Raw genomic sequence first — 144179 nt, 5'->3', positions numbered from 1 at the left:
TTAGTTTTATATAATGTACAAAAAAGTTTATGACAAAAATAAAGGAATATTTATTTATGTTGATGCTCACACGAGAGAAGAAATTATACGCGGAACAGGTATCTTTGACACTTTAACAAAATTGTTTTCAAGTGGAGTTGCATCTGCTGGAAAAAAAGCTCTGGAAACAGCAGGAAAAGCTGCGTTAGAAAGTGGAACAAAAAAGGTTGGAACAGAAGTTGGAAATTTAGCTGCTAATAAAATTATTGAAAAATTTAAAAAGAAACCTGCTCCGGCAGTTGGTGATTTAATTGTTAAGGAATTACAAGAAAAGAATAACAGTAAAAATAGTAAGGAGGAGGATATTAATATAAGACTAAATAGATTATTGTCAGGATCTGGAGCTTCAGCTCTTCATGAGCTTCAGGCTCGTGCTGGAACACATAAACGTATTAATAAATTAATTTATAAAAACTAAAGTTTTAACTTTAATAAAAAATAAAATAATATATAATATATACATGTTTAGAACAAAACAATATTGTGAAAGATACGAACTAACTCCTATTCGTTTAGATAATGCTTTAATATCTGTCTTGGGAAATAATGTTAAGCAAGAAAAAAAGGGATATCAATTTACAATTAATGATAGAAGCTCATACTTTGATTGGTTTAATGGTTATTTTGAAGTAAGTTTTAAAGTAAATAAGCTTGGCGGTGGTGATTATGCTGATGGAGCTCAAATTGCTTTAATTAATAATGCAGCTTCATTAATTGATCATTTAGTGGTTAAACAAAATGGAAAAAATGTTTATAATTGTTACAATTTATATAAGATAGTAAATATAAAGAATCTGGTTGAACTATCTAATGATTATGCAGAATCAACTGGAACAAACGAATATATTTATTTAGATACTACTGCTACTGCTGCTGTTGGTGATAATAAAGGTTTTGCTTTTAGGGAAGGATTAATCACGGGTACTAAAGAGGTAAATGTTAAAATTCCATTAAATAATTATTCATTTTTTCAGGGTTTAGAAACTAATATTATACCTCCAAGTCAAATTCAAATAGTACTGCGGTTGACAGATGATGATGAATTAATTTTTAGAGATGGTGGAGACCCAGGTAGGGTAATTGTAACAAAATTAATTCTATGGGTTCCGCGTTTGGTTTTCAATGATTTTGGACTTAATCTAATTTCTGAAAGATTTACAAAAGCGAGATGGTCATACCTTCGGGAAATGATAACACAATCAGCTGATACACAACAGATTAATACAACTTTTAGAATAACGGCTGGTGTAATAAAACCACAACATGTATTTGTTTATTTACAACGACCTGACAAAAGTCATAATCAACTAATGAATCCGCTTTTATTAGATACATTTAAGTTAAATGCAGCAGATGATGATTGCACTTTGAGTTCTTGTCGTCTTGAAGTTGGTAATGGTGTTTTTTATCCAGAAACAGAATACACAAGTATATCAAGAATATATGACGATGTAATTAATTATTATTATAAACAAAATAACAAAACTACTGGAAGTCTCTTAAATAGATTTAATTTTCAAAGTTTGTTTGGATTTGTCCATTTTAACTTGGAATATAAAAAGGAAGTAATAACAGAAGATCCTAAACAAATTACATTAACAGTTAAAATAAATACACTTCCCACTGCAAGATATCGTATTTACGCAATTGTATTATATGAGGAAACAGTTGAAATAAATACTATTGGAAATGAACTTGTTACTTTTTAAATAAAATAAAATTAAAATAAATATAAAGTATATAATGTCATCAAATTATATTGAATATAGGGTTAGTCTTACAGACGGACAAAAGAAAAATTTAGCTAAAGCATATAATAATAAAACTTCATATAATTTTAGATTAAAACATGAACAATTACGTGGAAACTTCCCTTTACTATTAACAAAAACACAAATTAATCAAATTGAAAAGTCTATTAGAAATAACAAGGGATTAGAAATTACAATTTCAAAAAAACAAATGTCCAGTCAAGGTCAAAATGGTGGATTTTTAGGAGCTTTGGCTGGTTTGTTAGGAAAAACAATTCTTCCAATGGCAGCAAAAATAGCTCCAAAAATATTAGCTCCTCTGGGTATTGGAGCCCTTTCTGGGCTGGCCAGTACTGGTGTTAGTAAGTTACTTGGAAATGGTATGATTTCAGTAGCTAATGATAAGAGAAATATGATAATACCATATATTACACCTAATCAAAAAAGGCAACTATTAGGCTATGGAGTGATTAAATTAACACAAAAACAAAAACAAGACGGTGGGTTTTTAGGTATGCTGGCTGCTAGTCTAGGAATACCTTTGATTACATCTTTATTAACTGGTAAGGGAAAAGGCTGAGGTATACAAATTGATTCTCAGAGAAGACCTTACAGACGAATTCCCATATTAAAAAAAAAATAAAATTTATAAACAAACCAATTTCTAACTTTGAAATAGAACAATGGGTAAAACAATTAAAAATTAAAAACTTTAGGGGTGTATTTAGCAGAAATAATTTATCAAAAATAAGAAATAAAAATGAATGTGGAATTATAAATCTAGATGACTCTGTTGGACCTGGAACACATTGGGTTTGTTATTTAAATAATATGTATTTCGATCCATTTGGGCTTCCTCCACCAAAGGAGGTAATTAAATATTTATTAAATATAAAATACAACAATGTTCAATATCAAGACAAAACAAGTACACTCTGTGGTTACTATTGTTTATTTTTCATAAAAATGTTACAAGATAAAGTACCGTTGTATGATTTATTGTATAAAATACTAAAAGTTAACAATCAAAGAGCAAACGAACAAACAATTATAAATTATTTTAATAGGTTTTAAATTGTTGTTTTAAAAAATATACGTTTTAATTAAAAAGTTGTTTTTAAAAAAAAATATAGTTTATAAAAATTGTTGATTTTAAAATAAAAAGTTGTTTTTAAAAAAAAAAAAATTATAAAAATTGTTGATTTTAAAATAAAAAGTTGTTTTAAAAAAATATACGTTTTAATTAAATAATTTATAAAAATTGTTGATTTTTATAAATTATATTTTTTAATTGAATTTTAAAATCGGGCCAGAACTGACAATTACTATACTACTCTTCATGAAGCTTGCTTAGAATGTTAATTTAGATTATCTCAAGGTCCAGTTTGAATTTGGGTCATGTAGGATAAAAAACTAGGTCACCAGGTCAACTCAAAAGAAAAGCTGGTAAACACTGTAGAGGCCACATTTATGACCATATCTTAATGAAACTTGATCAGAATGTTACTCTTGGTGATCTTTAGATCAAGACCGAATCTGGGTCATGTGAGGTCAAAACCTAGGTGACCTTTTGAGATCGCGCGGTGTGCGTTCGTCCGTGCATCTGTAAACTTTTGCTTGTCACAGTTTTCATGGGATCTTTATGAAAGTTGGTCAAAATGTTCATCTTGATGATATCTAGGTCAAGTTTGAAACTGGGTCACGTGCAGTTTAAAATTAGGTCAGTAGGTCTAAAAACAGAAAAACATTGTGACCTCTCTACATGTCATATTTTTCAATGGATCTTCATGAAAATTGGTCAGAATGTTTTGCCTTGGTAATTTCTAGTTCAAAATTGGATCATGTGCCATCAAAAACTAGGTCAGTAGGTCAAATAATATAAAAACTTTGTGACCTCTCTAGAGGCGATATTTTTCATGGTATCTGTACGAAAGTTGGTCGGAATATTCATCTTGATGATATCTAGGTCAAGTTTGAAACTAGGTCATGTGTGTTGTCCAAAACTAGGTCAGTAGGTCTAAAAATAGAAAAACCTTGTAACCTCACCATATTTTTCAATAGATCTTCATGAAAATTCGTCAGAATTATCACCTTGATGATATCTAGGTCAAGTTCGAAATACGGTCAACATCAGTCCAAAACTAGGTCAGTAAGTCTAAAAATAGAAAAACCTTGTGACCTCCCAAGAGGCCATATTTTTCAATGGATCTTCATGAAAATTAGTCAGAATGGTGACCTTGATGATATCTTGGTCAATTTTGAAACTGGGTCAGCTGCGGTCCAAAACTAGGTCAGTAAGTGTAAAAAGAGAAAAACCTTGTGACCTCTCTAGAGGCCATATTTTTCATGGGATCTGTATGAAAAATGGTCTGAATGTTCATCTTGATGATATCTAGATCAAGTTTGAAACTGGGTCAACTGCGGTAAAAAACTAGGTCAGTAGGTCTAAAAATAGAAAAAAACTTGTGACAATTCTAGAGGCCATATTTTTCAGTGGATCTTCATGAAAATTGGTCAGAATGTTCACCATGATAATATCTAGGTCAAGTTTGAAACTGGGTCACGTGCACTTAAAAACTAGGTCAGAAGGTTTAAAAATAGAAAAACTTTGTGACCTCTCAAGAGTCCATATTTTTCTAGAGATCTTCATGACAATTGGTGAGAATATTCAACTTGATAATATCTAGATCAAGTTTAAAACTGGGTTACATGCCTTCAAAAACTAAGTCATTAGGTCAAATAGTAGAGAAACCTTGTGACCTCTCTAGAGGCCATATTTTTCAATGGATCTTCATGAAAGTTTGTCAGAATGTTTACCTTGATGATATCTAGTTCAAATTGGAAACTTGGTAATGTGCCTGTTTAGGTCAGTAGTTCAAATAATAGAAAAACCTTGTGACCTCTCTAGAGGCGATATTTTTCATGGGATCTGTATGAAAGTTAGTCTGATTATTCATCTTGATGATATCTAGGTCAAGTTCTAAACTGGGTCATTTGTGGTCCAAAACTAGGTCAGTAGGTCTAAAAATAGAAAAACCTTGTGACCTCCCCATATTTTTCAATGGATCTTCATGAAAATTGGTCAGAATTATCACCTTGATGATATCTAGGTCAATTTTGAAACTGGGTCAACATCGGTCCAAAACTAGGCCAGTAAGTCTAAAAATAGAAAAACCTTGTGACCTCTCTAGAGGCCATATCTTTCAATGGATCTTGATGAAAATTGGTCAGAATGTTCACCTTGATGATATCTAGGTCAAATTTGAAACTAGGTCAGAAGGTCTAGAAATAGAAAAAACCTTTTAACCTCTCTAGAGGCCATATCTTTCAATGGATCTTCATGAAAATCGGTCAGAATGTTCACATTTAGGTCAAAGGTCAAGGTCATTGATAAATTTTCTATAAATTTTGTTATTACATCTCTACTGAAACTGTTTGGTGGATTTCAATAAAACTTGTCAACAATTATCCCCTAGTGCCTTAGTTGGTACAAACTGGAAATTCGATCACCAGGTCAAAGGTCATTATGTTAAAGGTCACGGTCACAGTGACCTTAAATTTGAAATTAATTTTTTATCAGTTACTGATGAACCATTTCAGATAAGATCTTGAAAGTTCATATGTTGGTCATGTTGTGTATACCTCTGTTAAGGTTACCAGTCCTGGTCAAAGGTCACATTGACCTGAAATTTTAAATTTGTTTCTGCTCTAACTGCTGAACTATGTCATCTATAGGTATGTTGGCAATGAAATATAGATGATCCATCTCAGTATTTACGTCAAGAAAGGTAACAGTGACCTGAAAACTGAAATTGGTTTCTCCTCAACAACTGGTGAACTATTTCACCTAGGAACTTGAAAGTGCATTGGTCTGTTGGTTTTTTTTAATAAGTAGATGACAATTATTGGTATTTGGGTCACCAAATCAAAGACCAACATCACAATGACCTGAACTTTAAAATCAGCTTCTGTTCAATGACTGGTAAGCTACTTAACCTAGGATCTTGTATTGCTTTCAGTTCATTTTCTGTCGAAACAAGTTCATATGGACTTAAATTGTCCATCAAAAAGATCATTTGATGGTGGGTGGCAAGATCCTTCTAGGATCTCTTGTTATATAGTTTTTAGGTTGAAACCGCGAAGCGGTAGGGCCTATAGTTACCGTATTCCAGAGCTTGCAAAAATATCAGACTTAACAGTTTTCACTGAAAGACAGATTAATCCGTCGTAAGGTTTTTGCCCGTTTTTTTTTTTTTCAGGCTAATCGACAGATATTCTTATTGATATAAACTGTTTTCTGAACATTGTTCTACAGTCCGTTGATATTTTCATACTTATGTAAATACAATAAGGTTAAAGAATGCATCATTTCGCATTAAATTATGTTTTAGGTCTGTTGATCCACTGAGCTAGCTAAGTTGAAAAGGGAAGGTGTATTCCTTTAAAACATTTCAGAAAAACCCCAGAGGTGACTGAAGCACATGAAAATATGCCTTGAAAAAAATAGTACAAAACTTTTTTATAAAGAGTTTTCTAATTTAGCCTTAATACATGATGCACTCGTTAGTAATAAAACAGCATATGATTTGAATCATTTTTTGCAGTTGTATATAGATCTACATGCGATTCTTTCTACCCGTCCCGATTTCTATCGCAGTGATTCAAATGGCAAGGGAGATCACTGTGTAGGAGTAAGCTATATGATAAACTTCTATTATCCCCCGCCGATGAAATCAGGAGGGGGTTATTGAAATGGCGTTGTCCGTCCGTCCGTGTGCGAAACGGCATACTTATGGTACTATTTTTACAGGTTTTATATACTTATGTGACGATTTTTGATTTGTGTCACAGTCACACAAAAAAACATGTCCAAACTGCTAAAATCTTCCTTTTTTTAGAATTTTTTAATTTATTTTGGTTCGAAGCAGAAGTCATATGGACAGATCGTGTCCATCATTTTTCATTTGGACACTAAAATGGTTGGACATTTCCATAAAATGGCGGGCTATGACATATCACGCATATTTGGAATACTTTTAATTTTTTCAGTCACACAAGTACAATAACTCAATATATTGAGTCAAAGAAGCAAGTTTATAAAAATGCTTGTGGCAGCCATCTTGAAAAAAGATGGATAATCAAGTCTTTCAGATTTTAGTGATAATTTTATTAGTTTTGATTCTTTGCATGCTAAGTTTGACTTTATTGGACTGTATCTTATGGGGAGGAAAGTACATCTTTTACAAAAAGAACTTTATGCCTATATATTTGAACAATGAGGTAACACTAGTTATTATTTTGTCTTTTTTTTTTTTCAAAGAAAAAAAGTTCAGCTATAATTCTATTGTCATAACTCAGGGATCGTTCTTGCTGATCAGCAGTTTGCACCAGTTTTGCACGAAATTATCAAAATGTTCAAAAGATGTGTCAGTCTGAAATATTTTAGTCACCAATCAGAAAATTTTGTTGCCAGTTTTTGTTTTGTTTTTTGTTTTAGGCATTTGGCGACCTAGAGAGGTAACCCTGCATAACTCGGGTGTCACTTGATTGTACATAGGAACATTTCTGAAAATAATCTAGAAGGCCTAGAGCTAAGATATTTGAAAAAGTTGCACTGCCAAGTTTGTTCAAATCATGACCCTCTTGGTCAAATTGACACAGCCCAGGGGGTCACTTGATTGTACGTAGGAAAATCTTTCAACATTTTCTTAAAATAAACCAGTAAGTCAAGAGCTAAGATATTTGACATATAGCATTGCCTGGTGAACCTCTATTAATTTTATAGGGTCACTTGATTGTACATAAGAAAATCTTCAAATCTTTACATGTAATAAACCAGAAGGCCTAGAGCTAAAATATGTGACATGTAGTGTCTAGTGGAGCTCTAAAAAGAGTGTTCAATGCATGATGACAAAGTAGGTCAAATTGACCATGTCCTGGAGGTCACTTAAATAGGAAAACAGTCGAAGTTTACTCCACCCTGATGGTCAATTGATTTAACAGACACTTGTATATAATATATAACCTTCCGTGAAAGTACATGAGCTAGAGCTTGAAGCAGTGTCTAGTGGACCTCTTAAATGATGGACCCAGGTCAAAATCAACTCCACCCTGGGGGTCAGTTGATTACATAGGGGTTGGTCATTGATTTTACATACTAGGCGTGTATATGGAAAATAAAAAAGTCACAGAAGTCAGCCATCACACAAGTGTTGGATGTCCATTCTTAGTGTGACTGTCTAGTTGTTCCTTGTTTGACAGTTGTGTCCATTCTTGTGTGATGGTCACACATACCCAAGAGTTGCAAAATTTCTAATCACACAAGTATTAAAAAAAATTGTTTTAATATGTCACAGAAGTCAACCATCACACAAGCGCTGGATGTCCATTCCTAGTGTTACTGACTAGTTTTTACTTGTGTGGCAGTTGTGTCCATTAATTGGTCAGTATGAAAAACGTAAATATATGCAAGCAGCTGCAGTAAACATGGAAGTGAATCGTGTCAGTATACGTGTGTAGCATGAGAAGGGTTAATAAATCACAGACGTCGACCATCACACTAGTGTTGGATGTCCATTCCTAGTTTGACTGTCTAGTTTTTACTTGTGTGGCAGTTGTGTCCATTCTTGTGTGAAGGTCAAAAATACCCTTTTGCCACATACATTTTAAAGTCACGTTAGTATAAAAAATCTGTATTGACAAGTCACATAGGTGTCCAATCATACAAGTGCATCATTTTTTAGCTCATCTGATTTTTTGAAAAAAAATGAGTTATTGTCATCACTTGATCGGTGTCGGCATCGGCGTTGCCTGCTTAAGTTTTATGTTTAGGTCAGCTTTTCTCCTAAACTATCAAAACTATTGCTTTGAAACTTGGAACACTTGTTCACCATCATAAGCTGACCCTGTACAGCAAGTAACATTAACTCCGTCCTGCTTTTTGCAAGATTTATGGCCCCTTTTGAACTTAGAAAATATCAAATTTCTTGGTTAAGGCCAAAAAAAAATGTGTGGTTCCTACTGCATGGCCAAAAAAATAGGGTAGGTAGGTAGGGATTTTTTTTTTTTTTTTTTTTTTTTTTTGTATTGAAACAATGGTGTATCAGTACATACCGGTGCTTTTTATGTACCCTTTGGTTACTAAGCACTCCCTGCAGCATGTTAACCTTCTTTTCATGAAATTTCCTTGCTACTATATTGCTTTCTTCTCCTGATCTGTATATTTATTTCGTTCTTTTAATTTTATGTTCGCAGTAACATAGCTTGCAAAGTGAATGTTTGACATGTGAAACGTATTAACCATCACAGGACCTGGGTATACAAGTTAGAAAAGTACCAATAACATGAGTCAAAGATGCAGATATATTATATATTTAGTTTATTTATGCATTCTGAATATTACTAAGACCCAAACACAGGCCAGGAAAATGGCACTCAGATAAAAAATTTCAGACACAGGTCCTCATCTAATACAATCTGTACATTATGTAGTTAACTTGAAAAAGGTAAATTTTTCATATATTTTATTATCATGGTAAAGTTTTATAACCTAATATTTTCTTGAAGGTTGACTTTATTTCTATGTTTAAATATTTAATAGCTTTCAGTTGGAGGATATATTTTAAGTTATCATATTTTGCACATTGTCTAAAAGTGGGTGGGGTTTGGTGCCTTTGCATGTTTTTATTTTCGAAAAATGCATCAATATAAGAGCTACTTTTGCAACAGTTGTCATATTTTTCTTCAATGCAGACTTTTTATTGACTGTTTATTCAGATTGCACTAGAAAATCTCGTAAAAAAGGACAGAAATATCCGAAAATCACGAACGCGAAAACGGTGACAAATACGGAAAAGCGAAGGAAAGCATCAAATTCTTGATAAAATACTTGTTTTCAATTTTATTTCTATTCAATACTTATGTTTTCTGCTTATTTAAAGCATTTTTATTGGGCCAAAGTGATTTGTTATAGACCGTAACGTCAGATCGGCTCATACGATCGTATCAACTACACAAAATATCGATTTTAATTATGCAATTCGTTGTTCAGTAAAAAGTCAGCAAACCGTAAAACAATATAACACAAGTTGTAGGCAGGGATTGCGCTGTCGGTCGCCCCAAAATCTGACGTTATTTTGGATCAGTTGGCGAAAGTTTCTAGCGACAACTCGGGCCGAGACATTTTTTTTCAATGACTCCAAAGATCATCCTATATAGTCACTGTAAAGTTGGCCACTTCTCCTAATTAATGCGAAATCCAAATTGCCGAGTTTTTTAGACTTGTAATCTGTTTACTTTAAGTTGTAAAAACTTGATTGTAAATTGTCACTAATAACAGTAGGCTATACAGCTAATTAACAAGTGGTACAAACACGATAATTGGCTGCTCTTTGCATTGTTTATCAACAAACATTTACACATTGATCAATTAACACATTTGAAAATGACAGGCATTATTGTACTAAATACAAACGCGAGATGACTACGTGTCAGCCGCCGCATGGCGTGATTGACATCTGTCAGTAGCTAATTAATATACGACGCTCCGCCTACTGCCATACTTTCGCTTGTGGTGGTGAACAATATTGAAATTCACAGGGATTTTGATTGACAAGAGGCAGAACTTTCGAACTCGTGACGCTTCAAAGAAAATTTCGGTGGTCAAGCCGACGCACGGGACATTTTCTGTGCGGGTCAAATACGAGTTTTCTCAATTCTTCGCAGGTCAAAACTTGGAACCTTGGGTCAACCGAACCTTTTTTTTTTTGATAGCAATAAAAAAAGTTAGGGTTGGTGGGAAAAAATAGGGTCGGTCGGGAAACCGGAACCACACATATTATTTTATTTAGCCTAAGTTTTATGTTTAGGTCAACTTTTCTCCTAAACTATCAAAGCTATTGCTTTGAAACTTGCAACACTTGTTCACCATCATAAGCTGACCCTGTACATCAAGAAAACTAACTCCATCATGCTTTTTGCAAGAATTATTGCCCTTTTTGGACTTAGAAAATCAGTTTTCGTGGTTAAGTTTTATGTTTAGGTCAGCTTTTCTCCTAAACTATCAAAGCTATATTGCTTTAAAACTTGCAACACTTGTTCACCATCATAAGCTGACCATGTACAGCAAATAACATAACTCCATCCTGCTTTTTGCAAGATTTATGGCCCCTTTTGGACTTAGAAAATATCAGATTTCTTGGTTAAGTTTTATGTTTAGGTCAACCTTTTTCTTCTAAACTATCAAAGCTATTGCTTTGGAACTTGCAACACTTGTTCACCATCATAAGCTGACCAGGTACATCAAGAAACATAATTCCATCCTGCATTTTCAATAATTATTGCCCCTTTTGGACTTAGAAAATCAGTTTTCTTGGTTGAGTATTATGTTCAAGTCAGTTTTTGGTTGCGGGTTTATCCCGCTACCAAAGTTAGTTGTATTTCTGACAATCATGTAGTATCTTTATTTGATTCCAAATCACATCCAAAGGAAGGATGTTCATGTGCTACACAAAGTAGTCCCATTCAAGAAGAGTGCGGATGAATTATCAATGAACAAGTAGCTCTTATTCTTCCTCTATCCATTCACACTGGCCATTTAGATTATATAAGATATGCCAATGATTAGGTATTCCAGCCCATGGTTACATCACTGACTTCCCGCTGTTCATGTAAGGTCAGGCAGAGTTTATCTTAGATATGAGGCACATCAGTATTTGTTTCTTATACATATATATTTATAGATTTGCATTTTAAATGACAATAATTCTAGCAAAATCCGCAACCACCAGACATCTCAAGGCTTTGATTCTCATAAACTATCAAAGCTATAGGAGAGATCGTGTTTGTATACAAATCCGTTGTATATTCTATTTTTAGAACTGATAAGACAAAGATCGGGTGGTCAGACGCCGAGCGTCATTGTTTTTCTGTTAACAGTGATGTTTTTCTAATGGCTTAAACATTCTTAAAACACAAATGATATCAATAATTTTTTGATCAATGGAAAGAATATAAAACAAGCAATTTATTGATAACTTTTAAATATTATTTTGATATAAAATGGATTAATTATGAACGCTTAACTTACAGTGTTTTTTCTAAAAGTCTGGAGCATCGCTACGCCGCTATTAAAATCAAATGTCATTTAAAACAGTTATTCATTTTCAAAAAATATTTGAATAAGAAAATATGAAAATTGTAAGCATGTCAAAACTATTTAAATTTTAAAAATCCATATATGAACGAAAAAGTTATTTAAAATTGAAAATTCTGATCCATACACAAACAATGTAAAAACATTTTGTTTTGCCCTCCGCCAGATAAACAGGTGTTGATGCGTGACGTCAGGGCAATCTCTCCTATAGCTTTAGAACTTACAACAGTTTTTCACCATCATAAGCCGACGCTGTACATCAAGAAACATAACTCTATCCTGCTTTCTGCAAGAATGATGGCCCTTTTTAGACTTAGAAAATCAAGGGTAGGACAATATTTCTATTATACAAAAAAAATCTGATGAATGTCAGCACCCGCACGGCGGTGCTCTTGTTGTAAAATTTCTTTTAATAAGTCACAGAAGTCGACCATCACCTTAGTGTTGGATGTCCATTCCTAGTGTGACTGTCTAGTTGTTACTTGTGTGACAGTTGTGTCCATTCTTGTGTGATGGTCACACATATCCAAGAGTTTCAAAGTTTCTAGTCACATAAGTCATATAAGTCAATCATCACACAAGCAATGGATGTCCACTCTTAGTGTGACTATCTAGTTTTTACTTGTGTGGCAGTTGTGTCCATTCTTGTGTGAAGGTCACCGTGACATACCCTTGAGCTACATACACTTTTTTTTCAAGTCACGTAAGTATAAAAAATCTGTAATGACAAGTCACACAAGTGCATCATTTTGTGTACGTCCGTGTGTGTACGTCTGCAGCCATTTCTAAGTAACTAGCAGGAAGAATTTCATGAAACTTGAAATAAACATGAACCAACATACTGCGTTGATGCCCGTCAAGTTTTTTTTTTTATTGGTCAATTTTCCTTAGAGTTATTGCCCTTTATTTACTGAAAAATGCCCTAAAATGTCCGTCCGCAGCCATTTCTCAGTAACTATCAGATAGAATTTCTTAACACTTGAAATAAATATGAACCAGCATACTGTGCTGATGCCTGTCAATTTTTATGCCCCCGAAGGGAGGCATATAGTTTTTGAACCGTCTGTCGGTCTGTCAGTCTGTCCGCAATTTTCGTGTCCGGTCCATATCTTTGTCATCGATGGATGGATTTTCAAATAACTTGGCATGAATGTGTACCACAGTAAGACGACGTGTCGCGTGCAAGACCCAGGTCCGTAGCTCAAAGGTGAAGGTCACACTTAGACATTAAAGGATAGTGCATTGATGGGCGTGTCCGGTCCATATCTTTGTCATCGATGTATGGATTTTCAGATAACTTGGCATGAATATGTACCACAGTAAGACGACATGTCACACGCAGGACCCAGGTCCGTAGCTCAAAGGTCAAGGTCACACTTAGACATTAAAGGATAGTGCATTGATGGGCGTGTCCAGTCCATATCGTTGTCATCGATGGATGGATTTTCAAATAACTTGGCATGAATGTGTACCACAGTAAGACGACGTGTCGCGCGCAAGACCCAGGTCCGTAGCTCAAAGGTCAAGGTCACACTTAGACATTAAAGGATAGTGCATTGATGGGCGTGTCCGGTCCATATCTTTGTCATTCATGCATGGATTTTAAAATAACTACGCATGAATGTGTGACACAGTAAGATGACGTGTCACGCGCAAGTCCCGGCTCCGTAGGTCAAAGGTCCTAAACTCTAACATCGGCCATAACTATTCATTCAAAGTGCCATCGGGGGCATGTGTCATCCTATGGAGACAGCTCTTGTTTTATTTTTTTTTGGATTCAGTTTCCCTTAGAGTTATTGCCCTTTAATTGTTAAAAAATCCACAGATTTGTAATAAGAAACCAACCAATTGGTAGAATTTCATTAAATTTTCATGAAAAGTTATTATAAACATGTGAAGTTGGTAATTGGTCACCACCTTGCCTTGGTCCCACCCCCCCAAAAAAATCATTCCTTTTTATTATTTTTTTTCAAATCTTCCATGAATATTTTATCAACATGCAAAGTTGTACCGTTGCCCCACCTCACTCTCCACTCAGTCATGCCCATGATCATCCTGATCATGCATCCGCCCCGCACCCCCACAAGCCCATTGTTTTATTTATTGTTTTTTTCATTTTTAGCTCATCTGATTTTTTGAAAAAAAATGATGAGTTATTGTCATCACTTGAGCGGTTGTCGGCGTCGGCATCTGCGTCGGCGTTGCCTGGTTAAGTTTTATGTTTAGGTCAGCTTTTCTCCTAAACTATCAAAGCTATTGCTTTGAAACTTGGAAGACTTGTTCACCATCATAAGCTGACCCTGTATAGCAAGAAACATAACTCCATCTTGCTTTTTGCAAGATTTATGGCCCCTTTTGTACTTAGAAAATATCAGATTTCTTGGTTAAGTTTTATGTTTAGGTCAACTTTTCTCCTAAACTATGAAAGCTATTGCTTTGAAACTTGGAATACTTGTTCACCATCATAAGCAGACCCTGTACATCAAGAAACATAACTCCATCCTGCTTTTTGCAAGAATTATTGCCCCTTTTGGACTTAGAAAATCAGTTTTCTTGGTTAAGTTTTATGTTTAGGTCAGCTTTTATCCTAAACTATCAAAGCTATTGCTTTAAAACTTGCAACACTTGTTCACCATCATAAGCTGACCCTGTACAGCAAGAAACATAACTCCATCCTGCTTTTTGCAAGATTTATGGCCCCTTTTGGACTTAGAAAATATCAGATTTCTTGGTTAAGTTTTATGTTTAGGTCAACTTTTTCTCTTAAACTATCAAAGCTATTGCTTTGAAACTTGCAACACTTGTTCACCATCATAAGCTGACCCTGTACAGCAAGCAACATAACTCCATCCTGCTTTTTGCAATAATTTTTGCCCCTTTTGGACTTAGAAAATCATTTTCTTGGTTGAGTATTATGTTTAAGGCAACTTTTCTCATAAACTATCAAAGCTATTGCTTTAAAACTTGCAACAGTTTTTCACAATCATAAATGGACACTGTACATCAAGAAACATAACTCTATCCTGCTTTTTGCAAGAATGATGGCCCTTTTTAGACTTAATAAATCATGGGTAGGACAATATTTCTATTATACAAAAAAAAATCAGATGAGCGTCAGCACCCGCAAGGCGGTGCTCTTGTTAATTTTCTATCAATATTTATAATCAACATGTAAAGTTCTGTTAAAATGATTTTGACTAATGAAATTATTTGCTTCTTAGTAACATCCTTAACTTTTTGCAGGATATACTTTTTTGCCATTCCTCACCACAAGCCCTTTCGGCGGGGGATACCAATTCATTGAATTTGCTTGTTTCATCTAAAAATAGATTAGATTTCTGAATTACATTCCTTTATCCTTCTTTTTAACCTATTTTTGTACAGCTTTTATAACAGGAATTTCCCTGACGCACAAATCCTGCACTTTTCTGAGAAATGACCCGTAAAAATAAATTCTGTGCATCACAGTGGATGCAATTTTTTGAAAATCTAAATCGGGCCAATTTTGTTTACAAAGAGCGATTTTCTGAAAATGTACTTTCAGTTTCATAATTATATGCAGACTGCGTCACCAATTTACTATATTTGCGTTGATTCACATTTCACAAATTTAAAAGGTCCAATACTAAGGAAAGTGAACATTTTAGTTTCTTTTAAAAAGCACAGAAACTATTTCATTTTATTGGAAAATGAAAGTTGGTATGTAGAAATTCGAAATAAATCGCAGTATATGTACAATTATTTTTCTGTGAAGTATGAAGAAAGTTAAAAAGACCTGGGGGGTCATTCTGTCGATTCATTGAAATTTCAACATAATACACATACATTTTTTTGAGTTCCAAAGACCTTCTGTAAATTTTGACCTGCCAATCTTCATTATTTAGTGTCTTGCAGAAGTCTATGCACTGGCTATGAAAAAAATTGCCAACTCACTTTCCCTTAGTAATGGACCTTTAACACCCTTAGGTTGCTTTATATGGGCCGTCTCTTGTTTAACTAAATGGGACCATTTCGTCTAGCATCAATACCGCTTACAAGAATGAATTGATACTAATACAAATGTAACCTGTGGCCATTCCTCATCTTCAAACATCACCTAACCTCAGTTTGACCTTGACATTACCCTCGTTTTGGACTTAGGTTGCTTTGTACCGACAAGGATGCCACGTGGGGGTGGGAGGCATCAAGCATTCCTTGTTTGGTCCAGTCTTAATGAAAACTGGTCAAAATATTTGTCTCCATGAAATCACTATGTAAAACATGTTTACACTGTCAGGTGAGCGACCTAGGGCCATCTTGGTCTTCTTGTTTTAAAGTTCACTTTTCTTGAATACTTTCTATAGCTTTGAGACCTCATACATTTTTTTGTCATAAATTAAGATTAGAAAGGAGGCCAAGAACATAACTCTTTTTACACGCCCATTTGAAAAACGGGATGTATTATGGGAATGCCCCTGGCGCACGGGCGGGTGGTCAGTGTCCACAGACTTTGTCTGGAGCATATCTTCTTCATGCATGGAGGGATTTTGATAAAATTTGGCACAATTGTTCACCATCATAAGACGGAATGTCCTGGCAAGAACCAAGTCCCTAGGTCAAAGGTCAATGTCAGACTGAGATCAAATTTCAAATTCAAGAATGACTTTGTCCAGAGCATATCTTCTTCATGCATGGAGGAATTTTGATGTAACTTGGCAAAATTGTTCACCATAATGAGACGGAGTGTCGTGCGTAAGAACCAGGTCCCTAGGTCTAAGGTCAAGGTCACACTTAGAGATCAAAGGATACAAGAATGAAAACTTTGTCCAGAGCATTTCTTCTTCATGCATGGAGGGGTTTTGATATTACTTGACACAAATGTTCACCACCACAAGACGGAGTGTCATGCGCAAGAACCAGGTCCCTAGGACTAAGATCAAGGTCGCACTTAGAGGCCAAAGGTCAGATACAAAAATGACTTTGTCCTAAGCTTTTCTTCTTCATGCATAGAGGAATTTTGATGTAACTTGGCACAGTTTTACACCATCATGAGACAAAGTGTCATGCGCAGATCCCTTCTTTAGAATTACTTCCCTTTGTTGTTAGTGTAAGTAGCTTATATGGTAACTTTTTTATTACAAGTCGTTGGGAAAAATCGAGACCACTTTTTAGCTCACCTGAGCCAAAAGCTCAGAGTGAGCTATTGAGATCTCACTGTCTGTCAGCCATCCGGCGTCCATCCACACTTTCTTTTAAACAACATCTCCTCCTAAACCACCAAGCCAATTTTGATGAAACTTCACAGGGATGATCCTTGGATGGTCTTCTTTAAAAATTGTTCAAAGAATTGAATTCTGTACAGAACTCTAGTTGCCATGGCAACTGAAAGGAAGAACTTTAAAAATCTTCTTGTCCAAAACCACAAAGCCTAGGGCTTTGATATTTGGTATGTAGCATCAGTGGGTCTCTACCAAGGTTGTTAAAATTATTCCCCTAGGGTCAAATATGGTCCCACCCCAGGGGTCACATGGTTTATATAGACTTATATAGGGAAAAACTTCGAAAATCTTCTTGTCCAAAACCATAAGGACTAGGGCTTTGATATTTAGTAAAATTTGAAAATCTTCCTGTCAAAAACAAAAGGGCCTAGGGCTTTGATATCTTGTGTGTAGCATCATATTGTAGGCCTCTACCAAGATTGTTCAAATGATTCCCCTAGGATGAAATATGGCCCTGCCCAGGGAGGTCATATGGTTTATATAGACTTGTATAGGAAAAAACTTTAAAAATCTTCGTCTGAAACCACAATACATAGGTTTTTGATATCTGGTATGTTGCATTGCCTTGTGGTCCTCTACCAAGATTGTTCAAATTATTCCCCTGGGGTGAAAAGAGGCCCTGCCACAGGGTTCCTTAGTTTTACTTAGAATAATAGAGGAAAAAGCTTAAAAAATCTTCTTGCCTGAAACTACAAGGCCCATGCTTTTGATATTTGGTATCTTGCATTGCCTAGTGGTCTAATACCAGAATTATTCAAATTATGCCCTGGGGTGAAAGAAGCCCTGCCCTGGGTTCCCAAGTTTTACATAGACTTATTTAGGAAAAAGCTTTAAAAATCTTTTTGTCTGAAAGTTCAAGGCGTATGCCTTTGATATTTTGTATGTGTCATTGCCTAGTTGTTCTCTAACAAGATTGTTCGAATTATGCCCCTGAGGTGAAAAGAGGCCCCACCCCAGGGGTCATTTGAAATATGAGTTATATAGAAAATATACTTAAAAATTATCAGATCATATTTCCTAGACTGTTTAATCATATCTACCTGATGACCTCAAGTGATAACGGTCACCCGACTGTGACCTTGACCTACTGACCTACTTTCTTGAAACAGAAACAGATACAGCTTTGAAATTTGGATGACAAGTACAGTTTTGCACACTTATTTTAAAACTGACTTTCAGTGACCATGAATATGACCTACTGACCTACTTTCTTGTTTTTGAAACTTTAACAAAGAAATTTGTTCAGGCAAGCAATTTAACAATTTAGGTGAGCGATATAGGGCCATCATGGCCCTCTTGTCTGTAGTACAACATGCATGTTACATCCGATTTTGAGGTGTATTTGGACCAATCTCTACCTGGTAAGGATTTTTGTGTGGCCTTACAATTTTATTTTTTAAGTTTTTATGTCCCCAAAGGTGGACATATTAAAATGGCACTGTCCATCCATCCATCCGTGCGTGCGTCCGGTTAATTCTTGTCTGGGCTGTAACTCTTCCATCCATAAAGGGATTTTAAAATAACTTGGCATAAATGTTCACCATAATATGACGAAGTGTCATGCGCAAGACCCAGAACCCTAGCTCCAAGGTCAAGGTCACACTTAGAGGTCAAATGTAAACATGGTCCGTTTCGTGTCCGGTCCATAACTCTGCCATCCATGCAGGGATTTTGAATTACTTGGCATTAATGTTCCCTTTAATGAGATGAGGTATCATGTGCAAGACCCAGACCCCTAGCTCCAAGGTCAAGGTCACACTTAGAAGTCAAAGATGTTTCTTGTCTAGTCGATAACTGTGCCATATATCAAGGGATTTGAAAATAATTTGACACAAATGTTAACCATATTGAGATGGTCAAGGTCACAAAATGATATGTGATTTTTTGCGAATACAACTGTGGCATTCTTGGGCCTACTTCGGGGGCATTTGTCACCAATAGTGACAGCTCTTGTTTTTATTTTTTGTCCGTTTTTTTTTTTTTTAGCTCACCAGAGCACAAAGTGCTCAAGGTGAGCTATTGTGACCGGTCATTGTCCGGCATCTGTCCTCACGCAGTGTGCGTCGTGCGTCAACATTTGCCTTGTTTAAACACTCAATCTGTATGAAACTTGGTCAAAATGTTTGTCTTGATGACTGCTAGGTCAACTTTGAAACTGGGTCATGTTTGGTCAAAAATTAGGTCACTAGGCCAGATCAAAGGAAAATATTGTTAACACTCTGGAATCCACATTTTAAGTTTGAAACTGATGAGAATTGATCAGAACATTTGTCTTGATGACCTCTAGGTCAAGTTCGAATCTGGGTCATGTGGGATCAAAAACTAGGTCACCTGATCAAATCAAAGGAGAAGTTTGTTAACACTCTAGAGGCCACATTTGTGAGCCAATCTTTATGAAACTTGGTCAGAATGTTAGTCTTGATGATTTGTAGGTCAAGTTGGAAACTGAGTCATGTGGGGTCAAAAATTAGGTCTCTAGGCCAGATCAAAATAAAATCTTGTTAACACTCTAGTGTCCACAGTTCAAGGTTGAAATTGATAAGAATTGGTCAGAATGTTTGTCTTGATGACCTCTAGGACAACTTTGAATCTGGGTCATGTGGGGTCAAAAACTAGGTCTCCCGGTCAAATCAAAAGAAAATCTTGTTAACACTCTAGAGGCCACATTTGTGATTCAGTCTTTATGAAACTTGGTCAGAATGCTTGTCTTGATTATCTCTAGGTTAAGTTCGAAACTGGGTCATGTGGGGTCAAAATATTAGGTCACAAGGTCAGATCAAAGGAAAATCTTGTTAACACGCGAGAGTCCACAGTTCAAGTTTGAAACTGATGAGAATTGGTCAGAATATTTGTCTTGATTACCTCTTGGTCAGGTTTGAATCTGGGTCATGTGGGGTCAAAAACTAGGTCACCTCATCAAATTAAAGGAAAAGGTTAACACTCTAGAGACAACATTTGTGACCCGATCTTTATGAAACTTGGTCAGAATGTTTGTCTTGATGATCACAAGGTCAGTTTGAAATCTAGGTCATGTTGGGTAAATATTTATGAGGCATACATGCCATAATTTTTCAGGACATTTCCGGGATTCTGAGTTAAAATTTCTGAGATTTTAAACTTTTGTCCGGGACATACACCGTGACATTAGTTTTCGTCTGTTTCATTCATAAACATCATAAAGTTACATGTAGTTTCCGGAGATAAACATTGTTCACACGCTTAGGAATAATTTGCTGCAAATGTCATCTAGCTTTCTAAGGGAGGTAAATGGGGTAATTCACGTCTATAGTTCGGCACGTGAATTGGTTGCTTTCCCGAGGTGAACAGAATTAGGAGACTTACTACATACAAAGAATTAACCTGGTCATCGTGATTTAGAATCCAGCTTATTTGGTATCATTTTAAAGCTAAAACGTTTATCTAATTAATAATAAAATGGAATCCTCAAAGGAATAAAATAAATCTTGTAGATAAAATCGATATAAAATATTTCGGGTTGGGTCAATTTTCATGGATCGGTCGGCAATGGCATTCAACAGTCAAAATTTTAATTTAGAATATGTGTGACAATCAATCTACATTTTAAAAGATTACAGCCTTTTAAAATAATTATTGTCTTCAGCCATTTCTTCCATAAAGGCTACATGTAGCTTCACCGACTACGTGCTAAAAACATCGAGATTTTCGGCTATTGTTCCTAAAATTAAATTATCATAAAACTGTTATTGATTGCATAATTCTGTCAATTCATAACCAGGGTCATCAAAATAGCTGACTGTAAATTAATCTGGGTCATCAAAAGATCGCGGGCGCGTTCAATATGAGTGTTGATCGGAGCTGGCTTAATCAACATGTGTCCCGCTCGAGGGCATGAAACTGATATTGGACAATTAGGAATAAACAATGTGACACGGAGGACTGTTTATTGTGTTTTATTAATGTAAAATTCAACAATTTATAGACCAAAAAAATTAGTTTTTTTGGAGGGTTATTTTTGTTTTCTGTATTTTTAGCTCACCTGTCACAAAGTGACAAGGTGAGCTTTTGTGATCGCGCAGCGTCTGTCGTCCGTGCGTGCGTGCGTCTGTCCCTGCGTAAACTTTTGCTTGTGACCACTCTAGAGGTCACATTTTCATGGGGTCTTTATGAAAATTGGTCAGAATGTTCACCTTGATGATATCTAGGAAAAGTTCCAAACTGGGTTACGTGCGGTCAAAAACTAGGTCAGTAGGTCTAAAAATAGAAAAACCTTGTGACCTCTCTAGAGGCCATATTTTTCAAAGAATTTCATGAAAATTGGTCAGAATGTTCACCTTGATGATATCTAGGTCAAGTTCGAAACTGGGTCACGTGCCTTCAAAAACTAGGTCAGTAGGTCAAATAGTAGAAAAACCTTGTGACCTCTCTAAAGGCCATATTTTTCATGGGATCTGTATGAAAGTTGGTCTGAGTGTTCATCTTTATGATATCTAGGTCTAGTTCGAAACTGGGTCACGTTCGGTCAAAAAATAGGTCAGTAGGTCTAAAAATAGAAAAATCTTGTGACCTCTCTAGAGGCCATACTTTTGAATGGATCTTCATAAAAATTGGTCAGATTGTTCATCTTGATGATATCTAGGTCAGATTTGAAAGTGGGTCACTTGCCTTCAAAAACTAAGTCAGTAGGTCAAATAATGAAAAAACCTTGTGACCTCTCTAGAGACCATAGTTTTCATGGGATCTGTATGAAAGTTGGTCTGAATGTTTATCTTGATGATATATAGGTCAAGTTTGAAACTGGGTCAACTGCATTCAAAAACTAGGTCATTAGGTCTTAAAATAGGAAAACATTGTGACCTCTCTAGAGGCCATACCCTTGAAAGGATCTTCATGAAAATTGGTCAGAATGTTCACCTTGATGATATCTAGGTCAAGTTTGAAACTGGGTCACATGCCTTCAAAAACTAGGTCAGTAGGTCAAATAATAAAAAAACCTTGTGACCTCTCTAGAGGCCATACTTTTCATGGGATCTGTATGAAAGTTGGTTTGAATGTTCATCTTGATGATATCTAGGTCAAGTTTGAAACTGGGTCAACTGCGGTCAAAAACTAGGTCAGTAGGTCTAAAATTAGAAAAATCTTTTGACCTCTCTAGAGGCCATATTTTTCAATGGATCGTCATGAAAATTGGTCTGAATGTTCATCTTGATGATATCTAGTTCATTTTCCAAACTGGGTCACATGCGGTCAAAAACTAGGCCAGTAGGTATAAAAATAGAAAAACCTTCTGACCTCTCTAGAGGCCATATTTTTCATGAGATCTTCATGAAAATTAGTGAGAATGTTCACCTTGATGATATCTAGGTCAAGTTCAAAACAGGGTCACTTACCTTAGAAAACTAGGTCAATAGGTCAAGTAATAGAAAAACCTTGTGACCTCTCTAGAGGCCATATTTTTCAATGAATCTTAATGAAAATTGGTGAGAATTTTTATCTTGTTGATATCTAGGTCAAGTTCAAAACTGGGTCACATGAGCTCAAAAACTAGGTCACTATGTCAAATAATAGAAAAAACGACGTCATACTCAAAACTAGGTCATGTGGGAACAGGTGAGCGATTCAGGACCATCATGGTCCTCTTGTTAAATTTCCGGGACATTTCAACACTGTCCGGGACACCGGGACGAGTATGTCATTTCCGGGACGTATGACATGTATGAATTAGGTCACCCACGCAAATCAAAGGAAAACGTTGTGAACACTCCAGAAGCCACATTTGTGACCCAATCTTTATGAAACTTGGTCAGAATGTTTGTCCTGATGTTCACTAGGTCAAGTTTAGGCCGGGTCATGTAGGGTCAAAAATTTGGTCACTAGAGCAGATCAAAGGAAAATCTTGTTAACACTCTTGAGTCCACAGTTTAAGTTTGAAACTGATGAGAATTGGTCAGAATGTTTGTCTTGATGACCTCTCGGTCAAGAACAAATCTGGGACATGTGGGTCAAAAACTTGGTCACTAGGCCAGATCAACTCTGATGAGCAATATAGGGCCATCATGGCCCTCTTATAAGCTCACCTGTAACATAGTGACAGGGTGAGCTTTTGTGATCGCCCTTCGTCCGTCGTCTGTCCGTCGTCCGTCCACAATTTCTTGTGAACAAGATAGACACCACATTTTGCAAGCAATTTTGATCGAACTTGTACAAAACTTGTATTGGCATGATATCTCAGTTCCTTTTGAAAACTGGCCAGATCCCATCATAGGTTCTAGAGTTATTGCCCCTTAAAGGGCCAGAATTTGCTATTTTTGTGCGTCAACAATTTCTTGTCTGCATGATAGTGGTTTCATTGATGATTTTATTTTAACCAAACTTGCACACAACTTGTATCACCATAAGATCTTGGTTCCTTTTTTGAACTGGCCAGATCCCGTTATAGATTCCAGAGTTATGGCCCCTGAAGAGCCAAAATGACCTATTTTGGCCTTGTCTGCACAATAGCAGTTTTATTTATGATTTGATTTTTACCAAACTTGCACACAACTTGTATCACCATAAGATCTTAGTTCCTTTCTTGAACTGGCCAGATTCCGATACGGATTCCAGAGTTATGGCCCCAGAAAGGGCCAAAATTGGCTATTTTGACCTTGTCTGCACAATAGCAGCTTCATTTATAATTTGATTTTAACCAAACTTGCACACAACTTGTATCATCACAAGATCTTGGTTTCTTTCTTCAACTGGCCAGATTCCATTATAGGTTCCAGAGTTATGGCCCCTGATAGGGCCAGAATTAGCTATTTTGACCTTGTCTGCACAATAGCAGCTTCATTTATGATTTGAATTTAATCAAACTTGCACAAAACTTACGTCACCATAAGGTCTTGGTTCCTTTCTTGAACCAGATTCCAGAGTTATGGCCCCTGAAAGGGCCAAAATTAGCTATTTTGACCTTGTCTGCACAATAGCAGCTTCATTTATGATTTGTCTGTATGTCTGTTGGTTAGCAATTTCCCTTCCGCTCTGATTTCAAAGAAACCTGACACAAATGTTCACCTCATCGAAACAATGTGCAGAGCGCATGTTTCGGATGGCTCACTTCAAGGTCAAGGTCACACTTAGGGGTCGGGTCAAAGGTCATATGACTTTGTTTCGTGTGTATATTGCTCTGCATTTGTGTCGATTGCAGTTCTCTTGTTTTTATTTGGCAGATCCTTTTGTTCACTTACAATAATTTTTTTTAATTACTTCCCTTTTATGTTATAAATAGCTTATTTAAGAAACTTTTTTATTATTGGCCGTAGGGAAAAACCGAGACCACTTTCCTGTGGTACAACATGGATGGTACCTCCAATTTTTAGGTGTATTTTGACATATCTGTACCTTGTAAGAATTTTTTTTAATTTTGGTTAAATTCTTCCCTTTGTTGTTCCTGTCCTTTGGACTTAGATTTTTTTCTGAGGACTTAGATTTATTTTTAATTTCTTCCCTTTGTTGTTCCTGTCCTTTGGGCTTCGTCAGTCAGAATGTTGCTCCTAACCTCCTCTGATGTAATCCTTCAGGCATGAAACTACTGGCCTGATTTGAAAATAATTTTATTTGAAGTAACTTTAAGACAATTTCAACTGTATTTTCTCATAATTCTTTTGATTGATCTTGATTATGATTTTTTGACCTTCTTGTCCTTAAGTGCAATGATAACAGGTGAGCGATACATTTTGGCCCTCTTGTTAAGATTAACTTCCCTTAGTTGTTACTAAAAATAACTTGTAACTTTTTTATAATTGATCGTAGGGAAAAACCAAGACCAGTTTTCTGTGGTACAACATAGATGTTACTTTCAAATTTTAGGTGTATTTTAAGGTAAGGTCAGTTTTAATGTGGATTTAGAAAAACAAAAGAATACAGTAATTACTAATCAACCACAAAATTAAAATTCCATAAAAATTTGCAAATACAGGTGCTAGTGTAAAGAAATTTGCAGTGACAGGCATATATTATGACATCCTGGCTCTCTTGTTTTTATTAACATATTGTTCAGCATTTGCAGACGAGCATTGGCACCCATAGGCAGTGCTCTTATTACCTCAAGGCATATAAAAAAGCATGCATTATTTCTGCAGTTGGATTTGAGGAGAACCTTACTTTTTTAGCGATGCATGATTTGAAAAGAAAGTATGTAAGATTAAATAAAGATTCCCCTGGGGAAATTGAAGTTTTTTCTGTAGTGAAATTTATCAACAAACAATTTGGTGTCCAGCCACCCCAAATTTAATTGCTGTTGACTGTCATAAATATTCATAATGATGAAGGGCTTATTAAGTTTTTAGTGAACTGGGTTTTGGGCAACTCTCTTCTTAATTTCAGCAACCAAAGTCATTAAAAATTATAGTTTTATGAAGTACTCTTTGTTATACGCAGCTTTAAAAATAGTGGAATGTTAATTTTTTTTGTGTTACTGGTTAAAGTGAAAGAGAATTATCTGAATTTATAAGGCCACACCAAATTGATAAGTTGTTCATCGGATTTTTTTCTGAAAAATTTGAGGCGGCGAGCGAAAAAATAATTTAAATATTTTTTTTGGTTTTTGAGAAAATCAGGAGCGAGCGAAGAGCGAAGAAATATATTTGTCTTCATTTGGCTCTCGACTGACTAATAAAAACCTTAAAATAGAATGTATAGCCCTTTTAAATTAAAAAGTAAGTCCCCAGGGATTGAGAAAATCTAACCCGCAGACGCACAACAACGCGAACTCGTGAAAAAAGGTAATAACATTGTCATACAGTACACTGTAATCAAATATCGAATCGAATATTTACTGCTATGAAAATGTAGCATTCTTAGCTGACTTTACAAAGTTTTTGATACATCAAATATCTATGTGAGTGTTGCTAGATCTATTAAAGCTTCTGATTTGAAACTTAGAACAGTTATTTACTGTCAAAGTCTACACCAGGAGAAACAATACTCTTAAGTCTGAATCTAGACAGAGTTATGCTCCTTTTTAACATAGAATATTTTCATTTAAGTTTTATATAATGACCAATAGCTCTGTACTTTAACATCTTCTGACTATTATGCCCCTTTTACTGGCAAAGCTCTGATTTAGAAAAGTCGAGTATGATGTCTTATGTACAGCTCTTTTTTCTAACTTTAAACTTTCATAACATATTAAATTTGTTGAAACAAAGTCTCAATTAAAGTCTGAAATGGAGATTAACGTGCATTAACATTAGTCTACTAAATGACTGGAAAATTTGAAAATCAAAACTGTCCTGAAAAGTTGAAAACAACTCGTAATGTAAATTCCTTACCCCACCAACTTTCGTATGCTGATCATTTGGACAGGAAAAAAAACAGAAAACAGATAAGTGACATGTATCAATAAGTATTTACCCTTACCAGAATAATGTAGATTGATGTTATCAAACAAATTAGTATGTTTTTCTTCATCCAGTTTCAATCAAATAAATCGATTTTTTGTAGTATGTAATTTGGTAAACATTTGAAGAAAATGGCGTAACTGCATAAAGGGGAAATAACTTTAATACAACTAATATAAGTATTATGATTTATTATAGACGATGTGTGCGTAGTATGTATTTATTTTGATTAAAATCCATTTGAGAACAATCTGGGACTGGAAGTATAAGCATTTATACACTTTTACGTCCGTAAAAAGTAGCGCACCAAAAAATTTTGGATTGATTTTCTTCAATGGGGCGAGCGCAAGCCAAAAACAAAAAAAAATATTTTTTTTGTGTTTCTGAAAATATACGAGCGGCAGATCCGATGAACAACTTTTTAATTTGGTGAGGCCTAAAAGAAATTAAATACACAAACCTTCATAGGGTAGTGTCCATTGATCTACTTGCTTTTATTTCAACATACCTTGTTTACATACATGATCTGGATCTAAGCCAGAATTAGATAATAAGTTATTGATTTTCATACAGCAACGCTTGTTATCAGATCTTTTAATGTACATAATATATCATGCACGTGATATATTATACATATATTGTATTGTTAATGTATTTTGTGCAGTCAACTGAATTCTTTAAGTATTTATGACCCTTTAGTTGTGACCCTTTATTTAGTCAAAAATTTGCATCTAAATGGCATGAAAATTTATGTTGAATGTATTTCTAACTGAACTAGGATTATGAAATATTATAGGGATATTATTTAGCATATGAAGTGGTGCACCGTGGGTTTTGTTTGAGATTTCATTTAGTCAGACCTGCCCCTGACTTAGTAAAAAATATGTATAAAGGGCACTGCATCAATGCTTTGAATCACCTTTGGCTTTTTAATGATGAACACTAATTGTATTCAAGAAAAATTTAATATTTCTAATATAATGATTGCATTTATATATTAATATAAATTGGCTTGATATTACCTCAGAAAACATCAGATATGTGCTTTAAAATATGATTTATTCGCTGTTACCTTAGGCCACATTTAAAAAAGTCCTTGTTTGATGTCTCCCTACCCTACTTTTTATACGCCCGTTTGAAAAACTGGACGTATTATGGGAACGCCCCTGGCGGGCGGATGGGCGGGCGGCGTCCACAGACTTTGTCCCGAGCATATCTTCTACATGCATGGAGGGATTTTGATGAAACTTGGCACAGTTGTTCACCATCATGAGACGGAGTGTCATGCGCAAGAACCAGGTCCCTAGGTCTAAGGTCAAGGTCAAACTTAGAGGTCAAAAGTCAAATTCAAGAATGACTTTGTCCGGAGCATATCTTCTTCATACATGGAGGGATTTTGATGAAAATCAGCACAATTGTTCATCATCATGAGACGGAGTGTCATGCACAAGAACCAGGTCCCTAGGTCTAAGGCCAAGGTCACACTTAGAGGTCAAAGGATACAAGAATGAAAACTTTTTCCGGAGCATTTCTTCTTCATGCATAGAGGGATTTTGATATAACTTGGCACAAATGTTCACCACTACGAGGCGGAGTGTCATGCGTGAGAACCAGGTCTCTAGGTCTAAGGTCAAGGTCACACTTAGAGGTCAAAGGATACAAGAATGAAAACCTTGTCCCGAGCATTTCTTCTTCATGCAAAGAGGGATTTTGATATAACTTTGCACAAATGTTCACCACTACAAGTCGGAGTGTCATGCGCAAAAACCAGGTCCCTAGGTCTAAGGTCAAGGTCACACTTAGAGGCCAAAGGTCAGATACAAGAATGACTTTGTCCGAAGCATTTCTTCTTCATGCATGGAGGGATTTTGATGTAACTTGGCACAATTATACACCATCATGAGACGAAGTGTCATGCGCAGTTCCCGTCTTTAGAATTACTTCCCTTTGTTGTTACTATAAATAGCATATATTGTAACTTTTTCATTACTAGTCGTAGGGAAAAATCGAGACCACTTTTCTGTAGTACAACATGCATGCTTCATCCAATTTTGAGGTGTATTTTGACCAATCTTTACCTGGTTAAGATTTTTGTGAGGACTTGCAATTTTTTTTTTTTTTTTTTTTTTTTTTTTTTTTTTTCTCTCTCTTTAAAGATTAACTTCCCTTAGTTGTTACTATAAATAACTTACATTGTAACTTTTTTATAATTGACCGTAGGGAAAAATCAAGACTACTTTTCTGCGGTACAACATTGATGTTACTTTCCAATTTTGGGTGTATTTTAAGGTATCTCTACCTAGTAAGGATTTTTTTTGTGGACTTAGAAAAATAAAAGAATTACAATAATTTCTAAGAAAAACATTGTAAACAACTACAAAATTAAAATTCCATTTGCAAATACAGGTGCTAGTGTAAAGAAATTTGCTGTGACGGGCGTATATTGTGATATTCTGGCACTCTTGTTAGTGTTATATTTCTTATTCTAACTCTAAGATGTTACTTTTAAAGGGTCTGTGTATGCTCATAATGATGATCTAGCTAACAATGTTGATTGTTTGAAATACAAATTGCACATAAATGATGTACAGTGTCAAACAGTTACAGAAATATATTCTTATTTTCATTTAATTGACTTGGAAATTACATTGTGTATTCTGTTGTAAGAAAGTGAAGAATCTTCTTACTTTACAATATTTCCAACTAAATTTAAAATGGCCTTCTGCATATAATTTGCGCTGAATACTGCCTACCAAAAAGGGGGGTTTAAGCCTCATACATGCATATATGAGTATACTATTTGTCTTAAAGAATATCATAATTTGTGAATAATGTTGATTTTAAAGTGCTATCTCTTATCAATGATCAATCTTCGCATTTGCCTAAATGCTATAAGATGAATAGAAGGGCATTTTTCAGAAGAACTCTGTCCTTCGTGTGACACTTCCTCCCCCTGTGAGGTAGGCAGTTCTATTTTCTTTCTTTTTTTTTTTTTTTTTTTTTCTTTTTTTTTTGGTGGGGGGGGATTCTGTAAAAATAAGACAAATCTGTATGTTGTATAAAAGGATGAAATTAAATAATGAAATTTAAACTTTACTTTTTATTTTGCTTACTTGAAATACAGTCAATTTTGTGTTAAGAGACCACCCAAGGGACAGGCAAAAAGTGGTCTCTTAAGACAATGGTCTCTTAGGACAAAGTACGGAAATTGGGCATAATATATTGGACTTAAGTTTTCATGTGGTTTTCACGTGGTGTATGAAAGAGAAACATTGGATAAGGATGCAGATAAAATACATGTTATTCATATCAATTTAATAGTTTGAAATTAACTTCATTTTATGCAAGTGTTTCAGAATAAAGATTAACATATGATAACATATGCATGAAATATTTACATACATCAATAGAACTTTAAAGTGTAATAAAGTTAGTGTTTTGCTTCGATAAAATCAGTTGAATTTCACACAATGTTATTACGTTTCAAGAACGAAGCAAGCCATCCCGTCGATGCCTTAAAGTTAATATTCCCAAGATCACTCGCAAACTTAAAGAGCTTGAGTGCACAAGATAGGCCCAGAAACGGGCATTCTCCTAGCAGTCACGTCCTTAAACCACTTATATACCAAATTGTTTACATCATCATGAACAGTTACTCTCCTTGCACGTTTACGATCACCTGAAACATTGTTTTCAATATCCTTCAACACTTCTGCTTTCCGTTTCAGAATGTTTTGGATCTGGGTTTTTCCTACGCCCATTTCTTCAGCCAATTTACGTGCACTTTTGTTCTTATTCCAACACATAAGCTCTACCATCCAACGTTAACACTTTCCGTTCAGACATATTCAAGATCAAGCAATTACACATAGGATAGCTTAAAATACATGTATAACATGATATGCGATTTTCCTTATTTATCAAGGTCAAGTTATTATTGGAAAAAATGGGCAGATCTTAAAAACAACGACGAATTTGATTGGTCATATCGGTCTCTTGCTAATAATTATGCAGTGATTGCGGGATCCCATCAGATGTTACTTACATTTCTCACCTTTTGCAATTGAGAATTAAGTGTCAACACGTTCTTATAATCGGCGGCAGTGTTTGATGTAAAGATGATTTAATATGAACATAGTTAAATTATAGCGGTCGCTTAACCAAAGGTCAGTCAATTTTGCTGAAAATCAGCGGTCGCTGGTCGCGTTAGAAAAAAGTCGTTTAGCACAAATATTTTAATAGTAAAATTGTTTGGGGGGAATTCAAAGTGGTCGTTAAAGACAAATGGTCGTTGAGGACACATGGTCGCATCCGCAATATTGACTGTCATATCGCCAAATTAAAAAAAAAAATTGACTAGCATTGTTCAATAAAAACTTTTGGGGTGCAGCATTTTAAGTGGGTAGGTAGGGAGACAGCAGACAAACATGTTTTTAATTTTGGCCTTACATTCTCCACTTGCATATATTAGGAAACCGGTTAGGAAAAAAATATTCCTCTGTTTTACTGGCCTCCAATTTCCAAAGATACTTTAAAATAAATGTACTTACTTTTCAGCATTTAAGCAATGTTGTTTTTAGCTCACCTGAGCACAAAGTGCTCAAAGGTGAGCTTTTGTGATCACCCTGTGTCAGTCGTCCGGACGTCAGTCCGTCGTCCGTCATCAACAATTTGACTGTTAAACACTCTAGAGGTCACAATTTTGGCACAATCTTAATGAAACTTGGTCAGAGTGTTACCATCAATAAAATCTTGGACAAGTTTGATATTGGGTCATCTGGGGCCAAAAACTAGGTCACAAGGTCAAATCAAAGGAAAAGCTTATTAACACTCTTAGAGATCACAATTTTTGGCCCAATCTTAATGAAACTTGGTCAGAATGTTACCCTCAATAAAATCTTGGACGAGGTTGATATTGGGTCATCTGGGGTCAAAAACTAGGTCACCAGATCAAATCAAAGGAAAAGCTTGTTAACACTGTAGAGGCCACATTTATGAATGTATCGATCTTCATGAATCTTGGTCAGAATGTTAATTTTGATGGTCGCAAGGTCCATTTTGAATCTGAGTTTTGTAGGACCAAAAACTAGGTCACCAGGTCAAATCAAAGGAAAAGCTAGTTACTACTGTTTGCATATCAAATTGCCCCTTCAACGTTTTTCAAATCGCTAGAGTTGCATGTTTATGTCACAAAAACTGTGAAGCTGAAGCTATTTTTGGAATACTCCTGACAGGTTAACCCCGCCTCATCCACAATAAATTATTCATTCACCTTGTCGCGAAACTTTTTAGCTCACCTGAGCCAAAGGCTCATGGTGAGCTATTGTGACCGCTCAATGTCCGTCGTGCGTTGTCCGTCCGTCAACATTTCCTAAAAAAATCTTCTTCTTGAAAACCACTGAGCCCCCTTCCAAAATTGTTCAAAGAATTGAATTACATGCTGAACTCTGGTTGCCATGGCAACCGAAAGGAAAAACTTTAAAAATCTTCTTGTCCAAAACCACAGGGCCTAGGGCTTTGTTATCTGGTGTGTAGCATTGTCTACCAAAATTGCAAAATGCAGCCTGCATTCCTAACTAATATTCTGCAGAAAAGTTTTAATAGAATAATTAAACCTGTTTGAACATTAGTGCAAATGTCATATATTTTTTTAATTACGCTGCATTTTTGTATCTTCGCCATTGTCCGTAAACATAGTATGTAACACATTCGGAGTAGATCGCCAGTTTGTCTGGTTGCGCTAATTATGAGTGTCACCACAGCATTTTACTGCTTTGAAAACCAAGTGTGAATTTGAAATTGAAAACAAACAATTATCACCATTCTGCATTGTATATATGTACAAATTTACAGTATACAGATTAACACTGATTTAAAAGAATGTAGATTTTATGTCATGTTTATTTGTGTGCCTGGTCGATTTCATTACGAATACCAGTCAGCCGCCAGCCATTTAATATGGTAGAGTTTTTCACACTCTGATGGGCAGTAATAAGCCAGTTTGTGTGAATAGGTTTCATTCTTGAAAGTTTTAAGTCAACTGCGATGTCTTTCACATCAATCCCAGTTTGAATTTGTCCCTCAACTTCATTTTCATACCAGCATTGAAAACTTTCTTTGACAGACCGTTTGAATTCATAGTTACCCGCAACATCTAGTGGTTATTTATATATTGCATTTTATTGAAAAATGACTAAATGCGTATGCAAACGTTATAATATAATAAGTAATATATTTTTAAAGATGAAACGTGTATATATAGTCCCGAGCAGAACTGCTTGATACAACGGTCATGTTCGGGCCATTCCGTATTCCATCGGAAATTAGTGTTTCAGATACGCCAATTGGCTATTTTAGTGCTGCTGATAATGCGCTAATACAAGTACGCGATAATAAGTCGAAATTATTCAATTTAAGGCATTTAATTTGCGCTAAAATCTAACCGCGCTAATATTAGTACATTTACAGTAGTCAGAATGATTACCTTGATGAATTTCAGGTAAAGTTCCAATATGGGTCATCTGTGGTCAAAACAAGGTCACTTGATCGAATCAAAGAAATAAAATGTGTATGTGATAGAGACTGTATTTATTAATTAATCTTCATGAAATTTTGTCAGAATGATACCCTTGATGAAATCAAGGTCAAGTTTGATTATGGGTCATCTAGGGTCAAAAACTAGGTTGCTAGGACAAATCAAAGAAAAACGTTTTGTATGCGATAGAGGCTGTATTTTTAGCTCACCTGAGCACAAAATGCTCAGGGTGAGCTTTTATGATCCCCCTGTGTCCGTCGTCAGTCGTCTGTCATCCGTCCGTCCGTCGTCGTCAACAATTTGACTGTTAACACTCTAGAGGTCACAATTTTGGCCTAATCTTAATGAAACTCGATCAGAATGTTACCCTTATAAAAATTTTGGATGAGTTTGATATTGGGTCATCTGGGGTCAAAAACTAGGTCACCAGGTCAAATCAAAGGAAAAGCTTGTAGACACTCTAGAGGTCACAATTTTGGCCCAATCTTAATGAAACTTTGTCAGAATGTTACCCTTAATAAAATCTTGGATGAGTTCGATATTGGGTCATCTGGGGTCAAAAACTAGGTCACTGGGTCAAATCAAAGGAAAAGCTTGTTAACACTTTAGAGGTCACAATGTTGGCACAGTCTTAATGAAACTTGGTCAGAATGTTACCCTTAATAAAATCTTGGATGAGTTTGATATTGGGTCATCTGGGGTCAGAAACTAGGTCAACGAGTCAAATCAAAGGAAAAGCTTGTTAATACTTTAGAGGTCACAATTTTGGTCCAATCTTAATGAAACTTGGTCAGAATGTTACCCTTAATAAAGTCTTGGATGAGATTGATATTGGGTCATCTGGGGTCAAAAACTAGGTCACCAGGTCAAATCAAAGGAAAAGCTTGTTAACACTGTAGAGTCCACATTTGTGAATGTATCTTCATGAAACTTTGTCAGAATGTTACTCATGATGATCTCAAAGTCCAGTTTGAATCTGGATCATGTAGGGTCAAAAACTAGGTCACCAGGTCAAATCGAGGGAAAAGCTAGTTAACACTAGAGGCCACATTTATGATCATATCTTAATGAAACTTGGTCAGACTGTTTACCTTGATGATCTGTAGGTCATGTTTAAATCTAGGTCAGGTGGGGTCAAAAACTACATCACTGGGTCAAATCAAAGGAAAAGCTTGTTAACACTCTAGAGGCCACATTTATGACTGTATCTTCATGAAACTTAGTCAGAATGTTAATCTTGACGATCTTTAGGTCAAGTTTGAATCTGGGTCATGTGGGGTCAAAAACTAGGTCACCGGGTCAAATCAAAGGAAAAGCTTAACACTCTAGAGGCCACATTTATGACTGTATCTTCATGTAACTTAGTCAGAATGTTAATCTTGATGATCTTTAAGTCAAGTTCGAATCTGAGTTATATGGGGTCAAAAACTAGGTCACCAGGTCAAATCAAAGGAAAAGTTAGTTAACACTTTAGAGGCCATATTTATAATCATATCTTAATGAAACTATCTTGATGATCTTTAGGTCAATAGGTCAGGTGAGCAATACAGGGCCTTCATGGCCCGCTTGTTTCAATTAAGGTTCATAAAATTTAGTCAGAAATTACCTTTATGAAATCTATGGTGTGTTTCTCAGATGAGCACCTAGGGCCATCTTGGCCCTCTTTTTAGCTCACTTGAGCACAAAGTGCTCAAGGTGAGCTTTTATGATCAACCTATGTCCTTTGTCTGTCGTCGGTGTCGTCAACAGTTTGACTGTTAACACTCTAGAGGTCACAATTTTGGCCCAATCTTAATGAAACTTGGTCAGAATGTTACCCTCAATAAAATCTTAGACGAGTTTGATATCAGGTTATCTGGGGTCAAAACCTAGGTCACCAGGTCAAATCAAAGGAAAAGCTTGTTAACACTCTAGAGGTCACATATTTGGCCCAATCTTAATGAAACTTGGTCAGAATGTTACCCTTAACAAAATCTTGGATGAGTTCGGTATTGGGTCATCTGGGGTCAAAAACTAGGTCACCAGGTCAAATCAAAGGAAAGGCTTGTTAATCCCCCGCCACAAGTGGTGGGGGGTTATAGGAATGGTCTCCGTCCTTCCATCCTTCCGTCTGTCCGTAACACTTTCATGTCCGCGCCATATCTCCTAAACCCCTTGAAGGATTTTCATGAAACTTGGGTCAAATGATCACCTCATCAAGACGATGTGCAGAACCGTAAGTCAGCCATGCCGGCTCAAGGTCAAGGTCACAACTCAAGGTCAAAGGTTTGAGCCTTCCATTTTGTGTCGGCTCTATATCTCCTAAACCCCTTGAAGGAATTTTATAAAACTTGGGTCAAATGATCACCTTATCAAGATGATGTGCAGAACCCATGAGTCAGCCTTGCCGGCTCAAGGTCAAGGTCAGAAGTCAAGGTCAAAGGTTTGAGCCTTCCATTTTGTGTCCGCTCTATATCTCCTAAACCCCTTGAAGGATTTTCATCAAACTTGGGTCAAATGATCACCTCATCAAGGCAATGTGCAGAACCCATGAGTTAGCCATGCCGGCTCAAGGTCAAGGTCACAACTCAAGGTCAAAGGTTTGAACCTTCCATTTTGTGTCTGCTCTATATCTCCTAAACCCCTTGAATGAATTTTTTAAACTTGGGTCAAATGATAACCTCATCAAGACGTTGTGCAGAATCCATGAGTCAGCCATGCCAGCTTAAGGTCAAGGTCACAACTCAAGGTCAAAGGTTTGAGCCTTCCATTTTGTGTCTGCTCTATATCTCCTAAACCCCTTGAAGGATTTTCATCAAACTTGGGTCAAATGATCACCTGATCAAGGCGATATGCAAAACTCATGAGTCAGCCATGCCGGCTCAAGGTCAAGGTCACAACTCAAGGTCAAAGGTTTTAGTCTTCCATTTCGTGTCTGCTCTATATCTCCTAAACCCATTTCAAGGAATTTTATAAAACTTAGGTCAAATGATCACCTTATCAAATTGATGTGCAGAAGTTACGCGTCAGCCATGCTGGCTCAAGGTCAAGGTCACAGCTGAGGGTCAAAGGTTTGAGCCTTCCATTTTGTGTCCACTCTGTATCTCCTAAACCCCTTGAAGGATCTTCATCAAACTTGGGTCAAATGATCATCTCATCAAGAGCTCATGAGTCAACCATGTCAACTCAAGGTCAAGGTCACAACTCAAGGTCAAAGGTTTGAGCTCTGTATCTCCTAAACCTCTTGAAGGATTTTCATCAAACTTGGGTCAAATGATCATCTCATCAAGAGCTCATGAGTCAACCATGTCAACTCAAGGTCAAGGTCACAACTCAAGGTCAAAGGTTTGAGCTCTGTATCTCCTAAACCCCTTGAAGGATTTTCATGAAACTTGGGTCAAATGATCATCTTATCAAGAGCTCATGAGTCAACCATGTCATCTCAAGGTCAAGGTCACAACTCAAGGTCAAAGGTTTGAGCTCTGTATCTCCTAAACCCCTTGAAGGATTTTCATCAAACTTGGGTCAAATGATCACCTCATCAAGACGTTGTGCAGAATTCATGAGTCAGCCATATCAGTTCAAGGTCAAGGTCACAGCTAAAGGTCAATTGTTTACCCTTTCACTATCCATAACAGTGGCAGGGGATTTAGCTGTCTTTTAGACTGCCTTGTTAACACTCTAGAGGTCACAGTTTGGGCCCAATCGTAATAAAACTTGGTCAGAATGTTACCGTCAATAAAGTCTTGGACGAATTTGATATTGGGTCATCCGGGATCAAAAACTAGGTCACCAGGTCAAATCAAAGGAAAAACTTGTTAACATTGTAGAGGCCACATTTATGACTGTCTCTTCATGAAACTTGGTCAGCATGTTAATCTTGATGATTTATAGGTCAAGTTTAAATCTGGGTCAGATGGGGTCAAAAACTAGGTCACTAGATCATTTCAAAGGAAAAGCTTGTTAACACTCTAGAGGCCACATTTATGAAGTGTATCTTCATGAAACTTAGTCCGAATGTTAATCTTGATGATCTTTAGGTCAAGTTTGAATCTTGGTCATGTGGGGTCAAAAAGGAGGTCACAGGATCAGATCAAAGGAAAAGCTAGTTTAGGCATACAGACACTAAATAGCCTGAGCACCTATGAAAAAATGGTAGTCGCGTAATGGCGGATTCAAATAGTTCTCAGTTTTTTTTGCTGTAAGAAGGATTTTTCCTTGAAATCATTGCTATATATTGGTTGAAATCATATTGCATGCCTATACTTGACATACTGGTAGCATTTGCATGTTGAAAAAAGACTCCAAACTGATTTAACATGTGAGATTTATTCATACACCCCTACCCTAAATTGTGATTGTCATTTCAGTGTAAAAATTACGGTGTGTCCGTTTGACCAGAAATATTTTTCTTGCATCAAACATGACCCCTACTTTTCTTTGGATATTTTTACAGTATAAATGTTGCTCTACAAGAAAATGTAAGTTAAAGAAATTTAAAATGCGTGTAGGTGTGTATTGCAGCATTGTGAAAACTTGTCATTTTATATAGAATATATAGTGGTGGCTATTTAGTGTGTTATAACCTTTACACTGTAGAGGCCACATTTATGACCGTATCCAAAGAGCTATAAAATAAATAGATTGGCAACTTGAAAGGCATATAGAGCAAATCTCGCCAAGAAAACGTGACAACTGAATGAGATCTCGTTTACCGGAAGTGACGCGTTCTCCACCCGCCATTTTGTATGCATGGTCTATTATTCATCGGTAAATTGATTATCACCGTATGACCACGTTTCTTTTTATGGTAAGAAACATGTATTTTGTGTCTTAAGACTATTTCACATTTAACTAATGTTGTTGAAGAAGCTAATATGTATTTTTAATCCCCCGCTGTGGCGGAGGGATTATAGAAATGGTCTGTGTCCGTCCTTCCTTCCGTCCGTAACAAAATCGTGTGCGGTCCATATCTCCTAAACCCCTTGAAGGATTTTCATGAAACTTGGGTCAAATGATCACCGCATCAGGACAATTTGCAGAACCCATGAGTCAGCCATGTCGGTTCAAGGTCAAGGTCACAACTCAAGGTCAAAGGTTTGAGCCTGCCATTTTGTGTCCGCACTATATCTCCTAAACCCCTTGAAGGAATTTTATAAAACTTGGGTCAAATGATCACCTCATCAAGACGATGTGCAGAACGCATGAGTCAGCCATGCCGGCTCAAGGTCAAGGTCGTAACTCAAGGTCAAATGTTTGAGCCTTCCATTTTGTGTCGCTCTATATCTCTTAAACCCCTTGAAGGAATTTTATAAAACTTGGGTCAAATGATCACCTCATCAAGACGATATGCAGAACCCATGAGTCAGTCATGCCGGCTCAAGGTCAAGGTCACAACTCAATGTCAAAGGTTTGAGCCTTCCATTTTGTGTCCGCTCTATATCTCCTAAACCCCTTGAAGGATTTTCATCAAACTTGGGTCAAACGATCACCTCATCAAGGCGATGTGCAGAACTTATGAGTCAGTCATGTCGGCTCAAGGTCAAGGTCACAACTGAAAGTAAAAGGTTTGCGCCTTCCATTTCGTGACGCTCTATATCTCCTAAACCCCTTGAAGGAATTTTATAAAACTTGGGTCAAATGATTACCTCATCAGAACGATGTGCAGAAATTATGAGTCAACCATGCCAGCTCAAGGTAAGGTCACAACTAAGGGTCGAAGGTTTGAGCCTTCCATTTGGTGTCCACTCTGTATCTCCTTAACCCCTTGAAGGATTTTCATCAAACTTGGGTCAAATGCTCACCTCATCAAGAACTCATGAGTCAGCCATGTCAACTGAAGGTCAAGGTCACAACTGAAGGTCAAATGTTTCAGCTCTGTATCTCCTAAACCCCTTGAAGGATTTTCATGAAACTTTGGTCAAATGATCACCTCATCAAGATGTTGTGCAGAATTCATGAGTCAGCCATGTCAGTTCAAGGTCAAGGTCACAGCTAAAATCAAAGGTTTACCCTTTCACTATCCATAGCAGTGGCGGGGGATTTAGCTGTCTTTCAGACTGCCTTGTAAATGTAGTTTTGAAGGTACAAATTGTAACTCTGTGTTCGCCGATGTTTGTTGTGACTAAGATAATGCCGATTCACACCCTGACACGAGATCACGCGAGATTACAGCCAGTTGCCATTCTGTGTATTTTATACTTCTTTGCCGTATCTTAATGAAACTTGGTCAGAACGTTAAGCTTGATTATCTATAGGTCAAGTTTAAATCTGGGTCAAGTTGGGTCAAAAACTAGGTCACTAGGTCATTCAAAGGAAAAGCTTGTTAACACTAGAGGCCATATTTATGAAGTGTATCTTCATGAAACTTAGTCAGAATGTTAATCTTGGTGATCTTTAGGCCAAGTTCGAATCTGGGTCATGTGGGGTCAGAAACTAGGTCACAGGGTCAAATCAAAGGAATAGCTATTTAACACTTTAGAGGCCACATTTATGACCATATCTTAATGAAACTTGGTCAGAATGTTAATCTTGATGATCTTTAGGTCAATAGGTCAGGTGAGCGATACAGGGCCTTCCTGGCCCTTTTGTTTTTTTTTTAGGCCTTATGACTGACTGAATGATTTGAATTCACTTACAAATGAATGAATGAATTCACTTGTGAATGAATGAATGGATGAATGAATGAATTAGTTAAATAATTATTTATTCAGCCTTTTAATGAATGAATGAATGACTGAACAGATAATTGATTATGATTGAAGTCATCTTGTTCAAAAATGAATCAGATATACATTGTTAAAGGTTATTATTTTGTGGAAATTACTGTAACAGAGTTTTATTAAATTTTATAAAATATTGACAGAACTTCAGTAAAAGAATCTAGATCAGATGGCATTTGTTTTCCCCCGCCGATGAAATCGGGAGGTGGGTATTGAAATGGCATTGTTCGTCAATGAAAAACATGTCTATAACATTATTAAAGAAAAAGATTCACGATTTTTCTATTTCTTATTTGATTGAATTTACAAACTTTTATAATTTTTTTTACTGTATAAATGACAAAACCAGCAGTGTACCAAGGGTCCAAGGCTGTTATCAAACTAATCTCATGGCTGCAAAACCAAAATATGATAACAGCTGCAAAATCAAGCTATTATCATAGCTGCAAAACCAGTTGATACTATTTTCAACAATACAACCTTTTTTAAAAGAAAGGGGGATAAATCGTAATTGTTAAGTAACTTGTTATTCCAGAATTAGTTCTCCGTATTATAACTAAACCGTATAGCCAGCATATTAAAACACAAATCTTTATTCCCGAAAATTCCTTTGCCATTTTTACAACAGTTATAAAGTTCCTTTTATGTTGGCAAATGCATCCATTCAAGAATATGGTTTGTAAAAAACCCATTTGGACATAAAATTGGCCAGTAATTAGCAGATGTCCAGTGGGGAATAATAAGAACACCTTGAACTTTGTCTGTGACCATTTTCTTAATTACTCTATGAACTAATGATATAAGAGGAAAAGAAGTCACAACTTTCTGGACCAATCTTCTGTGAATGCGTCTGTACCGTTTGAATTAATATTCCAAAATCTAGAATAAAAAACTGGCAATTTAGCATTGTGATCGGAAGCGAACCGTCAACTTCTAGCGGACCCCATTTGCTCTGTACTAAATCCAAAATGGTATAAGAAACACCCCAGTCATCAAAGTCGCAAATATTAGACAGAAAATCTGCTTTTTCGTTCTCTGACCTAGGTATCCATTCAATATCAGTGATAGTCGAATTATTTACACAAAATTTGTATATGTCTAAAGCTGTAGTCTGCAAATCATAAACCATGGAACCTTTGCCTACGATTTTGCTGACTGACTGGGTTGTCTGTAAACCATTTAACTCTTTGATACCGTAGCAAATTATCTAAAGATTTCAAAACTCTGTAAACTGCCATGAGTTCTCACCATGTGGAGGACCGTAAAGACTCCACCGGTGAGCACACACCGTGTGCTATATTATTATATGCACTTACTTCGTAACCACCGTAAGCTAGAGAACTTGCATCAGAATAAACAATTTTTGTAGAGGAAAAACAATCAAAAAGCTTTCTAGAATTCAAATGAAGTAACTCTCTTTTCCAGAATTCTTAACTGGTCTTTACTCTCTGGAGACAATTTTACGTAATAATCCCAGTGAGGGACTGTAGCTATGTCCATACTAACTAATCTGGTCATAATTTTTTACCTATATGACGATAGACATTGAAATCACTTGACCAACAAAACTAGCCAGCAATCGAACAGGCATGGACTCTGCTATGTTTCACAATGCTATGTGACAAGTTAACCAATGTCTTAAGACATTTGTCAATTCTAGTTTGAGGTATGGATATCATTCGCAGATACCAAATTAATATCATTTTCTAGGAATTGTAAATATTGTACTGGTACCAAAATACATTTTTCTGACTTGGGAACAAACCCTGAAAGAATGAGGTCCTGTTTAACTGAAAAACCAAGAGATAAAGTACGTTCGTAATTAGAATCACACCCAAAACCATTGTCTAGAAACATAAGTACTTTTTTACCTTCTGCTCTCCACTTTGAAATTAATGGTCTTGTAACCTTGTTGAATATATAAGGACTTGTTGATAATCCGAATGGTAATACTAAAAATTTATAATTCCGTTTTTGTCTTTCCATGAAACCCCAAATATTTAGTATGTGATGGAAAAATTTCAATGGAATGATAAGCTGAATGTATATCAGATATAATCATCCAAAGGTTTTTATCCAAAAAAGATAACGCTACTTTGATATCTTCATACCTGATATACTGTTTCCATAAATGTTTATTTACTACTCTTAAAGGTCAAGGATCAGACGTTTCTTACCGTTATCTCGGACTGAAACTGTGAGCTGATTATAACTATATATGTAAGGAATAGATAGATTTATTTCAGTAAGGAGTGCACATACATGGACAATTAAAAACAGCATGTATAGTAAATACAACATAATAACATAATGCATACATGAAATTAAAAATAGCCATGACAGGCACACCGTCACCAAGGACTACACAAAAAAAGAGAAAACTCTTAATTCCATTGCAATGGCATTGCTCGACTAAATGTCTATCCAATAATTCTGATATTGCTTCACTTACAAAATCGCTGTTGTTTAAAGCAGATTTATTGTTACATAAAAGTGGAAGACGTGGGTTCTGAAAGATAGGTATTTTATTATAAGCTTTAAGAAATAGTATCAAGTATAAAATTACTAGCACCTATAGATTGCCAAAAAGAAAATAATCTCAAACAACCTCTATCCAAAATGTCTTTTTGTCCAGATTCATATTCAAAATAGTCTTTTGTCAATTTTGAATCTGCATTTTTACGGAAACTAACAGAATGTGAAAAATACTCATCTTCCATAGTGTAATCTTGAGAATCTCTACTTTTTGGCGGGAACCTGGCCGGATCTGTCGCTGTTGAACCCTGTAGCGGCATAGGGACATGATCGTCGGAAGTGTTTGAAGGAGCAACATGAAAAGCATGAGCCGTAGGCGACTGGTCTAGCTGAGAAGTTGTAGGAGCCTCGAAAAGCCCTTCCTCCCCTTGATGTAAATGTTGAAATATTCCCTTCTAGTGTGTAGTTATGAAAAGCAGAAGAATAGTTGAACAAAGCACCAGAAGTAACAGTAGCTGGAGGTGCTTTACATGCTGACTGCAAACGTTGACCGACTTTGATTTCTGTTTCTTGAGAGCCTGATTTTCGGCCTTGCGTAGTTTAGATTCGTCTTTGGAATAGCTAGTTAGTGGGTTAAAAGTGTAGCAATTGACTGTGTCCCAGCCTCCCTCACAGCTGCCAGCGATACGAATAAGTTTCTGGCGTTTGGTGACATTTTCCAATGCCTCATTTAGAACTTCTCGGCAATATTGTGGTTAAAGCTATTGTCAATAGCCCAAACAGCTTGTTTCAAAAAGTCAATAATTTCAGAGTTAAGTACGTACTGTATTCTATTTCCCTGGCATTTCCTCTGAATATCAATGTCCGACTTCAATTTTTTTTTACTTTTTTTCCAACTGTAGCGTTAGTACCACGTACTTCTTCTTTGAAGGCTGTAACTTCTTCCCTATATATATGCTGTGAAAGTTGTTGGGAAATCTCGGCCAAATGTTCCGTTATCAAAGTATTATTATCTGTTGCCGGATTTGACGAAGAAGAATTTTCTATGGACATGTTGACAGTCGTGACCAAGCGCTGAAGTGAACTAACCACTCTGCAATGTGAGAAAATCCTGCTCACCAGAGTGCGAAATAGCGCCCTGCAGTTGCCCGTCAGGTATAATACGAGGGGAAATAATTCTTGTCTAATTCACTACGTTTAAGCGAAAAGAATTATATGTCAGCAGCCATTTCTCAGTAACATTAGCTGGTAGAATTTCATGAAACTTGAAATAAATATGAACCAACATACTTCGTGTACTGTCAGCTCTTAAATGCTGTACACTACATAATATCTTGGGCAGTAGGGTCACTTTGTCCACCAGAACATCCGGCTATGATTCAATTTCGTTCTTGTGGCACTGTAAAAATAAACGTGTTACATAAATTTAATTTATATTTTTCAACATTTTTCTAGTTACTTAATATTGCATACATTATGGTACATGTATATAAAATCAACCGTTACGTACGATATATTAAGTAATTTTAATATTGTAACAAAACAGTTATAGCTTAACACCGAAACAAAAGATGTCTATAACATTATTAAAGAAAAAGATTCACGATTTTTCTATTTCTTATTTGATTGAATTTACAAACTTTTATAATTTATTTTACTATGTATAAATGACAAAACCAGCAGTGTACCAAGGGTCCAAGGCTATTATCAAACTAATCTCATGGCTGCAAAGCCAAGCTATGTCGACCAGTATGGATGACACAGCCACGTTCAGTTTGATGGTTTTACTTAGATACAATTTATGGCAAATGACTGAAATTCAAACATAGATAAATTTAATTCAGATAATTATCTCTATCAACAATATTTTATTAAGATGTTGGCGTCATTATCAAAATGACGTATCATAGTGTGACAATGTATTAATGCCATAATGTATACATAAAACGCCCTTTTTACCCGGATAATATGAAATGCTGTGATAATTCCAAAATGCTACAAAATGACAGATGAACGTTTCTGAAAATTTCAGGTTTTCGGTAAGTTGCTGTGGCTTGATAAGAGATTTTAACCAACAAATGTTGCAGAAAGAACAAATGGTGATTTGTTTCAATGGAACTCAAACTATTTTACTTTATTTTTGTGAATACAATACACAATATGTTAAATAGTTTACAAAGTCCATGTAGGTTTAGTTTTAAAATTCATAAAAATATTTAAAATTACTTTTTATGCTTGTAATTCACTGTATATACAGCTCTACCATTTCACTATCTGACATAGTTTAGAGTAAGTTGTTTACGTTTGCCGATTTTATGTCAAAACCATTTATATTGATCCTTGTGTAAAAAATGGATAATAGCCAAAAATGACCACGGATAATGCCCTAGATGTGTTGTCTTTGAAAGGGGATAATAGCCGTCATTGACTTCTTTCATTTACATACCATTACACATTGACCAGTTTTGTGTGTGTGGACATGTTTTGGTGAATGAGTTTGTAACAACATGATGATATGAACTTGTTAACGATTTTTAGCTCGAATATAATCAAAGAATAGTAGAGCTACTGGACTCACCCATGTGTCAGTGTCTGCGTCCGCGTCCCGATTTGGTTAAGGTTTTGTATGTAAGCTGGTATCACAGTAACCACTTGTGGAAATGGATTGAAACTTCACACACTTAATCACTGTGATAAACTGACCTATATTGCACAGGTTCCACCATAACTCTATTTTGCTTTTTTTTACAAAATTATGTCACTTTTTCGACTTAGAAATTCTTGGTTTAGGTTTCGTATGTAAGCTGGTATCTCAGTTCTTAGTAATGGGAATAGATTGAAACTTCACACACTTGTTCACTGTCATGATTTGACATGCACCGTGCAGGTCTTATAACTCTATTTTGCGTTTTTGTCAAAATTCTGCCCCTTTTTCAACTTAGCAGTTTTTGGTTTTAAGTTTTTGTATGTTATAAGCTGGTATTTCAGTATCCACTAATGGGAAAGAATTGAAACTTCACACACTCAGTCATGAGTATCAGTCATGAGCTGATAAGCACTGTGAAGGTTCCATAACCCTTTTTCCCATTTTTAGCTCACCTGAGCACAAAGTGCTCAGGGTGAGGTATTGTGATCGCTCACCGTCCGGCGTCCGGCTGTTGTACATCCATCATCCGTCCACACTTTCCTTTAAACAACATCTCCTCCTAAACCAACAGGCCAATTTTGATGAAACTTCACAGGGATGTTCCTTGGATGGTCTTCTTTAAAAATTGTTCAAAGAATTGAATTCCATACAGAACTCTGGTTGCCATGGCAACCGAAAGGAAAAACTTTAAAAATCTTCTTCTCAAAAACCAGGAGCCTTAGAGCTTAGATATTTGGTGTGAAGCATTGCCTAGTGGTCCTCTACCAATTTTGTTCAAATCATGACCCCGGGGTCAATTTTGACCCCACCCCAGGGGTCACTCGATTTTACTTAGAAAAATCTTAAAAAATCTTCTTCTCGAAAACCAGAAGCCCTAGACCTTAGATATTTGACATGTAGCATTGCCTAGTGGACCTCTAATGAAGTTGTTCAAATCATGACCCCGGGGTCAAAATTGACCCCGCCCCAGGGGTCACTTGATTTTACATATGAAAATCTTCAAAAAATTTCTAAAAATAAACAAGAAGGCCTATAGCTTAGATATTTCACATGTAGCATTGCCTAGTGGACCTCTATAAAATTTGTTCAAATCATGACCCCGCCCCAGGGGTCACTTGATTTTACATAGGAAAATCTTAAAAAATCTTCTCAAAAAGCAGAAGCCCTAGATCTTAGATATTTGACATGTAGCATTGCCTAGTGGATTTCTACAAAAGTTGTTCAAATCATGACCCCCTGGGTCAAAATTGACCCCGCCCTGGGGGTCACTTGATTTTACATAATAATTATGAAAATCTTCAAAAATTTTCTTAAAATAAACCAGAAGGCCTAGAGCTTAGATATTTCACATGTAGCTTGCCTAGTGGACCTCTACAACATTTGTTCAAATCATAACCCCCAGGGTCAAAACTGACCCCGCCCCAGGGGTCACTTGATTTTACATAGGAAAATCTTCAAAAATTTTCTAAAAATAAACCAAAAGGCCTAGATCTTAGATATTTGACATGTAGCATTGCCTAGTAGACTTCTACAAAATTTCTTCAAATCATGACCCCCGGGCTCAAATTGACCCCGCCCCATGGGATTACTTGATTGTACATAGGGAAATCTTCATAAATTTGCTTAAAATAAGCCAGAAGGCCTAGATCTTAGATATTAGATATGTAACATTGCCTATTAGACTTCTACCAACTTTGTTCAAATCATGACCCCCGGGGTAAAATTGGCCCCACCCCAGGGATTACTTGATTGTACATTTACAATTTTCCAAAAAAATTCTAAAAATCATCAGTTTGACATTTGAAACATGTAGCTCATATTACTCTGGTGTCATCATGACCCTCTTGTTACAAAATTATGCCCTTTTTTCGACTTTTGTATTCATTCAGTTTGCAAGGCTGTTGAATAATAAAGCGTTGCTGTCTCCAACAGCAAGTAGAGCATATGAAACCCATCGCAGATTAAATGTTTTTGCCTCATATGTTATCGGGAAGAAATTTTAACACTCTTTCCATGAATGTAATTGTTACAATTACAGAGATAGTCCGAATGATGACTTTGGATAAAGACCTGATAAAGAATGCCGAAAAGATATGGCCATATATTGGCGCTTGTTTCAGTGCTGGTGACGGATACCCGGCAGTCAACCTATACAGGTCTTTGGCTCCTTTAGAAATGGCTTTTGGAGTTTGGCTGGAGGTTATCTTCAACCTACCAAGATCTACAAGACATATAATACTGTCTTCAAAAATGCCAAGGATTTTCAACACCACAAAATACCACAGATTTTGAACAGCAGTCAAAATACCATGGTTATTATAGCCCAAGGAACAAAGCAAAAAAAAATGATCTCAATTACAATTCATAATGTATTGAACTTACAGAAGAAGAGGGAAGGCGATATTGAACAAATATTAAGTTAATGAACATAGATCTTATCCTATACACTGGGACCAACTCTTTTTATTATCCCCCGCCGATGAAATCGGGAGCGGGGTATTGAAATGGCGTTGTCAGTCCGTCCGTCCGCAGCCATTTCTCAGTAACTAGAAGGTAGAATTTCATGAAACTTAAAATAAACATGAACCAACATACTGCGATGATGCCCATCAAGTTTTTTTTTGGATTGGTCAATTTCCCTTAGAGTTATTGCCCTTGATTTAATGAAAAATACCCAAAAATGTCCGTCCGCAGCCATTTCTCAGTAACTATCAGGTAGAATTTTATAAAACTTGAAATAAACATGCACCAACATACTGCGATGATGCCCGTCAAGTTTTTATCGGATTGGTCAATTTCCCTTAGAGTTATTGCCCTTGATTTAATGAAAAATCCACGTCTGCAGCCATTTCTCAGTAACAAGCTGGTAGAATTTCATGAAACCTGAAATAAATAGGAACCAACATACTTCGATGATGCCTGTCTTTTTATTTTCAATTGGTTAATTTTCCTTAGAGTTATTGCCCTTTAATTGTTTAAAAATCTACAGATTTGTACATAACAAACCAACCCATTGGTAGAATTTCATTAAACTTCTTTCATTCTTTTCCATGAACATTTAGTATAAACATCTGAAGTTTTGTACCCACACCTGGTCACCACCTTGCCTTGGTCACACCCCCTCCCCCCCCCCCCCCCCCCCCCCAAAAAAAAAAAAATTGTTTTTATTATTTTATTTTCAAAAGTTCCATGAATATTTATTAGCATGCAAAGTTGTACCGTTCTCCCACCTCACTCTCCACTCGGTCTTGCCCATCACCCTGATAATGCATCCCCATCCCCCACCCAGTTTTTTGTTTTAGGTTTTTTTTTTTTCATTTTTAATTTTCCATTAATATTTATAATCAACAGGTGAAATTTTGTACCCTCACCCGGACACCCCCGCTGCCCCCCCCCCCCCCCCCCCCAAAAAAAAAAGCATTCATTTTCTGTTAAAATGATTTTGACTAATGAAATTATTTGCTTCTTAGTTACATCCTTAACTTTTTGCCAGAAATATTTTTTTCCCATTCCTCACATCAAGCCCTTTCGGCGGGGGATACCAACTCATCGAATTTGCTTGTTTTAGTATAGAAATGCATGTGAGTCTTGTATTGCAGATGAAATTTTGGTAGACATTCTAAGGGGGACAACTTTGTATGGAAAAGTTAACAAGTGTACTAAATTATTAAGTACAATCTCAAACTATTATCAGTTAAGGGTACTTCTATGAATTCACAGCAGTATTCAACATAATTATTGGGCAAAACTGACCTGTTAAAGTGCCATTATTTTCACAACTCTTAAAATGCTAACAGACACCTAGCATACTTAATTTCTAAATATGGGTGTACCCGCTCCCCACTATGGAATCTCAGCACATTTAGATTCAGGTGTTAAATTTACCTGTTCTGGCTTATATTTATGCCCCCCTTCAAAGAAGGAGGGGTATGTTGTTTTGCAGATGTCGGTCAGTCGGTATGTCGGTTGGTCGGTCGGTCGGAATGTAGACCAATCCGTTTCCGGATGATAACTCAAGAACACTTGGGTCTAGGATCATGAAAGTTGATAGGGAGGTGGTCATCACCAGCAGATGACCCCTATTGATTTTGAGGTCTGTATGTCAAAGGTCAAGGTCACAGTGACCCTGAATAGTAAAACGGTTTCCGGATGATAACTCAAGAACACTTGGGCCTAGGATCATGAAAGTTGATAGGGAGGTTGGTAATGACCAGCAGATGACCCCTATTGATTTTGAGGTCAGTATATTAAAGGTCAAGGTCACAGTGACCCTGAACAGTAAAACGGTTTCCGGATGATAACTCAAGAACGCTTAGGCCTAGGGTCAAGAAAGTTGATAGGGAGGTTGGTCATGACCAGCAGATGACCCTATTGATTTGAGGTCAGTATGTCAAAGGTCAAGGTCACAGTGACCGGGAACGTAAAATGGTTTCCAGGGAATAACTCTAGAATGCTTGGGCCTAGTGTCAGGAAAAATTGATAGTTAGGTTGGCCATGACCAGCAGATGACCCCTATTGATTTTGAAGTCATTAGGTCAAAGGTCAAGGTCACATTGGCCAGGAACAGTTAAAACGGTTTCTGATCTTCTTGTCCAAAACCATAGGGCCTAGGGCTTTGATATTTGGTATGTAGCAAAATCTAGTGGTCCTCTACCAAGATTGTTCAGATTTTTTCCCTGGGGTCAAATATGGCCCCACCCCGGGGGTCACATAGTTTATATAGACTTATATAGGAAAAAACTTTGAAAAACCTCTTGTCCAAAACCGCAGGGCCTAGGGCTTTGATATTTTGTATATGACATCATCTAGTGTTCCTCTACTAAGATTGTTCAAATTATTTCCTTAGGGTCAAATATGGCTCCGCCCTGGGAGTCACATGGTTTACATAGACTTATATAGGGAAAAACTTTGAGAATCTTCTTGTCCAAACCACAAAGACTATGGCTTTGATATTTTGTAATGTAGCATCATTTAGTGGTTCTCTACCAAGTTTGTTCAAATTATTCCTCTAGGGTCAAATATGGCCCCGCCCCAGGGGTCATATGGTTCATATAGACTTATATAGGGAAAATCTTAGAACCTTCATGTCCATAACTTACATCATTCAAATTTGGACCACATGTATAGTTTTGAGTGGCAAGATGAACCTTGACATGAGTTGACCTTGATCTTGACCTAGTGACCTACTTTCACATTTCTGTAGCTACAGCCTTCAAATTTGGACACAGGCTTCAAATTTGGACCACTTGCATAGTTTTGTGTTCCGAAATAAAATTTGACCTTGATTTTGACCTAGTGACCTATTTTCACATTTCTCAAGCTACAGCCTTCAAATTTGAACCACATGCATAGTTTTATGTACCGAAATGAACTTTGATCTTGAGATTGACATAGTGACCTACTTTCACATTTCTGAAGCTACAGGCTTCAAATTTGGACCGCTTGCATATTGTTGTGTTCTGAATTGAAATTTGACATAGATTTTTACCTATTACCTAATTCACATTTCTCAAGCTACAGCCTTCAAATTTGAAGCACATGCATAGTTCTGTCTATCGAAATGAACTTTGACCTTGAAATTGATCTAGTGACCTGCTTCCACATTTCTCAAGCCACAGCTTTCAGATTTGGACCACATACACATTGTTTTGTACCGAAATGAAATTTGACATTGATTTTGACCTTGAGCTAGTCTTGAAATTTGGAACATTCAAAAACGGCTTAGTGGATGGCGCCAAGATCACTCTGTAATCTGTTGTTAGGTTAATAGGTTAAAGGTCAAGGTCAGATTAAACTAGAATGGTAGAACTTTTGTTTACAGTGAGCATATAATTTCTGTTCCTTGTGCAATTACTGAATGCATCAAGGGGGGCATTTCGTGTTCGACGAGCTCTTGTTTTTACCAAAATCTAGCAGAAAAGATACAGGCGTGTAAGCTTTAGAACCTTCTGACAGCAGAATTTAGTTCTAAAACAGAACATTCACAAAGATATAAACATTTACCCTTTCGATAAAATGTTTTAGGAACATCTGGTACTAATTAATAACCATGTGTATAAAACATTACCTTGGGCATGCTACAGCCATTTAAGTTACCACATTTTATGAGTATACTTCTTCAATATACAATAATCGCTACCTTTAGAACAGCATATGCAAAATTTCAAACTACAATATTGGCTATTATCCTCATAGCATTTCGGGCTTTATCTTCAAAATTTCTATGAACACTTGGGTTAGTATCAAACGACTACTACATATGCTTATATATTTGTCAATATGGGTTATTTGATCTAAAATAAAAACTTTTGAACATGTTTATATCATTGTTTATATAGTAACTGAATAATACAAAATAATATTCATTACCGGAAGTTCATCAAATGAGGTTGACAAAGCTTTGAATCGCCAAACTCATTCTCAAAAGCAAAATGTACACATTATTTGGGGCTCTCAATACTGAACAATATGTCCCATATTCAAATTGTTTAGTGCAAATGTACAGCTTCTAAACCATGCTGAATCAGTTATAATACTTTAAACAATCGAATGAGTAATAAGAAAATATTGACCAAAATAATGTCTGTACTAAGATTGACATTTACTCCAGTTTGTAGCATTTTGGAATTATCACATCATTTCATATTGTTCAGATAACAAGGGTGTAAAAGCATACAATTAATTCATAGTACAGCTACTGCGCCGCTATTGTAATTCATAGAATAGGCTTCAAGTATGAAACCTAAATATTTTAAAATGATTGTGCACAATGAAGAAACATGAAATGTTAGTCTACATATTGATAAAAATGACTTTTGTACCCTGTCGGATCCTGAAAACTCGTGAAAATACCATTTTTCATAAATTCCACCTGCTCGTACTTACGCATTTTTATTTTTGTGAACCACCGACTCGGACGTAAAACAACAGCTTAAATTCATGACCACTCCATATATCTTCCAAACTAATAGAATAGATTTCATAAAATTAGAATCAAGGATCAATTTTTATTCCCCCCCCCCCCCATGAGTGGTGGGGCATATAGATTTCTTGTCCGTCCATCCGAAGTTCGTGACGCGCCTAGCTCAGAAAGTATTTGACATAAATTGATGAAACCTTGCATGAGTCTTTATCATGATATGAACTTGTGCACCTCCTATTTTTCGTCTGGCTCCACACCCAATTTCCAGAGTTATGGCCCCTGAAATAGTAAAAATGCACATTTTCACCTTGTGATGCGCCTAGTTCAAAAAGTATTACATATAAATTGATTAAACCTTGCATGAGTCTTTATCATGATATGAACTTGAGCACCTCCTATTTTTAATCTACCTCAGCCCCCTATCTTCAGAGTTATGGCCCCTGAAATAGTAAAAAAATGGACATTTTCACCTTGTGACACACCTAGCTCAAAAAGTATATGATATAAATGTATGAAAACTGTCATGAGTCTTTATCATGATATAAACGTACACACCTCTTATGTTTTGGCTGGCTCCACCCCCTATATTTAAGTTATGGCCCCTGAAATAATAAAAAATGCACATTTTCACCTAATTATGTGCCTAGCTCAAAACGTATTTGATGTAAATTCATGAAACCTTGCTTGAGTCTTTATCACGATGTGACCTTGCAAACTTGCCATTCTTCTTGAGAATCTTAGCACTTATTACAGACTTATGGCTCTTGAAATAGCCAAAATAGTTGATATAAATGGATGAAAACTGTCATGAGTCTTTATCATGAGATAAACGTACACACCTCTTATGTTTTGGCTGGCTCCACCCCCTATATTTAAGTTATGGCCCCTGAAATAATAAAAAATGCACATTTTCACCTAATTATGTGCCTAGCTCAAAACGTATTTGATGTAAATTCATGAAACCTTGCTTGAGTCTTTATCACGATGTGACCTTGCAAACTTGCCATTCTTCTTGAGAATCTTAGCGCTTATTACAGACTTATGGCTCTTGAAATAGCCAAAATAGTGGATCTTTTGTTTGTGATGCTCATAGCTCAAAAAGTATATGGACTAGAATAATGAATCCTTTTCATAAAATGTTTGTTGAGGCTATACCCCCTTAAGACTGCAAACATTTGAATTATTGCCCCTTATTTGTGACAAATGTACCAGTGGAGGGCACACCCTGTGTCCTACAGACACATTCTAGTTAATGTCATCCATAGAACATGCAGAGTGCACAACCCAGGTCATTAGGTCCAAGTCAAGGATTAAATAGCTAAAACCGGCTTATAAATGCACAATATCTTTTTAACTGCTGGAAATTGCATCATTTGTTAAATCATTAAGTTGACTTAATTGTCTGTTTTTTCTGTTTCAGCAACTGATCGTGTCAGATGAGGACATTAAAAAACAGGAACTTAAAGTTACTGAGGCAAGACATAAACTGCAAGAAATAATGAAAAGTTGAAAGTATGCTCTGTATTTTATGTATATTGCTAAAAGATTATGTTATTATGTTTTATTGTAGTCAAGATAAATATCTTCCTTCTTAGGGTATAACGATGAGAGGTATGAGGGTTGATCCAAAAGTAATCGCACTGAAGCTGTAAAATTGTGTATATTGAAAGGAAATAAACAAAAATGCATACTGATGGAAGTACCTTTAATTATCTATTTGCAATATTGTCTAAAAATATTGATAAGATATGTTGCATAGTTTTAACGATATCGACATATACGGAAGGCATGCTTGCAGCGATCGCCGCACGTCACTGACGTTATTGACGTCCGAGACGACGTTTCTTACTGACTACTGTCAATATTCATTCCTTTTCAAAGTATCGTCCTTAATTTTCTATACAGCGCTCATGTCTGTTTACCCATTTATGGAAAGCAGCAACGTACCAGATGAAAATACATTTTTACAAAAAATTTCAAATGATCAAGGTCCTGGAAATATACCCCTCGGAGTTTATCTTTCAGATGAGGAAAAAGCGCAAAATCACATGGCGCCAAAATCATAGTACTTCCGCTTCTCTGGCGATCCTCTAGTGACTCATCGCCATCCCTGAAACGCTCATACCACCTGTATACTAGTCTCTTGTTCACTGTTTTGGTCCATATATGTTATTTATCGTCTGCTGCGATGATGATGATGATGACATCTAACGGTGCACATGATTTTCCTAATTTAAAACAAAAATGCAGAACAGCGCGCTGCAGTGTTTTGTCAGATATCAACATATTTGCTCTTAGCGTAAACAAGTGTTAAACCTGCAATAAAATTTCAACAGCAAACGGCGGAGGTACGTGATTTCAGTTAAGTTGTAAAAATTTCATGCGATTCAGCGCGTTATTTTAATGAAGATCAGTTACTACATTTGACAGTTTTATTAATGAACCAATAGTTTTTCAGCGTGCGGCGACATAACGTCAGTGGTATTTTTTGAATTCATGTGCATTTTAAATGAAAAAAGGCCGGAAATAGATATTTTACCATATTATCAGAATTGAATTTTTCGTCCATTCTACAGATAGAGGAGCAACTCAAATTTAAACATGTCTGCGCAGTTCAGCTTTTTGTACTTTTTGGTATTATCATTATTTTGCTTTCAAAATGAAGGAGGCATGTTTTATACTGTCTAAAATCGCACTGAAATGTCCACTAGAGATAACTAATTTTCGAAATCAGACGTTAAACACATGCAAATGAGGTCAAAAATCTAAGTCGGCGATCTAGGGTTAAATTAAATTGCATGGTACTGAAATTTAAATATCAGAACAATTACTAAACTGTTATGCTCAGATGATTAGTTAATGATATATATCTTGAACAAAATATCGCCTTTTTCAATATGTGTCAGTCTTGTGTATATTGATCGCATACCTTTTGTGTCGACAATTTGGACAACAGATACGTTACAACATCTATTCACTTCAAATACTCAGGTGCGTAATGCACGTTCCGGAACGACTCTTGACAGTTTGAATGTTTCATGATATGATTATCAAAATAACATTTATTATTAACGAAATAAACGTATTGTAGAAAATAAAATAAGATGATGTTCAACTGCCACCGTGTTTCAATTTGTTTTTAACAGATACGTTACGAAGTGTTTCATTCAGCACACATTTATATTGCATTTATCTAGAAATGTTACTGGACAGTGTAGTAGAACATGTGTTTAACTTTGTATACGAGTAAAAGTATTTATCTTTTAGTCCAGATTTCATACTTTTTCACTTGAGAAAACATATTAAAAACAGATCATTACAAACAACAGATACGTTATACAACTGTGCTAACTGTGCTGTGCTTCAAATGTTACCAAATTACATGCTACAAAAATTGATTTATTTCATTGAAAAGTGGATGAAGAAAAGCATACTAATTTATTTGATAACATCAATCTACATTATTTTGGTAAGGGTAAATACTTATTGATGCATGTCACTTAGCTTTTTTCTGTGCAAATGATCAGCATTTGCATACAAAAGTTGGTGGGGTAAGGAATTTACATTATCACAGCAGTTTCGCCACAAGAGTACACAGCATGTATGCAGCAGGAGTACACAGCATGTACGCCGCAGGACTCGGGGCCAGGAGTACACAGCATGTACGCCGCAGGAGTACACAGCATGTACGCCGCAGGGGTAGTACACCGCAGGCTCATTTGCATGTGAAAAGTGTATGTGCCACGTACATGCTGCGTACTATTTCCCGCATACTAAATTCCTCCAGCGTACATCCTGTGTACTATGTAGTCCACAGCATGTACGCAGCAAGTAGTACGTGGCAGAGCTCATTTGCATGTCAGAAGTGTACTACAAATGTACTATCGGTGTATGTGCGGTGTATATCCTGCGTACTATTTAAAGCCCTTGATTTCAGTACACATCATGTATGCATCATATACGCTGTAAATACACAGCAAGAGTTCGCAGCAGGCCTTTTTAGCTCACCTGTCACAAAGTGACAAGGTGAGCTTTTGTGATCGCGCGGTGTCCGTCGTCCGTCCGTGCGTCCGTAAACTTTTGCTTGTGACCACTCTAGAGGTCACATTTTTCATGAGATCTTTATGAAAGTTGGTCAGAATGTTCATCTTGATGATATCTAGGTCAAGTTCGAAACTGGGTCACGTGCCATCAAAAACTAGGTCAGTAGGTCTAAAAATAGAAAAACCTTGTGACCTCTCTAGAGGCCATATATTTCAAAAGATCTTCATGAAAATTGGTCAGAATGTTCACCTTGATGATATCTAGGTCAAGTTCGAAACTGGGTCATGTGGGGTCAAAAACTAGGTCAGTAGATCTAAAAATAGAAAAACCTTGTGACCACTCTAGAGGCCATATTTCTCAATTAATTTTCATGAAAATTGGTGAGAATGTTCACCTTGATGATATCTAGGTCAGGTTCGAAACTGGGTCAAGTGCGGTCAAAAACTAGGTCAGTAGGTCTAAAAATAGGAAAACCTTGTGACCTCTCTAGAGGCGATATTTTTCAATGGATCTTCATGAAAATTGGTCAGAATGTTTACCTTGAAGATATCTAGGTCAAGTTCGAAACTGGGTCGCGTGGGGTTAAAAACTAGGTCAGTAGATCTAAAAATAGAAAAACCTTGTGACCTCTCTAGAGGCCATATTTTTCATGAGATCTTCATGAATATTGGTCAGAATGTTCACCTTGATGATATCTAGGTCAAGTTCGAAACTGGGTCATGTGGGGTCAAAAACTAGGTCAGTAGATCTAAAAATAGAAAAACCTTGTGACCACTCTAGAGGCCATATTTCTCAATTAATTTTCATGAAAATTGGTGAGAATGTTCACCTTGATGATATCTAGGTCAGGTTCGAAACTGGGTCAAGTGCGGTCAAAAACTAGGTCAGTAGGTCTAAAAATAGGAAAACCTTGTGACCTCTCTAGAGGCGATATTTTTCAATGGATCTTCATGAAAATTGGTCAGAATGTTTACCTTGAAGATATCTAGGTCAAGTTCGAAACTGGGTCACATGGGTTTAAAAACTAGGTCAGTAGATCTAAAAATAGAAAAACCTTGTGACCCCTCTAGAGGCCATATTTTTCATGAGATCTTCATGAATATTGGTCAGAATGTTCATCTTGATGATATCTAAGTCAGATTCGAAACTGGGTCACTTGGGGTCAAAAACTAGGTCAGTAGGTCTAAAAATAGAAAAAACCTTGTGACCTCTCTAGAGGCCATATTTCTCAATGGATCTTCATGAAAATTGGTGAGAATGTTCAGCTTGATGATATCTAGGTCAGGTTCGTAACTGGGTCATGTGCAGTCAAAAACTTGGTCAGTAGGTCGAAAAATAGAAAAAACCTTGTGACCTCTCTAGAGGCCATATTTTTCACGAGATCTTCATGAAAATTGGTGAGAATGTTCACCTTGATGATATCTAGGTCAAGTTTAAAAGTGGGTCACGTGCCTTCAAAAACTAGGTCATTAGGTCAAATAATAGAAAAACCTTGTGCCCTCTCTAGAGGCCATATTTTTCAATGGATCTTCATGAAAATTGGTCAGAATTTTTTATCTTGATGATATCTAGGTCACATGTGCTCAAAAACTAGGTCACTATGTCAAATAATAGAAATAACGACGTCATACTCGTTGAACACTGGGTCATTTGGGGATAGGTGAGCGATTCAGGACCATCATGGTCCTCTTGTTAAATTCTTCTGTAAGGGAAAGGCATGAAACAACTAAATAAAACCAAATCTGATTATATTTGGGAACATCAGGTTGATGTGGGGACATGTCCAAGTTGCTCCTCTATCTGTAGAATGGACGTTTTGTACATTTTGATATATCTTTAGCTTGACTATTCATAGAATAGTGAGCTATTGCACTCGCCCATGCGTCGGCGTCCGCGTCCGCGTCCCGATTTTGGTTAAGGTTTTGTATGTAAGCTGTATCTCAGTAACCCCTTGTGGGAAATGGATTGAAACTTCACACACTTATTCACTGTGACAAAATGACTTACATTGCACAGGTTCCATAAACCCCTATTTTGCTTTTTTACAAAATTATGCCCCTTTTTCGACTTAGAAATTTTGGTTAAGGTTTTGTATGTAAGCTGGGTAACTCAGTAACCACTTGTGGGAATGGATTGAAACTTCACACACTTATTCACTGTGATGGAACTGTCTACATTGCACAGGTTCCATAACTCTATTTGCTTTTTTACAAAATTATGCCCCTTTTTCGACTTAGAAATTTTTGGTTAAGGTTTTTTTATGTAAGCTGGTATCTCAGTACTTACTTTAAAGGAATGGATTGAAAACTTCACATACTTGTTCACTTCATGATCTGAAAATGCAACTAAGCAAGTCCCATAACTTACTCTCTTTTTTTTCAAGTTTTTGATTAAATTTTTGTATGTAATCTGATATCTCAGTATCCACTAATTGGAATTTGATTGAAACTTCACACACTTGTTCACTGTCATGATCTAACAGCACTGTGAAAGGTCCCATAACTCTACTTTGGCATTTTTACAAAATTATGCCCCTTTGACTTAGCAGTTTTTTTTTTAAGTTTTTGTATGTAAGCTGGTATCTCAGTATCCACAAATTGGAAAGGATTGAAAAATTCACACACTTGTTTACGTCATGATATGACATGCAGTACAGAGGTTCAATACCTCTATTTGCATTTTACAAAATTATGCCACGTTTTCAACTTTTGTATTCATTCAATTGACAAGGCTGTTGAATAGTCGAGCGTTGCTGTCCTCCGACAGCTCTTGTTATTATTATACTCAGATGAATAAGCGCACCATGGACGCAGTGACATTACTTTTGGATCAACCCTCGTATTTTATTAACACAAGGAAGAAATTACACTGCAGTTCTGTCAAAAAGGTTATTACCGTAAATGACGTTGCTTGAGAAGTAGTTTGTCAATTTTAAGTGTTTGGGATATTTATAAGTACACAACAGCTGGTGCACTTACATAATTGTGTTTATGCTAATAAATAGAGGATATTTGTTTTCGTGAATATGGAATATATATTGCCTCGAAGTGAGAAAATTTAAAATATGTTCACGAGCGCATAGCGCGAGTGAAAATGTGAACATTTCCTCAGTTCAAGGTGAGATATATTCCATATTCACGAAAAACAAACAAATTTTCTTTTCATTTTATCCTCAGTTACGTTGAGATGTGCATTTTGCAACAATTTTTAATCTCAGTGTTAGAAACAGACGCGTGTAATCAGACATGATGTCAGACGCGTTGTGACGTTAGAATGACGCACACAACATAAAGTTCCATTTTATTTTATTTTTTGCTGCATTACATTATGAAATTCTCATTAAGTAAAATAATTTGAATCAAGAAATATATACTATAAAGAACAAAGTGAGACTACAATTATCATCCTGTTTTAAGCAAATAATTCAAAATTCATACACAATGTATGAGGGAGCGGGGCTATATCTCTCACAGTGTGAAAATATAGATTTCATATTTTCACAGTGTGAGTTATGAGATATAAAAATATGTAACTGATAGAATACAGTATTTCATTAGTTAGCATAAACTAATATGTCCATATGCTATTGCAGTGTTTTAATGAAAATACATGTATACAATGATTTTGTAATATTAGATTTGAAATTATTTGACACATTTTGTATGAATGTTTTCTTTATTTTCATGCAGAGTCTGTTAAGCAGCTGACATGGATGATAAAAGACTGAAAACAGTAAAGTGTTTCTGAACTACATTCTGTATAATGACAAGGAGATGTGCTGATTGTGAAATGTTCTCTGTTGGAGTTTTACATCTTTTGTACATAATGAACCTTCATAGAGTCATAGACACTGCAACAAATGTAGTTGTACAAAAAAGACTGGCAAACAGATTTCATATCTAAGAGCTTTCTGGTTATGATAATGTTCGAAGGACAGATAGGGTTTAGCAATTGTTATACATGATTTGTATCATTTGAATTGAGTATTTTATCTAAGCAGGGTCAGAATTTCAGTAGGATGCCATATTTGTAATTCTCATTGATAATATTTTGGGTACATACATGTTTACATGAGGAATATCTATTGAACTGATATCAAATGGTACTGTTACTAGGTATATAAAATGGTAGAATTCCTGTAGTATTTGTATGTTTTGAATTTAGAAAACTGAAAATTTATAAGTTTAATGGGAATTTCAGCATTCAGTTTAAAATTTACATGTATAGTAATTTTTAGCTCAATTATTTAAAGAATAAATAGCGCTATTAGACTAGTCCATTTGTCAGTGTCGACAAGTACCAGTTTGATTAGTTTTTGTATGTAAGCTGGTATCTCAGTAACTACTTGCGGAAATGTATTGAAACTTAGCTCACATATTCACTTACATTACACAGGTTCTATAACTTCTGTTTTGCATTTTTACAAAAACATGCCCCTTTTTCAACTTAACAGTTTTCGGTTACGTTTTTGTATGTAAGCTTTTATCTCATTAACAGCTGTTGGGAATGGATTGAAACTTCAAACACTTGCTCACTGTGATGATCTTATATACAGTGCACATGTTTCATAACTCTGCTTTGCATTCTTACAAAATTATGCCCCTTTTTCATCTGTTATATTCATTCATTTGTGAAGGGTGTTGAATAGTCAAGTGTTGCAGTCCTCCGACAGCTCTTTGTTTTTTCAGTACTTGTTTCACAGGTACCCTAAAAAGTAACGAATCAAATTCTACATGAATTGTTGATGATATGTTCTTGACTTTATATTGTAGTAAATGTGTAGATTAAAGCAGATTTTGTTGTCCTACAGAAACAATAAATTTTTATGTGAGTGCCATTATTGACATAATAAAAGGAAAACTTAATATGATCAGTAATTCTTACATTTCCAAATAAAGAATCTGGACATACCAACCACCCTCAGAGGTCTGTATGCTAGTGAGTTACCAGAGTACTGAAACTGGTATGTATTATACTGAAACTGGTATGTATATGTCTGACGAATTTTTAGGAAAACCAAATCCCGTTAGGAGACATATTGTTTTTGCCCTGTCCGTCACACTTCATTTCCAATCAATAACTGGAGAACCATAGGGTAGTAGGGCGTGTGGAGTAGACAACCCCTATTGTTTTTGGGATCACTCCATCAAAGGTCAAGGTCACAGGGGCCTGAACATGGAAAATATTTTCCAATCTAACTTGAGAAACATTAGACCCAGAATGTTGAAACTTTATAAGATGATTGGAGATGAAGAGAAGATGACCCCTGGTGATTTTTGGATCACTTGATCAAAGGTCAAGGTCACAGACGCTAAAACATGGAAAACTGTTTCGGAACAATCACTTGAGTATCATTTGACCCAGAACCTTCAAACTTCATAGGGTGATACTACTTACAGAATTGATGACCCCTATTGCTTTTGTGGTCACTGGAGCAAAGGTCAAGGTCACAGGGGCCTGAAGATGGAAAACTATTCCATTTTATACCTTGAGAACCACTTGATTCAAAATGTTGCAACTTAGTAGGATAATTATGTTATCTCGATATATATGCATATATATTCTAAATTATGCAAGTAAAACTAACTTTACAGATTAACTTTAATAAGAGTCATGTTCTTTTATAGATTATTTGTCAGTATAAGTCACCAGACCTCAAGGTTTGTTCAGCTCTAGGTTAATATTCACAGGATTCAAGTCTACTTTCAGGTACATTATACGTTGGTATAATTATTTGTTTCATCCTTTATCAAATAGATGGATTTCTACATAGAGAAAGAGGACCATGATGACCCTACATTGCATATTGCTAGCAGTATCATAAGACGGGTATAACAAAACCATTTCAGCCAAATTAATTTGAAAACTGGCCTGCAGATTCAGCAGAGATTTTCAAAGTTTTCCACACTGTGCTACAGGAAACAAGAGCTGTCGCAGGAGACGGCGCGCTTGACTATTTCGATGCTGGATAGTGAAATTGATGGGCACAAATCAGGTCAAATCAAAGGAAACGCTTGTGAACACTAGAGTCCACAGTTTAATTAAGTTTGAAACTAATGAGAATTGGTCAGAATGTTTGTTTTTATGATCTCTGTGCCAGGTTTGAAACTTAGTCCTGTGGGATCAAAAACTAGGTTAGTAGGCCAGATCAAAGGAAAATCTTGTAAACACTAGAGTCCACAGTTTGTTTGAAACTGAAGAAAATTTGTCAGAATGTTTTGTCTTCATGACCTCTGGGTCAAGTTCGAATCTAGGTCATGTAGGGTCAAAAGCTAGTTCATCAGGTCAAATAGAAGGAAAAGCCTGTTAACACTAGAGTCCTCAGTTGTGACCCAAGCTTTATGAAACTTGATCAGAATGTTTGTATAGATAATCTATAGGTCATGTTTTAAACTAGGTCAGTAGGCCAGATCAAAGAAAAATCTTGTTAACACTAGAGTCCACAGTTTAAGTTTGAAACTGATGAGAATTGGTCAGAATGTTTGTCTTTATGACCTCTAGGATAAGTTCGAATCTAGGTCATGTGGGGTCAAAAACTAGGTCATCCAGTAAAATCAGAGGAAAAGCTTATTAACACTCTAAGAGGCCACAGTTGTGACCCATGCTTTATGAAACTCGATAAGAATGTTTTTGTTAATGATCTCTATGTCAAGTTCCAAAACAAATGCAAATTAATTGACTAGTACCAATTTTGTAAAAGGTTAGAGACAACCAATTTTCCTTTGGTCAACAGCCACAAATTTTCTCCAAGGTCAAAGGTCACCAATTGTTTCTTAGGCAAGTACTAAGGTCAGCAAGCACCATACTTTCAAAGATCAGCAACCACCAATTTTCCTAGGTCAGCGATCATTAATTTTTCCTAGGTCAGAAGGACCAATTTAGTCAGGTCAGCTACTACCAGTTTGTATAAGATCAGAGATAATCAATTTTCTCAGGTCTGTGACTACTGATTGTCTTTAAGGTCAAAGGCCACAAATTTATTCATAAGACAGCGACCACCAAATTTTGGTCAGTAATCACCGATTATTTCTAAACCAAAAGTCAAAGACCACCAATTTTTCTAATGTCAGCAGTCACTGATTTTGTTCTTAGGTCAGAGACCAACAATTTTTAAATGTAAGCGACTGCCAGTTTGTTTAAGGTCAGTGGCTTCAATTTTTTTTAGGCCATATCCTTCTTTTTATTTGTTTTGTTTGGTTTCATGTTGCACTGACACAGTAACAAGGAATATGGCTACTTTCAAGCCATGATGATGGAAGAAAACCCATGTGCCCCGCAGTGCATTATTTCATCACGGGCAGTTCCTGGGTAGTACCACTGAGCTTCCTTAATCCAACTGGATGGCTTCTTCAAAAAGTCATGAAGAATTGAACACTCCGAGTGTGGCTTGAACCAACATTAGTGAGAGGGCAAGTGATCAGAAGTCTGAGACCTTAACCTCTCGTCCACAGAGGACCTAGAGCCCACACACTTAACTCAGTAGAGAGAAAGGGGCATCCGTGGCCAATTGGTTAAGGTGGCTGACTTCAAATCACTTCACCCTCATCAATGTGAGTTTGAGCAACACTCAGAGCATTGACTTCCTTATGTGAGGAAGCCATCCAGATGGCTTACGGAAGGTAGGTAGTTCTACCCGTGCGCCTGCTTGTGATGAAATAATGCATGGAGGGGCATTTGGCGTCTTCCTACACCATGAAACCTTGAAAGTCGCCATATGACCTGTAGCTGTGTCGATGTAACATTAAACCTAACAAAAATCAATAGGGAGAGTGCAGATCTATGGATTGCAAAGTTCGGAGTTTGATCCCTTGTGAAGCATACGTTCGATACAAGACATTTTGTCTGAAATCATTTTTCCTTCACCTCTGATTCAAGTGGGGAAGCTGGCAATTACTTGCGGAGAACAGGTTTGTACTTGTACAAAATCCAGCAACACTGGTTAGGTTAACTGCCCACCATTACAAAACTTAAATACTGTTGAAAAACGGTGTTAAACCAAAAACAAAGGGAGGCCCCAGAGACATTCTATGTTTCCTACGTCAGAGACTAAAATTTTTTTCTTAGGTCGCAAACCACCATTTTTTTCTTAGATTACTGACAATTAATCTTTTTTAGGTCAGAGACTACCAATTCATTTCTTGGTCAGCAAAAACTACCTATATATTAGTAAGGTCAAAGACTATCAAGTTTTCTAAGCTCAGAGATCATGGATTGTTTCATAGATCAGCTACCACCAGTTTTGTTCTTAACCACAAATTTATTAAGGTCAGCCACTACTAATTTGCTTTAGGGTCGGAGGCCACATATTTATTCTTAAAACAGCGACCGTCAATTTTTGTTCTTATGTCAGTAATAACCGATTGTTTCATAGGTCAGCGACCATCAATCTTGTTTTTAGGTCACAGATAAAGGGTTCACCAAGATCAGGGGCAACCAATTTTCAAACGTCAAAGACCACCTACTTTTCTAATGTCAGCGGCCACTAATTTTATTCTTAGGTCAGAGACCACCAAAAAAAGGTAAGTGACTGCCAGTTTGTTTAAGGTGGCAGGGGAGCGGTTTCGTAATTTGGCCCCGGTCGATTTTCTGTATAAACAGGACAGGGTAGATATAAAGGCATATCTATCTTACTGGTTATTTATCATTATTAATTCTTTAATATATCTGGGGAATGAGGAACGGTTAATGATTCTACATGGCGGGTGTTTTAAAATTCCTAGCTCCGTACTTCCGGTTGAGGCTAAAACATAAACATCAGAACAAAAAGTCGACCAGACGCTCGGCTGTTATCCATCCACTTTTTTTCAAGTGAAAATTAGGGAAATAAAGTGGTGGTTGGGAGACACATTCCACACCACCTGGGTATGCATCTATGTTCGCACTATACATATATGCTACGAAATTGGATTTAAAAATACAAAATGGATGAATGGCAGTGTTCAAAGTGAGGCCCGGTTAGGCTAATTTTGGTCTATAAAATTTGGGTGATTTGGCCAATTTTCACTACATCTGGCATGGAAAGCGACAGGTGCATAGGACCGGAGAGTCGTCTTTATGTAGTCTATAGTATCTGCAATAGTCCATAGTAGTTTCAAAGAAAAATAAGCAAAAACGAGATTTCTATGGATATTTCAACACTGGTACCCACACGTCAATGTGGAATTCGCAAATCGTACTCCCCTGCCACCTAATGTCAAAGGCTATAATAATTTCTTTGGCGAGATCCTTTTTTTTTTTTGTTTGGTTTGGTTTCATGTCGCACTAATTATAAGGCATATGACTACTTTCCAGCCATGATGATGGAAGAAAAACCATGTGCCCCTCAGTCATTATTTCATCATGGGCAGGTTCCTGGGTAGTACCACTGAGCTTCCTTCAGCCAGCTGGATGGTTCCACATGCTAAGCTCTGTAGGGAGAGAGGGGCTGAGTGGTTAAGGTCGCTGACTTCAAATCACTTGTCCCTTCGTCAGTTTGGGTTTTAGCAGCACTCGGGCATTGAGTTCTTCGTGTGAGGACGCCATCCAGCTGGCTTACAGAAGGTCGGCGGTTCTACCGTATTCATTTCTTTGTTCAGCAACTACCTATTTTCATAAGGTCAAAGACTATCATGTTTTTTAAGCTCAGAGATCATGGACTGTTTCCTAGGTCTGCGATCATCAATGTTTTCTTTGGTCAGCAACTACCTTTTTTTATAAGGTCAAAGACTATCAAGTTTTCTAAGCTCAGAGATCATGGCTTGTTTCCTAAGTCAGCTACTACCAAAATTCTTCTTAGGTTTGAGACCAAGAATTTACTGAGGTCAGTGACTACCAATTTATCGAAGGTCAGAGACCATCACGTCGCAAAGTTCAGCGACTACCACATTGGTAAAGGTAAGAGGTCATGGATCTTTTACGATCAGCTACCAAATATTTTGTTCTGAGGTCAGAGACCAACAATTCATCAAGGTCAACGGCTATCAATTTGTATAAGTGTAGAGGGCAGCAAATTATAGACCATCAGATTTTTCTTTGGTCAACTAACACAAATTTTATCTAAGGTAAGAGATGACCAGTTGATTTCCTAGGTTAGCAACCAGATTTATTTTGGCGTCAGACCACCGATTCGCCAAGGGCAGTGACTACAAATTTGTAAAAGGTCAGAGACAACCAATTTTTCTTTGGTCAACGATCATCAGGTTTCTCTCAGGTGAGAGACCATAAATTGTTTCTAGGCAAGAGGTCAAAACTTAGATAAGATCAGAGACCACAAATTCACCATGGTCAGGTACCACCATTTTCACCCACTGCCGAAGGTGGAGGGATATAGTTTTTGCGTTGTCCATCCATCTGTCCAGAGCCATATCTAGAAAATGGTTTGGAATATTTAAATAAAAACTTCATATCCATGTTCACCCCTATAGGGAAATGCGGCCTGTCAAGTTTCAGTCAGATTGCCTTAGTTACACCAGAGTTATGGCCCTTAGAATTTTCTAGTGTTAACTACTTATGGTACTATAAATATGGCAACTTCTGCTCCATAAACTGTGGCATATTTGACCTAGAACTATGAAACTTAATTTGAATCATTAAAATCTGGTATTGCACGCTCATTTTCGTCAGGATCCCTTTAGTAACTTCAGAGTTATTGCCCTTTAATTGTTTAAAATTCCATATATTTGTACATTACAAACTAACCAACTGGTAGAATTGCCTTACATTTCTTTCATTCTTTCATTTTTTTCACATGAACATTTATCACCAACATATGAAGTTGTGTACCTCCACTCGGTCACCCAATCACCATGGTCCTCCCCCACCCCCAACACACACGCGCACACACCTCCTTTGTACAGTTACATAACTGTTGAAAAACAGTGTTAAAGGCGTACGCTAAAATTCCCTATATATGAGATGGGCGAAAATTTTCCCAATAACAGAATTTCTTTAATCTTTGGATATTGAAGGACAATCATCTAAGAAACAAAAAAATGCAATAAAAATCATAGGTCACCGGATTCGAAAGAGTTATCTGCCCTTGAAAACGTCATTTTTAGGGGGAAAGCCATTTTCAAGGGCAGATAACTCTTTTTCGATACCGGTGACCTATGACTTTTATTGCATTTTTTTGTTTCTTAGATGATTGTCCTTCAATATCCAAAGTTTAAAGAAATTCTGTTATTGGGAAAATTTTCGCACCAAATTCTAGCATACGTCCTTAAACCCATTCTATGTTTCCTAGGTCAAGGACCGCCATTTTTGACAACTAATCTTTCTTACCAATTTATTTCTTTGGTCAGAAACTATCTACTTTTATGAGACCAAAGACTATCAAGTTTTCTAATCTCAGAGCTCATCGGCTGTTTCCTAGGTCAGCGATCACCAATTTTTTCTTTGGTAAGAAACAACCATTTTTTCTTAGGTCAACGACCACAAATTTTCTGTAAGGTCAGAGCTCTAACACCATTTTTTGTCCTAAGGTCAGAGACCACAAATTTACTAAGTTCAGAGATCATCAATTTTTTCTTAGGTCAGCAATCACCATTTTTTTCTTTGGTAAGACACAACAAATTTTTCTTAGGTCACCAACCACAAATTTTCTCGAAGGTCAGCCTCCACCAATTTCGTTCTTAGGTCAAATACCACGAATTTACTAAGGTCAGCGACTACCAATTTGTTGAAGGTCAGAAAACATCAAGTCACTAAGGTCGGTGTCGACCAATTTGTTTAAGGTCAGACGCCACCAATTTTTCTGAAGGGCAACAACCAGCAATTTTATTCTTAGTTGATACCACAAATTGATTAAGGTCAGCGACTAAAAATCTATTTAAGGTAAGAGGCCACTATTTGTTAAAGGTCAGCAACCACCAATTTTGTATACGGTGGTTAGGTTGAGTTAATTTACTTGATCTGATGTGATATGCAGTGCAAGTGCATAGCCAAACAACAGGCACCTGTTAACTACACTGCCTTCTGTCTTTTCTAGTAGTTTTTCTTATGCACTTTTTCATATCTCATTCTCATGAAAATTTATTAGGCGCACATCTCTGAGGCAAAGGATTTTAAAGTTTCATTGCCCTTTAAGGCCAGTTGAACCAAACTCCAAAACAATGTTACTTCGTCTTATCGGTACTTCACAATAATCCTGTTTTACAATATTCCTGCGGGGAGGTTGCATTTGAACAGCAACAAAATTTAATAATCTGGTTCCCTGTCCAATATTGGTTCCCATTCAAAATGGCTTCCAATTATTGGATCAGGTAACCACTAAGCAAAATAGCCAAAATTGTGGCTAACAGACTGCGTCGTATAATAATATTTGAACAAAGCTGTTTCCCGTAATCAAAATATATACCAGTCGAGCACCTGAATAGCTCGGCCAATGAATAGTGTCCTAGATTTTACCAACCAATGAAATCGTGTCCTTGTTTCCAAAGGAAAATAAAGAATGACATATCGACAACAAAAACAGAAAACTTTTTCCCCTCGATTCATTCGGAAAATTTTTGAATTTCTATGACGAAAGTACTTCATTTCGTTGTATTTATGCATGATTATCAGAGAAAAACACAATTTAAATGCCTCAAGTAATAATGTCTTTGTTCAACAAATGAAGAAAAGCTGAAACTACCAGAAAAGCTGCCCAAAAAGGGACACTGCACTTTACCGGTACGCACATTTAATAAATAAAACCCCATTTTTTCCTACTGCCCCCACAGTCCCGTTTTTCTTTAATGAATAAATAATTGTTCCAATTTATTTAAATGATTGTAACAAGCACGTCCTGCCTTTTAAAATCCTAGCAGTAAAGTGCATTCTAGCCTCCCCCCCCCCACCACCACCACACACACACACACACACACAAAAGATAGGCATGCCAGTGACACATGTTGATTCTTGAATTTTGCCTATATTAGATATTTACAAGTCGTGTCTTTTCAAAATAAGTTCATTGATAAATGTGCAAAGTCCAAGCTTGTCAGGTTGTTCATGCATAAAACAGTCTCCCAACATTATAATCATCATAAATTAAGCCAAAATGTGACAAAACCCTTATTTATTTCATTTACACCGCAATAAATCCCTCCCCAAGTCTCCTTCAAAACAAAACCCAGAGACTTGCAGTTATAACTTGTCTTCAATACTGAATGACCATTTCACTTGAAAATAAAATTTTGCATAAAATGCCAATTAAATGTTCATGTACTATTAAACACTCACAACTAGAATCACTAGTCATGATCAAAACACCCATAGCTTATTATGTGTGCATGCATCTTCCCCCTGAATTTTGCATGTAAAACATGAGGCTGAACCCAGACAATTTTAAAATGGAATGCAGTTTTATCATTAATGTGATACTGCTATAAGGGCCACATCAGTATTTTGGGTTATGAAGTTACAAAGTTTCTTGAGGATTCCAACATATGACCCCTTGGAACATTGGTAAGCATCCCTTTGAAATGGTGCAAACTGACTTATTTGAGGCAGTTTGGGCATGAGTTGTTTTTTATAAATGTCACAAGTAAATTTTTCTATATAAGCAACTTGACAAAGGTGAGGGCTTTTTACTTTGACAGTCAGCAATAATAAAGAGTAATGAAAAATAAATTTTCCTGTGAGTGATTCAGTGAAGCCAGCGAACTGTTGTCAAAAATGTTTTGATGTATTAAGTTTAGGCTGTAAAAATCAATGCTTGTTGTATTTTGGCCCTTTCAGATCACCAAATGCTTCCCCCAATAAACATCGCAGTGAGATGTGCACTTACAGCACAGCTATAAACTACTGAACAAATTTTGCAGTCTTGACTATCACTTCAAAGAGTATTTTTTTTATATTTTTTTTATTCATTTAATAATTATGACTTGATTTAATAAAACTGTCTCTAGACAGAATGTAAGTCAATATGTCAAAGCAAAAAAAAATGTTTTTGTTATTTACAGTTTTTTCATTTCAGTTTGTTACCTATAATACTCTATATAGGTACTTTTAAACTATCTATAAACAAATATTTGGTACTTGTACATTTTAAGATAAAGAAAAGCAACAATAATTTTATTAAGGTACATAATGAAATGAGGACAGTCACATTCCATGGTTTTAGATCCCTTAATTGTTATAAAAATTTTATTGAGACAATAATGTACATTTTGGTGTTTATATATGCACATATGATCTTTGAATTTATCATGTACTTTTATATTAGTCTTTCATATTGTCCTTGTACCAACAAATTATTGTGTGGGAAATTTAGAGAAAACCTGTTTATTTTTTATGGTTATCGTATTATTTCTAAAAGGGTGTATACCAAAACAAATTTGTACAAAAATACACAATTAACCTGATTAATGACAAAAAACCCCACAATGTTTTGTAATTGGAAGCCCCAAATAAATTTTTTCTCATAAAACAAAGGCTTAGACCTCACATATAAGTTGATTTCCTTTTTGTGAAATTTGGAGTGCCCAGTGTTATTTCAAATCAGGAATTTTTTAATGCTATTTACTCTGGAAAAAAATGTTTTTATCAAAATTAACTAATACTATCTGTTTGAGATTTTTCTGTATGAATAAATAGCATTTTTGGGTAAAATTTACTTTTATGTTGCTGTGCTAAACCCATGATAACAAGAAAAAAGCACATGTCAGGAAAGGACAAACAGCAAAGTATGGCTTAAGTAGTTTTATTTTCTGAGTAATTGTAAAATCTTTTTATCCCTATTCAATAAAAAAGGGGGAAAACTGGTTTTCTGTGAAACCAGGCCTTTTCCTACATTCTTACAATTATGGAGTGTGGAGTGTAGCAGGCATTTTTTCAAACTGGAAATATATAATTTTGAAAACATTTTGGCACAAAAACCCTTTAATTCACTCAGAGTAATATTAACTGTTTACATAAGTAACAGATTGGTCAACACATTCTGGTGTTCTCCAATGAAAAACTTGCATTTGGTCAATCTCATTTAAGAAACATGTTATATATGTAGACATTGTAACTAAAAAATTAAAACCGGAATTTTTAACATTTTGACTCCAAATATATATTGCTAAGTGCATCAGATAATATATATACAATATTAAAATGCTGTGTGTAAAGCTTTCTTATATTGCAATTTAATCAGTCAGTATTTTTACCTTAATTTTCAGACAAATAAATATATATTTTTTAATCCATGGTAAGAGAAAAGCATAAATTTATTAAAGAATCCATAAAAGCATTTATCACTTTGATGAAGGTATACCAACAATAATTTTAGCCTTGTTCCCAAAATGACAATGTTGAAAAATATAAAGCTCAGATGGCAATAACGAGTGAAAAATCTTTTTAAAGTTAAGTTAATTTCCATATTAACTTAGACTACAAAAAATTTAAGTATGTTGTTATTATTTCAGTCCAACATATCTAAAGAAGTAAATACTACAAAGACTGTATATCAAATTTTTGAAAATAAAATTCCACCAACATATTTTGTTCTTATTTCTTTTATCTTGATTATGTAGTGTACTTATCTGGAATGATGAGATATTTTGAAATGTATATTTCTTTATTCTCCTGGATGGAAAAAAAAATAAAAAATATAAACAAAACAACATTTATACCAACCAAATTGAAAAATTTACTTAAGTTTCTTTGATGTTAGTAATTATATGTTGAGACATGAAAACAACATAAAATATCAACAAAAAATTAATAAAAAATTGTGGAACATCATATGTAGATTAGATTAGACTGTATTATACAAATATTTATTGAAATATGTGACAACTGTGGTTAAATAGAATTTTAAAGTTAACTTATGTTAAAAATGTTGAACTGTTTTTAACATTAATCTACAAGTGATGAATGAGTTCATCTACCATAACTTTGACAGTTAATGTATTATTAAGAAAACTATAAAAATACAAGAATGACACACAGACAGTATAAGTTGCTGAATGACTGGGTCATCTCCACCACAAATACTATGAAACTTAAAAAGCCCAAATTTAAAAATGTGTTTCTTTAAATTAGATTGATCACATTTTAAACACTTCTATGAATGCAATTTTTAAAAATGCTTGCTTCTTACAGCATGCAAATGGAAATAAAAAATGATTTAACAATATATGTATACAGTCTTGTCATGAACACATTCTGTACAGATGATAATACATAGAAAAGTCAACATATTATTATAGGGGGTTCCATCTCAGTTTAAGCGGGTTTGAATGGCTGTCTTGCACTTGAATATACATCTTGCAGCACAGTTGGGGTAAATTCCATTTCACATGAAACACACTTGTAGCACTTCTGGAAATACAAATGTAAAACTTTATTACATAAAGAGAATAAAACATGATAGTTTTTAAAACAATTATAACATCATTTTAGACATTTGCAGATATTCTAATCTTAGAAATATATTACAAGCAGCAAGTCAGGTAACTCTAAAAATTTGCATTTTGTCTAATTTAAACTTTTCTAAGGAATTACCTTTTTTTAAGCAGCAAGATTGTGTTGCTACTTGGCTGCTGCTTTTTTTAAAATTTTTACATATACTTAGATCCACTAAATGACAAGTTATTTAATAGGACTGTCTAAAAAGATTGCAAAATTTATAACATTCAATGAATATATTCAATAAAATGGTGAAAAAAATAAACAGATAAATCGATGATGTTCACCTATGATCTCACCAAAAAGCTCCAACAACAACCTACAACCTCTGATTAGTATATAAATGTAATAATGATGAACTACCTAAAGTGTTTTTATATAGCATGCAAAAACAATGAACTTGAAAAACTGCCAAAACTTCACCTTATGAATAATATATTTTTCACTTTTCCCCTTGTTAAAAGTGTTGTTTTTCTTAAAGCATTTGAAATCATAGATATTATAAGTACAATGCAACCTCTGTAGAGAAATACCCTGTGAGATATACAAATATTTTAGTTATTTTGAGGTTGTTGTTCTGGAGAAGTAAATTTGATAGTTATATTTCAGCTTAGGGAAATTCTCATGGTGTTATAGAGAGGTTTTTGCTTCTGAGTGAGCTACTCTGGAGAGGTTGTACTGTGAAAATTGCTTCAAACTTCATCTCCTTCAAATGAGCTAAATGAAGAAAAACAACAAAGGATTTTCCAAATTTAGAATTTCCTTGTTTACAATTTGACATTTAATGTTAGGCAACTATGCAGACATATTTTTGTGACACAATGCCGCCTTTAACTATCTTATTCCAATGAACAAATTGTCAGTCTTGACAAAATCATGTGAAAAAAAGATCACAGTAAAAACAAGAGCTGTCGGAGGACAGCAACGCTCGACTATTCAACAGCCTTGTCGATTGAATGAATACGGAAGTCGAAAAAGGGGCATAATTTAAAAAAAGCAAAACAGGGTTATGGAACCTGCATAGTGCTTATCAGCTCATGACAGTGGAAAAGTGTGTGAAGTTTCAATCCATTCCCATTAGTGGGTACTGAGATACCAGCTTACATACAAAACCTTAACCAAACAAGAGGACCATGATGGTCCTGAATCGCTCACCTATCCCCACATGACCCAGTGTTGAACTGAGTTTTGACGTCGTTATTTCTATTACTTGAAAAAATGACCTATTTTGAGCACATTGACCTAGAAAATCATCAAATAAAAAATTCTGCCCAAATTTTCATGAAGATCAATTGAAAAAATATGACCTTGAGATCTACAAGGTTTTTCTATCATTTGACCTAATGACCAAGTTCGAGGCACGTAACCCACTTTTGAACTTGAACCTAGATATCACAAGAGAACATTCTCCCAATTTTCAGAAGATCTCATGAAAAATATGGCCTCTAGAGAGGTCACAAGGTTTTTCTTTTTTTCGACCTACTGACCTAGTTTTTGACCGCACTGACCAGTTATGAACTTGACCTAGGTATCATAAAGATTAACATTCTCACCAATTTCATGAAGATCCATTGAGAAATAGGGCCCCCTAGAGACGTCACAAGGTTTTTCATTTTTAGACCTACTGACCTAGTTTTTGACGCATGTGACCAGTTCTGAATTTGACCTAGATATCATCAAGGGAACATTCTGACCATTTTCATGAAGATCTTTTGAAAATATGGCCTCTAGCAGGTCACAAGGTTTCTCTATTTTTAGAATCTACTGACCTAGTTATTGACCGCACGTAAACCAGTTTCGAACTTGACAGTATCATCAAGGTGAACATTCTGACTAATTTTCATAAAGATCCATAAAAAATATGGCCCCTACAGAGGTCACAAAGTTTTTCTATTTTCAGACCTACTGACCTAGTTTTTGACCGCACGTGACCCAGTTTCAAACTTGACCTTGGGTATCATCAAGGTGCCATTCTGACCAATTTTCATGAAGATCTCTTGAGAAAATATGGCCTCTAGAGAGGTCACAAAGGTTTTTCTATTTTTAGAACCCACTGACCTAGTTTTTGAACCCCACCTGACCCAGTTTCGAACTGACCTAGATATCATCAAGGGGAACATTCTGACAATTTTCATGAAAATCCATTGAGAAAGGGCCTCTAGAGAGGTCACAAGGTTTTTCTATTTTTAGACCTACTGCCTGTTTTTGACCCCACGTGAACCAGTTTCGAACTTGACCTAGACATATCAAGGTGAACATTCTGACCAATTTTCATGAAGATCTCATGAAAATATGGCCTCTAGAGAGGTCACAAGGTTTTTCTATTTTTAGACCCACTGACCTAGTTTTGACCCCACGTGACCCAGTTTCGAACTTTACCTAGATATCACCAAGATTAAAAATTTTGACCAACTTTCATAAAGAACCCATGAAAAATGTGACCTCTAGAGTGGTCACAAGCAAAAGTTTATGGACGCCCGGACGGACGCACGGACGGACGACGGACGCCACGCGATCACAAAAGCTCACCTTGTCACTTTGTGACAGGTGAGCTAAAAATTATAAGTCGAAAAAGGGGCATAATTTTGTAAAAAAGCAAAATAGAGTTATTGAACCTGTGCAGTGTAAGTCAGTTTATCACAGTGAATAAGTGTGTGAAGTTTAATCCATTCCCACAAGTGGTTTACTGAGATACCAGCTTACATACAAAACCTTAAACCCAAAAAATTTTTAAGTCAAAAAAGGGGGATTATTTTGTAAAAAAGCAAAATAGGTTATGGAACCTGTGCAATGTAAGTCGTTTATCAAGTGAATAAGTGTGGGGAAGTTTCAATCCATTCCCACAAATGGTTGCTGGGGATACCAGCTTACATACAAAAACTTAAACCAAATCGGGACGCGACGCGAGCGGACGGGGAGCGGACGCGGACGCCGACGCATGGGCGAGTCCAATAGCTCTACTATTCTATGAATAGTCGAGCTAAAAATTAATCCTAATCATTTTATATATATTGCAAAATCAGCTTTACAGAACTCATAAGTGACAAAAAATTAAATTCAAATATTGCCTTTGTGATGTGCAGCACTGGCCCCTGTCTTTTTATCACAATAGTTTACCTTTCATATCTGTTACTTTTGTCATAACTTTTTATGTCCCTTCTGTCTTAAGTTCTGAAATATTGGGAAAACATTAATTCACACACATTCTAGGAAATCAACATAAAATCAGTGTCAAGCATTTGAATATAATTGTTTTAATTATCTTAATACAAAGATACAAAAGTACTTCATGTTTTTGCTGACTGATACAATATACTGAAATTTGTATTTCAATATTTATTATCAAAGTACATGTTCATCTATTTTTGAAATGTTGACATTCAAAGCTATCACAAAATTTATTACTAAACCTATCTATTATCACTATTTTAATGGGGATAATTAAGTACTTAGTAAATTGAGGGGTACACAAAGCTACAGGAAAGAAAAGTTTATGCCAGGCTGACATAAAGTCCAGAAGGTTCCACATCTTGTCAGGAATGTTAGTTTTTATAGGGTGTCTTGTACAGTTATTTCAGGAGCAAGAATGTAGCCATAAAAGCATATAAATGCTTTGAAAACCTTTGTTTAACTTACAAAAGCATAATACCTCCTGCATTTTTCAAATGGTAACATCTTCTTGGCTGCCACAGGGTAGACGGTCAAACAACTGTACATGTACATACTCAAACTTTTCCCTACCAAACTGAAAAAAGAAAATTATACAACATTTTTTTTCCTTTTGTTTTGTACAAAAGATGACCTATGCATTAAATACAGACTTTTTACATTTATTAATCTAAGTATATTAAAAAATTTAAAAAATATTTTCAAACTCATTGTATGATTAAAAATTTTAATCATTAATAAACTATATCAAACATGAACCTGAAGTGTTCTAATTTATAAAGTTGCAATTAATATTGAAAAAAATGCAACTATTGTATACAATGTATATTAAAAAAGTAATCATGAACCTGATTATAAAAAAAGTCTCAGTTCAAATGTAATAAAACATGACTGTCAGAAATCAATGTATGTGTACTTTAATGATATCATCATGACATGAATGCCATCAAGAAACTTCATATATAACAAACTATACTTGCTATGTCAGCCCTTTTTGTTATTTCTACAGCTTCCAAAGACAGACTGTAACTACCTGTATCAGACACTGTAAGTAAAATATACAAATAATCATTACACAAGAGAATTTTTCTGTTAAATAAAAGGAGTTAATTAAATGCAATTGAGAATTTTTGCTAAACATAAAGGGAAGTAAAATTTCATAAAATGAATGAAGAAAAATTTCATATATAAGGGAGGTAATTTAGAAAAAAACAACAACTTCAAATGTCAGTATAATGATAGTTGACATTGACAATGACCTATACCAAGTATGCACAACATAAGAAACAGCAAGCACTTGAAAATGCATTATATTGCCTTGCAATATCAAGAATATTTGACTGTATGTAAGGGTTCTTACATGCTGTTATACTGAAAAAAACTTTAGTCAATAAGCTTAGATCTATTTATATCTTCAAAAAAAGAAGTCCCAAATTTCCACAGCTATTCACAGGGTGAAAATTTTAGGTACTAATATCAGCAAGAGGCTGATACTATACTTTTTAATAACTATCGTCAAAGGTAGGGAAAAACTTACTGGAAAGGCATAAACTTCTGATCTAGTCATTTCAATACATTTTCAGCTCATTTGCATATAAGAAGAAATTTACAGAATTCCCCCTGTTTCTCTTCATTTTCAAAAAAATCTGTAAGATGGATATAAAACCAAAACATTCTCCTATGTGTCAAGCTATCAGATATATATTTCAACAAAACTGTCAACTTACCTTGTTTTTTTGAAGAAGAAAATCCCTGGCACTTCGCTTCCCCGCAAAACTGTACCGGTGCACACATAAAAAAATCTCAACTGTGATTTTCAAAATAATACAGCCAGACCACAATTATTTCCCTTGAAAATAAAATGCTCTAGGTAAATGCCTAATATATGGCATTTAAAATGAAAAATAGGCATATTCTTACACAATTGGCATCAGTTTCCAAGAATCATAGAAAAATCCAAAATAATTTTATGTCCAGCTGCAAAAAAAAGAAGAAAAAACTATTCCACTATTTCCATATACTACATACTCTTTGCATTCCTAAATTTCCTCAAATATGAATTTAAAAATTACTTCGCCTGCAGTGCATATTTATAAATTAAAACCAAAAAAGACTTATAAAGGGAAAATAAAATGTTGTTTTTTTAATAATAAAAATTATAAAAAATATTGTTTGTTTGCAGTGCTCTGATATAGATGCTTTTCCCCCATTTCTGCCAACACAGACATGACAAAAATACAGACAAAGAAAATTCAAGCTGTCAATATTTAGGGTAATAATGAAATAAAAATTTACATTCTACAGAAATAAGTAAATAGTTAATACAATTTTTCTGTATGCCAGGGCTTCCTGCTAGGATTTGAACCCAGAATTCCCTTACTGAAGTAAGCGTGTTTCCTTACACTACAAGAAGTAACCCCATAGCAACACAGACATTTTAGAGCATCCTAACACTTTCATTTATATAGAATATAAAATGCAATTAAATTCCCAAATCTGCAATAACAGATATAACTAAAAGACATATACAAAAAAGGCAACCTATATTTATTGTGACGGTGATACTTGTAAATTTTCAACGAAACAAAATTTAATACATCATGAAATGTTGTGATATGTGCTGATAAATTTGCAACACTTGGTAGTATGTACATGTAAAAATAAACAAAATGAGCCGCGCCATGAGAAAACCAACATAGTGTGTTTGCGACCAGCATCCGTGCAGTCTGGTCAGGATCCATGCTGTTCGCTTTCAACGCCTCTTGCAATTAGAGAAACCATTAGTGAACAGCATGGATTCATGCTGGTTGCAAAATTTCTTTTTGGGTTTATGATCTATAATAGATCTCTGAATTCGGCTACCCCTGTTTTGGGCCTCAGTCAGATAAAATACATGCGATCAGCTGTTTAGATGGCATGAAGCTAAAGAATATATTTTGTCTTCTCAATTCATTGTGAGCTCCCAAAAGAAAGTAAATTTTGGTTGTTGTTGAATCTATAAGTGTCAAAATTAAAAATATGTATCATATTTATAAAACAAACGGATGCGTTAACCCTTGACCCTATGTCTACCGGTCTGAGGTATGTTATAATTTACTGGTAATTGCTATTGGGAAAAGCTGAAGTATCTAAGTTATCATCAAAATTGCCTCTTTCCATTTGTTATTAAAGAATCTATACATTTGTATGAAAAACAAATATCTATGAGGCGTTAGGTTTGAACTTAGATTATTAATTAAATGATTAAATCAATTATTTGGGGACGAACTGTCAAAACAAGAGCGAGTTGACTGGGGGCGAATCGGCAGTATGCCATTATTTACGCGTATTTTTAAGCCTTCGTCTACTTAACATTAACAAACAATGAAAACAGTAAATCTATAACATTTAAATGAAATGGGATTTGTAACTGCCCGTATTGATTTGAAACAAACCTACATTTTCGTCAGAAAATAAAAACTTTCGGTAGCTTACCGCGCAGCCGCCGCCATATTTGTTTACCAAAATCCCATCAGCCAATCAGGCTACAGAAGTCGCTGGAGGTTACCTGTCGTACTTTTTAGAAGTTCGCAGGGGACCAGTCTACAAAATTTAAAAACTTCCATCAATTATTTTCCTTTGGGTTAAATAAATCAGTATATTTCGTCCAATAGAATTTCAGAATAGTATTCATTTCTAAAATCCGGAAGTAAAATTAACAAGGAAGAAATTTTGTAAACACAGGAAGCGTGTTTAATTGCGTTCAATTACACTTGTACATCTGTATTATCTGGAAATCCGTTTGTTTATTACACTACTCATTTACATATCTTAAACTTTGATCTCGAAGCAGGAAGTGAAAGATGAGTGCTATGTATTCAAGAGCCTTTGATCATCTCCAAGATACACAAAATGAAAATGACACGGATTACACGTATCAGGATCCTGAGGTTCAGTTTTTCTTTTAATCAATAAAATTATGCTTTTCAGAGCTGTGGTGCTGTCTCAGACTTGCTTATCATAGGTTGTCAAATTATATAGTCTCACATGTCATGTGATGCTAGTCACTCAATGGAACCTGTTGCTAGCCATGATTTTGGATGTGGGTCAGTGCTGATCAGCTGATTGGAAGTTACACTGTACCTATTTGATAGGAAATCACAACCATATAGTGTTACTGGTCCTATTAAAGCTGACAGAGGAGCTTTTGTCAGCTTTAATTGGAAAAGGGTCTTAAGGGGACGCATACTTTGAAATTAGAAAAAAGTGGGTGGGGTATGATAAAATTTACCTGCAAAAAAGTACAAGGTTTTGGTACATGAAATGGATACTGTTTCAACTGTTATAAGTACACAAAGGATTGCTCACTAAAATAAAAATGAGAAAACTGAAACAAGAAAGTTATTGTTGAATTACATAAGACTTCTTGTGTACATTCAAAGTCAACAATTAAGACTTTTTGGTGCGAAAATAATAGTGCTTCACCTTGTCCAAACATTTATCAATGTCCTACAGATTCTAATTTAAAGAAAGAATGTGAAATATGGTCACTGTATTGCTTTTCATTTCGCATATGTAAGCTAAAACACATTATTTAGTTTGTTTACAAAGTAGTGCATAAGAAAAGATACGGTGGTCAAGGAATGCCACATTCCAAAACTAAAAGAGTATATTCCCCTTAATACATTAAACATTTATCGTTACAGAAGTCTAGTGGCTTACAATAAGGGCCTAGAAATGTTGCCATTATTAATTTTTAACTTGGTATTCATGAACTACAATGCACTTAAATATCAAAACACATTTAACAAACTTTTGAAAATGTATTGTCTTAAAAATCCCTAAAATAAGGTATGAAATTTGGTTGAGAGGTCCAATCAATGTGTATATGTGCAAAAGTAACATTCTAATCTTGTTCACAAAAGTTACTAATACACAGCAGGCATGTCAATGATCAAAACTGGATGAATATACAGTTATCCTCACTTTAATGTCATTTATAATTTGTCCTTGAATTCTCCACCATACTTTTCATAATTCTGTTTGCACGAGTTGCACGAGAATGCTGTCATTCACGTAAAAAAATGGGGTCAAATAAGTTGTAAATGCAATATCATCTAAACGTAATTAATGGATTATGCAGTTCAAGATAAACTTTATCTCATAACGTAACGAACATGTATAATGTTGTAACAACAACTTTACTTACACTGATTTAAGTAGCAGTCGGTTTATAAGTGACTATTGATTCATTTTATGTTTTGTTATTGTTGTCAAAAAGTATAACGGAAGTGCCTCACAACTGAAGCGGAAACCAGTTTGATGCGCAAAGTAGTCCAATGTAAGTAATATTTTTTGACAAATGTCCACAGAAATTAATAATTTTCTAATATTAAAGACGAATATCTGAATAGGATTCATTATTTGATAAGAAATTATAATCATCGACATGTTTTTTTTAAAAATCGTACACGTGCTGACACCTAAGTTGTCTCCCGTTGTTTATTAGAGTTACCTTTCGTCCGGCGCAGTAATACATTTGCAGTGAATCGCCGAGAAGTCGTGGGAAAATTAAAAACCATGTAAACAAACTAAAATTAACCACCTTTTCAAGATGAATTTCAAATGATCGCCATTATGCATTTAACCCGCCTGACCTGTGTAGCATCTTAGATATCTGTTCTAAGGTATTCATTTTGTAGAATGTCATGTTATGCCCTTGCAATGCTAATCCCACTTTGATTTTTTTGTTTACATTTTTTATCAATGAGAAATATGGCATCCATCCCGAGCTGAAATGACGTGGCGTTAAATTTTTACATGTTTAAGCAAACCTGGTGTGTTAGAAAGAAAATCTCATCCCTTCAACATTATTTGGAACACTGTTATTGTAAAAAACCTGTTTTTTCCTTATACAAAAGCTTAATATTTTGTGTTGAATGTACTTTCACAAAGACCTCTGTTTTCCTATTACATTCATAGTACCACATCCTTATCCACAAAATACTGAACATTACAGGTGTCCATCAGTATTATATCAGTTTAGGAATATGTTTTTTATTTTCCCACCATCGATTTCTTGAGTATGCACCCCTTCCGCATTGCTGTATGAACTGTGAATGTAGCAATATGCGTCCCCTTAAAGGGGTCTTTTCCAGTATTTTCAGAATTTAACAGATCTGTTAATGTTTAATGAGGAATTTATGCCAGAATATATAGGAAAGATCGCCGTAATGTCACGCATTAACACCTGTTTATCTGGTGGTAAGCTAAACAAATGTTTTTACATTGTTTGTGTATAGGATCGAATTTTTAATAACTTTTTTTCGCTAATTTATGGATTTTAAATATTCAAAAAGTTTTGAAATGCTAACGATTTTTATATTTTCTTATTTAAATATCTTTTTAAAATGACATATGATTTTAATAGCGGCGTAACGATGCTCCAAAGTTTTAGAAAAAAACTCTAAGTTAAGCGTTCATAAGTAATCCATTTTATTGTTTGTTTCGAAATAATAAAAGTAATCAATAAAATTCTTGTTTTATATCCTTTCCATTGATCAAAAAATTATTGATATCATTTGTGTTTTAAGAAAGTTTAAGCCGTTAGAAAAACATCACTGTTTACAAAAAAACATGGATGCTCGGCGCCTGCCCACCCGACCTTTGTCTTATCAGCTCTAAAAATAGAAAATACAACGGTTTTGTATACAAACACGATCTCTCCTATTATAGTTTATACAGTGACTTCACAAATGAAATGAATGTTAGATTATTATTTTCAGAAAGAAAGTATCTGGTAACCACATGCCTAGCCTGGCCACTAGGATATTTCTAGGGGTCTGGTAATCAGTTTAATTAGGAATAGGGTAATGAATAATTTAAATAAAAATTTCAGGGATCGAATTAAACCGTCCCTAACTCACAAAACTCGAGTAAGAATAAAAATACTACTAGGAAATCATGGCACCCAAATATCTTCACGGTAATGTTCGAAAATTGAGGAATCCATTGCTCTTTAAAAACTCAGTTGGGGTAGTTATTTTACCGATAATCACATAACCGCTTGTAGATGCTTGTTGCTTTATACAAATGTAAAATCAGATACCTAAGTAAGTGTCTGACGATATTTGTTTTTGTTTTGGTCCGTGATTCGCACCTGTGAAAATGGAGAGGAAAATCACAAGTTTCTTAGGGCAAAAAAAGGCCGGCAGAGACAAAAAATGCTAGCAACACCACTGGTAGTGACCTGAAATGTCCTAATGTCCAGCCAAAAACCCAAAGAATCGATGATTACTTTGGCTCCTTCTTCCAAAACCAGAAAGTCCTGGCCTGTTCAAACCGTGAAAAAGTGGGAAACAGAGCTGAACATTAAAACTTTTATATGAAACAATTGCTAATGGGAAAAATTAAAATTTGATCCGTGAATTTATCTTTAATTTTCTTTTACCTGTAAACGAATACTACTCTCAATTCAAATCTTAATCTTGCAAGTGTCAGCGTGTAAGAACAAAAGTGTGACAAATTTTATTATAATAGAGAAATGAGTTAACTAAACAAAGAATTTAAGAAATAAGTTTCCAAATTTTAAAAAAGTTTTGTAAGGTGAATGTTTGAACATACATGTAATTGACACTACATTTATACATTCAAGTTTATAAAAATTATAGACTTTCATAGATGCAGAATGTACACAATTTTTTAACAATATATATTATCTTCTTTTTATGGTCTGACACATTTACGTTATAAAACTGAGCATGTTAAGAGAGGAATTACTAACATTTCTCGTTAATTTCTTTGCAATGTATGTATCCTGTAATGTGTCACAGGTACCTTGCGGCTGGATGAATAGATGCCGTGTTGACTACCATTCATGATTTGACCGATATTTAGCTTATAATTGAAATTCATTTCATATGTAATCACCAGGGTTGGCCGGAATTTCCCAGGGGCAGGAATTCCCGCAAGTAATTACCAGGAATTCCCATACTGGAAAATACACTTTAAATTGCAAAAAGTGGGAAATACTGCAAAACTGACTGCAAATTTGAAGAAGGTGCTGTTTTTGTGACAAAAACATCAAATATCTGAGTGATACATGTAATTAATATTTAAATGAACACTTGCATGTACTGTACAAATACTGTACAAGTACTTAGCACACACATAATATTATAATGTACTAAGCTCACTGTTGAAAAATGGCCTTTCATTAAATCACTGCAGGGTGGTGATGCACAGGCAGTTTCGTCAGGAATCATTTTATTAACTTCAAAGTTATTTTTCAAGATTTTATTGTTTTAAAATTCATAAATTCCCACAAAGCAAAGTAACCCATTGATGGATCTTTCTGAAACTTAACACAAATATAGTTCACTAAATTTGTGAACAATATTTGTATTAAGTTTCAGAAAGATCAAGTAAACTACCAGAGTGTTTCCCTTGATTTGGTAAAAAAATAGGAACCAAAAAAACACTGCACGCTCCTTTTGTACATAACTTGTGTATATCTTGAAATTAAATTTCTTTTAAAAACGTCCCCTCATCCACGAAAAAAACTCTAATTAACGAGGGATATAAATTCACTGAATTTGTATGTTTCTGACATGTGTGGCTCAGATTCGAAGGGACTTTATGTCAAGTTATTATTTTTTGAGTTATGGCCCTTCTTGAATTGTACCATGTTACAACTACTATACTTTCATTATTTTGTTTACTAAGGTCTTCTACAGTTTTCATCCAGTTCAAGTGAAAATTGGTATATGTCAGCAATATGAAGCAGATATACACATTATAACTTTTTGAGTTATGGCTTTCTTTTGGACTTTAACTACATCTGTACCTTGTGTACTCAACTCTTCCTGCCTTCTTAGAGAATCCTTAAAACTGTATGAAATACTATTATCAAATTGAATATTAAATATTTACAGATTACTTCATTACTTTGTGAAATGCAGAAAAAATGAAAACAAGTGATTTAAAAACTCAGTTTTGTGTCATTAAGGACATGTACGACAATGAAATATTTTCTTATTTGCAGACCCTGATGGTGTTGAACAAAGGTACAAAGTTTTAGGACTATTCACCTCGCCTATTGTGACTAACAAACTGTTTATTTTCCATTGTTATGTAACAAAATCCCAAGTTTACATTCACTTAATTAGTATATAACTGTCCCAATGCATGTAAACCAGCGTTGACTGCATGTCTGCATACTAGAATTGGATGATTGCCTGACAGTGACATGGATTCAGACCAGCCTTCCCTAACGGTTTCTCTAATTGCAATAGGCTTTGAAAGCGAACAGCATTGATCCTGACCAGACTGCGCGGATGTGCAGGCAGGTCTAGATCCATGCTGGTCGCAAATGCACTATGTTGGTTTTCTTATAGCATGGGTCAAATTCCTTTTAAGGCATGTTGCATTGCCAGGATCTGCTAAAAAGAATAGACTTTTTCTTTGTGTGACAGAGCAAATTTTTGTAGTATCTACTAAAGTTGGTCTATATTTAGATAGAAGAAGATTGTGTCCAGAAAGAGGCAAAGAAGTAATTGCAAATATACTGTAAAAGCAAAATTTCGCGAGGTTTAATATTTGCAAAATTGTAAAAATGGTTTCCTACTTGAACTTGAATTATACTAATGGTGGATATTTAAGCAAATATTAGTTTTTGCGAGATGTAAGGTTTCGCAGATATAGTAGAAAAATTAAATCTTCATGAAAATGTCTGCTTTCACATTAGTAGCTCCTTAGCTTATTACTTTAATTGTAGAGAAAACAAAATGGGAATTATTTGATTTTAGCTTGTCATAATGATAATTTGAAATTTTTCAGATAGTATTGTTGTTCCCTTTGTGTTGGCTTCCATTTCACAAAAATTTCGCATGTGATACACGGCTACTAAACGCTAGCGCCACCACCAAATTGTGGTGATAAGGAAAAGAGCTATCGATATTTCCGTGGTGCAGCTATCGCCCGTTTGAAAATGTAAGCACGTGAGTAAAATTTATATTTTATCTTATATTTTTATTAAAAGAACTTTTTTCAAAAATCGGAGAATGTAGTTCCGTGTAACAACTCTTTAACTAGCGATTGGCTGTGATTTCATTAAAATAATATGCACATTGTGGTGTCAGGAGCTTTTCTCCCGAATCTGACAGTGGCACATTTTCATATCGGCCAGTATTCGAACACCATTTCGATAATTGGACTCACTGTAAGAATATACCTGCGCATGCAAATGGTGTAGAAATGATAAATAACTATATACGCACACCCATGAATAATAGAATCTCGGGCTAGAAGAAATATTCCAGGATTTTTAAAAGTGATGGCGCTATAACTCTAGTGATGGCGCTATACAGTAGTGGTGGCGCTGTTACGGCATTCAGTAATACGAACTGCTGACGCATCCGAAACAAAACAAACACCAACATTCTCTAACTGATAATATTCCTGCAAGGAATTATGTTATTAAAGAAAGAAAAAACACGATCATAGTTTATTTACCTTTATGAAACATTCTCTATACAAGAAAAAATGAACAAAATACTCACAGACCCTTGGGACTCTTGTAGTCAAAGTAAATATTTTCCTTTGTTTAAAATGTTAATGTAGAATTATTTCTAACCTTTAAATATTCTACCTAAATACTAACGTAAGTGTAATTTAAATTCAGGTCATGAAAAATAGTAGCAATACTTTTATTTCAAACAAAGATTTGTGTAGAATTTATTTGTTATATTAAGATTCTGAAAGTTACTTGCCTTTGTTTTTTACGTCGTTTGCATGTTTTGTAAACAAAAGACCCTACTTTCACAATTCTTTCTGAAAAGTGCAGTACATTTTCAATTCCAATCGATTAAATATGATTAATCAATACAGTTTAGATGTATAATCTGAATCCATATACATGTAGATTATTTTGCGATCATGTAGAGGTTACTACATGTATTTTGTTGAGTAACGTAATTTGGGTGTAGTGTGGGATAGGTTGATAACATCAATTATTGTAGAAATTTCCGTGGCTTGCAGTCAGACATTTTCATATTTTAAAATTGAATATATCAGCCACTAATCATATACAACAGCGCCACCACTACTGTATAGCGCCACCACTTGAGTAATAGCGCCACCATTTTCAAAAATAGTCTGTGTTTTAACTTTTTACTGTGTTTTTCGTAATTCTTTGGTGTATGGGAATACGTGTAATTCAGTTTTACACGATTTGCATGCGCAGGTATGTTTTTACAGTGTGTCTTATCATCGGAATGGTGTTCGAATACTAGCCGATATGAAAATATGCCACTGTCAAATTCGGGAGAAAAGCTCCCGGCACCACATTTGCATAATATATTTAATGAAATTACAGCCAACCTCTAGTTAAAGTGTTGTTACACGGAACTACATTCTTCGATTTTCGAAAAAACTTTAATCAATAAAAATATAAGATAAAATATAAATTTTACTTACGTGTTTTGAAGTAGAAACGGGTGGTAGCTGCACCACGGAAATGTCAATAGCTCTTTTCCTTATCACCACAATTTGGTGGTGGCGCTAGCGTTTAGTAGCCGTGTGATAGGGTTCTAGTTTAGGCCTAATACTTCCAAATTTCATACATGACTTTGGCCGCATGAGTTGACCATACAGGACAAGTTACACAACTCTAGCCTTTATTTTGTCACAGTTATGTCCCATTTTAACATTGAAAAGTTTTGACAGATTTGCATGTCAGCATGTTTTGTAGGATTTATTTGAACAGATGTTTTCAGGTTCTCATGGGATGGCCTCACATGGCAAGTTTCATAGCTCTGGCTTACATTTTAGCAAAATTATTCCTCTTTTTCAGTTCAGAAAATTTTGTTAAAAGCTTTGATATGTAAGCTAGTATTGGGTGGAAGGGCTTTAATAAGCTGAATGGTTCAGTGTCATAAGCTGGCTCTTGTTTTGACTTTTAGTAACTTCCATTTTTAGGTCACTGTTCAAAGAAAAGGTAGAACTATTGCGCTCGCTCATTTGTCCGCATGTGCATCCTTAATCTTATTTAGTATGTTTTCAGCTCGACTATAAATTTAAAGAATTTGTAGAGCTGTTGGACTCACCTATGCACCCGCATCTGCGTCTCATTTGGTAAAGTTTTTGTATGTAAGCTGGTATCTCAGTACCCACTAATGGGAATGGATTGAAACATCACACACTTCTTCACTGTGATGATCAGACATGCAGTGCACATGTTTCATAACTCTACTTTGCATATTTAGCTCATCTGATTTTTTGAGAAAAAAATTATGAGTTATTGTCATCACTTGGTCGGCATCGGTGTCGGCGTTGCCTGGTTAAGTTTTATGTTTAGGTCAGCCTTTCTCCTAAACTTTCAAAGCTATTGCTTTAAAACTTGCAACACTTGTTCACCAACATAAGCTGACCCTGTACAGCAAGAAACATAACTCCATCCTGGTTTTTGCAAGATTTATTGCCCCTTTTGGACTTAGAAAATCAATTTTCTTGGTTAAGTTTTATGTTTAGGTCAGCTTTTCTCCTAAACTATCAAAGCTATTGCTTTAAAACTTGCAACACTTGTTCACCATCATATACTGACCCTGTACAGCAAGAAACATAACTCCATCCTGCTTTTTGCAAGATTTATGGCCCCTTTTGGACTTAGAAAATATCAGATTTCTTGGTTAAGTTTTATGTTTAGGTCAACTTTTTCTCTTAAACTATCAAAGCTATTGCTTTGAAACTTGCAACACTTGTTTACCATCATAAGCTGACACTGTACATCAAGAAACATAACTCCATCCTGCTTTTTGCAATAATTATTGCCCCTTTTGGACTTAGAAAATCAGTTTTCTTGGTTGAGTATTATGTTTAAGTCAGCTTTTCTCATAAACTATCAAAGCTATTGCTTTAAAACTTGCAACAGTTTTTCACCATCATAAGCGGACACTGTACATCAAGAAACATAACTCTGTCCTGCTTTTTGCAAAAATGATGGCCCTTTTTAGACTTAGAAAATCATGGGTAGGACAATATTTCTATTATACAAAAAATCAGACGAGCATCAGCACTCACAAGGTGGTGCTCTTGTTGCAAAATTATGCCCCTTTTTTTACTTAGCAGTTTTTGGTTAAGTTTTTGTATGTAAGCTGGTATCTCAGTACCCACTGATGGGAATGGATTGAAACTTTACATATTTGTCCATTGTCATGAGCTGATATACATTTCACAGGTTCCATAACCCTGTTTTGCAATTTTACAAAATTATGCCCGTTTTTCAACTTAAATATTTATCCAATTGACAAGGCTGTTGAATAGTGGAGCATTGCTGTCCTTCGACAGCTCTTGTTGTATGTATGCTGGAACTTTAACATAGCTGCTGGTCGGAATAGTTTTAAACTTCACACACAAATGTTTTTCACTGATAATCTTAAAACTTGGTATACATCATCAACATGAAGTCAACATAACGGTAAGAATATCTTTAAGACTTTGTTTTTGGAGGGTTATTACTTTCTGAGTTATCTACCTTTTTGGACTTATGCATATTACAACAGTACATCTATACCATTTGAAACCAAAAGTGGTGAAGGGCAAGTGCCCCGAATTTAACGACCTTAATTACTAAGCAACGGATGCTTCTTATGATATTTAAATAATTAATCTGGTGCTCAATCATGATTATGTTATCATTTCTTCAAGATTGATGAACTCACTAAGACATTAACAGACACTTCACATTTGTTTGAACAGCAATTTATGACAGTTTGTATTACAGAACCTTAAATGTTGTATTTCAAACTTTTCTTAACCCTTTCATGCTGGACACGATTGATTCTGCCTTTGCGACCAGTGTAGTTGCAGCACTTTCACCATTCAGTCAGTATCTAAGATTCTTTTCGGTAAGCACCAATTTTAACAGTTTATGGTACTGTTCAAATTGAAAGATGGACAAGTTCATTATAGAAATTTAGCAGAATAAGGGTTATTTAGATTGATAAGTAAATTAGTAATAGCTTTAACTCTTACATTTCAGCTTGACACCAATCTTAGTTCATTCAAACGTTCAGGGGTTGGTGGTAGATCTACTGCCTTCAGGGCTAAAGAACGTGGTATAACAAAAGACTCACCTACACATGATGACATGGGGCAGGACCACTCATCACAGTATATTGACGTGTTTGACGATGCACGCAGCAGCAGACGCACACCACATCAGCAGACTTCCGTGTAAGATGTTTATTAAGGTTGTATCTCTCAGACTGGTGAAGATCAGTTGTAAAAGTAATGTACTTAAGGTAGTTCTGCACATGTGAAACAAATATGGGTCTACATGGTAGAATTTTGTTTAATTATACTTTAGAAAACAACATTTTGTAGAGTTTATTAGTGTTATCTGATGATTGGTTGATAGGTCAGTTAGTTGATCCATTGCAAAAACTTCTTTGTGCGAACTGTTTCCACAGTTACATGTATAAAGGAATTCCAAATGAAACTTAACTACACATGATGACCATAAAGTGTAGATGTGTGTGACATTCCTTTCTGGGATTGACAGATCTTTTGGGCAGTCATGCACAATCCATCTCAAGTTTGTTGAAAAAGCAACTTCCAGTTTTAATGGGATTCCTTTGATAGTTCATAGATCACCATGAAATGTTACTGTATATGTGCATGACATTTTTTTCTGGGCTGGACAAAGTTTGATGTCTAGACCCCAATCCTCCTTCAAGTTGTGGAGAAATCTTCAACAGTTTTAAAAGGGAATCATATGAAATTTCGTATGTATGAGATAAAGTCAAGGATTTTGATGAAAGGGTATTAAGCAAAAGATTTACCTTTAACCCTTAGCCTGCTAAATTTGTATACTATACTTGTCCATCTTCCAATTTGGACAATATCATTAACTCTTAAAAGGGATGATTACCAAAAAGAAACATGTACTGACTGAATAGCGAACAATGCGGATCTTAATCTTGCAGATGCGCAGGTTGGTCTGGATCCATGCTGGTCACAAATGCACTATATTGGTTTTCTCATGGTGTGGCTCAAAAATGTAAATAAAATTTAATGTATACTTGTGCAATGTCTCCCTTTTTAACGATAGTATATTTTAGTAGGAAATATACAAAGACAAATGAAACTGAGTTTTACCATTTTGGCTTGTGGGCACTGTTACACCTGAAACATTGTATAAATCTTGTAAATTCTAATCTTTTCTGGCCATTTCCTCAACTGTTTCTTTTTACATGAAATATCTTTATAAAGAGTTTCATATCCTGTGAGTAGTCTGAGTCATATGCCATAGATAAAATGAAAAATTCCAGCTCTGACTGAAAATATCAAATGTACCTTTCTCTGATACAGAACTACAAAACCGCTTTGGTTAAAAAATATTGAAAAACTTAAAATAAAAAAAACCCTGAGTGCTTTAAATGTGAGATTAAAATATTTTTGACTTTCGAACCCCCAGATCTTCATAGAGGTATTTGATTCTAGTGTTCACTCATGGAAAAATGTCAGTCTAACTCTTACACAGAAACAAACGAGCCGCATCATGAGAAAACCAACATAGTACATTTGCGACCAGCATGGATCCAGACCAGCCTGCGCATCCACGCAGTCTGGTCAGGATCCATGCTGTTCACTTTCAAAACCTATTGCAATTAGAGAAACTATTAGTGAACAGTATGGATCCTGACCAGACTGCGCGGATGCACAGGTTGGTCTGGATCCATGCTGGTTGCAAATGCACTATGTTGGTTTTCTTATGGTGCGGCTCAAATATCCATATATATATATTTGTAACATAGGCTTACCAAATAATATGGCTATTGACTAAAAAAATTTATCTTTCACAATCATATAATTCTTTCATAAACAGACGACAGCGTGAGAGTGAACCAGTTTTAAGACGTGGACACAGAAATGAGGATTCAGAGGCCTATTGTTACGCTTACACACAAAATGTGTCGAGAGATGAAGTTACACTCAGGAACACAAATCTTCCAACACAGGTATATTACTACGCTTTTTATTAACCTTAAGCCTGCTGGTGGCAAGTGATTCTGCCTTTGCAACCAATGCTGACCAAGATCAGTCTGCACTTCTGTGCAGGCTGATCATGGTCTGCACTGTTCGCTATTCATTCAGTTAATTTTCATTGAACACCCCTTGGAATAATAAATGGTACTGCCCAAATTAAATAATGGACCAGTCCATTCTAGAAATTTAGCAGGATACAGGTTTAAAGGTAAACATGCACAGACCACCAAAATCATTCATGTCCTATTTGATGCTACACGAAAGTACTGCCAGAGCTAAAAATAGAGAATAAAGCTTAGTAAATCTATTATTAGTGCTTTATGATATTGAAGTATTGCTGTAGAATTGCCTCATACTGTAGACCCTTCTAAATTCTTGAGAATGGTTTTACTTTATTGTTCAAATGTGCAACCATTTCTAAAACTTAACATATTCACCAAAGTTGGGTTTGTTGTATCCTCACTTTATCCCTTTTGAAGTTAGTTCTTTGGTTGTTTTTCACTACTCTGAGGGAAGCCCAGTGCTATATACTGATGGCTTGATGAAAACTATTCTACATTGTTCTTAAAATTTCATTCAGTTGCATGCATCAGTTGAAGTTAAGCCATCATAATTATGTGTGAGCAAGGGCCATCTTGGTCTCCTTGATAAAATACTGAAAACAAGTTTTGGGGTACATAAGAATCCTGTTATAGTTGGTTGGATTGTCATAGGGTCTTGTGCAAAAAGTTTATGGATCAAACTACAGTTGAACCTGTTTGAGTGGTCACCTCTGTTAAGCAGCCACTTGCCTTATGCAGCCAGTCAGCTTACTTCTAAAATTGACTTTCTATTCTAATTTCAGCCTCTCTTAAGCAGCCACCTGCCTTTAGCAGCCAGATTATGCTGCTCCCTTTTGGCTGGCTGCTTAACAAAGGTTTGACTGTGTGTAGTTGTACCTTTTTCTTAGGCACCCATACCCCAACAAGTTTGCAAACATTTTGTGGAACAAACTACTTTCACCATTTCAAAGGGATTTGATGAAAATTCATACTTGTAAGCAAACACCATGATGTAAACATATGTGTGACATATTTTTTTCTTGGATGTTCAAATGTTGTGGCATTAGAGCTTAGGGAAAAGGGACCCTTATACCAGTAATGATAGGGAAACAAACACATGATAAGAACCTCTTGCATTTTGAATGGCACTCTGCGAATAATCTGTTTTTAAGTACCAGTACTTTACAAATCATTTGTATTTTTTTCCGATAATTGACATATTTACAATCATTCATTATATAAATTACTGCATTTTATCACAATAATCATGTGTGGATTGACAGTACATTGCTTGAGGCTATTTGTTTGACATGAACTTTTCCCCCATGTGTTTAGAAACAGCCTTTGATATTTAATATTAGTGCCTGTGACTCATTACATATATGGATTGACTTAAGCACATTTTCAGGTCACTGTTAACATTACAATAATCTTGGTAAGTACTTCTTGCTGGTTAAAGCATTGATATGATTTTCCTTATAAAAAAAACATGCAATTAGTATACCTAGTTTACCAAATAAATACCTAGTTTAAAAAAAAAAAAAAAAAAAAAAAGGACTTAATGGTGAACAGTTAAAAGTTAAAAAAAAAAAATCTGGGAACATTTTGAAATTCAGTTGCCATGGAAATAAAATTTGTTTTAAATTATGAAAGGGGCATGCATTACACTTGACCTGTATAAAGGACTGACAATTTTGTGACAGTTTTATTGCTCTGCTGAAATATGACAGCAATTTAAAGATAAGGAAAAACATAAAATAGCTTTAGTATAATACAGGTATTCATGTTTATAAAAGACATTAAAATGATTTTTAGCGAAGATAATATTTGAGTAATGATTGGGGAATGTACCATTTCAATAAAAAAAAAAACAACAGGAAGTAATTAAGTTACTGACCAGGATTTTAATGAGACAAAATACAATGTTATGCGAGTACATTTATTTACAACCTGACCTTCAATGTGACGATGAATAATTTGTAAGTGTTATGTTTGTGAAATGCTGGTGTCTTGTTCTGAAACCGGATGATAATATAACACTGTTTTTTTTTTTTACTTTTTGCTGCAAGAATAGTGTAATTACATACAGATGTATGATAGTCTTAGATTTTTCTTCCATTAAATACAACTATTTTGAAATTGGTCATTATTATGTATCATAAGTGCATGAATAAATATAAAGTAAATAGATTTTGTACATTTAGTTTGGGGGAAAAGTTAACAGATTTTTTCATTGGATTTTTTTTTTCTTTAAAAAAAACAATGTTTAAACAGGTATATTTACTTAACCTAGTTTTGAATCTGTTCTTACGCTGACAATAATTTGACACCAAAATGTCATAAAAGGAGAGATTTGTTTTTGTACAGTATGTATAATTATAGGAATAGGTTTTTGTATACCATTATACATACAGAGAAACTCTGTATGTAACTAATTAGCATACATTTCTGTAGTCTTCGCATAATCTTAGGTCTTTATGGAGAACAGCTGGTTATATATTTATAATTATGTGTAATATGAACTTAAATCTATTGTCTATATCCTGTTCATGTACATCTAGTTGAGAGAGTTTTATACTAAAATTTCCATAACAATATTTTGAGTCTTGTTCTGCAACAGGTTGTATATTCTGTTAGTCTGTGTTTCTTGAAGATAACTATATTGTGTGAAATCATTTAAATTCGCTGGCATGAAATTTCGCGCAAAACTAAAAAAGGACTGTTTCGCGCGGGCTTAAAAGCGCGCATTTTCAATTTTAGAAATGAAGAAATAAAATCAGAAAGTAGTAATAGCGCGGTCTTAAATTCGCGCATCGGTCCTAGCATGAAATATGCGAAAATTCGTCCTACGCGAATAAAAATGATTTCACAGTACTGGTGACTGTATCTTTTAACAGAGGTCAGTGTCTTTGAGAGACGATTACTCACAGCCACAGGATAGACTGTCAAGTTCCGGATCCACTCAGGATTATATAGAACCCTACCAATCAGCAGGTAACAAATTTTTCTACATGTACACATACTTTGACATCATTTCTAATCATGATGGCCTAGTTTTCATCAGGTTTCATGGTTGAGTCAATCCACAGAAGTAATTCCCAATGAACAAAAAAAAATTCTATTATGTGATTTCACAGTACATGTATATAATGAAACTGTGGTTTCAAATGCAAGATGGTTTGATCTTAGAAAAATTTTGATCATTGTATATTTAAAGTTGGAAGCAATAAAATAACAAATTCTTAAAATTCACCTAAAAAGTCGGCAGACAACCAAATAAAAATACTTACTTCTTCCACATATAGTGGTGGAGGCGTATTGATTTAGTGCTTCAGTCTGTCACAAAGTTTGTCCATGCAACTCTTGCGACACCACTGCACGGATTTACTCCAAACTTCACAAGAGTGATCGTTGCCAAGCCTAGTTGTTTATATTGTCACTGTTTTCCAGTTTGATCTTTGTTGGCAGAGTTAAGGCCCTTTATGAAGTTTTGGCCACTTCACTTCTATTACTGGGCAGATTTCAACCAGACCTTACAGGAATGAGAAGTGCAAAGTCTCACTGTGCATATTTTTCGCATTTTCTGGTTTGATGATTTTCAGTGGTGTTATGTCCCTTGATTCATCAGATTTTATGATGTTTACACTAGTATACTTGCTGTATACTATTACAGTTAGGCTGAATTTCACCACACTACACCAGTGATTATAAACATGACCCTTAATTTGTCAAGTTCTTTGATCTGATACCACTGGTTGAAATTCTACCAAACTTCAAACGAGACAAGCTTATCTGTATATATAGTTGGAATGTTATTGTTCAGTGATTTTCCTTGGGAGTGATGGCCCTTAATTTGTGGCATTTTACAATTTCTGTGTGGTAAGTGGTGGGAGACTTATGTTTCTCATGAAAAACAATCTCTTGATTTGGTAAATTTTACAAAGCTTTGAATATGTTTTCACCAATAAATAAAATAATACTCATTGCATCAGATGAAGTCAGGGTTCTAGCCAGGATTTTCTGAAGGCATATTGCAGAAGGATATTTTCTGACGAGCAAAGGGGTGGGTGCGGGAGGGGTGTCCCCTCCTGCATGGGGGGTATGGGGGTCACCCTAGAAAATTTTGTGTTACTACAACTCTTTTTGGTGCATTCTGGTGCATTTTAGAGTGAAAAACATAGTGTTATTTTCAGTGATTAATAAGCATCATTTACATGTACAACAAGAAAAGATATTAGGTCATAAAAATCCTATGGAGTTATTTGCTGAATGACAATTAAAAGTTCATCAATTTTAAGTTGCTAAAAATGTTCATTTACTATTTATTGTACAACACAATTTTAGCGCTGCACACAGATCTATTTGTATTTTAAAGTTTATGTCTTCTATTTCTGCGGAGTTTATTTGCTGAAAACTTATCTATTTTAAGTTTTTGAAAATGTCAACTGTTTGTTGTACATACTGTCATCCAGGGAAACGCTGGTTTCCATTTTGGATCAATGGCCATTTGGCGTGGCTGGGAGGGATTTTGAAATTGTGACCGTGGCCGAGTGGTTAAGGTCGCTGGCTTCAAATCACTTGCCCCTCATCGATGTGGGTTCGAGCCTCACTCGGGGCGTTGAATTCTTCATGTGAGATAGCCATCCAGCTGGCTTACGGAAGGTCGGTGGTTCTACCAAAGTGTCCGTTCGTGTTGATATAATGCACGAAGGGTATTTCAAACTTTTCTCTACAAGTGTATTTTGAAAGTGACGACAGAAAACATTAATTCTTGCATTGTCTTTTCGATATTCCGCCCGAGAAAACACATTTCATACATGTGAAAAACATTAATATTACGGCGATAATTGTTCAAAAGCATTTTACCGTGTTGCACAATTTTTGACTTAATTCCTTACATTGTCTTTCCTTGATTGCGAAAAACATTCGGACGATAATTGTAGAATCATCTGTCATTATATCTAATGACATGTATAAACTAAAAACTTGCGAAAACAGTCATTTTCATGTACACATCCCAAGATGCCGCCTGTCAAAGGATTTAAAGGCGGAGCTACGATGAAATTTACGTCACACGTTCCACATATAGGAAGCTGTCATTGGTTTATCGGTTATCTTAACTCGCATCGCTTTACCTAAACTATCGGGTAGCACGTGGAAGCTTTTCGAATACGCTATCGGATTAATCGGGGTGTTTATTGATGATTTTATGACATGTCGCTTCGGCAATTAAGGGATGACGGGGGAAATAAGGGATGTCAAATATACAACTCAAAGTCTGAAGGCATGTCGCGCGCGACAGGCGATAATAGCCTGGCGAGAACCCTGGAAGTTATATATGTATATGTGCAAGTATGAACTAGTTTTACTTAAGGCTTCTTCATGTAATTAACTGGCTAGAAATATCAAACTATATTTCAGGGAAAAGACAGAATGCACCTATTGTTCAGCCTGATCCAGGTGGAATTTATGAATTAGCCAAAGATGTAACAGGATTGAGAGAATCTGCACCTCCTGACAAAAGGGGTAAGCACAACTGTTTACAATTCTAATGTTCTCCATTAAACATGTCATTATTCAGTAGGAAATTTTACCTTTTAAAGTTACTTGGGTTATAGTCAGATGGTTGTAATATATAAATTCTAGACTAGTCCTCTATAACTGGATATTCCAGGTGTTATTTTGATTTAATAGAGAAATACTCCAATTTTGACGGCGCGAAAGTTCCTGGTTTTGTTCAAAATAAATATTTCGATGGGATATTAATTTGTTGATTAAACTTTTTAGATATAAATGAAAAGGGGTCTTATTTTTTGGGATTTAATTTTGTGGATTAATTCACCCATGAAATCCATGAAAATAAGTCCCCCATAGATAGTAATGATTTGGCTGTATACGAAACTGAAATTTATCCAAGCAGAATGATGTTTAACTTGAAATTTGCAGTAAATACCGGGATAAAACAAGACAATTACTGGTCTTAGTCACATGTCTAAAGTCCAGCATATCAAGCAACAGTTGTTTTACATTGTATTTAGATAACATAATTGATATTGACAGTAACTGTTAAATTTGTAAGCACAGTTGAACCTGTATAAAACAGCCACTACTGAGTTCATTGTTCTTTGTCAGGTTGTTGTATAACTGTATACAGTCAACATTGTATTAAGAGACCACCTAAGGGACTGCTAAGAAGTGGTCTCTTAATGGAATGGTCTCTTAATGAATTTCAGTCAGATGAAAAGGAAAGTTATTTGTAACAGTTAATGTAACTGTATTTATTATGAACATACATGTATGGTTTTAAAATCTGTTTTAACATCGTGAACACTTTTTCAAGTCCACACACCGTGAAAATTATAGCTAGATTGTTTGTTAGTTTGAATGATACAAAGGTTAATTGCATTCAGTCACGTGCAAAACGTACTCGCTAATAACACAGATGAAGAAATGCCAAGTAGAATTTTGGTACCCGGTCGCTTAATAGATACTTTTGTCGAATATTTTACCTGTTGGGACTACATTAATGTGGTCGCTAGTCGTTTAATAAAAAAGTCGTTTAATGGAATGAATATATATACTGAAAACATTCAGGAGGGATTTTGACTGGTCGTTTAATACAAAAATCGCTTAATAGACGTGGTCGCAAGTACGATGTCGACTGTATTTATCACAGATAAATTTCATGACAAATTGACTTCTCTTGACTCGCCTATAGTTTGGGTGAAATTTTTCAACATGTTTATTCTTTGTCAAGTTTGGCATAGAACGTATATATGACACTGAAAAATGATAAGTGGGTGGAAATAAGTTATTGGTTAAAATGTCAGTAGATTTTCTGCATCATTTCAAAAGCATTGCAATGGTTTACTACTTTCTGCACAATATATTTGGTTATTTATAAGAATATCTTGCAAAAATCTTTTGTCAATAAGTTTGTACCACTGGTCACTTCCAGTGTACTCATACTCACTCTTTATGGATTTTTTGAAAAAAATATTTTTGCCTAAAATGTGTGGGTTAGTTCCTTTATAAATAGTGCTTAAGACAGGTGGCTGCCTAATAGAGGAGACTATACAGGTTTAGTTGTGTACATATTGATGGCCTTACATAGTGGCTGGAATTGAACTTGCGTTTTATCTGTTAGTCTGTATTCTGTAATGTTGTTTCTTGCAGGCACTACAAGTGATCATTACAATCATTTAAATGATGTCACAAACAGACTGAATAGTGCTAACATTTCTGATCCAAAACAGTTAGAAGAAAGATATGATCATGTGCAGTCATGGTCGAAACGTGTTATGCCGCTAAATAGTACTGATAGTGGTACTGAACATTACATATCGGCGGAGTCGTCACCACAGCGGAAGTGCTCAAACGTTTCTGATGAAGTATTTACTTCAAATTTAGCTATGAATAAAACATCGCCCAATGTTTACCAAGATTTGCCAGCAAATTACGAAGAACCCTGGGATTCCGAAGAAGGTCAAAAAAAGTTTGACCGTTTAATGAGCAGGGCAGAAAGAAAACATGACTCAAGAAAATCATTTGATCAGGCAAATAACGGAACTTCAAATATAAGTGTTGGCCAGTCTGGAAATAAACTTAACACGGATAAAGTATCAGTGAACAAGACTGGAGTTTCTGAGGTATATGAAGCTGCGTGGGCAGGCAAGCCAAGTCAAAGGCCTAACCAGCCAGCTCCAGAGCAGCATAGACGACCAAATATTCAGGCAAATTATGAAGATGCATGGGATTTACCAGAGAAGCAAAGGGAATTTGAGGAGAAATTGTTACAGGCTCGTAAACAAAGGACGAGCCAGGGACAGGTTAGAGAAGATGAGACTGCCACAACAGGAGACAGTGGGTCACAACCATTCTCAGGCTTGTCTCCAACTTGTAAGATTTTATACTGTTTTGTTTTTTTTACATTGTAAGATAAGTTCAGTGTAAATTTTTAGTTTATATCAAAATGAGTTCATCCTGTTTTTGAGGCACGATGCAAATTATATTTAATCCAAGATTTATATGATCCTTCTGCTCAAAAAATCTTTGAACAACTTCAAACTTTCAGGTTAATACAGTTTTGATGCCATTTTGGGTACCAGTGGCAGACTCCATATTGAAGAGTCATCAGATAATAAAAATGTGTTCATTTTTAGCTCACCTGAGCACCAAGTGCTCAAAGGTGAGCTTTAGTGATCGCCCTGTGTCCGTCGTCCGTCCGTATGTCCGTCATCAACTATTTGACTGTTAACACTCTAGAGGTCACATTTTTGGCCCAATCTTAATGAAACTTGGTCAGAATGTTACCCTCAATAAAATCTTGGACGAGTTCGATATTGGGTCATCTGGGGTCAAAAACCAGGTCACCAGGTCAAATCAAAGGAAAAGCTTGTTAACACTCTAGAGGTCACAATTTTGGCCCAATCTTAATGAAACTTGGTCAGAATGTTACCCTCAATAAAATCTTGGACGAGTTCGATATTAGGTCATCTGGGGTCAAAAACTAGGTCACCAGGTCAAATCAAAGGAAAAGCTTGTTAACACTCTAGAGGTCACAATTTTGGCCCAATCTTAATGAAACTTGGTCAGGATGTTACCCTCAATAAAATCTTGGACGAGTTCGATATTGGGTCATCTGGGGTCAAAAACTAGGTCACCAGGTCAAATCAAAGGAAAAGCTTGTTAACACTGTAGAGGCCGCATTTATGACTGTATCTTCATGAAACTTGGTCAGATTGTTAATATTGATAATCTTAAGGTCCAGTTTGAATCTGGGTCATTTGGGAAGAAAAACTAGGTCACCAGGTCAAATGTAGAGGCCACATTTATTACCTTATCTTAATGAAACTTAGTCAGAATGTTAAACTTGATGATATTTAGGTCAAGTTTAAATCTGGGTCAGGTGGATTCAAAAGCTAGGTCACTAGGTCAAATCAAAGGAAAAGCTTGTTACCCCCTAAAGGGGCCATATTTATGACTGTATCTTCATGAAACTTAGTCAGAATGTTAAACTTGATGATCTTTAGGACAAGTTCGAATCTGGGTCATGTCGGGTCAAAAACTAGGTCACCAGGTCAAATCAAAGGAAAAGCTATTTTACACTTTAGAGGCCACATTTATGACCATATCTTAATGAAACTTGGTCAGAATGTTAATCTTAATGATCTTTAGGTCAAGTTTAAATCTGGGTCAGGTGGGGTCAAAAACTAGGTCACTAGGTCAAATCAAAAGAAAAGCTGGTTGACACCATAGAGGCCATATTTATGACTGTATCTCTATGAAACTTAGTCAGAATGTTAAACTTGATGATCTTTAGGACAAGTTAGAATCTGGGTCATGTTGGGTCAAAAGCTAGGTCACGGGGTCAAATCAAAGGAATAGCTATTTAACACTTTAGAGGCCACATTTATGACCATATCTTAATGAAACTTGGTCAGAATGTTAATCTTAATGATCTTTAGGTCAATAGGTCAGGTAAGCGATACAGGGCCTTCATGGCCCTCTTGTTGTTATTTTTAGCTCGTCTGATATATTCAAAAAATCTATGAGGTATTGTCATCACTTGATCGTCGGCGTTTGTTGATATTTTTGTTTAGGTCCACTTTGTCTCAAAAACTCTTTGAACTATAGCTTTGAAACTATGCACACTTGTATATCATCATAAGGGTCAAGTATGTTGACCAAAAATCATAACATTAAAGTTTTTTTTAAGCAACAATCTGTCAAGCTATATCAGAAGAAAAACACTATACATATGTTTATTGTATAAACTTTATGTAATGCATCCACTGAAATAATCAAGTTAGATAAATGTTGATTTAATTTAATTCAGATTATGGCCCTCTTTTCAACTTAGAAAGTTTGGTTAAAATTTTGTGTACAGTTACCTATTAAGCTGCATCTCAGTAAAAACTACCTAATTGTTTTGGATAGAAACATCACACGATATCGCTGTCATGCATCATTAAGTCATAACAGAGTTAGAAAATCTTGGTTGGAGTTAATTTAAAATTATGGTCCTTAGTTTGCTTCAAGAATTGTTGAAGTGTTCACATTGCCATATCAAAATTTTAGTTTGTTATCAAATAACACAGTTACATAAATCTTTCCAAGTTATGAGCCATGTTTGACATGGAAGTTATTCCAGACATTCCAGAGTGCTGTATTATGACCAACTCTTGTTGCTGAAAGTAATGTTAAGAAGTTGTTTTAGGGTTTCTTAAAAAAATCAAGTTGAGTATGCATTAGCTCTTTCATCTTTCATCCTCGCATCACACTGATTTGATGTACGCTTTCTTTATTCAAATTTCAGTCCGTAAAACCGAACCAGATCGTATAATGAGGTCAGATAGCTGCAGGTCATTGGGTGCTCTTGCTGAAAAAATAGACAAATCTTTACCATTGGACGAACAAAGGTACTTACTATTTGAAATCATGTAGAATACCAGTATATCTGATTGTGTGGTTTTACCGTGTCTTTCATTAGTCTGTATTGTGTTTAGATAATAAATTCAGACACAGAGCAAAAATTTACCAGGATTTTCAAATATTTCAACCATATGTCATGGTCTTTACCGACTAACTGGTGCTTTTGCTGGAATTGAATTGTGACAGTAGGAAAACATCAATTTAGTATTTATTTTAGGAGTAAAATGGAATGTTTGTGTCGTATTCTTGGCTTTTGTTTCAGATTTCACTCAGCCAAAGCAGAGTTACAGCCCTTCACTTGATAAAAAAATGCATAAACGTCTTAAAAGTTTGTTAAATCATAAAGTACCATATTTGACCTAGAGTCATGAAATTTACAGGAAAACGATTCATTGTCAGATTCTAAGTTTTGTTTGGGAGTCAAGAGTTATGACCCTTGTCAGAAATATACGTAATGGGCCTAAAAATAGTGTTGTAGGTATCTCAAAAAGTACTTTACCTAGTTTCATGGAAAAATCATAAAATTGTTATTCAGCATGTAAAATTTTGCACCTGCAGTTTAAAAAGAGATTTCACTAAGCCAGACCAGTGTTATGGTCCTTAACATTAAAAAATATTCATAAAGACGTTAAAAGTTTGTGTCATACATGTCTCATAAGGTATTTGACTTAGATGGGAACACCATTACCATTCCTTATGTGAAATTGTGCACCTTGGGTTTTCTTTACAATTTCACAACCCAAAGACCAGAGTTATGGCCCATGACATAGTCATATATGCAGATACACATGAATGCAAAAGGGCCTAAAAGTTACTACATATTGCTCAAAAAGTATTTGACCTGTAGGCATGAAAAAAAGTTGATAGGAATGTTGTTCAGCACATGGAGTTTTGCGCCTGAGGTTTTATTAGAGGTTTACCCACCACATTCCCTTCCTGGCCCCAGATATTCCAGCAAAGCAGCACTTTAAAGTTGGGCATTGTGCTCACTGCTGCAAGTAGACACCGTCGTTTATATGACTGAAAAATTGTTGAAAAAGACGTTAAACCCGAACACACACACACACACAACCCAAGCCCAAGGTAATAAGATTATAATAGCTTACTTAGTATTGAATTATCAACAAATAACATGACAATTGTGATGGTACAGTGACAGGGGTTTGGGAACCAGGACATCCAGTTACTATTGATTAGCTCACCTAAGCCGAAGGCTCATGGTGAGCTATTGTGACCGCTCAACGTCCGTCATGCGTATTTCGTCAATATTTTCATAAAAAAGGTCTTGAAAAACACTGAGCAGATTTACACCAAACTTCACAGAAATGATCCTTGGGTGGCTCCCTTTCAAAATTTTTTTAACGAATTAAATTCTACACAGAACTGGTTGCCATGACAACTGAAAGGAAAAACTTAAAAAAAATTTTCTTGTCCAAAATCTCAAGGCGTAGAGCCTTGATATTTGGCTTGTGACATCATCTTATGGTCCTTTATGAAAATTGTTCAAATTATGTCCTCGGGGTGAAAGGAGGTCCCAAATTTTATGTAGACATATATAGGAAAAAATCTTTAAAAAGTCCAGGGTTCACACAGGCCTTGAAAAGTCCTTGAATTTGGTTTCAACCTTGAAAAGTACTTGAATGCAGTCTTGCCTTGAAAAAATGCAAAATTGGTGCTTGAATTTCATGAAAAACCCTTGATTTTCTGCAAACAGCCTTGAAAATCTATTGCACACTGGTCAAAATTCCATATTTTTAATAAAAAAATATAAAACAGAAGCGCTCTTTTTCGTGTGATTAAAAAATTTGAATGTTTGAGTACGAATGTGAATAGTACATACTAATTAGGGGCGAGTGAGAGTTTGTTGCATTTGACGTCATCAGTATGCGAGCAAAAATGGTAGCGTCCATGGCAGTTATTGAAATATGAGGAAAATGGAAAACCGGGGAAGGACTTGTGCTCATTACAGCGGACGTTGATGGAGGAATACAAATGGGTTAAGTCTGTACAGCATCCGCAGAAGGGATATTGTAATTGATGTATGAAGACTATTGATTTAGCGCACATGGGAGAAAGTGCCCTAGCATCGCATGCAAAGTAAACGATGCACAAAAGAAATGAGACTTTATTGCCATTGTCATCTTTGGCAAAGTGTGGTATTGTGAGTGTTAAGAAGGAAGATAGTAGTAACAACATTGTGAATGAACTTGCACCTATCCCTGACCCAAATGTCACCTATATGGTTATCCCGCCCCCTTCACTGGTCTCAGAGATGGTTGGAAGTTCAACAGCTCTAACAAAAATATTAATTACTAATATGATAGCAAAAGGAAAAATGGCAATTTTACCTTGAAAAGTCCTTGAATTTTGTTGCTTGAAATCTGTATGAACTGTACAAATCTTCTTGTCTGAAACCACAAGACCTAGGCCTTTGATATTTGGTATGTAGCATTGTCTTATGGTCCTCTACCAAGATAATTCAGGGTTCTAGCAATTTCAAGTTGCAGTCCTGGGACTCCCAAAGCTGAAAAAGTTGCAGTCCCAACTACTGACTAGACTGACAGACAGACTTAAACGTTTCGTCAAAACACAGGCCTCTATTGTACTGTCAAATTAAGTGTAGACCGACAGACATTTTGTAAACACAATTCTTCACCCAAATATTGTTAAGGTGTGGTAAAAACGTAAAGATAAAATAGGTCACATGTAGTCAAAAATTAATTTAGGAAAAAATCACCCCTGGACAACAGCCCCCTCCCCCCACCCCCACATCCCTGCTGTTTCTGATCTTCCTGGACAAAATCCCCCAGTGAAGTTATCAAGTTGGACAAACTCCCCCTTGTGAAAATATCAAGTTGGCCAAAAATCGCTCCTGATAATTTTTTGTTTACCTTTCTATTTCAGAATGGAAACGTATATAAACATACAGTGAAAAGAAAATATAAAAACAATTACTACTTTTATTTTAATACTCATTAAGAGCACAATGTTAAAACATCCGGTCTAAAATACAAGAATGCACAGTATGTCTATGATCAACATATTTATAAATGCTTCCTCAAATAACATCAGCGATTTTGTAGAAAAATAATCACGTTACTAAGACCGACATCGACGGCATCTTAAAATTACTCGCACATTCATAATTAAGCCTAATTATCACTTTTTAAAAAAAAAATTCTAAAAAGTTCTTTAAAATTGGTAATTAGTACGTGAGAAAACAATTGGAGTTACTTCGAACACTACGTAATCCGTCGTTAACAATTAGAAATTGTCACCTGTGCAATCACACCGACAATCACATGTATTCGAGTTGATCTGTCTCGCGGTGAAGTGGAAACGGGCAATGCTGATTGGCTATACGCGGCTATCGGTGACAAGCGAGTAACTCCGCCCACATATTTTGCTCTCTAGTCGAAGCTTGTGTATTCACAATTTATGTAATCAATTAATTTTCACTGCGTCTCACAGTAGAAACGTGTGTCCGGGGACTCCCAAGCTGCAATAAACACGCGTATACCGGGACCAATTATGCGTACAGGGATGCCGATTTCGGCGTTTCCGAGAACCCTGTAAGGTTATTCAAATTATTACCCTGGGTTGAAAAGAGGCCCCACCCAGGGGGTCCCGAGTTTTACATAGATTTATTAGGAAATTTGATATTTGGTATGTTGCATTGCCTAGTGGTTCTCTACCAAAACTGTTCAAATTATGCCCCTGGGGTGAAAAAGAGTCCCTGCCCAGGGGGTCCCAAGTTCTACATAGACTTATATAGGAAAAATCTTTAAAAATCTTCTTGTCAGAAAGTTCAAGGCCTAGGCCTTTGATATTTGGTATGTAGCATCTCTAACAAGATTGTTCAAGTTATGCCCCTGGGGTGAAAAGAGGCCCCACCCCGGGGGTCACTCATTATATGAGTTATATAGGAAAAAATGCTTCAAATATTATCTGATCATATTTCCTAGACTATTTAATTATAATTACCTGATGACCCCAAGTAATTAAGGGGACACTTGACTGTGACCTTGACCTACTGACATACTTTCTTGTTTTTTAAGATACAGCCTTGAAATTTGGATGACATATACAGTTTTGCACACAAATCTTAAAACGGACTTTTAAGTGACCATGAATTTGACCTAATGTTGACATTTGTAACATGTAGCTCATATCCCTCAGGTGAGCGATCCAGAGTCATTATGACCCTCTTGTTCTATTTGTCATGCAGAAAAAAAAATTGATGAAAAATTGGTAGGATTTTATCTGTATGTTGTAGTAAACAGAAAATACAAATTTTGCTTCAGTTTTTATCATGGTGCTGTAAAGAGGTCAGCAGCTGAACGAACCTTAGTGGTGTTTAAGGAAGGCAGTTACCTGGTGAGGCGAAGCGAGACAAGTAAAAAAGACTTCTCCCTTACTCTCAAGTATGTATTGTGCCTGAAAAATTATGAATTTGTTAGTTTCATCTGCATAGATTATACTTGTTTTAATATTAGTCCTCAACTAGTTGAAGACTAGTTTCATAGACTACAAGATTGCACTTTTCTGCACTTGCATGTCTTGTCCATAAATCTGTCATCTAAAATGTACTTAAAAATTACTTTGCACAAGTGTACCCATAATTGGATGATGTGTTATGTGCAACACCCAGACTGCTAGCTCAAAGGTCAGTGTCAAATGTTAATGTTTTTATTATATCACTATTGTCTTGAATATTACTCAAACTGTCAAAGAGATTTCCCTTTAATAAGTTGTTTTTATTGTGGTAGGTAATATAACTGAAATATTGTTTAAGGGATTAAGTTTCACAAAATGATTGAAGACATGGGGAGACTGACCAGACCATAAACATTTATACAGACCTCAAGATTAAGTATTGTTTGTTAAATCATACATAGAGAAATGAAATTGAAGTACAGACAGGTATGTAGACACTTATACAGAATGTTGATTTTGTATATTTGAAAAAAGTGTCTCAACAACTTTAAGCCTTTACATATGAGTACAAGTCACTTTAAATTTATTTTGATATCTTTCAGAGGCTGGAATGGACAGCCAATGCACATGAAGATTGCCTGTCGGCCAGACGGAACATATATTTTAGGGGAGAATAGTCCACCATTTAAGACAATACCAGAAATGGTTGACTACTATACTACACATGAACTTCCTGTACAAAATGCAGACAGGATTTGTCTGCTGTACCCTATACCTTCATGATGAAAAGGCTTTCTTGCTTCCATTATCGTTAACTCCCTTCGTTATATTCTTTCTGATAAAAAAAAATTCAGTTTTAAAGCAAGCTAAATGTCATTTAATATTAGGACTGTACAGACAATGATTATTTAGATATATAAAATTATGATATTAAGGTAAGTAAGAAATGTTTAGCAGGTGATATTATTTTGCTTAGTTGTGAGATTTACTGATTGTCATGAATTATTAAAATAACGAACTCACTGAGAAGATTATCTGTTATTCCAAGTGACATTATCAGTTGTGTTGAGGCATTCTTAAGATCATATACTATGTGGAACTAGAACACAAGAGTTGTGTTCATAAAGATATTCTTTTTTGACTTGTGACAAAAATTATTAATTAATATTGTGATAATAAATTTTTCTGCTTTTGTATTGTAGTTAAATACCAATGATGCATTTGTGTGGTATATTTTTAAATAGAATATATGGGACGATTTAGCTACCATGTTTTATGGAAAAAGACGAGAGTTTTATATCATTATGCAGAAACTTGAAAACTTGTAGTCAGTGCCAGATACTGGTATCTGGCTATTCTCTTGGGAAGAAAGTTACTGTATTTATTAAAGTTCGAAAAATGATGCAGATTTGAACATAAATGTTTGTATATGATTTTCCATCTTTTATACAAAAAAAAAAAACAAAAACAAAAAAAAACACAAATATTGATGGACAAAAACTGATATTGAAAATAGAAACTAATGTTACCCTTTATTTTTGTTCAGGTGGAGAATGCATATTTTTACCTAAGAAGTAAAAAGAGTTCTTTAAAACTTGATTCCATGACCTTACAAAAAGCGGCTTATACAGTATAATCATTTGATTCTGTGGGCATAAATTTTGTATTTTCTTTTGCTCAGACAGCTGTTTTGTGGAGATGTGAATTTGTGAATTTCAACTTCTTTACATTACAGGAAGGGAAATTTTATTTGTGTGTTGGGATTTAGTTTTGTGGATTAACTCATCCACAAAAATTAGTCCCCCATGAATATTCATGATTTCGTAGTATTGTTGCTTATGTCATACCAGTTAAGTATTTGATATTGTTTTAAGTAGATTGCTGTCTTCCATGTTAGATATGACACCATTAATTTACAGTTGCCAAAAAAATGCCCCCAGAAATTTTTAAAGACCCGGTTTGTTTGGACTGCTTGACAAGTGTGATAGTACCGAGATGCCAAATGATAGCTTTAAGTTATAATGTTTCAGCTCATATTTTGTTGCTGTTTAATATTTGAAGGTTTACATGATGAATGTGGTGTATATACAATTTTTTTTATTTCAACATTGTATGTTTTTTATTTTCTATGATTATGTGAGGTTTTTCCATTTCATTCTCCACCAATTTGTCGTCTCTGACAATCATTTGTAAAAATGTAAATGTTATTTTGACTTCATATTTGATTATGTATGATAGACTGTTATAGTGAAAGAAATCCCCAGTTATTGGTTTTTCTTCTCTGAATTAACCTGGTTAGTTTGTTCAGTTTGGAGAGCATGACTGTAAAAAATCTGTTGTGTAGTTTTAAGTATTTTAGGATTATATTCAATCACCAATTTCATAAAAGTTCACCTGTATTCTACTTTGGTTGAACGTTAGTTTTTTACTGCTGTTTTGATACACAAACACACACCAAAATATGTTATGTCTGTGTATATTTTGATAATTCCGTGTAAATATGTTACCGAATTCGTTTCTAGAAAATTGAAAATTAGAAAAAAAAAATTATGTTACCACATTAATTTCATCTTTAGAAAATAGGAAAGGACCAAAAAAAAAAGAAAACTGAAAGTGACTAACTATCTGCCCTCCTACTTCACACTCTGTCCTCATGTAAATATAGGTTATGTTTACATGGATTATGTTGTATACATGTAGCTGGTGTTACGTAATACAAGCTAAATGATGTCATTTACTTAACAAATATATCAGTTACGTTGTTTGCCAGCTTTTAGGTAATAATTAGTAAAATATTAATCAGAATTTTTGTTTTTCTGAGATTGCATAATTAAGACATTAGCTTTAGACTTTAGCACTATCCGTCCAGTTCTTTAAACTTTTTTTTGTTTTATTTGGCAGAGTGGCAAGTTGAGTGCCTTTGACCATCTTAACGATTGATCATAATGAATAAACTGAACTCAAACGATACAATGTTGTTTAGCATCAAGTAGAATCAAGAGTTAAAGACAAAAGGAATCTTTTTTTTTTTCTTCTTTACACACCTAGATGTTTAATTTATTTTGATAGTTCTTTGTATTTTATTGTGATGATATTGAGGCTGAGAAAAGTTAGACCATCAGGTATATAGACTACACAGGTTTGATGCTCAGGTGTTTGTTTGTTTGTTTTGGGTTTAACGCCGTTTTCAACAGTATTTCAGTCATGTAACGGCGGGCAGTTAACCTAACCAGTGTTCCTGGATTCTGTACCAGTACAAACTGTTCTCCACAAGTAACTGCCAACTTCCCCACATGAATCAGAGGTGGAGGACTAATGATTTCAGACACAATGTCGTTTATCAAATAGTCACGGAGAACATACGCCCCGCCCGAGGATCGAACTCGCGATCCGTAGACCGACGCTCTACCTACTGAGCTAAGCGGGCTGTGATGCTCAGGTGTACAAATGGGACCAATTTCTCTTTGTGCTACAGTTTTTACTCTTTCCAAATGTTCACTCGTGTAAGATACTTTAGCTTTCAATGCATATTTACATTTATCAGTGATAATTCACGTGCTGAGATTATTGTTCATTTGTTAATCTGTTATATATTTTTGTACATTCATTAACCTTTACCCTGCTAAATTTCTAAAATGGACTGGTCCATCATTCAATTTGGGCAGTACTACTTATTATTCAAAGGGGTGTTCACTGAAATTTGAAAATAGTGAACAGTGCAGTCTATCTGTGCAGGCTGAGCTTGCAAATCTTTTCCCACTGGTGGGCTTAAAGATTACAACCAAAGGGCCTACCTTTAATTCATCTGTCACAGATGATCTGTTTAGCTCAGGTCTTTTAAAATATATAAGATACTCCATATGGCAACTTGTTCATAATTTGGGTAAAAAAACATGAATGCTTTCACTTACAAAGTTTCATCTGATTTGGAGAAAATAACAAGAAGTAATTAAGTATTATAAAACAACTTACATGATTCTTTCATCATTTTAAGTATCTGGGATATTTTACTCCTTATAAATCATTGTTCTAAACAAAGATCTTTCTCAACAAAATTCCTTTTGTCAGTAAGTTGGTAAACTAAGGCAGTTCTCACGAAATACATTAGCCTGGGAATCCAGTCTGACAATTTCTAACCTTTTTTCTACCTGCAAATAGACAGCCTGGGGAAACCTGTTTTCCGACCGAAGCGCCACCTATATTACACCCGAAATATGCGGGCGTTTAATAAAGAACGATAACTTCTGAAAGCAATAATCCATGGCTAAAAATAGAAACGGAATTCTCATGGAAAAATCAGATCGGAATCGTGTACTTCCGAAGGTTTCCGAACATTTCCGAGCCATTGACAAATACCAGTTTGTACCTCCCATAGCTTTTCCAGCAAGTTGTAATAACTTTTAAATATGTCAGTATAAACTTTAAATTTGCGTCATAGCTATCAAGATGTTATTTTAATGCAGACCTAGTGATCTACGAAAATTGTCGAAATTTCGGCAGCATTGCCTCGTTTTCGATTCAAACAAGCGCAAATATGATCACATGTTAATTAGGCTAATTATAGAAAATCGATAATCAGTAGTAACATGGAAACTCCTTCAGATTTCCCCAGGCGTTGATAATATCAGAAACTCCATGATGTTTTTAATGCATAAATATTAGGTATGATTTCTTCTGACAAAGCACAAATATTATCAACGGTTTCCCAGGCTAGAAATACATGTAAAATACATGATATCAAATCATTAAATGTATAGAGGACTAGATTTTTACAGCTAAAAATGCAGTTAAGTTGCCTTAAAGAAAATTTCTGCTACAAATTGTAACAATGGGCCTATACTAAATGTCTGTTTTACTAAGGCAGACAATTTATATAAAATAATTTGTATTTTTTTTTTGTATGTTTTTTTTTTCCATTAAATTTTTTTTTGGTTTATTGTTAAAGATCATGTTGTGTGCAGAGACCTGCACTCTAAATTTGTTTTGTGTATTTAAGCTTCTTTTAAATAATTATATATAGTTTTTGATAAAGTTCTTGAGCTGTGTTCTGTAAAAAGTGTTATTTTGTTGATATTTTGATATTATGTTTATGTCAGTGTTTAAATCTGTTACGGAAGTCTTAATAGATATTTTAATGAGGCAATTTTATATTTAATGTTTGAAGATGTTGTACATCCTGTCTGCATTTGAAAAGAAAATACTAGTGGTTTTGTTTTTATACAGTGGTGCTTTTAGCTCACCTTGAAGTGCTCAGGGTTATCTATTTTGATCACTTACCATCCATCCATCCACACTTTTCTTAAATGACATCTCGGAAACTGTTTGATGGAAGTTGATGAAACTTGGTCTGGATGTTCATTGCAGGTAGCATTGTTTAATAGTCCTTTACCAAAATTGTTCAAATCATGTCCCTTAGGTCAAAATTAGCCTTGCCTGGGGTTTTCTTGATTTGATAAGATTAAAACGAAGGAAATAAAACGGGCCTAAATTCTTAATTGAACACTGGTCAGAAGTCTGAAATATATATATACTGTCCAATTTATAAGCCATACAGTTTGACCCCAATCCCACTTGGTGGCTGTCCATCTGATCAGTGGTCACCTGGTTTAAGCAGCCAAATTGTCTGTTTCCCCTGGCTGGCTGCTTAAAACAGAATAGACTATATTTATTATAAATATTCTTCTCTAAAACAGCAATGCCCAGAACTTAAGATATTAAATTTTGGCTTGCAGCATTTTGTAGTAATCTTCTACCAAGTTTGTTAAAATTCTGCCCCTGGTGTCAAAGTGGCCCCACCCATGAGGTCACTTGGCTTTCTGTCTAAAACCTCAAGGCCTAAACCTTATGTGGTTGGCATATAGCATTGTGTAGAGGTTCTCTAACAAGAAATCATGTCCCAGTTGAGTCAGGTGAGTGATACAAGGCCAACATGGCCCTCTTGTTTACCTTTTGTATATGCTGTAGTAGGGCTAAGTGATTGAGGAAAAAATTTAATTGACGTGTTTTTCCCGCCAGTCTAAGTGGCCTTTGTTGCCGACTGATAAGGTCTCCGACTTCAAAATATTTGTCCTACAACACTGTGGGTTTGAGTCTTGCTTGGATCATCATGTTAGGAAGGTACCAGCCATCTTGTGTTAGGTCGATGGTTATTCTCAGGTGCCTGGCCATGCCTTAATTAATGATTTGAGACTTATCTTGGTTCCTCCTCAGACTTTAAAGCTGGAAAATCGCCTTATTTTGTTGATTAGACTTACAAATCCACCAGGTTATCTTGCTGGGGCTGTTTGGCAAACAGTACCAGTCATTGTGATAATCACATTTCTTACCTCTGAAATTACTTCCTTTATTAACAGATATTGATTAACACTTGTGATAAAATATATCTGACTTTAAAAAAATCTTACCTCCAGATTTATTACAGAAATATTTAAACTGAGAGGCACTTTTAAGATGTTTTATGCTGTTAATATTAACAAAACTGTTTGACAGCCTGTAAATTATGTAAAAATCCCCGGACTTTATTGATTATGGAATATAAATGTCACCCCATAAAACAGTAGTAATTTTAACTGTATGTAAATGTATTCATTTAGATATGTTCTAAACATTTCTATCCATTTTGATAATATTTCAAAGTAAAGCTAGTTGCAGGCAGTTAGCTCCTATGTAAGAGGTTCAAAGTAACATTTGACAAGAGTGAGTATGTTATTAGAATGCATTTCCCACATACAAGACTTAGTATGTCTTCTATTGTGAATCCAAGACATGGGCCTTCACACTTAGAATTTTTATGTACTTTTATATGTATTGTATAATAAATATGTTATTTTGTTGAATTATATACATATACTGTCTACTAACTTCCATTAAGTGGAAAATAAATTGTTTACTCTAACAATTTCTGTTTGCTTATTTACTGTTGTTTCAATCTTCTACTAGTATGAATAAAACTTGCAGTACCTAAATAAAATTTAAACAATACATGGGAAGCTGTTTTATTTTTTTTCTAATAAAAGCTCTCGAGTGTGTGTGTGTGGGGGGGGGGGGCTATATATTTACCCTGTTTATTATGCAATGTTGCTTCCAATGTTTCTTCTCACATTTCTAAATGGAACATGGTATATATATGATCTAAAGCATTGCTTTTGTGACAAAATCTTTGAGATCTAACTTATTAAATTAGAGGATGAATTGATAGCAACATTTCCATCCTGCTTGACTTCAGTAATGTTAATTCACCACAAATCTCTGTTTAAACTTCACTGTTATGGTGTCTGCTCATAGGTTATCAAATAGTCTGAGGCATTTCTGCTCGACAGAATTTAGTCTAGTCTTGGAGAGTGATCATTTCACTGAGGTACATATGAACCTTAACATTGGCTGTTTTGCAAGACTATGTCCTTGGGGTGCTACTGTACATTCATATTTCTAGATACGATATTACACACTTTATCAGGTCACAAGAGCCTCATACGGTTGATTATCTCGCAGTAAGCTCTTCTGATGACAACAGATTTCAGTGAATTAGAAATATGGAAAATAAGTTAAACTAATCGCCTGTTAAATTTGATTCAAAATATTAGTCTTGGTGGGAAACATTAGTACGATGTTTTAATTTTACTGTAAAGACGTTTTAGTGTTTATAATCCTTAAGTCATACATTTGTTTTTCTAAGTTTTGTAAAACGTTGAAATATTACTTTAAAAGTTAATTGACTTGTTAGCTTAATCAACTGTTAAAGTTTCGAACAACTGGGTCCTGGAGATTAACCTTTCAAAAACCCAGGTACTGCACAGTCATAAAACCCCAATCTGACCCCACAGTCGGGTTCCAATGCTAAATTGTGCATTGACATAGCTACAGATCTAAATTGGAATACACATGTCCCTAGATATCCTCAAAACATCTGATTTCATCAAGAGGAATATCACAGCAATTATCGAACGAGAAAAAATCATTGCAAACAAAACCCATGTCCGTCTCCAGCTTGAATATACACCTACCATATCGCATCTGTACTCGCAGATTAACACACTCAAAATAGAAATGGTTCACCACCGTTTGATTTCTCCCCTATTTTCAGGGTTACAGCTATGCAGACTGTCCCTTGAAAACAGACGACTAGATGACCGTCTTGTAATATTTTACAAAATCCGGTTCCAGCTAGTTGCTATTTAATTCTTACATTCATTAATAGGCAAATGCATCCTCTAAGCTTCAGACAAGTCACATCTGATTACTAGTTCCATAAATTCTTTCCTCATTCGACTTTATTACGGAATAACCCGTCTGGCCATATTTATAATCCATGACCTTGTGGCAACCATCCAGTATTGGACCAGAAAGCAATGATTTTATGTTTTAAACTTTTCCTTTTTCTTCAGTTTTTAAGTGTCCTTACCTTTGCTTTAACTGATGCTGGACACATCAGTCTTTTAGACAATGTCTGTAGCACTCGGAAGAGGGGTTGGTATAAATTTAAAAAGTAGATAGGTAATTGCTAGAACCTTATTACATGCTCTTCATTGTCTATCCAGCTTAATGTAGCAAAGAACATAGCAATCAAGAAACCTAGCTGAAACAATGCTCTCTGTAAAAATTTGAAAAAACGTCTGCACAGCTGACTTACGGGAAAGTTGTCTGTTACTTGCAGAGAATATATTACTAGTTAAGTAGCAGTAGTATATAAAGTCTTTAACATAGCTGAAGGGGCCTCCGTGGTCAAGTGGTTTAGGTCGCTGACTTCAAAATCACTTGCCCATCTCCGATGTGAGTTTGAGCCTCGCTTAGGGCGTTGAATTCTTCACTGTGGACGCCATCCAGCCATCCAGCTGGCTTACAGAAGGTTGGTGGTTCTACTCAGGTGCCCGCCCATGATGAAATAATGCACAGAGGGGTACCTAATTAGTAGCAGTAGCAGTAGCAGTAGCAGTAGCAGTAGTAGTAGTAGTAGTAGTAGTAGTAGCAGCAGCAGCAGCAGCAGTAGTAGTAGCAATAGTAGTAGTAGTGAAATAGTGTTGTTGTTAAACTGTTAAACGTGCAAGAGATGAAAAGACATTATGGAGATGTAGAAAGAGTAACGTGAAATAAGAATGGCAACCTGTCACAATATACCCCCGTCACAGCAAAGTTTTTTACTAATCATCAGCAGTCTTCTGGAGGTGACACCTATATTGATTACTGCTGACGACTATGAATAAGCCTAAATACAAAAACAACGCGATACATGCCGTAACCATCTTCAGTGCGTTCAGTAATTAATACATGAATGGCTGGTCGGGCAACGGAAAACAGCAGTAATTTTTGTTTGGGCTTGTATAAGTTTGTCTTTTACAAATTTCAATGCTGTAGTCAGATATATATTTTGTACTCATTACAGCACATTTGTTATACAAGGAACTCCTATGTCACTTATTGAAACCATTCTTTTCCGGAAACGACTTTTTTTCTGAATGTGTAAATTAATTGTACTATCAGCAATGGAAAACATCCATTTTAAGAAGTTGTGTCTTCTTGAAGCTTAATAATTTAGAATGTAAACTAAACATTTATCATTATCTTATTGCTCTAAGTCAGTTTTAAACTTTTAGTTTGACATCCCTTGTCAATTCTTCGTATCTTATTTGGCAAAATGGCGTACCTCTTCTATTCCTATATAGCCCCTCACCCCACCCCGATTCCTTCTCCCACCCAAACAAATAAGGCAACACGGTAAGACACCGCGACTTGGAATGTTCAGAGCAAACAACAAACAGAGAGTATAATCCAATATATAGTGCATCAAATCTTACTGTTAAGCCCAGCAATCGTCCAAAGTTGCAGGACAGTGTAAATATTTAAAATGTGAATTCCTTACATATGTAGTTGTAACAGAAAGTATCATGATATGCAAAACACAAAAATGTTTGTTTCTAAAAAAACAAGATCACAAACCATATATAGGCCTATGCATGTACTCAATGTCTTTGCAGAACACAGAGCACCAAGAGAAAAAGGGAAAGACCATATATATTTACAAACCAGATCACTGAGAAACGAGATATGAAAGCAACTCAGTCCCAGCGGGCTTTGATAACTGCGTGCTTGTCATAAAGTCTGATGTTAAACAGTTTAAAAAAAAAACCTGTTAAATTACAATGGTAATTGAAACGTCAGTATTTTTTCCATACACTAACGCCTGAATTTCATATCGGATGCGTGACGTAATTTAATTCAGTATAATCAGTCTTATCTAGCCTATTGAACAAATTCATAATATTCACAGTACATTTATACGTGTGGATACGTATGTAACAAAAAAGGTTATTATCTTTGCGCCAGGAAATATGCACTTGTTCTTTAACGGAAGAATATTGCCCTACTAAAGTCGCGCAATATTTCCGCTACAGAACTTCCCGATACAAAGCTATAATAACCTATAAATAGAAAACAGTGAGAAACAATCGAAAGAAAATTATGTAGATAATAATGAATTCACTTTTGAAAATGTAGATAAATGGGTGTTTTTATGGAAAGTACTCTGTCTGAAAATTCTGAATGGGAAGACTGAACAGTGTACACAAATGCAATATTTATTTAGATGGTGGTGAAAAATGAATGTACAAATCAGGAAATATGGATACGAATAGCGTCCTCCCCCCTGAGGCATTGTAGTAGGGCATAGCCGACATTATATGGCCCAATTTTGTCCAGTTTGCCAATAAAGGAACCCACAGATTGTAAGAATTATTTTCTATAGCTTGTATAGTTTCTTCTGTCATTTAAAAAAGCTATGGTAAGACAGGACCTGTGTCTTAAGATTGATGGAAGAATGTAAGTTGCTTTTCTCAACGCGAACAGCCCATTTTTTTCTATGTTTTGCCCTGCGTGGACGGTAAAAAACGGTAAGTCGGCTTTTATACATGCATGGTTTTAGTGGTGTTCTACCTCAAGTCAGCTGATCATGAAAACATAAACAAAGACGAAGAAAGAAATCAACACATTTGTACATTTTACTTTATGTTGCTTAAAAGTTAAAGAATGAACAAACGTTTGGATCGCTAAAATACTAGGCAGTGTTGCCAAATTTGCTATCTTAAATTATTTTAGTTCCACGTGAACTTGATAAGAATGGATTAGGACGAAGTTTCGTTCCGATACTGTTTCGGGACAATCAAATGGTGAACTACCAATTTGGCAGCTGGTGAGGCACATATAGATTATACGTTTCCAGAAGTAAATGAAAGAAACATTAACAAAAAACATTACAGATATAATTATGCTAACATATATTATTATCCATTTGGTGTTTAATTCTGACATATTTTTGGAAGTGTCTATTGGCACGACCGTCGTGCCAATTATTTTTCTTATTCGCATGACGGTTGTGCCGATTTTTAGTTGTATCAGTAACAGTAATAATCGACATGACTTTCCAGTCATGATCGTTGTGTGATTAACTAAAATAATCAGCACGTCCGTCGTGCGAATAACGAAAATAATTGGCACGATGGTCGTGCGGATAAGGAAAATTATTGGCTCGACCATTGTGCGGATAGCCTCGGCCTATATTTTTGAGGAAGTGTGAAGTAAGCTTAAATCATACAGCTTCAAAGAGTGACAGAGATGTTATATGCTGTTTTGAAACTTTGAGCCAAAGCAAGTCCTGTATTGAAACGGTGATGAAACCTAACCAGAAATTCGTAATATGTTTTTTAATACATTTTTCTTTTGATCTGACATAAAACATACCACACAACACCATTTGAAAGCAAGTTATACACAAAAGTTCCAAATGGTTACAGCTGTCTGCAATATTTTGCCCACCATTGCAGTTGTTGTGTGATCCAGGTACTCTTCATATTGAAAACAAATCTAGGAAAGAATCGTTGTTTATAATAATATGGGTTTTTTGTGAATTTATAAACTTTCTAAGGTATGTTTTTATGAACTTTGTTCAAAATGTTTACATAGAATTATAAGTCAGCAGTGATTTTTTTTGCGCCGATTTGACTCCGAAATTCGGCGTCTTCCCAATTGACAAAACTGGTCAGAATTCCCAAAAAATGCTTAAAAATTCCCAAAAACAAGATGATTTTTCCCAATTAGATTGATTTCTTGTAAAAGTTGAACTAAAACGATGCAAATAATCATAAAAATTCCGACTCTAATTATGGTTTATTCGCATAATTTTGTTGCCAATTCGAAGCACGTTGTTTACATAAAACGGGTCACGGCATAGTAAGGCATTTAGTATGACTTCCATCACGGTCGCTAAATGCTTTTTCATGCGTCAAAATGAGGTGGGGAAAAAAATTGTTAGAAAATTACATAAATTATCGAAAAATGTCGCATAATTCCAAATATTATAATAAGAAAATAAAACTGAAACACGCCATCGGTACTCCGGACATTCGAACATCTTTTGGTAAAGTTAAAGAGAAATCAAATTCAAATCAAACGTCAGGAAAGCAAAGTGATCTGTCCAAGAAATCTGAGTCCCCACAAAATGACCCCCAGAAATCAACAGAAGCTCATGGTGATCCTAAGCTATCTGAGCCATCAGATCCTGTGACATCAGAAAATAACCTGTCTGTCCTGCCTGTTCAACCTCAGTGCATATTTGAATGAAATAAATTTACCTTAAAATAAAACTTTTCAAAATGATTTCTTTATTAAGTTTTGTTAATTTTTCCCAATTTTGAAGTTTTTCGCACTAAAAATTCCCAATTTAAAAGGCATCGGCTGTTGCCAAAAAAATGTAAAAAAAATCATTGGTCAGTTAAATTCATTAAAGGGCAAGGAACTTAGCCTAATAATAAGTAATTTCTAGCCTTTTATAATGCTGAAAGAATTTTTGAAATCAGACCACTGTTGAAAAAAATACGGCAGTTTAAGATTTAAGAAAATGGCCGATCTTGGAGGTAGCCATTTTAGTGTGTTTATGACGTCATTTACACACTGCTGAATTATTTATTTAGCAAATCACCTTTTAAATAGATTACTTTCTTATCTTTCTTGAGTGTAAGATGTAAAACATGGTAATTTCTTTAAGTGTAGCTGGAAAAAGAAGAGAAATTATTTTACAGAAATCAGTAAATACAGTTCAAATATGCATATAGAAATTAAGTAGAGCCGCCATTTTGTTCTTTGTTGCCATGGAAACAAAATGGCCGCCATTTTGATGAAATAATTAAATGCTCGTAACTTTTTCATTTTTAATCGGATTTTGAAAATGTAATCACTTCTTTGAATGATTTAAGAAATCCTAGCAGATGGAGTTAACATGAGAACAATGTTGCCGGTCACAAATTAAACCGGAATCTACCTAAAAACTGGAATACACTTTTCCATAACCGGAATACACCTGTATTTTTTTAATTAAAGTTATTTTTGAGTTGTTTTTTTTATATAATTCAATCATATATATCATAAATAATTAACATACGAAAGGAAAGTAAAATATGTTCACGCAAAACGATTTTATAAGAGATTGAAATTTGGCAACTGCGCGGGAAATTATCATATATGTGAACAGTAACTTTTAAGCTTACACTTTGTGAGATCTTTCTCACTTTTAACAACTGTTGTTAAAAGTGAGAAAGATCTCCCAAAGTATAAGCTTAAAAGTGTTAAAAGACTATGTTCAGTGCTATGGTTAAAAACAAAAGGAATACTTTAAATAAAGGGGACAGTAGCTGCTCAACAAATAGATTAAGGCTGGGGCAGGACTGTATATTGCTTGGGAGGGTGTTCTAAAGACAAATTGTGTATCTACCTGAATGACAATGTTGTATGTCTGTGTATGGATTGCAAAGTGTGGACAGGTCCTTGATACAACTCAGTGAAAGCATAGATATGTCAGAGTATCTTTCGCTTAAATATTTTATTTAATATTTGTGGGGGGATGAAGTGATTGGGGGCACTAAGAGTTGCCCTTGTCAGTCCATTCTTCCATCCATCTGATTTTGTGTTGTTCATATCTCAAAAAGAATTTGACCTGAAGTCATCAAACATCATAGGATTGTTATTCAGCAGGGATAGTTGACATGTGCACCAGTGGTTTTAATTTGGACCTGACACAGCCAGTTCCGAGTAATGGCCCTCAACTTAGTCAAAAATATGCATAAAAAGTTTGTGTTGCATGTATCTCAGAAAGTATTTTACCCAGTATTATGAAACATTACAGGGATATTATTCAGCATGTGAAGTTGTGCACCTAAGGTTTTGTTTGAGATATCAGACCAGAGTTATGGCCAGTGACTTGGTCAAAAATACGCATTATAAAAAATCAAAAAGTATTTAATCTAGATTCATGAGACATGAAAGGAATATTATTCAGCATGTGAAGTTGTGCACCTAAGGTTTTGTTTGCGATATCACTCAACCAGACCAGAGTTATGGCTCTTGACTTGGTCAAAAATATGATTATATAAAGGCATGAATGTTGTGTCACACATATCTCAAAAAGTGTTTGATCTAGGTTCTTGAGACATGAAGGGAGTATTATTCAGCATGTGAAGTTATGCACCTGTGATTTTGTTTCAGATTTCTTCTGATCAGACTAAAGTTATGGCCCTTGATTGTCAAAATTATGCATAAATGGGATACAAGTTTGTGTCCCATGTATCTCAGAAAGTATTTGACTTAAGAGTTGTAAAACTTAAGGGGATTGTTATATAGCATCTAAAGAAGTGCACCTGATGTTATGTTTGGGATTTCACTCAACCAGACTTGAGTTAAGGTCCTTGAATTAGTGAAAAATACAATAAAGTTCTTAAAAGTTTGTGTTTCAAATATCTGAAAAAAATATTTTTTCTAGAGTATCAAAAGCATGTAGGAATATTATCCAGTTCATGAGTTTTTTTTTTTTATTATTTCATTTGGCAAGACCAGAGTTATGGCCCTTGACTAAGCTAAGAAATAAAAGTTTGTGACCCATGTATCTCAAAATGTACTTGAGCTTAAGAGCCACAAGACATTAGAGGATTGTTTTATTGCATGTGAAGTTGTGCACCTAGTTTTTTTTTTTTTGGGGGGGTGGGGGGGGGGGGGGGTGTGGATTTCACTTAGCTAGGGTATATGTAACAATAGATTTAATGTGTGATCTACATGTACATTTGTATAAAAAATGATCACATTTATTACAGACTGTACCTGAGAGATGGGGGAACCAGCTATGTATGGATGTTTTGACCAGCCTGACAGCTTGGAGGGATGGGTAGCTATCAAGGAAGACCCTTTTACCTGTAACACAATACCACCCAGACTGCTGTTTCTTGTCTCCTGGAATGAAGTAGACCGCAAAGTTGCAGTAACCTGCAGGTCAGTCTTAACTTTGTCTAAAGTGATGAATTATTAATTATAATAATGCAGTCAGCAGAAATCTTGAAAAATCAGGTGATGGTCAAGATGCTTGGAATTTTGCAAGAAATTAAAAATGTCTTTGTTTCTTCCCATTGCATTCATTGTTTTCTTTGAAAAAAATTCTTGCTTCTCTAGTTGCAAACATTTTTCATTCAGCTTTTGTCTATTTTACACTGGAATTTTTGTTTAGATGCTGTGAAATTGTATCCATTTAGTGACTTAGGAGCCAACTCCTCCTTTCTGTTTCATTTCTTCTGTCACGTTACTTTCAGACTGAGAAACCGTGTTGTGAGTGATACTGAAGAGCATCATGGTAGATCTGGGCTGTTCAGTTTCCAAGAGTTACGAGGAATACATGATATGTTGTGCCTTATACACCCGTCTTTATCACCATATCTACCTGAACTTCCAGAGGAGCCTTGGGGTCTCTGGGCATATGTTAGTTATCAGGAAACGCCAGGGAATATAGATGATATATGTGCATATTTAGAAAATACCTATTTTCCACTTGCATTAGAGACCTGTAAAGAAAAGTTACTCATGTCCACGATGTTTGAAGAACATTGCCAAGACGAATATTTTGAAAACTTAAGTGAGTTAAAGAGGCAAGGATATGATCAGGCTATAAAAATAGCGGAAGAAGAATTAAAGAATGTCCTCTTTGAACGCGAAAATGCCAGTAATATGACAGAGATGGCAGATGTTTACAGTAGGGAAGATACTGCAGTGTTCAAATTAAATATCGCCCTTGCGGAACTTTATAATTACTTACTTCAGCCGTTTCTTGATCTGAGAGAAGTGGCATGTAAGAAAGTTCGAGAAGCAAAAGCTGAGATTCAGAACCCGGACAACGGAGAACGAGTGAGGCGAAAATACTGCGAACAGTTGATAGAGTGGCAACAACATTATGAACAAGCACTTGACATGATTCAAGAAAACTACATGAAATATTACTCTAAAACAAAAAACATCTTAAAAGGTAAATAAGATAATAATCAAGGACTAGGATTTATATTTATTATTTTGTACAATTTGTGTTTATTTTTATCTTGCCTCCTACATTAGTTCATGTTAATTCTGTTTGTCCAGGGATGCCTTAAAGATAAATAAGATATAATTAAAGAGGTGCTTACAAAAAAGATACTGACTGAATGGCAAACATTGAAGATCTTGATCAGACTGCACAGATGTGCAGGCTGATCATGATCTACACTGATTGCAAAGGCAGAATCAGTTGTGTCTGGCATGATAAGGGTTAAGGACTAGGTTATTCATACATTATATACAGGGTTTGTTGGTGATTGGGTACATAGAATACACTATCTTTGAAATCCATAACTTCGCTCTTTCCTCATCTGGATTTCCTAGTTAACTTACATCTTGTAACCATTCACTAACACACCATGTAACTAATAAAGTCTGACTTCAGTCACTGTATGACGACTTTTTTCAGTATTCAGTAAAATCACCAAAGAGAACAGTTGCCTTTGGATCAAAATTTATTAATACAAAAGTTCTGTGAGTGGTAGTTTGACCTTTTGTTTTTAACTCGACTTTTCGAAGAATAAGTAGAGCTATCCTACTCACCACGGCGTCGGCGTCGGTGTCGGCGTCACACCCTGGTTAAGTTTTTTGTACCAGTCCACATTTTGACAAAGTCTTTTGAGATAAAGCTTTGAAACTTTCAACACTTGTTTACCATCACCATGTCCAGTTATAGGCAAGAGTACATAACTCTGTCAAGCATTTTGACTGAATTATGGCCCCTTTTGACTTAGAAATCTTGGTTAAGTTTTTCGTACCAGTTCATATTTTGGCAAAGTCTTTTGAGATAAAGCTTTGAAACTTTCAACACTTGTTTACCATCACCATGTCCAGTTGTAGGCAAGAGTACATAACTCCATCAAGCATTTTGGTTGAATTATTGCCCCTTTTTTACTTAGAAATCTTGGTTAAGTTTTTCGTACCAATCTACATTTTGACAAAGTCTTTTGAGATAAAGCTTTGAAACTTTTAACACTTGTTTACCATTACCATATCCAGTTGTAGGCAAGAGTACATAACTCCATCAAGCATTTTGGCTGAATTATGGCCCCTTCTGACTTAGAAATCTTGGTTAAGTTTTTCGTACCAGTTTATATTTTGTGTAAAGTGTTTGACATATGGCTTTGAAACTTTTATATCTTGTTCAGTATTATAGTCTCTATCAATAGGCAAGAGTACAAAACTCTGTCATCTTTTTTGGCTGAATTATGGCCCTTTTTGAACTTGGAAATTGGTTTTGTTTTCGTATATGTCCATGTTTTGTCAAGACTATTTGACATATGGCTTTTAAACTTTAAACACTTGTTTATCATTATGATTTCCATCTGCAGGCAAGAGTACATATGTCTTGACAACTATTTTGGCTGAATTATGGCCCTTTTTGGACTTGGAAATTTTTGTCAAAATATTTGAACTGTGGCTTTGAAACTGTTAACACTAGTATATCAACATGATTTCCATCTGTAGGCAAGTGTACATAACTCTGTCAACTATTTTGACTGAATTATGACCCTTTTTGGACTTGGAAATTAGTTAAACTTTTCATACTAGTCTATGTTTTGCCTAACATATAACTTAAAAACATATTTGCCATCATGGTCACACATTGCCACTTAGTGCAAGACTAATCGAAATCCACAAATACAGGAAAATTGTTTGTTTAATCCATTTTTTTCTTTTGTCTGAAAATCTATGGAAATATTTTGACCCCATTCTTCAATCAATTCTTCGAATAGTCGAGCGCGCTGTCATCCGACAGCTCTTGTTGAACTTGCCAGGAATTTAATGAATTATTTAATCGTCAATCATGTACTTATTTACACATAAAATAAGAGCATAATTATTTAATCAGAGAGTGTAATTTACCTTACAGCGATGCTGGACAGACTTGAGGAAGATAGGAAACGTTTTGGTCAGATGTCTTTTCAGCTTATTGCCCTTGAAAGGCTATTCAGGTAAGGATATATTGTAAAAGCACATATTTTCACTGGGTCAAAACCTCGCGAATGTAGCAAATATTAAACCCTCGCAAAAATTTCTGCTTTTACAGTATTTATTTATAAGTAAATCCGATGTGGATTAATCATGTTAATGTAGATCTGAGAAATTTTGTCTTTGTTACTTCATGTCCTTTAAGTACAAATACGTTCCTTAGGATTGCTGCGCAATTTATTTGAACTTGAAATATATATACCTAGGTTCATGATTATGGTTAAATTCCCTTCCTGAGAGAATGTAAACAGGCAAGTTAAGTGTGACTATACTCTACCTTGTTAAGTTAAGATCCTAATTCATGCGTGGTTACATGTATGTGTGTCTGTGCATCTATTGCAGGCTTGTTATGCCCTTGTCAATGTATTACAAAAGTTTTCTATTCAGTCCACAAGGTAAGATATATTCAGCGATGGTATGGATTGCATGATGAAGTCAAAACTTTGTTATATTGGTGTATTGGAAAGATAATTTTTCTCTGTTTCAGGATTAAAGAAGATCTTTCACTGGAAAATTTACAGTTTCTTCAAAATAAGAAGAAAATGTATGTACAGGAAAGGGACAAAGTTAAAGAAATGGTAATTTGATCCGTGCCATGAGAAAACCAACATAGTGGCTTTGCGACCAGCATGGATCCAGACCAGCCTGCGCATCCGCGCAGTCTGGTCAGGATCCATGCTGTTCGCTAACAGTTTCTCTAATTCCAATAGGTTTTGACAGCAAACAGCATGGATCCTGACCAGACTGCACAGATGCGCAGGCTGGTCTGGATCCATGCTGGTCGCAAAGCCACTATGTTGGTTTTCTCATGGCACGGCTCATTTCATGGTGTTTAATTCGTAGCACCATTTCTTGTCAAGGGTATTCTTCAGCAACAATTTAACTAGAATTCAGTGAAACTTGATAGGAAGCTTCACTTTCAAGAACAGAGCATATTGTCTTCATGTTCTAGACTGATGATTTATCATTGAGTTATTGCCCTTTGATTATTCAACAATAGCAAACTATAATGCTGTCCTTGTTTGGAGTATTCTGCAGCAACCCTTGGCTGGTATTCGGCGAAACTGACGGAGCTGAAAAAAATATTTAAATGATTTCTTCTCATGAACCACTTGATGGATATTCACCAAACTTGGTTTGAAATCTTCTCGCAACTTTATTCAAATGGTTCTTCTTGGGCTCTTTTAGGGACCACTAGAGGTAAAAATAAAAAAAACAACCTTTAAACAACTTAATATTCTCATGAACTACGTCATGGATCTTCTCCAGACTTGTTTCTTAACATCCTTGCACATACTTTTATCTACTTTGTTCACACAGTTCAACATTAGTGGATTGACCTTTTTAGTTTTATGTAGATGAATCCATTTGACTGCAGGTAGCTGCAGCCAGAGATAAAAAACCTTAAAACAACTTCACATGAACGTATTTTGGGGACATCATAGCTTATAATTTACTGCTTATTGGTTGTTAACGAAATATAGTCAAAAGCAAGGTCAAAAGGTCACGATCCTCCCAAGGTTAGCCACTTATGCCTATTAAAGTTTCTTGATACACTTTCAATTTAATATGTTTTTTTTTTTTGATTATTTATGTTAGATTGCCAGCACAGAAGAGAAGCCAGGGGTGAAAGGTGAACTGATGAAATTAGAAAATCAAGCTTTTGATTGGCAGATAAAAATATATGACCTTCACCTGGATATTCTCAGGGAAGAAGAGAAATTAGCCAAAACACAAAGAGATGCAATTACTAGAAATATTGAAGGTAAAATAGTAAAAAAATAAAAAGTATTGTGTGTAAACAAAGTTATATATCTAAGTTGAATCTACTACCTGTACTGAGTGAAGCTTTAAAATGTCTTCTTTCACAAAGGATTTGATTTTGAAAATATGTCTGACATTCAAGCAAAACAAAACAATTGAGGATTGATATTTGATATTTAAAAAACACGACATTTAGAATAATGTTACTGAAGACCAGCTTTTGAAACTTCTTGATTGCTTAATTGTTCTATTTTATTTTCAGTTCACTTAAACATCAATTCCTTTAGGGGAAAAGTATATAATTATTTTCTTATTGATTAAACCATTAATAACCAGTGATTGATTATTCATATAAGTGATAAACTTGCTGGGTACCAGTGATCAGAAACAATGCCGTGTTTATCCATGTTTATCCTTCATTATTTTCTGCTTTAAACTCTGCTCCTATAGTATCAGAAATGTAATCAGCCACATGTAGTAATGTAAACTATTTGTTTCTTAGGGGCTCAAATGGAGCAAAAATGTAGTCATCTTCCCTGTGTGGTAAATCAGTGGCCAGACAAAATATTATGATGATAATATCACTGTTATTCTGGGATTGAAACAAAAAACAAAATATTTTTATGCCCCCAAAGGGAGGCATATAGTTTTTGAACCATCTGTCGGTCTGTTGGTCTGTCGGTCTGTCTGCATTTTTCGTGTCCGGTCCATATCTTTGTCATCGATGGATGGATTTTCAAGTAACTTGGCATGAATGTGTACCACAGTAAGACGACGTGTTGCGCGCAAGACCCAGGTCCGCAGCTCAAAGGTCAAGGTCACACTTAGACATTAAAGGATAGTGCATTGATGGGCGTGTCCGGTCCATATCTTTGTCATCGATGGATGGATTTTCAAATAACTTGGCATGAATGTGTACCACAGTAAGACGACGTGTCGTGCGCAAGACCCAGGTCCTTAGCTCAAAGGTCAAGGTCACACTTAGACATTAAAGGATAGTGCATTGACGGGCGTGTCCGGTCCATATCTTTGTCATCGATGGATGGATTTTCAAATAACTTGGCATGAATGTGTACCACAGTAAGACGACGTGTCGTGCGCAAGACCCAGGTCTGTAGCTCAAAGGTCAAGGTCACACTTAGACATTAAAGGTCATTTTTCATGATAGTGCATTGATGGGCATGTCCGGTCCATATCTTTGTCATTCATGCATGGATTTTAAAATAACTACGCATGAATGTGTGACACAGTAAGACGACGTGTCGTGCACAAGACCCAGCTCCGTAGGTCAAAGGTCCTAAACTCTAACATCGGCCATAACTATTCATTTGAAGTGCCATCGGGGGCATGTGTCATCCTATGGAGACAGCTCTTGTTTGTACCTCTTTTTAATCTTTCCAGCATTGCATATTAGAGATGGCCTGCTGTCAAAAGCAGCTACAAAAGCAGTAGGAATCAGCTCACTATAACTTTAATTTTGTCATATACGAATACATGATAATTCAAATAGATAATTATAGTGTAGAAATAGTGTAAAAATCAGCATCCCTGTATTTCAGTCTTCTTTTCCCTATTGGTACCTCAGCAAGTTCATGTGCAGTGTAACCACAATGCCTCTTTGGGACTGAATGTTCTTTTTTAAACTCAAGTGAGGTTTCATCATTGAATTTAAACACAGTCTTGTAACATTGTTGTTTCATAGACACGAAGAAAAAAAATCCAAATGTTATTACATTTGAAGAACAACATGTAGTTTTTTATTACAGTTGAAGAAGAACGTTATATTTTGTTATTACAGTTGAAGAAGAATGTTGTATTTTGTTATTACAGTTGAAGAAGAACGTGTTGTATTCTATGATGCGGTAGAGGATGTTGAAGAACTGAGTTCGGAGGAAGAAATGCCGTCTATGATGATCACTGATCCACGATTGAAAGCTTTAAATAATAAACTAAAATTAATAAATACACGTAGAGCCAAACTGAGGAATAAAAGGGTAGGTAATGGCCAGTGATATTACTATTACTATAATGTAATTTCTTACCTCGGTCCACATTGAGAAAAAAATAAGGAATAAAATAGTAGAAAATAGATGAATCTCAGACCAGTAGGCTATAGATAAAGATTGATAATATTGTGCCAGTTAAATTGCTAAACTGAAGGCTGTTTTACATGTACAGCAAAGTTGGGGAAAAAGAACTGCAGGTGATTGCCAGTGAATTTGGTATTGAAAAATCTTGGAATTTGCAGTCTTTCATTTTCTTATTGCAGGCCATGGTGTAGACAGTTTTAGCTTTCTTAAAATTTAAATGAAATTTCAAGGCCACGAATCCTTCTAGTATGCTATTTGGATCATAAATCTTAGTTCTAAACATTAATATCTAAACTCATTGTGGAAATTTGCAAACAGCAGTGTTGTGATCATTACTCACTGTTACATATTACTTTAGAGCCTGGGCCAGTATTAATTACTGTTTAGGTCTGAACTTTTGACTTTTACTTTAAAACAGTAAATTTTGTTTTTGGCATTTAATTTGTTTAAAGGTCCATTACTAAGGGAAAGTGAGTTGGCATTTTTTTTCGTAGCCAGTGCATAGACTTCTGCAAGACACTAAATAATGAAGATTGGCAGGTCAAAATTTACAGAAGGTCTTTGGAACTCAAAGAAATGTATGTGTATTATGTTGAAATTTCAATGAATCGACAGAATGACCCCCCAGGTCTTTTTAACTTTCTTCATACTTCATAGAAAAATAATTGTACATATACTGCGATTTATTTCGAATTTCTACATACCAACTTTCATTTTCCAATAAAATGAAATAGTTTCTGTGCTTTTTAAAAGAAATTAAGATGTTCACTTTCCTTAGTATTGGACCTTTAACCTTTATAATGCTGGTGGCAACTGGTAATACCTTTGCAACCAGTGCAGACCCAAGATCAGCCTGCATGGTCTGCACTGTTTGCTATTCAGTCAGTAAATTTTCAGTGAACACCCCTTTGAATAATAAATGGTACTGCCTAAATTGAATGATGGGACAGTCCATTTTAGAAATTTAGCAGGGTAAAGGTTAATAAGCAGGTACTCTAATGCAACTGCATGAATGTACCTTCTACAGCTGCCAACAACTCTGCAAAATTTCAACAGTATAAATCTCCACAGAAAAACATTTCCATTTAAGGGTCAGTAAAACCACAATAATTGATTTGCTTCATTCAAGCTGTACTTGACATGAGAATCTACTGATCCACCACAGAAATGTAGGCGATCAGTATATGACCACATTTAGATCGATGAAAAATGCTAGAATGATGCGAAAACTTAAATATTCGGTGTTCTTAAACCTAAGTTGAAATTTGGGTCTTTAAACCTTGACAGTAGTGGGAATATTTGTTAAATTTGCTAAACATGAATAATGGTAAAAAAATAAATGAATAGTTTAATCCATTTGAAAGAAGAAATTTCCAGGCAACAACAGAAAAAGGGGATTTTTAGACAAAAACAGAAGTGCATATTGTTTATTTTTGCTTCATATAGGACAGCGTGTAGATTGTAAGCTTTTAGCTCTAAGGTATGTTTTCTGTAATTCTGTCTAGTATTATTGTTAACAAGCATTGTACTTCATTGGTGCATAGGATACTTCACACATGAAAAGACTTGTTTTGTTTACTCTTGTTTACTTGGAAATTGTGCATAGAATTAATTTGTTGTTTTTCAGGGAAATTTACAAGCAAAAATTCAAAACAAAGAATATAATAAAAGGGAGGCAGAGGAAAAGTTTAAACAGCATCATTCAGTTCAACGGGTAAGTTGAAATACATCTTGTTTAAGAATATTAACCCTTACCATGCTGAACACGATTGATTCTGCCTTTGCGACTTGTGTAGATCATGATCAGCCTGCACATCCTTGCTGTCTGATCATGGTCTGCACTGCTCGCCATTCAATCAGTATCATTTTGGTAAGCCCCCCTTTAGACAGTTAATGGCACAATCCCAAATTGAAAGATGGACAAGTTCATTAGAGAAAATTTAGCAGGGTAAGGGTTAAAGATTGTGATAATGTCAAGTCTGGTAAGGGTAACATTTCTTATTCAACCAGTAAACTCATTGATGGCTGTTACTGTAAAGGTAACATTTTTATCTCTGCCAATAAACTTGTTGATGGTAGTTAGATAATATTTCTTTTTGCACCAGTATACTTACTGATGGCCCTTATTGAAAGGGTAACATTTGTATACACAGATTGCTACTATTGTAAGGGTAACATTTCTATCTCTATCAATAAGCTCATTGTATTATTCTAAGGGTAACATTTATGCTTCTATCAGTTATTAACTTACTGTAAGGGTAACATTTCTGCGGCAGTCTGTAAACACATTGATTGCTATTATTGTAAGTGTAACATTTCTATCTCAATCAGGAATTACAACTATTGCCTTTTATTGAGGTCAGTAAGAGATTTATCAACCTGGGGTAACAAAATGATATTGATGTTGGTTTAGTTATCATATGCAACAACTTGGTTATTTTTGAAAAATATTGAAATAGTTGCATAATTTGGTACATCTGTATTTTGTAAGCTTGACCAGTTTAACTTTAACTACTAGAAACACAAAGTAAAAAATTGTTTGCCCGAACTTGAAATTAGAAAACCCTCCTTTAAATCCTCGTTAGGTTCTGCCAAAAATTGTTTTGGTGGCTCAAACTACTGATAAGGTGAAGAAATTTTGCCAGTCCCATCAAGTTTGAGCGAACAAAGTACAGTGTTACTGTAAATCATGTTTTTTTTTCCTTTAGATTATTGCAATTATAAATATGTCTTCTAACGAAACTGAGAAAATTACATTTTAAACCATTGCTATTTAAATCAGACACTGTTGAAGAAGATAAAATGTGCACAAAAGAAGAAAGTAGTTCCCTGGTGGCTATATACATATGCATAGAAGAAATTTAAATCAGTAATAATTCAAGATGTTGAAGAGCGAAGCAAGGCTAGAACAGGCTAATAGTTTTAATCATGTATTTGATATTACTTTAGTCAATTGATTATTGCATTATAATGTAGAACAAAATACTTAACATTTATTTCAGAAAAGAGATATACAAAAGGAAGTACTGGGTAAAAAGCAGGATTTTATACAGGATGAAAGAAAGAAAACTATAGATAGATTGAAAACATTTAAAGTTGTAAGTATCTTAACCTTTAGCCTGCTGGCGGCAAGCAATTCTGCCTCTGTGGCCAGTGCAGACCAAGGTCACCCTGCACTTCCTTGCAGGCTGATCATGGTCTGAACTGTTCGCTATTCAGCCAGTAAATTTTCTGTGAACACCCCTTTGAATAAAAAGTGGTACTGCCCAAATTGAACGATGGACCAATTCATTTTAGAAATTTAGCAGGATAAAGGTTGAAATAAGGAGTAAAGACCTGAACATGTGTTTTAGCATGATAAAATGATCATCAGACATCTTTTCTTTGATTTGCCTTGATTTCTCTTGATACGTGGTAGTGTTATATTAATATAACAGTAGCTTGGTTGAAAAACGTAATCAAATGTTTAAAAGGAATATTAAAAGAAAATAATATCAAAATCAGTTCACAATTTTGTGTTTTAGTGTTCATTACAAAGAATTTTTTTCTTTTCTCTTAGTTGAAATATTGCTTTTATAGAATCTTGTCATGAATATTAATGAAGGAAGCCTAGAGACACATATGATATCAGATTGGATTTCAACATTGTACCCTATGAAATTAGTTTTAAGCCTGTTTATATTTATGAAATACAAGCTGTATTTTTTAAAGGTATATAATAAGACAAATCTATTAATTTTATACATGATTTAAATGACTCTGTGGTTGGTAATAGGTAAAGGAAGATTACATAATGAATCCATTGCAGAAATACCCAACACCCGCTACAATCAAACCTCCGAGATACCAGCCACCTAGTCAGAAAGGAGCTAGTAATATACCACAAACAACGAAAAAACTATCGACTATCAGAGAGAAAACTGCAGCCAAATCAAACACAAAAACGGTCAATTCTAAAGTTCAAAAAGTCAAAAACTCAACATATAATGCAAGTTCTCGAAAGCCTGTACCCAGGCAGCGGACACGTAGTAAAGATACTGTGGATGGTACTGAAGACATTCCTGTTACTATTTATATTAGTGGTTCACCTGCCACATCGGCACCTGATAGTACGCCAGAAAACTCTACTAGTGCTCCACCCCCACCTCCCCCAGTACTGAATGTGCCTCCCCCGCCTCCACCCCCACTAGCTGTGCCTCCTCCACCACCTCCTCCCCCTCCCCCACCCCCACCACCCCCAGGTCCACCTCCACCCATGTCAATACCTGTAAAGACTGTGAAAGGAGGGAAGAAAGAAAATAGTCTACAGTCACAGCTGAAGAAAGATGAAGATGTAACACCAAATCTGCAAGCTATACAGCAGGGATTGAAATGTCTCAAACCCGCTGCAGAAAGACCAGAAAAACCTAAAGGTTTGCTTTTCATTATTTTGTTATCCATAATTGTTTTCAACCAAGGTCATACTGCTCACTTTGTAATTGATTTTTTTTTTATATTCATGTAATTTACCAGATGTCATTATTGAAAATCATGCATTCTGATATGGCATTAGATCTTTCGCTGTTCTTGAAAGAATACAACATAGGCCAGAACACTAAAAATGATACAGCAAAACTGTAAATAAAAAAAAAACAGTAGTAGGATCAGTAATTGCGCATTTGTTGTTGATATTTCAACTGAACTCTCTGTGAAGTCAGCTCTTCATTCCTAAATAAGTTCTCCCATGATCGTCGTCAGTAATGTTAGCCATTTACATTAATTAACTTCCAAAATTTTATTTCAGCAGCAGCGGACCCAATGCTGGAAATGGTCAGTCTAATTAAGAAGGGAGTCAAATTACGTCCAATGAAAGAACGACAAGCAGAAGAAACACAGAAGCCAGACCAAGGGAGACAACTACAGTCGCCTTCAGAAGACCATATGAAATTACTAGTTGAAAGTCTGAATAGGATAAGTGTATTTACGCGTGAAAGTTCACCAGAGAGCGAGAGTGATGACGGAGAATTTGATGATTAAATTTTTATTGAAGTTTTTTATCCACCAATCCTGCCATAGCGTCTTCTGTGAATTTCTCCAGATTTTCTATTTAATGCCAAATATGAATTATGCGGTGCAGTTGTCAGTTGTAAGCTATGCCTTATTCTTCAAAAATGGCAGTTATAACTTGTTAAATTTTGAAGATGTGCACTTTGTATGTAGTCAGTAATAAATTTGGAAACAATGAGATTTTGGGACTGATAACTTCCAAATTTATGAGTACCAGAGAAAATCTCAATGAGGAAAACTCGAGTGTAAATACTACACCGCTGTACAGTTGAGATCTTAATAACAGGGCATATGTTTTGTAGAACACCTATATTTAATGTTTCAGCTGTCTTAATGCCCTATTTATTTGCCATTTTTAATAGTCGAATGCTGCTGTAAGATCATTTCTGTATATAAACCAAAGTTGCAACCAGTACAATATTTTTTCACCTGAAAACAGCACACAACCAGCTACATGAATATCAGCTTACATCAAGTTCTTACTTTTGTACACAGTTTTAGCTGAGCCAAAATTCAGTTTCTTTTGTTTCATATATCACATTTTTGTTATATTTTTTAAGTGGCATTGACAGCAAATCAGAAAACAATATCGGGAGAACTGAATCATTGACAATTTCTACATTTTGTGCTGGATAAATGAATGTTTTTTGAGGAGTCTGATTTTTTATTTTTCATTTCAACAACTGATGCTCATATCATTTTTCAATTTGTAATTTTTGTGCTTAAACACGACAGTGCTTCCCCAGGGACGCTCCTTTCTTTACTTCATATCTCAGGATGCAGACCTAAAATAATCTTTGTATTTTTAATTTAATGGCCCAAATCGTATTTGTAGTAGGAAAACAGTCAAAAGAATACTGTAAATCAGATATGTTTAGTTTAAACAATATTTATTAATCAAATAGCATTTAATTACTATACATATTTACAAAAGCTAGGGATCAAGTAGAAAGCCAATAAGCTTTTTTAGAAACTCTTTCTATATTTGTGAGGATAAAATTAGGATAAAATATTTAAAATTGTAATCAGTTAACATGGATTAATTTTGGTGATATATGGTAACATTGTGACAAATAAGGCTTTCAATATTAATAAGAACACTCAAAATTTTGTTTTCACGACCATGGACAGTGAATATAGTGAAAATAAACCCCTTGCAAAATTTTCTGATTTAACAGCAAAACCTTGAGACCATTTTGCCAAATATAAAACAAAAGAATCATTGGTGCATATAACATCAGTTTTCACTTCTTTGCCAGATACATATATAAAATTGTGTAGATGATGATGAAAAAAATGATGATCACTTTCTTAACACTTAAGTGTAAACATGTACCTTTGAAGTGACATGATTCAAGATATAATTTAGTCATGTTTTTTTTTTTTTTTTTTTTTTTCAAACAGCACCAATTATTGAATATTGAAATTGATAAACCAGTATTGTTTTACTCCCCTCCCCGTTTAGAAAAGAATGGGTATAATATTTTGCTGATAATCATTCAGTCCATCAGTAGACCATTTGGTTTCCCATCAATAACTAGAGAGCATTCATTCTCGCATTAGTCAGACCTCATAAGATGATAGCCAATGGTCAGAAGATGACCCCAGTTTTTTTTTGAGGATTAGTAGATCAAAGGAAAAGTAAAAGTGACCTTGAACCCAGAAACGGATTCCAGGGACCACTGTGGCTGAATGGTTAAGGGCTTGGTTAAGGGCTTAGTCACTTGAATAGCACTAATGTGTTTTGTGAATAGAACATTCCATTTTGGGCTGTCATCATACTGACTTACTAAATGTCGATGGTTCTACCTGGGTGTCCGCTCTGATAATGCCGAAAAGAATGCTTGGAAGGGCACCTGGGTTCTTCCTACACCACTGAAATCTGGAAAAATTGCCATAATGGCCTATATTGTGTTGGTGTGACTAAACTGAAAAAAAAGAAAACAGTTTTCTGCTAAATAATTAAACAACACTGTTGCCTTGTCAGATTTCATAGGATGATATTATGTGATCAGTAGATGACCAAAATTGTTGCAGGGTTTAGTAGATCAAAGTTCAAGGTCACAGTGACCATGATAACACAGAGACCTAAAGTTGAATTCCTTCTTTTATGACATTAAATTTCAATGGCATAACTATCAGTTTTCTGCATATTTAGTTTTCTACATATTTTATTGACTAAAAAGATTTTTATAAGTAAAATTCTTTTATCACATGTTTGACGTCGCGGGAGTGTAATAAAGCCGTTACATAAAAATGATAATGCACTAGTGTAATAAAGCTTTGACGTCGACGTCATTTATAATATAGGAGACGTCGGTCAAATTGACTTGTTTATAATAGTTTAAGGAAGTAGGAAGTTTTGCTGTTTCGACAGGAAAAGCTGATATTTGATAAAAAGAATATTACATTTGTGACTTTTTATATTGTATATATTCAACTTGTTGAATAGAATTGATAAAATGCTAGGCAGAGCCTGGCATTTTATTATTTTATTCAACTCGTTTAATAAATTCAATATGAAGAGAAACTCGTGTAATATCCTCTATATAAATCACTTTTAATATTCTTTGTATTGTATTTACTTTTTTTTCATTTTTGAAAATAAAATTACATAAATCTGGGGATATATAATTTTATGAAATAGTTTTAAAAACTGGAGTCTAATTGCAGTATTTTAAATGACGGTAAACGACTAACATCTACATTCAGATTTCTTTAAGTTTAAAAATTGCAGTTATGTATCTCCCATATGTGATCTTGGCATCCTTTGGCCATAACAATTTTTTTTATAACAACTGGACAGTGTCGAAATCGCATGTGGGGAATACGTAAATGGAACGGAATTTGCCGATTATCATTACTGGTCCATTACCTTAATGGTGTTATTTTTTATGCTTGCTTGCTTTTCTTACTGTATAAAGAACATGGGAAATTTTGATTACCAAACAGACTGTATAAGCAAGAGGAATTTAGTGCTGTGTATTGCTTAGACAAAATCACTATAAATACATAATTATTACACATATCAAAGATGGAGCCAAGTTTGTATTTCTGCATATCATCCCTGTTTTTGTGATCTTGTAATAATTCATGCTCTTCTGTTATAATTTATGAATTGCTGGCATTAATATTAAATCCATGACTAACATTCACAAATTTATTTATGAGACAATTATTTTTTTTTGTCGCAGCCATTCTGTCAGTTAATTTATTGGACAATTTCTATATTTGAAACACGCATATACACATGTACACACGTATACTTAAAGAAAATACAACCTTTTTATTTGATTGGCTGGATGTAATAATACATTTTTTTGGTTATATGTTATGAATGTGATATTTATGACTGACTGTGATGGTAAAGTTGTATGAACGTATTTTATTGTGCCCCCTCCCCCCCTCCCATGAGTGGTGGGGGCATATAGATTTGGTCTTGACGGGACTAGCTCAAAAGTATTTCATATAAATTGATTAAACCTTGCATGAGTCTTTATCATGATATGAACTTGCGCACCTCCTATTTTTCGTCTGGCTCTGCCCCCTATTTTCAGAGTTACGGCCCCTGACATAGTCAAAAATGCACATTTTCACCTTGTGACACGCCTAGCTCAAAAGGTATTTGATATAGATTTATGAAACCTTGCATGAGTCTTAATCATGATATGAACTTGCGCACCTCCTATTTTTCATTTGGGTCCGCCCCCTAATTTCAGAGTTATGGCCCCTGAAATAGTCAAAAATGAACATTTTCACCTTGTGACAAACCTAGCTCAGAAAGTATTTAATATAAATGGTTGAAAACTTGCATGAGTCTTTATCATGATATAAACTTGCACATGTCTTATTTTTTGGCTGACTCCACCCCCTATCTTTAAAGTTGTGTCCCCTGAAATAGTCAAAAGTGCACATTTTCACCTTGTGACACGCCTAGCTCAAAAAGTATTTGATACAGATTCATGAAACCTTGCATGAGTCTTAATCATGATATGAACTTGCGCACCTCGTATTTTTTATTTGGGTCCGCCCTCTATTTTCAGAGTTATGGTCCCTGAAATAGTCAAAAATGCACATTTTCACCTTGTGACATACCTAGCTCAAAAAGTATTTAATATAAATGGTTAAAAACTTGCATGAGTCTTTATCATTATATAAACTTGCTCACCTTTTATTTTTTGGCTGGCTCCACCCCCTATTTTAAAGTTACGTCCCCTGAAATAGTAAAAAAAATGCACATTTTCACCTAATTATGTGCCTATTTTTAGCTCACCTGTCACAAAGTGACAAGGTGAGCTTTTGTGATCGCTCAGCGTCCGTCGTCCGTCGTCAGTCCGTGCGTCCGTGCGTAAACTTTTGCTTGTGACCACTCTAGAGGTCACATTTTTCATGGGGTCTTTATGAAAATTGGTCAGAATGTTCATCTTGATGATATCTAGGTCAAGTTCGAAACTGGGTCACGTGCGGTCAAAAACTAGGTCAGTAGGTCTAAAAATAGAAAAACCTTGTGACCTCTCTAGAGGCCATATATTTCACAAGATCTTCATGAAAATTGGTCAGAATGTTCATCTTGATGATATCTAGGTCAAGTTCGAAACTGGGTTACGTACCATCAAAAACTAGGTCAGTAGGTCAAATAATAGAAAAACCTTGTGACCACTCTAAAGGTCAAATTTTTCATGGGGTCTTTATGAAAATTTGTCAGAATGTTCATCTTGATGATATCTAGGTCAAGTTCGAAACTGGGTCACGTGCGGTCAAAAACTAGGTCAGTAGGTCTAAAAATAGAGAAACCTTGTGACCTCTCTAGAGGCCATATATTTCAAAAGATCTTCATGAAAATTGGTCAGAATGTTCATCTTGATGATATCTAGGTCAAGTTTGAAACTGGGTCACGTGCGGTCAAAAACTAGGTCAGTAGGTCTAAAAATAGAAAAACCTTGTGACCTCTCTAGAGACCATATATTTCACAAGATCTTCATGAAAATTGGTCAGAATGTTCATCTTGATAATATCTAGGTCAAGTTTGAAACTGGGTCACGTGCCTTCAAAAACTAGGTCAGTAGGTCAAATAATAGAAAAACCTTGTGACCACTCTAGAGGTCATATTTTTCATGGGGTCTTTATGAAAATTTGTCAGAATGTTCATCTTGATGATATCTAGGTCAAGTTCGAAACTGGGTCACGTGCGGTCAAAAACTAGGTCAGTAGGTCTAAAAATAGAAAAACCTTGTGACCTCTCTAGAGACCATATATTTCACAAGATCTTCATGAAAATTGGTCAGAATGTTCATCTTGATGATATCTAGGTCAAGTTTGAAACTGGGTCACGTGCCTTCAAAAACTAGGTCAGTAGGTCAAATAATAGAAAAACCTTGTGACCTCTCTAGAGGCCATATTTTTCATGGGATCTGTATGAAAGTTGGTCAGAATGTTCATCTTGATGATATCTAGGTCAAGTTCGAAACTGGGTCATGTGCGGTCAAAAACTAGGTCAGTAGGTCTAAAAATAGAAAAACCTTGTGACCTCTCTAGAGGCCATACTTGTGAATGGATCTTCATGAAAATTAGTCAGAATGTTCATCATGGTGATATCTAGGTCAAGTTCGAAACTGGGTCACATGCCTTCAAAAAGTAGGTCAGTAGGTCAAATAATGAAAAAACCTTGGGACCTCTCTAGAGGCCATATTTTTCATGGGATGTATATGAAAGTTGGTCTGACTGTTTATCTTGATGATATATAAGGTCAAATTTGAAACTGGGTCAGCTGAGATCAAAAACTAGGTCAGTAGGTCTTAAAGTAGAAAAACCTTGTGACCTCTCTAGAGGCCATACCCTTGAATGGATCTTCATGAAAATTGGTCAGAATGTTCATCTTGCTGATATCTAGGTCAAGTTTGAAACTGAGTCATGTGCCTTCAAAAACTAGGTCAGTAGGTCAAATAAAATAAAAACCTTGTGACCTCTCCAGAGGCCATACTTTTCATGGGATCTGTATGAAAGTTGGTCTGAATGTTCATCTTGATGATATCTAGTCAAGTTTGAAACTGGGTCACGTGCGGTCAAAAACTAGGTCAATAGGTCTAAAATTAGAAAAATCTTTTGACCTCTCTAGAGGCCATATTTTTCAATAGATCTTCATGAAAATTGGTCTGAATGTTCACCTTGATGGTATCTAGGTCAGTTTCGAAACTGGGTCACATGCGGTCAAAAACTATGCCAGTAAAAATAGAAAAACCTTGTGACCTCTCTAGAGGCCATATTTTTCATGAGATCTTCATGAAAATTAGTGAGAATGTTCACCTTGATGATATCTAGGTCAAGTTCAAAAACAGGGTCACGTACTGTTGAAAACGAGGTCAATAGGTCAAATAATAGAAAAACCTTGTGACCTCTCTAGAGGCCATATTTTTCAATGGATCTTCATGAAAATTGGTCAGAATTTTTATCTTGATGATATCTAGATCAGATTCAAAACTGGGTCACATGAGCTCAAAAACTAGGTCACTATGTCAAATAATAGAAAAAAGTACGTCATACTCAAAACTGGGTCATGTGGGAACAGGTGAGCGATTCAGGACCATCATGGTCCTCTTGTTAAAGTTATGTCCCCTGAAATAGTAAAAAAAATGCACATTTTCACCTAATTATGTGCCTAACTCAAAAAGTATTTGATATAAGTTCATGAAACCTTGCTCGAGTCTTTATCATGATGTGACCTTGCACACTTGGCATTCTTCTTGAGATTCTTAGTGCTTATTACAGAGTTATTGCCCTTGAAATAGCCAGAATAGTGGATTTTTTGTTTGTGATGCTCATAGCTTGAAAAGATTATGGTCTAGAATAATGACTCCTTTTCATAAAATGTTTGTTGAGGCTATACCCCCTTAAGACTGCAAAGATTTTAAGTATTGCCCCTTATTTGTGACAAATGTACCAGTGGGGGCACACCCTGTGTCCTACAGACACATTCTAGTTTTGTCATATTGTCAACATTTTTGTGTTCATGCTTTCTCCTCTGCATGGTAAGTGTATTAATTGATCAGTTTGTGATTTAAATGCTGTTGTGCAATGGATTATATGTGCTGTGATTTTGTATATTTTATTTATCATTTTGTTTTCTCCATATTGTTACATGCTTACCACGTTTATTATCCCTTGCTGAAGGTGGAGGAATATAGATTCGGTGTTGTCGGTCTGACTGGACGTCCATCCATATGTGTGTCTGTCAGCGCTTATAATTCAAAAAGTATTTTAGCTAGAATCAAGCGGCCATTGCTCACATATAGTATTATCCTCAATTATATAGTAAAAGCAGACTTTTTCCCCTTGATTTGTTGAAAACTGTATGTAAGTAACCTATCAATACATCATCATGAAACTCTACTGTAACACAAATGTAGATCATTTTAAGATGGCATTGCATGCGCAATTTTCGTCAGGAATTACTGAGTAGTTGCCATTTAACTGTTTTGCAATCCATAAATTTCCAAATAATAAAATAAACCACTGATGGATCTTCATGAAGTTTAATACAAACATAGATCACTATAGGGACGTGGTGCATACACATCTTTCATCAGAATCTCTTCAATAACTACAGAGTTACTACCTTTAAGTTGTTATATAATTCTTTAAATATCTTTCAAAATGTAGTTCCCTCATTCACATTTGGCAGGGGATATAAATTCAGTGAATTTGCTTGTTCGTTAAGAATTGTATGTTTTTGTGCAAACTCATTTCATTAAGGCATTAAATACTTCATGTTAAGGATTCCATCGTTTTACACTAATAAATAAAAATAATTATAATAATAGTGTTTGTTTGTTATGAATGTATATGGAAATAACTATAGTATTTGAAAATATTATGTTTTGATTAACTAGAAACAGTTAAACAGTATTTTAGCTGTAATATTTTGATTCTTTGGTAACACTTGTGTTTTTAATAACGTCAGTTCAAGTGTTGAAGCCATCTGTTAGAGCGCTTGTACAAGAATTATGTGAATAACACCCTTTAAATCTTGAGCTACTGAAAAATAGATGAAACGGACAATATAGTGTGGACAAACTATGTTGATTGATTCGAATATGTCTAGATCATCTATGCTCTGATCTACACAAAAACAAATAGTGCTAAACATTGCAAGCTGAAGTGTGCTTTACATCAGTCTTGAACTGTTCATATAGTTTTACTTTACTTTTAGCTCACGTGGGCAATGCTAAGGTGAGTCATTGTGATCGCTCGATGTCTGTTCACACTTACCTTGTTTATGTAATAGAGGTTGCAGTTTTTACTTGATCTTCATGATATTTGATCAGAATGATTGCCTTGATGAAATCAAGCTCAATTTCGAATATTGGTCATCTATGGTCAAGAACTAGGTCACTAGGTCAAATCAAAGAAAAACCTTGTGTATGCTTTAGGGGCTGTATATTAGCCTGGATCTTCATGATATTTGATCAGATTGTTTGTCTTGATGAAATCTAGGTCATTTTTGAATATAGGTCCTCTGGGGTCAAATCAAGGAAAAACCTTGTTTATGCAATAGGGGCTGCATTTTTCACTTGCTATTCATGGAATTTGATCAGATTGTTTGTCTTGATCAAATCTAGGACAAGTTGAATATAGGTAACCAAAGGTAAAAAAATAGGTCACTCGCTCAAATCAAAGAAAAACTGTGTGTGCAATAGGGGCTGCACCAGATATTCATGAAATTTGATCAGATTGTTTTTCTTGATGAAATGTAGGTCAAGTTTGAAAATAGATCATCTGGGTTCAAAAACTAGGTTACCCGGTCAAATCAAAGAAAGTCGTTGTGCATGCAATAGGGGCTGCATATTCCACTGGATATTCATGCAGTATTGATCAGAATGACTGTTTTGATGAAATCTAGGTCAGGTTCGAACATGGGTCATCTGGGGTCAAAAACTATGCCACCTAGTCAGATCAAAGAAAAACATTGTGCATGCAATAGTGGCTGCATTTTTCACTGGATATTCATGGAATTTGATCAGATTGTTTGTTTTGATGAAATCTAAGTCAAACAAACGTGCATTTCAATGTAAAAATGTCGTTGGAAAAGACATAGAATAAGCTAGAAGGGGACATCTTTGTTTCTAGTGAACAACATACAAGAGTTCACATTGCAATATGTTGAAATCTAAATGGAAGGTCTGCCTGCTTAGCTCAATAGGGAGAGCGCTTTTCTACGGATTGTGGGGTAGTGAGTTCGATTCCTGAGCAGAGTGTATGTTCTCCTTGACGATTTGATAAAAGAGTCTGAAATCATTCGTCCTCCGCCGCTGATTCATGTGGGAAAGTTGGTAATTCTTTGCAGAGAACAGGGTTGTACTGGTACATCCAGAAACACTGGTTAGGTTAACTGCCTGAAATACTGTTTAAAAACAGTGTTAAACCAGTAACAAACAAACAATCTAAATGGATTATCGTTCCATGTTGCTGGATTGATTTGATGCTGCTCACCTGTGCAAAACATATCCTTTTGGTGTAAGATATGTCATGAAAGAGCTTAAGATTAGCCAATCGAGGATACATTTGACTTTGTGCTAATTGAAAGGAAAACCACAGGACAGTGCTTATGAGCATAGCACTTATAACCAGTGACATAAATTGATGATAATAGATTGTTCTTTTCCTGTAAATAATTGAATTTAGAATATAAGTCAGACTGCACATGAACAAACCAACTGGAGCAAGGGACTTGAAGATGACCTCATGTTGCAAGTTAGATAACTTTAGCTTCTATTTTGTCAAAATTATGCCTCTGATTGACATAGAAATTGTGTGACAGTTTTGCATGTAAGCATGTTTCTTGTGAAATTACATGACCAATTCCTTGTTTTCCGATTCTCTACTTGTCTTTGGCATCATGGGATGACCTCGCATAGCAAGTTTCTTAACTCTTGCTTACATTTAAGCAAAAATATGACCCTTTTTATACTAAGAAAATTTTGCGAAAATATTTGTAAGCTAAACTGGTATTTGGCGGAAGGCCTTCAAATATTCAAATGTGCTGTCATCAGCATCCTCAGATTAGTATCCTTTCCTGGAGTAATTTCAACGTGTAAGAATGGAAATAGATTTTAGTTTTGCGTGCTTTGTTGGCAAATAAAATACTTTTTGTGAATGCATGTAGATTATTTATGCATCTGAACTCAAAACCGTCTTTTATTTGCCAGCAAAGCATGTATAATACTAAAACGAAAATCCATTTCCCAAGTAAAACAGTATAATATTTTCTAACCTAATTTTACAACATTGTTTGGTTTCACTACCTCGAATTTGATGCTCTCTGTCATTTTTTTTTCAAAGGAGATATCAAAATGTTTAGAATATGTTTTCTTCTAATTTCAACGAATGTACAGGTCAATACTCTACAGCATCCCAAATTAGTTTAGATTATTTGAATATTTAAATTTAGCCTAAGACTAAGGTTTGCTAAATTAAATGTTCAATTTTACTTTTACTGTAATTTCAAATTATTACATATAAGTATGGGTAAAACATGTTTCTAACACAATTTTAT

General features: G+C 35.3%; 2 protein-coding genes and 1 long non-coding RNA gene across 7 annotated transcripts; all 3 read left to right on the top strand.

Moving 5' to 3' along the window:
* Positions 1–37429: 37429 nt before the first annotated feature.
* On the top strand, positions 37430–60752 carry LOC128559045 (uncharacterized). Its single transcript, XR_008372069.1, has 3 exons — positions 37430–37558; positions 53264–53355; positions 59577–60752. It is a non-coding gene; the product is annotated as an uncharacterized LOC128559045 (long non-coding RNA).
* Positions 60753–79093: 18341 nt separating this feature from the next.
* On the top strand, positions 79094–113330 carry LOC123566315 (uncharacterized). 4 transcript variants are annotated; one of them, XR_008372067.1, is made up of 11 exons: positions 79096–79340; positions 84434–84455; positions 89429–89622; positions 91277–91409; positions 94376–94472; positions 96900–97004; positions 98655–99377; positions 101797–101899; positions 106217–106336; positions 106952–109501; positions 109789–113330. XR_008372067.1 is itself a non-coding variant. In XM_045360285.2 (9 exons), exons 1-9 carry the CDS (start codon positions 79254–79256, stop codon positions 107130–107132), a joined length of 1743 nt encoding a protein of 580 aa, XP_045216220.2. In that variant the 5' UTR covers positions 79094–79253; the 3' UTR covers positions 107133–113330. The 4 variants fall into 4 exon arrangements, 1 of the variants encoding a protein (XP_045216220.2); XR_008372066.1 differs by lacking the exon at positions 84434–84455 and having other exon boundaries at positions 79094–79340; XM_045360285.2 differs by lacking the exon at positions 84434–84455 and having other exon boundaries at positions 79094–79340; positions 106952–113330.
* A 3950-nt stretch (positions 113331–117280) lies between these two features.
* Positions 117281–141446, top strand: LOC123566318 (junction-mediating and -regulatory protein-like). 2 transcript variants are annotated; one of them, XM_045360290.2, is made up of 11 exons: positions 117281–117531; positions 121478–121652; positions 121967–122673; positions 124612–124693; positions 125218–125308; positions 126330–126495; positions 128325–128488; positions 130212–130298; positions 131587–131682; positions 132393–132996; positions 133371–141446. In XM_045360290.2, exons 2-11 carry the CDS (start codon positions 121492–121494, stop codon positions 133598–133600), a joined length of 2388 nt encoding a protein of 795 aa, XP_045216225.2. In that variant the 5' UTR covers positions 117281–117531; positions 121478–121491; the 3' UTR covers positions 133601–141446. The 2 variants fall into 2 exon arrangements, with proteins under 2 accessions (XP_045216225.2, XP_045216224.2); XM_045360289.2 differs by having other exon boundaries at positions 133368–141446.
* Positions 141447–144179: the final 2733 nt, after the last annotated feature.

Source organism: Mercenaria mercenaria, chromosome 8, assembly GCF_021730395.1.
Source record: "Mercenaria mercenaria strain notata chromosome 8, MADL_Memer_1, whole genome shotgun sequence".
NCBI lineage: Eukaryota > Metazoa > Mollusca > Bivalvia > Venerida > Veneridae > Mercenaria > Mercenaria mercenaria.
The sequence above is the reverse complement of the archived record's forward strand: the minus strand, read 5'-3'. Positions and strand labels throughout refer to the sequence as shown.

What these genes read in the sequence shown, in the direction of transcription:
- LOC123566315 (XM_045360285.2), top strand. Translation starts at nt 79,254, where the DNA reads ATGAGTGCTATGTATTCAAGAGCCTTTGATCATCTCCAAGATACACAA. An exon ending in ACACGTATCAGGATCCTGAG is followed by an intron (nt 79,341 to 89,428) that starts GTTCAGTTTTTC and finishes CTTACATTTCAG; the next exon opens with CTTGACACCAATCTTAGTTC. An exon ending in ACACAAATCTTCCAACACAG is followed by an intron (nt 91,410 to 94,375) that starts GTATATTACTAC and finishes ATCTTTTAACAG; the next exon opens with AGGTCAGTGTCTTTGAGAGA.
- LOC123566318 (XM_045360289.2), top strand. Translation starts at nt 121,492, where the DNA reads ATGGGGGAACCAGCTATGTATGGATGTTTTGACCAGCCTGACAGCTTG. An exon ending in GATTGAAAACATTTAAAGTT is followed by an intron (nt 131,683 to 132,392) that starts GTAAGTATCTTA and finishes AATCCATTGCAG; the next exon opens with AAATACCCAACACCCGCTAC. An exon ending in AAGACCAGAAAAACCTAAAG is followed by an intron (nt 132,997 to 133,367) that starts GTTTGCTTTTCA and finishes ATTTTATTTCAG; the next exon opens with CAGCAGCGGACCCAATGCTG.